This window comes from Zingiber officinale, chromosome 2B (assembly GCF_018446385.1).
Source record: "Zingiber officinale cultivar Zhangliang chromosome 2B, Zo_v1.1, whole genome shotgun sequence".
Lineage (NCBI taxonomy): Eukaryota > Viridiplantae > Streptophyta > Magnoliopsida > Zingiberales > Zingiberaceae > Zingiber > Zingiber officinale.
The window spans coordinates 110,714,502-110,851,639 of record NC_055989.1 but is presented as its reverse complement, the minus strand read 5'-3'; the positions used below and the strand labels follow the sequence as shown (position 1 = coordinate 110,851,639).

The 137,138-nt window shown below is 40.5% G+C and overlaps 3 protein-coding genes across 3 annotated transcripts; all 3 read left to right on the top strand.

The window, feature by feature from the left end:
* The first annotated feature begins 56,229 nt into the window (after positions 1–56,229).
* LOC122049418 (transcription factor ILI3-like) lies at positions 56,230–56,906 on the top strand. Its single transcript, XM_042610805.1, has 2 exons — positions 56,230–56,396; positions 56,486–56,906. The coding sequence occupies exons 1-2, from the start codon at positions 56,295–56,297 to the stop codon at positions 56,639–56,641; spliced, it is 258 nt and encodes an 85-aa protein (XP_042466739.1). The 5' UTR covers positions 56,230–56,294; the 3' UTR covers positions 56,642–56,906.
* A 14,561-nt stretch (positions 56,907–71,467) lies between these two features.
* LOC122046790 (protein HGH1 homolog) lies at positions 71,468–77,405 on the top strand. The gene is made up of 8 exons (XM_042607664.1): positions 71,468–71,591; positions 71,674–72,000; positions 72,373–72,454; positions 72,942–73,090; positions 74,042–74,155; positions 75,581–75,712; positions 76,147–76,260; positions 77,147–77,405. Exons 1-8 carry the CDS (start codon positions 71,538–71,540, stop codon positions 77,174–77,176), a joined length of 1,002 nt encoding a protein of 333 aa, XP_042463598.1. The 5' UTR covers positions 71,468–71,537; the 3' UTR covers positions 77,177–77,405.
* Positions 77,406–90,949: 13,544 nt separating this feature from the next.
* On the top strand, positions 90,950–96,637 carry LOC122046789 (cystathionine gamma-synthase 1, chloroplastic-like). The gene is made up of 11 exons (XM_042607663.1): positions 90,950–91,417; positions 92,046–92,149; positions 92,340–92,413; positions 92,499–92,667; positions 92,900–92,959; positions 93,119–93,322; positions 93,395–93,481; positions 93,858–93,965; positions 95,906–96,001; positions 96,086–96,204; positions 96,327–96,637. The coding sequence occupies exons 1-11, from the start codon at positions 90,982–90,984 to the stop codon at positions 96,454–96,456; spliced, it is 1,587 nt and encodes a 528-aa protein (XP_042463597.1). The 5' UTR covers positions 90,950–90,981; the 3' UTR covers positions 96,457–96,637.
* The last annotated feature ends 40,501 nt before the right edge of the window (positions 96,638–137,138 follow it).

The following is a 137,138-nucleotide window of genomic DNA, read 5'->3' as shown; positions in this document are numbered from 1 at the left end:
AAGTTTTCTTGTTACCAAAGGGATGCCTAGATAGCTAAATGAAAAGGAACCTTCTTGAAAATCTGTGAACTTCAAGAGTTCAGCTCTTGCCTATTATCCATCCCTGTAAAATATACATTTGATTTGAGGAGTTTTGGCCCGCAGCCCCGATTTGTTATCAAAATCTTGTAAACAACCCATAATCACCACCCAATGGTGGACTCATCTGCTCTTGCAAACAAAAGAAGATCATCGGCATACCAAGATGAGTTATTTGAGTTGCTTCACACATAGGGTGGAAATGAAAACTCGGTTACTGAGAGACAATTTTTAGTAAGTGCAAGAAATACCTCAAGACATAATCCAAAGAGTAGGGGAGAAAGTGGATCGTCTTGTTGTAAGCCACGCTTCCCGCTAAAGAAACCATACACCCCTTCATCGAGACCAATTGAATACAAAATGCTATTGAGTTACATTCTGAAATCCATGAGAAAATTATTAGAGAAAATCATAACCAACAAAAGTCGTTTGTAAGAAGTCTCAATTAACCATATCAAAAGATTTGGGGAGTTCAACCTTGATGATGCAGGATGGAGAGATCCTTTTACGCGCTTATTTGCTTAATAGTTCTTTAGCAAGTTATATGTTCTTGGCTATGAACCAATCACAAATGAAAGTGACCTGAGCTGGGTCCAACAACCTATCCAAAACGGGTTGCAACATGTTGGCTATAATTTTTACAACAACTTTGTAGAATATCATACAACATGAGATGGGTTAAACCAGTGAGTGACTTCAGGGGGCATGTTCCGCTTCAGGAACCAACGCAGTGAACATATGGTTCCATTGTTTCAGGAGGCATCTAGTAGCAAAGAATTCATACACTGCAACCTGCACATCCACTCCGACTAAGGATGCAAAGGAATCAAGCCAGTTCGAAAAATATTCGATTTGTATTCAAAATTATCGAATTCGACTCAAACTCGAACATGTTTGATAATTTTTTTCAGTTGAATTCAAATCTATAATATTTTGTTCCATTGTCCACGAGTCACTCGCAAGCCGAATTTGAATTGAGTTCTAATTATTTTTGCACAATTTTAACTTAAATTTATTCAAATTAAAGTTTAAATTAAATTCAAATTTAAATCATTTCAAATTATAGTTCAAATATGCTTGAATCAATGTTACAATTCAGATCAAATTTGAGCTCAAATTTTAGTTTCAATCAAGCTCGAACTAAAATTATTTATAATTTTGTGTTTTGAATTGAGCTTCGAATAACATATATATTTTTCAAGTTCAAACTCAAATATCAATATTTCCATATTATTCGGCTAGATTCAATTTATTTGTACCGCTAACTCCAACAATGTGGCAAACATATTTGTAGAACTTGGCATTGTAACCATCCTGACTTGAGGCTTTGTCGTTGCCTATATCAAAAACCACCTGTCGTATCTCTTCTTTAGTGATCAGCATGACCAAATTATGATATTGGGCTGTTGTTAGACGTTGCCCTGGTAGTTGGGTGCTATCCGTGGCCAAGTATGGATTTTTTACCTTAGCAGCTCTCAAAAATGTGTCACAAACTCCACTGCCACTTTTTCTGTACTAGTTGTTTGCTCCCCAGATTGCTTCTTGTTGGTCTTTTGTTCTACTTCACCAAATCATGAAAAAATTTTGTGTACCAGTCACTCTGTTTGAGATAAACACTCTTTGTCATCTGCTAGTAGAAAAGTATTTCCGCCTCCGCAAACATGGTAGCATATTGTCTTAGTTGTCAATAGAGATTCTTGTGCCTCCTCTAAGGTTGTTTTAGCCCGATGTGCCTACTGTGATATGTGGGAGAAACATAACTTGTACAATTGCCTCAATGATACTTTCAACCGGGAGAGTTTCGTCTTGAGAGAAATTTGTGCAGTCCCATACACAATTACACATCTTCCTCCCGAGACACAACAACTAAACTTTGATAATTCTTATGCAATGTCCACATGTTATAAAACTTGAAAGGGCACTGAGGTCATTGATGTCGGTCAAGTAATGAAACAATAACACATACATGATCGGAGAGACAATCCGATGGTGTGAATTTTGCATAACTATTATAATCTGTGAGCAACCAACATAAGTTAACCAAAACACATTCCAGTTTACAAGAAACAATACCATTTGTCCATGTAAGGAGACATCCTATTGATTGAAGATCCACCAGCCTACATTGGTGCACTAGAACCTCCAAGTCATGTAATTCATAATTGATCACCGGTTGCCCACCTTCTTTCTTATGCACCGATAGCAAGGAATTAAAATTGCCCGCGATCAACCATGGGTCTAGAATGTCTTCCCCAAGCTTTGCAATAGAAGTCCATAATGGCCGCTGGAAGACGATAGAAAGACTAGAAAGTGGCACCCAATGATACAGACGCACCCAACAATGTATAAATTAATCTGTCATCAAAAGAATCTCCAAATCTGCAAGCTGCATATCCCACAATAACAAAAAAATGGCCTTGGTTAGAAAGTAAAAAGTTATTCACAACCCACATACCTAAAAACCGTCATTGGGTGAGGGGCCCAAGAATTGATTATTCATTTAACTTTCTCTAGCAAAGCCAAAATAGTAATCCTCTTCTATTTATTTAAGGGGCTTGTAGAAGTCCCTTATATCCCATGATGCAATCTTCATCGATTCACATGCACGAGTTGCACGGGCCCATCACTGTCATCCACTGGCTTGGGTAGCAAATTGCCCTATTGCTTCACTCACATCAGCCGACGAGGAGGTAGTTGCTTGCATGTTGCCCTATTCTGTTTGGGTTGTGGATGTTGCCTATTTGTCAGCATGGATCAAACATAGGAAAAAGTTGTAACCACTCACGGTGATCTCTCGATGAAATCGAAGAAGAATCGTCGGACGTCGCTGCTGTTGGAAGCATGTCACGGGTAACCGGAAAGTGCTTCAAGGTTCACGAGCCAAATCCCCAGCCTTTCGAACATTCTCTTTTGTTCGACCAACATTGATCATCGTCGCCTCACCCCTTATGCTCTTGCCGATTTCTTCTCATGGTTTGGACGCACCATTTATAGGAAGATTGAGGAAGACGAAGAGGAAAGGACGCCCCTTCATCTCCTTGGCGTTTGCAGCAAAGAGAGACGTTTGCAGCAATGAGAGAAATGAAGGGGAAACGGTGCCCCTTCGTCTCCTGCAATGCCCAGCATCTTCCACTCGTCCAAGTCAATCCATAAGGTTATATGGTCACATAGACCATGTCAGTCACATACACTATGAAGTAATCATGTCATAATGTCAAAGCCAAATATTAATTGGTCACAAAGACCGATTAAGTCATATAGACTATTTGACGATTAGGTCACGAAGACTAGAACAAAATTAATTAGTCACAAAGACCAAATAAGTCACATAGACTTTATGATGATCAAGTCACGAAGACCAGAGCATTAATTAGTCACAAAGACCATATAAGAACATTCATTCCATACATTAGGGAAAATGGTTTGTGCGACAACAAGCATACTGAGCATTTATTGCTAAGAAGATTGTTACACCTTACATAGCTGCTATTTAGAACGAATCAGAGACATCAATGACTTACCTTTACCCCAGATTAAATTATTTACATCATTATGAACATCTCTAATCCCTCATATTGACTATATGTCAAGAACATGTTCAACATCTTCAATTAAACAAATTATTTACAATTACATTTTATGTACTGAACTAAAAATATAACTGGTACCGGTGAATAAATGTTACAGATGTAAATCAATCTTAATCTTCCTTTATAGCTAGAATCTATTCATCCTAATCAGTCGCTTTCCTAGTTATGCTCCATAGACCGAATCATCCATAGTCAATAGAAAACATTCTAAAGTAGCAGACACTTATCAGCACTTCAAGTAGACAGCTAAATAGTCACTTAGGGTAAGATTGAGATTAACTTATAATCTCAAGAGTCTCACATAGTAGAGAAGTAGGGATTCATTCTCCTACTACCCATCTTGTCGTCATAGCACATGTGGTATAAATCACATGCTACGATGTTATTCTCTTTACTAAAAAGAGCGCAAGTTTTTCCCAAAATTTAACATCGTATAGATTTCGATCTAGACATACCTAATGTCTAATCCTGAATTCAACATAAGAATTCCAATCCGGCTTTAAGCAGATTCAGTATATGGTGGGTGTATTTACTCTGATCATTACATAAATGATCTCATCTTGACACAATTATTAAAGCGATTTTAACTTACGGGTATGTCTCTATTCATAGTTACATAAGATATCTCATAAGCAAATGTCTCACCACTATTTGTAGTTAACAAATAGAGATGATTGTCCATGTGAGTGGATCAATCTCAATCTACCAACATGCTTATCGAGACCTTTTATTCGAATGTAACAAAGACATATACACTGAATAGATCATGACATTTTTTATTTATCAAAATGTCTTTACAATAAGTTACATTCTAAGAAGTTCCAAAGACTTCACATGTCCATGAAATGACTCTTTAGTCAATGACTTAGTAAAAGAATCAGCAAGCATATTTCGTGTGGGATGTACTCAAGAATTACCTTTTTATTGTCAACAATATTCCTTACAAAATTATACTTAATTTTTATATGCTTGTCTTTGCTGTGATATTTGGGATCCTTGGAAAAAGCTATTGTAGCTTGACTGTCACAGTACACTGTAACAGGACTCCCACTGTTCTCAACAATCTTTAGATGCTTCAGGAACCTTCTTAGCCAGACAGCCTCTAGCACAGCCGCTGCACTGTTGGAGTGTATACTAAAAGCCTAGCTTTTGTAAACATTTATTTTTGAAATAAAAGAATCACATTGGTCAATATCTGCGTTTATTTGTTAAATGTAATTGTTCAATTAATTTATATAGTAGATAACATGGAGTGTGGTGTCACACTCAGAAGATCATGTTGTCGGTTCTCTATAAATTATAAACAGTTGCTCACGACTAAGATAGAAAGGAACAAACCATCAGAATAGTCATAGTGTAATTAAGTATTAGTTTATCTTGACTAATAAATTACACTGATACACTTTAAGTGTATTGAGTAGGACCATTTAGGTAAGTTCTTTTTATACCGACTTAGTAAAAGAACTAGACCTTAGTTATTATGGAAGTGTGTGCTCTTAGTTATTATGGAAGTGTGTGCTCTTAACACACTCATGATAAGAAGGAGCCCATAATGTAATTTGGGATTGGTGCGGTAGTGCGGTAATAACTCTCTAGTGGAATGAGTTATTATCGATGAACTTGAGTTGTGTGTTCGGGGCGAGCACGGGATACTCTAACTCATCGGAAGGTCAAACTCAATTTCTCCTCTAGGTCCCTGTCGTAGCCTCATTATAGCCTCAAGTCTATCCAAATGTAAGGCTCTTCTTGGTGTCCAAGAAGTGGGTCGTTCCAATGCTTGGTGACCAAGCAAGGGCTGGCCACATCCTCTTATAGGGGTCGACCCTTTGCTTGGTGACCAAGCATGAAGGGGCCGGCCACAATATTCAAACAAGGAGGGTTGTTTTTGAATTTTTAAAATCCTCTCTTTATAGAAAACTATAAGTTTTAAAAAAGAGATTTTAATTTTAAAAACTTTCCTTATTTGAATTTGGTCACATGTTTTAATAGAGAGTTTTAAAAGTTTTAAAACTTTCCTTTTTTAACCATCCTCATGGTTTAAGAAAAAAAGGAAGAAAAGTTTTAAAATTAAAATTTTCTATCATCATGTTAAAAAAGGAAATTTTGTAAGAGAAGTTTTAAATTTTAAAACGTGATTTTAATTTTTAGAACTTTCATTTTTTAACTCCTACTTTAGAAAAGAGAGCTTGTAAAATTTTATAAGAGTTTTCTTGTAAAATTTTATAAAAAAATATATTTTCTTTTTCCCCTTGATGAGGTGGTTGGCCACCTTGCTTGGTGCCCAGCAAGTGGCTGGCCATATTAAAATTAATTAAAATCATCACAAAATTAAAATTGGTGATTGATTCAATCAAGATGAAAGAAAAGGAAAAATAAAAAGTGATCCTGTCCGAATCGCCGAACCAAAGGACGCTGGGCACGTGGCGCGCTCCTAGTCGATGGCGTAGGCCTCCGAAGCTCCGGCGAACCTGCACAGAAGTCGGGCCGGGAAGGGGTTCCCGGCGGCGACCCTCCGACACTCAAGTCAGGTAAAGCTCAATAGAAAGAAAGTGGCTCCGAGACTCGTAGAATACGTACCTCAGGCGAAGGGTGAGGGCCTTTATATAGAGCAGCAGAAAAGCGAGTGTACACATACCGAGGTGTACACGTGTCCATGGCCCATACTCCAGTAAGGGCTTGTCAGTGAGCTTACCTGACCCATACTGCTACAGTCCAGGCATGTCCTCGATGGGACAGCGGAATCTTCTGTCATAAGATTTGGAGTATGGCTTACATGCGGAACATACTCGCTATCAGACAAAGATGTCCCTTGTCCTCTTCCCCTTCAATCCAGATCTGGCGTCCGGCCGGCCAACTTCCGCGACAGTCGTCCGGATGTATACGGTGGTCTACTTGGGAGATTCTTAATCACGTGCTTTGTAGAGACCATTAGCAGTATGTTACCTTATGGCTTTGGCCGAGCGTGTAGTCCGCTCGGCCCCGCAATCTTTTCCACTGAGTGCCGGAACCCTGACTTCCTACAGGGCGCCTTTAACCATCAGCCCGACACCGGTCGGCCGGCCGGTCGGACCCAGCCCTCTTCGGACGTTGACTCCACCGAACGGCCGGTCGGCCGTTCGAACTTCCCAACTCCGGACGGGCCTCCTTCCACTTTGACTTCCACGTGGCGTTGACCTCACCGAACGGGGTCCCCTGTTCTTACCACCGGATCACTTGCCTCCCCTTCAAGTCTAGTCGAAGGAGGCGAACTGTCCGACTGACTGGACTGCGAATCTAGCCGGGCGGCTCCTCCGTGCTAGTATCCTCCGATCGGCCGACCACAGAGATGACCTTAAACAAATCAACAATGACATTCACCGGATCTCCTCGTGTTCTGCGCCAATTTTCGACATTGAGGTTGAGCATGCTTTCATTAAATGCTCCGAATGGTAGAATGCCACGTGGCGCACTGCCATCAGCCTACGGCGGCGGCGGCATGGTGTTTTGATGTGATCGAAGCGATTCGAAATGGACGTCAAGATGCGCGCTTTGATTCCCGTGACCTGGATCCAACGGTGGAGGTCGGCCGGCCTCCGCCCTATAAAGCCTTCGTTTCCTTCTCTCCCTCATTTGCTTCCGCGATCTCGACCACTGCCTCCAGTGCTTTGGAGCTCCGACGATCCTATTTATGCTCTCCGGCGCTTTTTTCCTTGATCCCTTTCCCCGCTGTAAGGTTTTATATCTTTCCTCCCTCCTTTCCGGTGTTTCCTCCGCATTTCTTTCTCAGTTTCGATCTTTGAAACCTCCTTTCGTCTGCTGTTGTTTTTCTCCTGCCTTTTTGCCTTTTGATTCCTTCCGATCGGCCCATGGCTAGCTCTTCAAATCCTGAAGACCAGTCGCTCGGCCCATGGTACACCACCATGCAGTCCCGATTCGACCAGCGCAATTTTGATATTCTGACAGACAATTTCGAAATCCCCGAAGACTTTGAACTTCTTTTAGCCGGTCCTTCCGCTCGGCCGCACAGGCCGCCGCGCGGAGGTTTTTGTGTCTTCCGAGACCAGTTTACCGCCGGTCTGCGATTCCCTGTACATCCTTTCATCATAGATGTTTGTAATTTTTTCGGTGTGCCGCTCGGCAGCCTTGTACCCAATACCTTCCATCTCCTCTGCGGTGTTGTTGTTTTGTTCAAGATTCACAACATCCCCCTCCGACCGGAGGTCTTCTTTTATTTCTACTACCCCAAGCAAGCCGAGCCGGGCACCTTCATGTTCCAGGCTCGGCCCGGTTTGGTGTTCTTCAACAAACTTCCTTCTTCCGATAAACATTGGAAGGATTATTTTTTCTACATCCGTATGCCCGATCAGGCCACCTTCCCAACAAAGTGGCAAGTCGGCTTGCCCCCCACTCCCGATCTGAAGAAATTTAAGACCCGACCGGAGTACCTTCATGCTGCAAATATGCTAGCCGGTCTGTGCCTTGACATCAATAAACTTCTTCACGAGGGAGTGATGTACATCTTCGGCTTGAGTCCCATTCGGACTCCTCTTCCGACCGGCTTCGGTAAGAATTTTACTTGTGCATTCACTTTGATTGCTAACTGATTTCCTCATTTTTCCTTTGCAGCAAACATCGTCATGGAGTCAGTAATGGCTGGCATCTTGAAAAAGAAGGCGGCGACGCTCGAGGCCGCGGCAGCAAAGGAGATGGAGGCGCTGGGTATCCAGCCGGTCGGATCTCATGAGGGAGAGAGCGGGACTCAGGCTGAGTCGGCCGCTCAAGCTTCTCAGCCAAACGTGGCCAGCGGAGCCACCCCCGCTGGCGAACGAACCGCACCCGAGGAAGGTTCCGCTCGGGAGGAGGAGCAGCCTCTACAAAAGAGGCGCCGAGTGGAGACTCCCCTGCGCTTGGCTACATCAGCGGTCCAACCGTCCGAGCGGGCAACTACCGCCGCTCGAGGCAAAGCGCCGGAGGTCGAAGGCATTTCTTCCGACCGGACGCCTTCTGAATGGGACGAGCCGGAAGCCCCCATTGAGGCTATTCCGGTCAGCACCCGTCCGCCCGCTCGTCACTCAGTCAAGCGCTCAACTATCCATTCGCAGTTTTCTGCGCCAGCTTATGATCCCGGTCGGACGATCCCTGGTCACGGCCGCACAGTACGGGTCACCCTTCATCTCCCGACTGAAGAATTGCTGCCAGAAGCCGACCGGCCAACCGCGCCCGAGCACACCATCACCTTGAAAGGGCCTCTGGCCGAGATGTGGGCCGACGCTCGGGCGCGCATTGCAATGATCCCCCTCCGGAACTTGGCCAACAGCCACATGCAGGAGTCCACGGGGGTAAGTTTGTTTTTCTGAAGCTTCACTTGCATTTTTCCGCTCGGCCTTTAACAATTTCGCCTTTTTGCATCAGCGATGGGTGGAAGAGATAGCCCTCTCCAACCGCCTGGCTATGGTGGACGAGGAGCTGAGGCAACTGAAGGCGGCAGGCGGTCCATCCGGCTCTCACGGCCCGTCATATTCCGAGCTGCAGGAGGAGCTTAAGAAAGCTCAGGATTTACTAGCGGCCGAGCAGAAGAAGACAACCGACCAGGCTCACCATATGGCCGAGCTCGAGCGGCAAGTCAAGTCGCTCGACACAAAGATAACCTTGGCCACCACTCGGAAAAACACGACCATCTCCGATATGGAGAAAAAGAATGTTGAGGCTCGGGGCCTGGAACTGAAGGTCAAGGAGTTGAGGGAGCAGCTCGACCAAGAGAAAGTGAGCCGCTCGGCCGACGCCAGCAAGCATAAGGACGAGCTGACCACTTTGCAAGAATCTCTTGCTGCAGCTCAATCGGCCTTCAAAGAGTACCAAGAGGCTGAGCCGAGTCGGGTCGCAGCTTTAAGACAGGGCTACATCCGCTCGCCCGAATTCTCGGAGAAAGTTTGTGAGCGGATGTATGCCGCTTTTGATCTGGCCATGGCCGCCACCACTACCTACTTGAAGTCGAAGGGGCATCTTCCCGAGTCCGCAGTCATTCCAGCAGCCGATCAGGTGGCGCTTCTTGACAACATACCTAAGGACCTCTACGATTATTTAGAGTAGAAGTTTAAATGTAATATAGCCACTCGGTTATAAACTACCCCTTTTTGTAATTTGGCTGCTCGACCTTATTTTTCTTAATGTAATCTCCTTTTGTTTGCTGTTTCTTTGATATAATGTTTTGAATGGAAGTTTGCCTGTGTGCTGTCCGCTCGCCTTTTATCATACCTCTAGTATTCGAAAGGGATTTTTATAAAGTATTTTGCGTAACCTTTCCGCTCGGCTAAATCGGTAACGTTCCGCCGAGATAGCAGAGGTCGTTCGCTAGATGCCGATGTACCTTTGGGTACAGGGTCGAGCGGAACGTAGAGGCGGTCGAACAATATTGAAGCTTTGATAGCAGAGATCTTTGGACGCTTACAGGCCTTATTACCCTCTTCCTCTCGGAAGTTTATAGACGCCGGCTCGTCTCTCGATATTTAACGTCGGAGCTCGACGGTCTTCCGCTCGGACGTTTATAGACGCCGGCTCGTCTCTCGATATTTAACGTCGGAGCTCGACGGTCTTCCGCTCGGACGTTTATAGACGCCGGCTCGTCTCTCGATATTTAACGTCGGAGCTCGACGGTCTTCCGCTCGGACGTTTATAGACGTCGGCTCGTCTCTCGATATTTAACGTCGGAGCTCGACGGTCTTCAAGGCTAATTTTGAGGCTACCGCTCGGCGGACCCATAGGCCATCCTTTGAATTAATTTTGCTTCCTGCATTACAAGGACATGGGCGACTAACATATACAAAAATGATTTACATTCGTGCACCTTTCACCCCGCTCGATAAGGCTGGAGATGATTCGCACTCCACGGTCGATCCAGCTGCCGCCCGTCTTCATCCTCCAAATAATAGGCTCCTGAGCGGAGCTTTTCAATAACCTTGAAGGGGCCCGCCCACGGTGCCTCCAGCTTGCCGACGTCGCCGACCGGCTTGACTTTCTTCCAGACAAGATCGCCGACCTGGAATGATCTGGGAATGACGCGCCGGTTGTAGTTTTGCTTCATTCGTTGACGGTACGCCATCAGCCGGACGGACGCCGTGGCTCGCTCCTCATCAACCAAATCCAGCTCCATGTTCCTCCGCTCGGCGTTATCATCATCGTAATGCTGGATCCGGGCGGACTCGACGCCGACTTCAACAGGAATCACCGCTTCACCGCCATACACCAGATGGAACGCCGTAACGCCCGTTCCTTCTTTTGGAGTCGTTCGGAGAGCCCATAGGACGCCCGACACTTCGTCCACCCAGCTTCCTCCCAAGTGGTCGAGCCGAGTGCGCAGAATTCGAAGAATTTCCCGATTGGCTACTTTGGCTTCACCGTTACTTTGGGGATAGGCCACGGACGTGAAGTGTTGCTCAATTCCATAGCTCTTGCACCAATCTTCAAGTAACTTCCCTGCGAATTGCCGCCCGTTGTCAGACACAAGTCGACGAGGGATGCCGAACCGGCAGATGATGTGTCGCCATATAAACTTCTTGACCATCTGCTCGGTGATCTTGGCCAGCGGCTTGGCTTCCACCCACTTAGAGAAGTAGTCGACTGCGACAATCAGGAACTTTCGCTGCCCGGTCGCCATGGGGAAAGGTCCCACGATATCCATTCCCCATTGGTCGAATGGACAAGACACTGTAGATGTCTTCATTTCTTCCTCCGGTCGGTGGGAGAAGTTGTGATACCTCTGGCATGAAAGGCACGTCGCTACTGTCCGAGCGGCATCCACTTGCAGTGTTGGCCAAAAGTATCTGGCCAGCAGGATCTTCTTAGCCAGCGATCGTCCGCCCGGATGTCCTCCGCATGATCCTTGATGAACTTCTTGGAGGATGTACGCCGCGTCTTCCGAGTTCACACATTTCAATAGCGGGCGTGAGAAAGCCTTTTTGTAAAGCTGATCGCCGATGAGTGTGAACCGACCGGCTCTCCTCCTTAGCAACTGGGGTTCATACTCATCGGATGGCGTGGCGCCCGAGCGGAGGAATTCTATGATGGGTGTCCGCCAGTCGCTTGGAAATGTGAGGCCTTCCATCCGGTCGACGTGCGCCACCAACAGTACTTTTTCGATTGGCTGCTGAATTGTGACCGGCGTTATTGAACTCGCAAGTTTGGATAACTCATCAGCTGCTTGATTTTCCGCTCTGGGTATCTTCTGGACAATAACTTCTCTAAAATCGGCTTTAAGCTTCTCGAAGGCTTCAGCGTAGAGCTTGAGCCGAGCACTATTGATCTCGAAGGCACCAGAGAGCTGCTGAGCGGCCAACTGCGAATCCGAATGAAGCGTTACCCGACCGGCTCCCACATGTTGTGCTGCCTGCAAGCCAGCTATGAGGGCCTCATACTCTGCCTCATTTTTTGTAGCTTTATAATCCAGCCGGACGGATAAATGCATCTTTTCTTCTTGCGGAGATAGCAATAATACACCAATACCGCTCCCGAGCCGAGTGGACGATCCGTCCACAAATATCTTCCACATGGCTTCTAGCTCTGGCCTTTGCACTTCGGTGATAAAATCTGCCAAAGATTGTTCCTTGATTGCCGAGCGGGGTTGGTATTGAATATAGAATTCGCTCAATTCTGTAGTCCATTTGATGAGCCGTCCGGACGCTTCTGGATTCAACAGTACTCTTCCTAGTGGACTGTTCGTCCGGACAATGATGGTGTGAGCCAAGAAATATGATCGAAGGCGCCGAGCGGCTAGAACAAGAGAAAAGGCCAACTTCTCGAGCCCGGTGTAACGAGATTCAGCATCTTTTAAAATGTGGCTCAGAAAATACACCGGCTGCTCATCTCCGCTCGACCTCACAAGTGCTGAGCCTACAGCATGCTCAGTTGAAGACAGATAAATATAAAGTGACTCACCCCCGATCGGCTTGGCAAGTACAGGCAGAGAATTAAGATATGTCTTCAATTCTTCGAATGCTCGGTCGCATTCTTCATCCCACTGGAACTTAGTAGCCTTGCGCAGGATCTTGAAGAATGGTAGGCTCCGGTCGACGGTTTTGGAGATAAATCTAGACAATGCCGTTATCCGACCGGTCAGACGCTGCACCTCCCTCAGATTTCCTGGGGGCGGCATGTCTTGTAGGGCTTTTACTTTACTGGGATTTGCTTCAATACCCCCCTCGGTCACTATGTACCCCAAGAAACGCCCTCCTTTTGCTCCGAACAGGCACTTCTGGGGATTTAGCTTGACTCCATATTTGCGCAGCGTTTGGAAGGTTTCCTCCATGTCTTTGAAGAGATCAGCCGCTTGGACGGATTTGATGAGAATGTCGTCCACATACACTTCCAGATTCCGCCCGATCTGCTCCTTGAACACTTTGTTCATCAAGCGTTGATAGGTGGCCCCGGCATTCTTCAACCCGAACGACATCACATTATAGCAGTATGTGCCGTCGGCCGTCACGAAGCTAACTTTTTCTTGGTCTTGCCGGGCGAGCGGCACTTGATGATACCCCTGATAGGCGTCGAGCATGCATATCAACTCGCAGCCGGCCGTGGAGTCCACCAACTGATCAATCCGAGGCAGGGGATAAAAATCTTTCGGGCAAGCTTTGTTGAGATCCCGAAAATCTATGCAGACTCTCCACTTGCCGCCCGGCTTGGAGACCAGCACCACATTAGCCAACCAGCTAGGGAACTGGACCTCGCGTATATGGCCGGCTTCCAAGAGCTTCTCAACTTCCGCCCGGATGATGGCGTTCTGCTCAGCGCTGAAATCCCTTTTTCTCTGCTTCACTGGCCGAGCGTCCGGTCGGACGTGGAGCTCATGCTGCGCTATACTTGGTGAAATTCCGGGCAGCTCATGTGTTGACCAGACGAAGACATCATGGTTTCTTTGGAGGCATTGGATCACCTCCTCCTTCTGGTTGGTCTCCAGATCGGACGCAATAAAGGTTGTGCCCTCCGACCGAGTGGGATGAATCTTCACTTCTTCCTTTTCTTCATAAATTAAAGTGGGAGGCGTTTCTGTTATGGCGTTTACCTCGATCCGGGGCACCTTCCGAGCGGAACTGGCTTCGGCTCGGACCATCTCGACGTAACATCGCCGAGCTGCTAGTTGATCTCCCTGTACTTCTCCCTCTTTGTCCTCGACGGGGAACTTGATCTTCTGGTGAAAGGTGGAGACGGCCGCTCGGAACTCGTTAAGCGCCGGTCGTCCCAAAATTACGTTGTAGGATGAGGGCGAGTTCACCACCACGAAATTTGCTGTCCGCGTCCTCCTGAGCGACTCTTCTCCTAGAGAGATAGCCCGTCGGATCTGTCCGACCGGCAGAACTTAGTTGCCCATAAACCCGTAGAGCGGGGTTGTCATGGGCAACAGCTCGGCTCGATCAATTTGTAGTTGATCGAAGGCTTTCTTGAATATGATATTGACAGAGCTCTCTGTGTCAATAAAAACGCGGTGGATTGTATAATTTGCTATTATCGCTTTGATGAGGAGAGCGTCGTCATGCGGCACTTTGACTCCTTCCAAGTCCCCGGGCCCAAAACTGATTTCGGGTCCGCTCGCCCGCTCTTGGCTACAGCCGACCGCATGGATCTGGAGTTGCCGGACGCTCGCTTTTCTTACTCGGTTGGAGTCCCCTCCGGTCGGCCCGCCAGCAATAATGTTGATCTCGCCTCGGGAAGTATTGCTTCTATTTTCTTCTTCCCGAGCGGACGGTCGAGACCGTTCTCGTGACTTTCGGGAATTCTCCGGCCTTGGGGAACGATGCCGATCGGGAGTCTGTTGCTGCTGTGGCCTATCGGCTTGCGTCCGATCGGCTTCATGAGTTCTCTGTCGCCTGTCGACTGAGGGAGACCGTCGTCCGGCATTCCGGGGCACAGGATGAGCCACGAAGGGAAGACTTCGACAATCCCTTGTGTTGTGTGTATCCGTCCGGTGGAAGGAACAGAACATCGGGGTCCATTTCTTCCTTGTCTTGGGCCGGGCGGCAGCTACCTCTTGCACATGGGACCTGACGTGGGGGGATCGGATTGCTTCGACCCTTGGTCCTCTGGGCGGCTGATGTGTAACGTGTGGTTTCCGCTCGGCCGGAGGAGCCCTCTCGGTTGGAGTTTCGTTTTTCCTAGCCGCTTGTGCCTCTTCCACGTTGATGTATTCGTTCGCCCGATGTAGCATGTGATCATAGTCTTGGGGCGGCTTTCGGATGAGCGATCGGAAGAAATCCTCATCCACTAGGCCTTGTGTGAAGGCATTCATCATGGTTTCCGAGGTGGCCGTCGGAATGTCCATCGCCACTTGGTTGAACCGCTGGATGTAAGCTCGGAGCGATTCACGGGCTTCTTGCTTGATGGCGAACAGGCTCACGCTCGTTTTCTGGTAGCGTCGGCTGCTTGCAAAATGGTGGAGGAAGGCCGTTCGGAAGTCCTTGAAGCTTGTGATGGATCCGTCCGGCAACCTCCGAAACCACCGTTGAGCCGATCCCGAGAGAGTGGTGAGGAAAACTCGGCACTTTACTCCATCTGTGTATTGATGGAGAGTAGCTGTGTTATCGAACTTACCCAGATGATCATCCGGGTCGGTTTTTCCATTATAGTTGCCGATCGTCGGAGGCACGTAGTGCTTTGGCAGGGGATCTCGTAGAATAGCCTCTGAAAATTGGCAATTGATCCGCTCGGACGATGCGTCCGCTCGGGGGGCTTTCCCTTTTCTATCTTCTCGTCTAGGCATTTCATCTGAAGAAGATCCCCGGTCCTTTTGAGCTGCTGCAGCTTCAGGGGTGCGGAATAAGGCTCGATGAAATGCAACGGTGGCCGGTGGTGCTTCCGCTCGGCCACCAGACGATGATGTTGCTTGCTGCTCCGGCCGCTCGACTGTAGCTTTCTGTTTTTGCTCTACGAGCTTGGCGGCCCTTATCTCGATCAGAGCGTCGAGTTCCTCGTTCGAAAGCGTCACCATATGTTGTCGTCCAGCCTCGTCCATTGTTTCCGATCAGATGCAGGAGCGTTCCCACAGACGGCGCCAAATTGATCCTGTCCGAATCGCCGAACCAAAGGACGCTGGGCACGTGGCGCGCTCCTAGTCGATGGCGTAGGCCTCCGAAGCTCCGGCGAACCTGCACAGAAGTCGGGCCGGGAAGGGGTTCCCGGTGGCGACCCTCCGACGCTCAAGTCAGGTGAAGCTCAATAGAAAGAAAGTGGCTCCGAGACTCGTAGAATACGTACCTCAGGCGAAGGGTGAGGGCCTTTATATAGAGCAGCAGAAAAGCGAGTGCACACATACCGAGGTGTACACGTGTCCATGGCCCATACCCCAGTAAGGGCTTGTCAGTGAGCTTACCTGACCCATACTGCTACAGTCCAGGCATGTCCTCGATGGGACAGCAGAATCTTCTGTCATAAGATTTGGAGTATGGCTTACATGCGGAACATACTCGCTGTCAGACAAAGATGTCCCTTGTCCTCTTCCCCTTCAATCCAGATCTGGCGTCCGACCGGCCAACTTCCGCGACAGCCGTCCGGATGTATACGGTGGTCTACTTGGGAGATTCTTAATCACGTGCTTTGTGGAGACCATTAGCAGCATGTTACCTTATGGCTTTGGCCGAGCGTGCAGTCCGCTCGGCCCCGCAATCTTTTTCACTGAGCGTCGGAACCCTGACTTCCTACAGGACGCCTTTAACCATCAGCCCGACACCGGTCGGCCGGCCGGTCGGACCCAGCCCTCTCCGGACGTTGACTCCACCGAACGGCCGGTCGGTCGTTCGAACTTCCCATCTCCGGACGGGCCGCCTTCCACTTTGACTTCCACATGGCGTTGACGTCACCGAACGGGGTCCCCTGTTCTTACCACCGGATCAAAAAGGGAGAAGGAAAAACTCTTGGATGATTTTATTTTATATAAAAAGTTTTTCTTTATTTGTCTTGGGCAAGTAATATAAAAGAATGGGTGAGGGGGCTTTATGAGACACAACTCTTATTCTTTGGCTTGGAGACTCTCTTGGTGGTCGGCCCCTCTCTCCCTCTCTTCTCCCTTTGCTCTCTTTTCTATTGTGGTGGTGGTGGTCGAATATTACAAGGAGGAGAAGCTATTTTGGGTGGTGTTCATCTTGGAGGATCGTCGCCCACACGACGTCCAAGGCGAGGCGAGGAATACGGCAGAAGATCTCGAGGTCATTAGCTTACAAAGAGAAGGTATAACTAGTAATTTTCTTCCGTATCATACTAGTAATTTTCTTTGTAAGAATTCTAAATACAAGAGGCAATTAGATCTAGTTTATCGAATTTATTTTTTGAGTTTGTGTTTTCTTCTTTTTTGAATTTATGATTCGATTGCTCTTTTTGGTTAACCTAGAGTTATTTAAGGAAATTAAATATTAGCTTTCCATAAAAAGCTTTGTCTAGGCGGTGGTGGTTGCTCCCATATCCAAGAAGGTCATGTGCTTCGCCATGCAGTTCTGGAAGCCAATTTTGAAAATTAATATTTAATGGAATTAATAACATAGGTGGATTTGAATCAATAGTGTTAAGTTCCGCTTGCGATTCAAACCTAAATCATTAAGAACAGATAAGTTAAATTTGGAATCAATGATGTTAAGTTCCGTCTGCGATTCCTAATTTGACTTCTAAAGAACACAATAGGTTATTTAAGGAAAGGTTCGACACTTGTACAAAAATTTTTGTACAGTGGAACTGGTATGTTTTCCTAGGACTAACCAACAATGCCGCACAAGCCACATACTCAGCTTCCATTGTCAACAAGGCTACACAAGCTTGCTTCTTGCTGTTCCATGAGATGGCGCCATCATTCAGCAAGAAGACATAGCCAGATGTAGATTTTCTATCATCAAGGTCCCCTGCCCAATCTGCATCTGTGTAGCCACTTAGGCTCATATCTGATCCTTAGAAACAGTAGCAATAATCCGTTGTTCTTTTAAGATATCTGAATATCCTCTTCATTGCTTTCTAATGTCTCGATCCTAGGTTTGACTGGAAACAACTAGCTAAGCCAACAGCATAGTTTATATCAAGATAAGTACACAACATAGTGTACATTAAATTACTAATAACACTGGCATATGATTTTTTTCTTCATTTCGACTATTTCCTTAGGAGTCTTGGGATGCACACTTTTGCTCAAAACAGTACCTCTTACTATAAGCATCTGTTCGATATTGCAATCTGACATATTGAAGTGTTGTAGCATCTTAGTGATATAAGCTTTTTGAGATAAACCCAAAAGTCTTTTTGATCAATCTCTAATGATGTTCACTCCTAAGATGTACTCTGCTTCTCCCATATCTATTATGTCAAATTACGATAAAAGCCAAGATTTGACTTCTATCACACACTTTATGTCACTTCCAGCTATTAGCATATCATCAACATATAATGATAAAATGACAAACTTTCCTTTTTTTTCCTTTCTAAAGTAAACACAATGATCCTCATTGATCATTTCAAAACCATAAGACAAAATGACTTTATTAAATCTCATGTTATATTGTCTTAACGCTTGCTTTAGCCCATATATAGACTTCCTAAGTCTACATACTCTATTCTCTTGGCCTTCAGCAATATAACCTTCTAGTTGTACCATATAGATTTCTTCGTCAAGATAACCATTAAGGAAAGCCATTTTTACATCCATCTGATGTAATTCCATATCAAATTGTGCTACTATAGCTAGGATGACACGTATTGACACAAACTTCACAATTGGAAAGAATGTCTCTTCAAAGTCAATACCCTCCATTTGGGTATATCCTTTTGCAACTAATCGAGCTTTGTATAGATTAATCAATCCATCTTCTTTCCTCTTTATTTTGAGAATCCACTTATTCTCAATAGCCCTTCAGCCCGGAGGAAGATCGACTAAATCCTAAACTTGATTCTTTCTCATTGACTCTATTTCCTAATCCATTGCAATTTTCCATTTTTCTTTTACTGAGCTTCTCAAAGCTTCCTTAACTGTTCGAGGTTCCTCATCATCAACTGGGAGAATCATCAATGTCTCACTCTCAATATCAAACATTCTCCAAGGAATAATCTAACGACTACTTTTTCGTAGGTTAGACTGTTGAGAAACTGACTCATTCAGTGGCAAATTACTCCCACTAAGTTGACTAGATTCATGCATCTCCTGATTTGTTGATAAAGGAATATTATCCTCTTCCTCTATCTCATATAGAGAAATTGTCTTATCAACTTCACCTCATGTTGGGAACTCAGTTTCAAGAAAAGTAGCATCTCTTGACTTTATTTCAGAGATGGTTCTATCTTGTCGCTCACCAATAAAAACATAACCCTTAAAAGTCTCAGAATACCTTATAAAGATACACCTCTTACCTCTAATACCTTATAAAGATACACTTCTTATCTCTGGGTCCTAATTTTTCATATTCGTGAGTTTTATCATGAACATAGGCAGCTGATCCCTAAGATCTCAGATTACTCAAATCTAGTTTTCTACTTGTCCAACGTTCATATGGGGGTAGATGGAACTGATTTTGAAGGTACTTTGTTAAGTACATAGGTCGCAACTAATAATACATCTCCCCAATAAGAGATTGGCAAAGTAGCCTGCGCCATCATAGACCTAACCATTTCAAGAAGAGTCATATTTCTTCTTTCAGCAACCCTATTTTGCTGTGGAGTTCCAGGGATAGTTAGCTGTCTAATAATCTCTTTCTCAATACATATTATCTTGAACTGATCAGACAAATATTCACCTCAATGGTCAGTGCGCAAGGTTTTAACCTTACGTTCCAATTAATTCTCAACTTCGTTCAAGTAACGAATAAAATAATATAATACTTCAGATTTGTGAGAAATCAAATACACATGACCAAAATGTGTGAAGTCATCAATAAATGTAATGAAAAAAAACTCCCATTTCTAGCATTTATATTCATTGGACCACAAATATTCGAATGAATTAATTGTAATGGTGATTCAGCCCTAATAGCCTTACCAAATGGTTTCATTGTCGTCTTTCCAACAAGACAATGCTCACATATAGACAAGTTAATCTTAGCATGAGTGCCTAAAAGGTTCTCCTTAGCTAATCTATTCATTCGTTATTGTCCTATATGTCCTAATCTAGCATGCCAAATTTCATCATTAACATCAGCATTACTAGTAAGAGCAATGTTTGAAAAACAACCATCATTATTATTTGGTTCTACATCAAGAACCATAAAACCAATTGTTACATATCCATGCCCAATTAACACAGAGTTAATTCGAAGTTCCACACAATGACTATAAAAATTTACACAATAACCTAAATCAAGAAAACAAATGACAGAAACTAGATTCCATCGAATCTCAAGAGCATACAGAACATCATGTAGAAACAGGATACGCCCACCACGCAGGTTGAGCTTGCAAGTGTCAATTCCTTTGACTTCAATTCTTGCATTGTTTCCTGCATATATCTATTTGTTGTCAGCTGGTGCCCGATGGTACTCCACATATGTAGCTCGATCACGTGCTACGTGGTTCGTTGCTCCTGAATCTACAATCTACAAATAATACGAATTAGCTAACAACACTGTACTTGCAACTTGATGCCAATGGAAAGAAGATAGAGATGAATCTACCTTTTTAGGCTCAGTACAATCCCGAGCAAAATGGCCCTTCTTGCCTCAGTTGAAGCAGGTCAACTTACTCCTAGGTTTTTGTCCATATTTCTTTCCTTTCTTCTTGATTTGGTTTCTAACAACAACAACACTAGCCTCCTTTCCTTTTCCATTTCCTTTCTTAAACCATCTTTTCTTATTCTTGGAACTAGAACATTCAGCTACAAAAGCTTGACCAGAAATCCTTGTGAATTCAATCCTCTCCGTCTTAAGTTCAACATGGCGTGAGACATCGGTGAAAGTCTCGATACTCTCACTATGGGTCCGATTCTGTTTCATTGCTTCCCAAGAATCAGGAAGGAAATGGATAACTGCTTGAACCTGTTGTTCATCCGTCAATGCATGACCAGTAGTCTTAAGTTCTCGAATCATGTTACCCATCTCCTGAGATGTGGGGCCATGGTAACATTCGAATGTTTTTTACAGCTATCAAACATAATTGTTAGCTGATGGAGCTTACTGAGACTTACTCTACTGTACTTCTCTCTAAGGGCTACCCAGATAGCATGAGCCGATGGTAATGGCTCATACTCAAATACCAGGTTATCCACCATTGAACTAATCAATATTCCCTTAGTGATGGAGTCATTCCTTTTCATGCCTTATAGGCATCACTCACGTCTGTGTTGTGCTGTAGAACCATCAGCTGGTTCTTCCATGAATTGATTTACAGCCTTTAGAATTTCTTGTTCCTCAAGAACGTATTGTATCTTAAGGTGTCAGATTTTATATTATCCCTATATAATTTCTCTCCCTTATTAAGTTTAGCTATGTGTTTTTAGTTGCCATGATCTACATAAATAAACACATTATTTATTATTTCAGTGTAATTCATATATGTGTAATTAATTATTGACTCAGTGTAAATTAGAATTAGTTTACAAAATCAAGTGATAACTTTGTTTTCACTCATCATTTGTATGTTCTAATCTAATCAACATTGATCAATTATATTACACATATCTCATCTAATGAACGAATCATTTAATATGAACGATTCATAATTAAAATGAACTAATCATTTTATTGAACATGAAAGAATCATGTATATATAAACTAATCATATCAAGAAATGAACTAATCATTTTCAAGTTTGTTAACATATGACATAATTTTTCATTATATAATTCTGTTCGTACATAACGACAGAAATTATTACATGACTCAAAAAACTAAATGAGCTAATACTGTTCATACATAACGATAGTAAATAGAACACTAATAAATTAGATAGGCCAACACCGCTCCCACTAGGACAAATACTAGTGCAGCGGCCAACATTATCCCTATTAACTTGGTCTCATTTAGAATAATCTTAGATGGGGCAACTTCAGGATTCTTCATCAGATCCATTTCTGGATCCTCCTCGAACATTTCCTGGTCCTCTTCAGACTCTTCAGGCTCTTCTTCACCCATATAGTGAAGTAGTTCCTCACACAGTTCTGAATATGTGACGCGCCCTTCATGACGTCCTCATACATAGTCTGTTATTACCCTAGGATACTCTAGCAATGAATGCATCAATGCACAGATCCTATAACTATCCAAGACTAGAAACTCTTCTTGCTCAAGTTCTAGAATAGTCTATCAAGCCTTCTAACATATCCGTCGACTCCATAAGCAGACTTATACTCTATCTCCGGAATCTCCCCCCGGAGCTAATTTCGTCGCACTTCGCGACAAGTCAATGTGGTAATCGTCCAAGCCATCTGAAAAATTGAATTTAAATAAGTCAGTACAAAAGTGACTAACCAGTACAAAATCAGTTTAATTCAATATATATAGATATAGAACCATCATTATAAATCAAGAAAAATAAATCTTCTTGATTTTCAGGAGTTTAAGTTGACTGACCGATTGGACCGGTCGATCAGGAATCCGGATCTTAAGCTTAGTCTATTGTCCTCATTAGAACTAATCTAATTGGACAGGGATTTCTGACCTATGTTTTGTTATTATTTAAGCTCATTTGAGTCAATCTCAGACTCATTAATCAAATTCAAGTCCATTTGATCAATCCAATGCTCATTGTATTAAGTTTGATCCATTAGAACATATCTAATCTTTTTAATCAATTCTGACACAATAGAACTAATCTTGTCATATTTGATCAGTTCAATTTGTGTAATCAAAATGACCCCAATTAATTCAATAATAAATCGAACTGGTTTAAACCAACAAATAATTTGAACCAGATCTAGGAATTATTGAATCAATCTGGTCTGCTTAAATCAACTAATAATTTAAGCCAGACTTGGATTTGATTAGATAAGTTGGTCTCATTCAATTTTCAACTAATTGAATCCCAAATTAATTAAATATATATTTATTAATTAATAATACATTTCTCTATGTATTTAATTAATTAATAAATATATTCAATTAAATTTTAAACCACGGTTCATGCATGCAATGAACAGGATTTTGTTTTGTTTTTTTATTGCTGTGCTTCGTCAAAACGAAGCACTGTTCATCGCGTTTTTGAATCGATTAAAAACTTTATTCAATCGATTCAATTGAATCGAATCAATTGATTTAATTAATTCAGAATTCAATCGATAAAAATATAGCTTCGTCATTTCAATCGATTGAGCTATTATTTGAATCGATTCAAGTTATCTTAATAGATTAGTTAATTGATTAAACTACTTCTTCTCGTCTCTATCGCCGATCGCGACATTCTTTTCTTCTTCCACGACGAACGAGGTTGTCGCGATTATCGATTGTCGGCCTCCCGACGTGGCTGTCGGCACTCTCTGGCCATGGAAGCCGATAGCTAACAACCTCTCAGAGCTTGACAACTGCGACAGATCACGACCCAATCGCGATCTCTCCTGGCGAAGGCGACCGAGAGATTTTCATTTCGATGAAGAGACCAGTTTCATGCTTAGGCATGGCTCTAATATCATTGTTACTTATTTGTCAGCATGGATCAAACATAGGACAAAGCTGTAACCACTCACAGTGATCTCCCGATGAAATCGAAGAAGAATCGTCGGACGTTGCTGCTATCGAAAGCATGATCACGGGTAATCAAAAAGTGCTTCAAGGTTCACGAGCCAAATCCCCAGCCTCTCGGACGTTCTCCTTTGTTCGACCAACATTGATCATCGTCGCCTCACCCCTTATGCTCTTGCCGATTTCTTCTGAAGGCTTGGACGCACCATTTATAAGAAGATTGAGGAAGACGAAGGGTAAAGGATGCCCCTTTGTCTCCTTGGCGTTTGCAGCAAAGAGAGATGTTTACAACAATGAGAGAAATAAAGGGGAAATGGTGCCCCTTCGTCTCCTGCAACGCCCCTGTTGGTTACTACTCGGAAAACCTAGAGGTTCCACTGTACAAAAATTTTGTACAAGGGTCTGAACCTTTTCCTAGCTACCATGTGTTCTTTTAAATTAAATTTTGGATCGCCTGCAGAACTTAACACGTTTGATCCAAAACTTAATCTATTTGTTCTTTTAGGTTTTGACTTGGATCTCCTGCGGAACTTAACACGTTCGACCCAAATCACCTTAAGTTATTAATTCCATTAAATATTAATTTCCATAACTGGTTCCCAGTACTGACGTGGCGAGGCACATGGCCTTCTTGGATCTGGGAGCAACCACCACCGACTAGACAAAAGCTTTTATGGAAAGCTAATATTTAATTTCCTAAAATAACTTTAGGTCAACCAAAAAGAACAATCAAATCACAAGGAAAAGAAAAACAAAAGAACACTATATCGAAAACAAATTTGAAACACTAAAATCGTATGCCTCTTGTATTTGGTATTATTTCCATAAATAACTAGTATGATGCGGAAAAGGAAAAACTACTAGTTATACCTTCTAGAAAGACCTCTTGATCTTCTACCGTATTCCTCTTCTAACCTCGGACGTTGTGTGGGCAACGATCTTCCGAGATGAGAAACCACCAATCACCTTCTTCTTCCTTGCAAGTTTCGGCCATCAAAACATCTTCTAGGATGAAGAGGTTCGGCCACCACCACCATGCTCCAAGGGATGCTAGAAACAAGGCTTGCTTTCTCTCCTTCTTCTCCTTCCTTGATCCGGCCACTAACAAAAGCTCCACCAAGAGATATGTTTCGGCCAACAAGAGGAGAGGAGAGAAATAGGGCCGGCCACCAAAACCAAAGAGGAGAGGAAAGAAAAAGAATAGAAGTTCACCTCTTGAAGGCTCCTCTACCTCCTCTTTTATAATCCTTGGTTTTGGCAAATAGGGAAATTTTAATAAAAACTTCCTTAATTCTTTTGCCATGAAAAGGAAAAAATTATTTAATTAAAAATAATTTTTCTTCTCACAATTATAATGGCCGGCCACACCTATTCTCCAAGCAAATAAAAATTTTAAACACAAATTAAAACTTCCTTATTTGCTTCCGGAAATTTTATAAAAATTTCTCCAATAATTTTAATCCTTCATGATTGGTTAATAAAAAGGAAATTTTATAAATTAAAATCTTTCTTTTAAACATGTGGATAAAAAGAAAGTTATCTCTAAAAATTAAAATCTCTTTTAATCTACAAATAAGGAAAAATATCAAATCTTTTCTTAATCTCTTGTAGAAACTTATAAAAGAGAATATTTAATTTTTAAACTTTCTTTTAAATCATGAACATGGTTAAAAAGGAAAGTTTTTCTTAAATTTTAAAATCCTCCTTTAATCAACAAATAAGGAAAGATTCCAAATTTTAAACTTTCTTTTAAACATGTAGATGATTTTCAAATAAGGAAAATTTTTACCAAAAATTAAAACCATCCTTTTAAACTACAAATAAGGAAAGAGATTAATCTCTTCTCTTAATCTTTTGTAGAAAGCTATAAAAGGAAATTTTTAATTTTTAAACTCTCTTTTAAAATCATGATATCCACATAAGAAATAATTTTAATAAAAAATCCTTTTTAATATTCTAGTGGCCGGCCACCTAAGCTTGGGACCCATGCTTTGGTCGGCCACCTACATGGCCCATCCTCTTGGTCTTGGACGGCCCTAGCTTGGGTTTCAAGCTAGCTTGGCTGACCCCATTGGATGGGTAAGAAGGTGGGTATGCGGTGGGTATAAATCTCTATATACTAGAGGCTACGATAGAGACCGAGAGGAGGAATTGGTTTTGGTCTCCCGATGAAATTAAGCATCCCGTGTTCGCCCCGAACACACAACTTAATTTCATCAATAATAATTCATTCCACTAAAGAACTATTATTGAACTACCGCACCAATCCCAAATTACATTTTGGGCTCCTTCTTATTATGAGTGTGTTAATCTCCCTGTGTTTAAGATAACAAATGTCCACTGATTAAGTAAGTTACTGACAACTCACTTAATTAATATCTAGCTCCAAGAGTAGTACCACTCAACTTCATCGTCATGTCGGACTAAGTCCACCTGCAGGGTTTAACATGACAATCCTTATGAGCTCCTCTTGGGGACATTCTCAACCTAGATCACTAGGACACAGTTTCCTTCTATAATCAACAACACACACTATAAGTGATATCATTTCCCAACTTATCGGGCTTATTGATTCATCGAACTAAATCTCACCCATTGATAAATTAAAGAAATAAATATCAAATATATGTGCTTGTTATTATATTAGGATTAAGAGCACACACTTCCATAATAACTGAGGTCTTTGTTTCTTTATAAAGTCAGTATAAAAGAAACGTCCTCTAATGGTCCTACTCAATACACTCTAAGTGTACTAGTGTAATTATATAGTTAAGATAAACTAATACCTAATTACACTACGACCTTCCAATGGTTTGTTCCTTTCCATTATGGTCGTGAGCTACTGTTTATAATTTATAAGATACATGATCCTCTGTGTGTGACACCACACACCATGTTATCTACAATATAAATTAATTGAACAACTACATTTATCATAAATGTAAACATTTGACCAATGTGATTCTTATTTCTAGATAAATGTTTATACCAAAAGCTAGACTTTTAGTATACACTCTAACAATCTCCCACTTATACTAAAAGACTAAGCTGCCATATCTGCTGCCATACATCTGATTCCCATGCCTTTCAAAAAGCTCTTGCCTTAAGGACCTCAGGTTATCATCTGATGTAATCTAGGCGGAAACAACTTCTCCTCGTTTATACGATTTCTCGTATTGGGTGGTACTTGCGCTCTATTGTGTTTTCTTGCCTTATAGACTTATGGTTTCTTCAAGTTTGCTACTGCACCAATGTTATTACAATAAATTGTAATAATCTTTGGACAAACCAGAAATCATATCTAAGTCTATCTTGAGGTTATTGAGTCATTTAGCTTTTATGGCTATCTCAGAGGCTTGCCATATACTCAGCTTCTATGGTGGAGTCCAGAAAAACACATATGCTTATCACTCTTCCATAGTTATGACTTTACCTCCTAAAGTAAACACAAAACCCCGAGGTTGACTTATTATTGTCCCTATCCGATTGGAAGTCAAAATCCATGCAACCCACAGGGACTAAATTAACTGCCTTGTAAGCTAGCATATAATCTCTAGTTCCTTTAAGGTACTTTAATATATGCTTTACTGCAGTCCAATGTCCTTGTCTAGGGTTACTTTGATATCTGCTAACTATGCCCTTGGCAAAACAGATTTCTGATCTCGTGCATAGCATACATTAGGTTGTCTAACTGCCGAAGCATAAAGAGCTGCCTACATGTCCTCAATCTCCTTTGATGTCATCGAAGACATCTCTTTAGATAAAGACACTCCATGCTTAAAAGGTAAGAAACCTTTCTAGGAGTTTTGCATGCTTAAAACGAGCAAGGATTTTTCCGATGTATCAAGCTTAGGATAAGTATATTTTTCTTGCGATCCTTTGATCTAAAAAATATATACATTCTCCCAAGTCCTTTATATCGAATTATTTGGACTACCATACCCTTACTTCTGACAATATTTTGATATTGTTTCCAACTACCAAAAATGTTATCTACGTATAGTACAAGAAATACCACCACGTTTCCATCACACCTTTTGTATATACAAGACTTATCCGTTTACTCAATAAATCCATAGGTCTGGATTACTTTGATAAACTGGATGTTCCAAGACCTTGAAGCTTTGCATCAGTCCATAGACTGATTGAGCTTGCACATAAGATACTCTTAGCCTTTGCAATGAACCCTTCTGGTTGCTTTATATGGATGCTTTCTTCAAGACTTCCATTAAGGAATGTTGTCTTGACATCCACTTACCAAATAGATAAAAGTATCCGGATAGATTTAAGCATGGCTACCAGTGAAAAAGTTTCCTTTTTCATCTAGCCTTGCTTTGAAAGTTTCTACCTTCCTGTCTATCCCTCTTTTCCTATTATAGACCTTTTTATACCCAAAGGCTTTTACACCATTTGGTGGTTCTACAAGCTTCCAGATTTTATTAGAATACATATATTCTAATTCTGTTATTCATTACTCTTTGCCAAGATATTGCATCTTTATCTTGGAGTGTTTCGTCATATGTCCGGAGATCAGGTTCATGTCCTCCAGGGATCGAGTCCAAAAACTCTCCCAAAACATGAATCTTTTTAGGTTGCCTAACAACCCTCCCACTACGACAAGGCACTTTCTGCAATTGTGTATCATTTGTGATACGTGTTGCAGTTTCCTTGTGGTATCTCATCTTGTACAATTGATACTAGATTAGACATGTCTTTTATTATTTCCTTAAGAACAAATTTTCTTATGGGCACGTGGTTTATTACATAGTCCTTTTCTAAAAATCGGTCATTGATGCTAACAATGACCTTCTGATTTTTAAGACTATAAACCTACTTTCATTTCTCTAGGATAACCCACAAACAAGTGAATTCCTATCCAACTTATCATTGTCTCTCTTCAGCATATGTGCTGGACTACCCGAATCCGAATAGGCTTACGCCTATTCAGCAGTTCTATATGAGTAGAGAGTTCTGACTTTGGAAGGTACTATATTCACTTCCGTTTCCAGAGTATATCCTAAAAATGATTTTGGTAATATTCTAAATAACTCATCAATCTACTTATTTCCATAAGAGTCCTATACCTTCCTTTTTCTACACCATTCTGTTGGGGTGTACCAGGTGCAGTTAGTTGGAATTGAATCCCTACTTCTGATAAGTGACTCCTAAATTCTCCCAAGAGGTACTTGCCACTATGTTCTAACCATAGTGACTTTTACTTTAACATTTCTCTGCATCAGCCTTGTACTATTTGAACTAATCAAAGTACTTAGTCTTGCGGTACATTAAGTAAATTTATTTGTATCTTGAATAGTTGTCTATAAAATAGACGAAATATTCAATACTACCTCTTGTCTGGATAGTCATAGGATCACACAAATCAGAATGAACCAATTTCAATATATCTTTGACTCCATATCCCTTAGATTTAAAAGCTTCTTGGTTATTTTTTCTTCCAAGTAAGACTCACAGGTTGGAAAGATTTCCACTACCAATGAACCCAAAAGTTCATTAGCTACCAATGAATCCTACTCAAGTTAATATAACCTAGCCTTAGATGCCAAAGATATTAATGGTTCATTTCCGAAGGTTGCTTTCTCTTAAAATTAGAAGATGTGTTACTAATTTCCATTTGTTGCATCGTGGGAGTTATTGGATTTATAAATTGTCAACCAACGTACCAGAACAGATAACTTCCCTCTTTTTCTTAATAACAACTTTGTTATTAAAAGAGGCAGAATATCAAGTTCTTTGAATAGTTTAGAAACTGAAAACTAGTTCTTTCTAAACTTGGTGCGTAAAGACAATTACTCAAAAATCCATGTTTTATTCTTATCAAAAGATAAACATCTCCCACTGCAACAGCTACCATTTTTACAGTAGTGCACATGTGGACGGTGTTTTAATTTTCATTTAGTTGCCGGATTTCCTGGAACCCTGCAATGAATTGCGGACATGATTGATGACATCTGTATCTACACTCCATGTTCTGGTAGATAACACCACTAAACATGTTTCAACTAATGAATTAAATACACCTATATTGTTCTTAGTTCTAAGAAGACAGTCTACCTTAATGTCCAAGTCCTATTTCCAATCATTACAATTGGGACTACTAAGTCTTTTCTATAGTATAACAACTAGGGGATTGACAAACATTTTAAATCCTAAGAATCACAAAAATATTTGGTCAAGATCAATTCTTTAAAATCCCCATGAATTTTGTATGCCACGATAGTGTGGACGTATACAAAATCAAAGAGGAGATTTTATCCATTAATTTTATTATCTCGTCAACTTTACTTTATGACGAATAAAATTAATAGTTGATCTGTCTTTGATCAAATATTTGGTCAAAACTTTTTGAATTTAAAATAACATTGATTGCTCAAACAATATTATTTAAATTCACCAACACCTCAAACACCGTGAATTTTGCATGCCACGTTAGTGTGGACGTATACAAATTCAACATTTGTAAAAGGAGGGTTTTAACCCATTAATTTTATTATCTCGTCAACCTAACTTTTTGACAGATAAAATTAATAGTTGGTATCATTTGGTCACACAAATAATAGCAGTGACTCCGATGGGGAGGATACTGTTAGATGTGTCTAAGTGTATACCATTACTTGACACTAAGTCCATTAATAAGATTATGCCCCTTCCGTTGGGGAAGATCACACGCTCTTAATTAACTTCCTATAGTCATCCAAAAATGGAAGTCTGTTCTAGTGATCCACAAACAAGCTCATCCGTTATGGAGGAAGGCACTCAGAGCCAACGCGCAAGCTTGTTTGCATCACTTACAAACCAGTAATGGAGACCATGGAATTTACTTAAAAATCCTTCTCCCACTTAGTTATTTATAAATGAGGAATTTTAACTATGCTAGTTTACCTAACATGCATACTAACAAGTACACACAACACAGCATAAAAAGCAATAAATAGAAAAGCAAATTTTCAACTATTATGGCTTTTATCTATTGTTGTCCTCCGTGTGTCGCCAACCCTAGCTGCTGCCATCTTTGGCCACCGTCACCGGGTCTCGTTGTCGCATCCATCTTGCTCCTTGTTCCGGTGCGCCTCTGGTCCTCAAAAGGTTCCACGCCTTGCAAGATTTGATCCGCGACATAAATAGAATTTTACATTTTCCGATCCTATATTCCTCGAAGGAATGTACATGTAAACTAGATCGATCATAAAATAAAATTTACATCCATCGATCCTATATTCCATAAAAGGAATGTACATGTAACTAGATCAAAAATAAAATCCTAATAAAACTAAATACAGCTCCTGCTGTATTTTATAATACAATCATGCACACACAATAAAATGCCCTTGATATGTCCAAGGGTCCAATCACACACATAATAACTATAAGCCATAATAGTTGGATCCTGCATCCACAAAGTTAGCACATCCTACTATTAACCTGCCTAAATTATGTATGACATGTGCATAGTTAAACTAATACCAAATACACAGAGGCAAAACCCTAGCTCTGATACAAATTGTTGGTTACTACTCGGAAAACCTAGAGGTTCCACTGTACAAAAATTTTGTACAAAGGTCTGAACCTTTTCCTAGCTACCATGTGTTCTTTTAAATTAAATTTTGTATCGCCTGCGGAACTTAACACGTTTGATCCAAAACTTAATCTATTTGTTCTTTTAGGTTTTGACTTAGATCTCCTGCGGAACTTAACACGTTCGACCCAAATCACCTTAAGTTATTAATTCCATTAAATATTAATTTCCATAATTGGTTCCCAGTACTGACGTGGCGAGGCACATGGCCTTCTTGGATATGGGAGCAACCACCACCGACTAGACAAAACCTTTTATGGAAAGCTAATATTTAATTTCCTAAAATAACTTTAGGTCAACCAAAAAGAACAATCAAATCACAAGGAAAAGAAAAACAAAAGAACACTATATCGAAAACAAATTCGAAACACTAAAATCGTATGCCTCTTGTATTTGGTATTATTTCCATAAATAACTAGTATGATGCGGAAAAGGAAAAACTACTAGTTATACCTTCTAGAAAGACCTCTTGATCTTCTACCGTATTCCTCTTCTAACCTCGGACGTTGTGTGGGCAACGATCTTCCGAGATGAGAAACCACCAATCACCTTCTTCTTTCTTGCAAGTTTCGGCCATCAAAACATCTTCTAGGATGAAGAGGTTCGGCCACCACCACCATGCTCCAAGGGATGCTAGAAACAAGGCTTGCTTTCTCTCCTTCTTCTCCTTCCTTGATCCGGCCACTAACAAAAGCTCCACCAAGAGATATGTTTCGGCCAACAAGAGGAGAGGAGAGAAATAGGGTCGGCCACCAAAACCAAAGAGGAGAGGAAAGAAAAAGAATAGAAGTTCACCTCTTGAAGGCTCCTCTACCTCATCTTTTATAATCCTTGGTTTTGGCAAATAAGGAAATTTTAATAAAAACTTCCTTAATTCTTTTGCCATGAAAAGGAAAAATTTATTTAATTAAAAATAATTTTTCTTCTCACAATTATTGTTAGGACCAAAAGTAGCTAGAGGGGGGGGGGGGTGAATAGCTCGTCGCGTGCCCGTTGTTCGGCGTTGCTTGTTTCTTCGAAGATGTGCAGCGGAAAATACAGAAACAAATCACACAACGCTAACACGGTTGGTTTACTTGGTATCCACCTCACACGAGGTGACTAGTCCAAGGATCCACACCAACACACACACCCTCCACTAATGAAACTCTCCTTTATGGTAACTACCAAGGGCGGAGAAGCCCTACAAGACTCAATACAAGAAGAAGAAAGGGTAGTAAAGAAATACAAGCTTACAATGAGTACACAAACCCTAACCCTAGTTTCTTCTTCTTGCTTTGATCCGCCTCTTGACTTGGAAGAGCCTCCAAGAACCTTCAAGAACTGGCGATCTCGAGCTTGAGAAGAGCTGTGGAGGAGCTGGTGAAGATCTGAAATGAATTGGTGAAGAAGTGCCGAAGACAACACTCGCCTGCGGCTCAAATACGACTCAACGGTCGGATCCCAATCGATTTAATTATTCCCAATCGATCGGGGAGGCTTTGGATCGATCCACGGATCGATCCAGAGCACCTCTGTGCTCTGGAAAAACGCCTGGATCGATCCATGGATCGATCCAGCGCTTATCGCGCGAAGCAGCATCGTCCCAATCGATCCACTGATCGATTGGGACCTCTGGATCGATCCACTGATCGATCCAGAGGCTTTCTGTTCGCTGGGAAAGGTCCGGATCGATCCACTGATCGATCTAGCACTTGGTTTTTGCCCAAAACCAAGTCCCAAACCTCCCAAACCAACATCCGGTCAACCTTAACCTGTTGGTACGTCATGCATAGCATCTAGTCACTCCCTTGACCTGCTAGGACTCCCTCACCAAGTGTCCGGTCAATCCCTTTAACCCACTTGGACTTTTCTTTCATGCCAAGTATCCGGTCACTCTCTTGACCTACTTGGACTTTCACCTAGCTTCACTCACTAGGGTTTTCAATCTGCCTAGCTTCACTCACTAGGTCTTTCACCTGGCTTTACTCACCAGGACTTTCCTTCCGCCTGGCTTCACTCACCAGAACTTCCATACTGCCTAGCTTCACTCACTAGGACTTCCATACTGCCTAGCTTCACTCACTAGGACTTTCACCTGGCTTCACTCACCAGGGTTTCCTTCCAGTCAGGTATACCTACTTGACTCTTCTTCAATCACACTGATCAGACCCTGATCAGAATCTCCCCATATGAACAACTGCACCTGCATTGTCCATGTGTCTACATGTATTGTCAAACATCGAAACTATGACCAAGACTCAAGCTTGGTCAAACCAGTCAACCTTGACCTAAGGGATATTGCACCAACAATCTCCCCCTTTTTGATGTTTGACAATACCTTTAAGTTTGGACCATTCTGAGTTAAGCAAATCTCATAGCCTTAACTCCATTCATGCCAAAGTATGAATGTTGGTTCCCTTCATTCTCCTCCTATGACCTCCCCCATAGGTAATGAAGGTCTAACTTAAACCACACATTCTCCCCCTATTGGCACACATCAACCCATCTTTGAGCACACATAAACCTGTGCCTCAATTTTGGGCACTTTTCAACAAATGCCCCATTGTTGAAAACTCTCCCCCTGAAGAGTTGCTCATCGTTGTTCACAACTTCACTCGTTGTGACCAACACGATAATGAAGGACTCATTCCCTTCATTTTCAAATAATGCTCGCTCTGGAGCATTAACATGGTCTAATGACCCAAATGAAGGTCACATACCCTTCATTTATCCTTAACCCTACATTCTTCCTCAATGCAGTCAAATGCCCATCCTTGAGCATTATTCACTTAACGGAAGGTTAACCACCTTCCAAGGTTTATGAAAAATAACTTTCATGCCTTTAAAGAGTCCCTCCCCCTAAAGACATGGTGGTAACTTCTGTCATTGCACCAACAATGACTTGGAATCCCTAAACCTTTAGGAAACCCAAATTTAGAAGCTTTGAGGTTCAAATATTTAAAAATTTGAAACAAACCTCACCCTAGACTTCAATATAGTCTTCCTTAACCAATCCATCCTTGTTTTCAACACGAAAACACCCTTTTTATGTATATAAATGTATTTTGAGGGGTTTGGAATGGTTACCTAGACTAAAATAAGTTTAAAGATGCTGAAATCAGACTTTCCCAGCCAAAATCAGCAACTTGGATCGATTGGAGTTGGGTTCCAATCGATTGAACCTTTCTGAATCGATCCACTGATCGATTCAGACTTCCTGGATCGATCGACTGATCGATCCAGCGAGCTTCTGCTCGCGGGAGACTTGCCTTCTGAATCGATTCAGGCACTCCAATCGATCCATGGATCGATCGGAGCTCTGATAGTTGCTGAATTTTAAAATCAGCCAACTTCAGAAATCCCTAGAAAATTCTACAAAAATCCAAAAATCATGAAATTTCGTGTAGGCATTATTTAGGGCATATACTATCAAGGAAAAATAGTTTTCTATGAAAATACTTCATATTTTCAAAGATTGACACAAAATTGAAACCTTGCAAAAACTTTAGTGTTTTCTTCAAGTTTGTGTCTAACTATTCAATAGTGATTACTATCAAAAGATAGCCTTCACCAAAGTTTTCCAAAATCATTTTGAAAACATTTTCAAACCAATATCCCACCATGTTCCTTGGGCTTAATGCACATGACTTGTACATTAGCTTTCCCAATGATGGGAAAACACATAACTATGTGTTTTGATGAACTTAAAACTCAAAAGAATGCACTAAATCAACATATTGAGTTTTGTTCATCATCCTAACATCTCACTTGTATCTAATGTGCACTAAAACACATACAAGTCATCTTATAGGTCTTGTGAGATGTGAGATTTTGGTTTTGCCCTATTCTAGGGAGCATGCATATATATCTAGGCATTTTAGAGATATTGAACATCCACTTAGGATGTTACTTGTTAATACCACTTGTTGACAACACTTGTTGAAAACACTTGTCGATAAATATCATTTGTCCTTGCTTCTAAGGAATTAAACATAATGCATGATTATGTTATGACATACATCAAAAGGAAATAATTTTCAAAAGAAAATATCCTATAACTACATAATGTATGAATGTCATGACATGATATTTTTGGATTTTTCATAATAAAATATGAATGCAAAAATAGACATGATGTCATGGCATATGATGCGCAAACAATCATGGCAAGGTTTAGCATAAATAAAATATACCTATATTACTTATCTAAGTATCCTTAACCACTTAGCTAAATCAAAAAACATAACCCTAAATCGCCCAATTTCCTTAAGAAAAATGTCAAAACCCAACTTGACATTTCTTTAATCTCTTGATTTGTTTATGCCACTTAAAAAAATTAAGCATATCCTCAAATGTTAGCATATTCCATTTTTCCTCGAGAGTAATCACTTTAAATTAAGGCTTAGATTTGCCTTAAATTCCTAAGACAATACCAAAGTCCCAATTTGGTTTTTTTTAACACTTGATTTCTTGTGCCATTTAAAATAAAATCAAATTTTCCACCATTAGGCACATTTTACTCTTTCAAAGAGTAAATAATAATTCCATTTCATTTTCAAAGGTTAACAAAAACCTTGAAAATGCTCCTTGAGTGTCAATTTCCTCAAAGTTGGGTTAACTACCCTTCTAATCGGAGTTGACACTCTCTAACCCATCTATGGGGTAGAGAAAATGCTCCTAGGAACCCAACACCTATTGGTGCTCCTTGGATGTTCTAGGTACTCACTAGGGATTACTTCCCTAGATACCTTCCTAGTGACCTTGTTGGGCTTCTTAGAAGCCTTGGTCACATTTTCTAGGTCAACTCTAGGGATAGCCTCCCTTGTGACCTTGTTAATGACTTTCTTAGACTTCTTAGAAGTCTTAGTCACATTTATCGCAAAAATACTCTTAGGGATGACTTCCCTAGTATTCTTGGTTTGACCACTGGGCCTAAAGTTTGTTCCATAACTATATGGAACTCTATGGTACGAGGGCACTTCCTTCTTGGCCTTTGGTTTGTATCCCAACCCTCTATGGCCATTTGATGGCTTTGATTTTCCTAGCCCTAGGTATTGCTCATTTTGCCCTTTTAGGATATTTTCCATCCTTTTTAGGGTCTTTTCCATTTTATCAAGTCTTGACCTCAAGACTTGATTTTCTATCATTAAATCCTTAGGTTTTGGTCCATGAGCATTTTTGTTCTTGGGCATGTATCTATTTTCCTTAGTGTTCCCGCTCAAGTGTCTATCTACCTTCCTAACCTTAGGTTGTGTAGTTTTGGCATGTAGGGCCACATCCTTTTCCTTAAAGCTCTCATGCTTTCTATTCTTATGATAAATTGCATTAAAATGATAAAAATTAGAACCATCATGCTTTTTACCATAATGTAAAGGGGTAGGCTCAATAAATGTTACCTTCTTCTTTACGTTGGAGGCTCCCCCTTGACTAATGCCTCCTTGAGCCTTGACCATCTTCTTCCCTTTGGGGCATTGACTTCGGTAATGCCCCTTTTGGTTGCACAAGAAACACACAATGTGCTCCTTGCTCTTCTTTGTTCCGGGGATGGTCTCCTTGAGCTTCTCTTTGCCTTTTTGTGCCATTTGGCCCTTTTTCTTGGCCAATTTGGGGCACTTGCTCTTGTAATGCCCATGTTCCCTACATTCAAAGCATATAATATGATTTTTATTATTAATTGAAATATTTATACCTTTGCTTGTAGGGGTGGCATCTTTTCCTTTGGATCCGGAGGTGGAAACTTCCTCTTGATCGGACATTGATTCCCCTCCATTTGATTTTTCTTGACTTGTGGAGGTAGAATCTTCTTCCTCCTCTTCGTCTCTTGACCCGGATGTAGAGGCTTCTCCTTCTTCTTGATCCGGCGTCACCAAGGATCGCTCCCCCTCAATCCTAGAGGTGGAGGCTTCATCATCTTGAATATGAAACAAGGAGTATGCTCCCTCCTTGTTCCCTTCGATGCATTCCCTTGAGGATGAAGCTTCTTCTTGGACTTCTTCTTCGGAGGTTGAGCATCTCTCAACCTTGGAGTCCTCCTCTTGGTCTTGCTCCAAAGAGTCACCCTCTCTAGATACTTCTTGCTCTTGTAAAGTGGAGGGGATCTCTTCATGAAGCTTGGCCAATTTGCTCCATAATTCCTTTGCATCTTCAAATTCTCCAATTTTGCAAAGGATGGTGCTTGACAATAAATTGACCAAAAGCTTGGTCACTTTGTCATTTGCCTCGCACCTTTGGACTTGCTCCGAGCTCCATTTGCTTTTCTTGAGAAGCTTGCCCTTGGAGTTTGTTGGAGCTTTGAAGCCTTCCATTAGAGCAAACCATTGCTCTATCTCCATCATAAGAAAATTTTTGATTCTTGATTTCCAAGAATCGAAGCTCGTGGAAGTGTATGGTGGAGCCACCCTCGTGTCAAATCCGAGCCCATCTCGGAATTCCATTGTAGAAGTTGAGCTTTTGAATTTCTTTGACTTTGACAATTTTGCTTCAACTTCTTCACCCTCTAGCTCTTCTTGTTATGCTTGACCCTTCCGGCGATGATTCCGGTGAAGAGTGGCCTCGCTCTGATACCACTTGTTAGGACCAAAAGTAGCTAGAGGGGGGTGGTGAATAGCTCGTCGCGTGCCCGTTGTTCGGCGTTGCTTGTTTCTTCGAAGATGTGCAGCGGAAAATACAGAAACAAATCACACAACGCTAACACGGTTGGTTTACTTGGTATCCACCTCACACGAGGTGACTAGTCCAAGGATCCACACCAACACACACACCCTCCACTAATGAAACTCTCCTTTATGCTAACTACCAAGGGCGGAGAAGCCCTACAAGACTCAATACAAGAAGAAGAAAGGGTAGTAAAGAAATACAAGCTTACAATGAGTGCACAAACCCTAACCCTAGTTTCTTCTTCTTGCTTTGATCCGCCTCTTGACTTGGAAGAGCCTCCAAGAACCTTCAAGAACTGGCGATCTCGAGCTTGAGAAGAGCTGTGGAGGAGCTGGTGAAGATCTGAAATGAATTGGTGAAGAAGTGCCGAATACAACACTCTCCTGCGGCTCAAATACGACTCAACGGTCTGATCCCAATCGATTCGATTATTCCCAATCGATCGGGGAGGCTTTGGATCGATCCACGGATTGATCCAGAGCACCTCTGTGCTCTGGAAAAATGCCTGGATCGATCCATGGATCGATACAGCGCTTATCGCGCGAAGCAGCATCGTCCCAATCGATCCACTGATCGATTGGGACCTCTGGATCGATCCACTGATCGATCCAGAGGCTTTCTGTTCGCTGGGAAAGGTCCGGATCGATCCACTGATCGATCCAGAGCCTGGATCGATCCACTGATCGATCCAGCACTTGGTTTTTGCCCAAAACCAAGTCCCAAACCTCCCAAACCAACATCCGGTCAACCTTAACCTGTTGGTACGTCATGCATAGCATCTAGTCACTCCCTTGACCTGCTAGGACTCCCTCACCAAGTGTCCGGTCAATCCCTTTGACCCACTTGGACTTTTCTTTCATGCCAAGTATCCGGTCACTCTCTTGACCTACTTGGACTTTCACCTAGCTTCACTCACTAGGGTTTTCAATCTGCCTAGCTTCACTCGCTAGGTCTTTCACCTGGCTTCACTCACCAGGACTTTCCTTCCGCCTGGCTTCACTCACCAAAACTTCCATACTGCCTAGCTTCACTCACTAGGACTTTCATACTGCCTAGCTTCACTCACTAGGACTTCCATACTGCCTAGCTTCACTAACTAGGACTTTCACCTGGCTTCACTCACCAGGGTTTCCTTCCAGTCAGGTATACCTACTTGACTCTTCTTCAATCACACTGATCAGTCCCTGATCAGAATCTCCCCATATGAACAATTGCACCTGCATTGTCCATGTGTCTACATGTATTGTCAAACATCGAAACTATGACCAAGACTCAAGCTTGGTCAAACCAGTCAACCTTGACCTAAGGGATATTACACCAACAATTATAATGGTCGGCCACACCTATTCTCCAAGCAAATAAAAATTTTAAACACAAATTAAAACTTCCTTATTTGCTTCCGGAAATTTTATAAAAATTTCTCCAATAATTTTAATCCCTTCATGATTGGTTAATAAAAAGGAAATTTTATAAATTAAAATCTTTCTTTTAAACATGTGGATAAAAAGAAAGTTATCTCTAAAAATTAAAATCTCTTTTAATCTACAAATTAAGAAAGATATCAAATTTTTTCTTAATCTCTTGTAGAAACTTATAAAAGAGAATATTTAATTTTTAAACTTTCTTTTAAATCATGAACATGGTTAAAAAGGAAAGTTTTTCTTAAATTTTAAAATCCTCCTTTAATCAACAAATAAGGAAAGATTTCAAATTTTAAACTTTCTTTTAAACATGTAGATGATTTTTAAATAAGGAAAGTTTTTACCAAAAATTAAAACCATCCTTTTAAACTACAAATAAGGAAAGAGATTAATCTCTTCTCTTAATCTTTTGTTGAAAGCTATAAAAGAAAATTTTTAATTTTTAAACTCTCTTTTAAAATCATAATATCCACATAAGAAATAATTTTAATAAAAAATCCTTTTTAATATTCTAGTGGCCGGCCACCTAAGCTTGGGACTCATGCTTTGGCCGGCCACCTACATGGCCCATCCTCTTGGTCTTGGCCGGCCCTAGCTTGGGTTTCAAGCTAGCTTGGTCGGCCCCATTGGATGGGTAAGAAGGTGGGTATGCGGTGGGTATAAATCTCTATATACTAGAGGCTACGATAGGGACCGAGAGGAGGAATTGGTTTTGGTCTCCCGATGAAATTAAGCATCCCGTGTTCGCCCCAAACACACAACTTAATTTCATCAATAATTATTCATTCCACTAAAGAACTATTATTGAACTACCGCATCAATCCCAAATTACATTTTGGGCTCCTTCTTATTATGAGTGTGTTAATCTCCCTGTGTTTAAGATAACAAATGTCCACTGATTAAGTAAGTTACTGACAACTCACTTAATTAATATCTAGCTCCAAGAGTAGTACCACTCAACTTCATCGTCATGTCGGACTAAGTCCACTGCAGGTTTAACATGACAATCCTTATGAGCTCCTCTTGGGGACATTCTCAACCTAGATCACTAGGACACAGTTTCCTTCTATAATCAACAACACACACTATAAGTGATATCATTTCCCAACTTATCGGGCTTATTGATTCATCGAACTAAATCTCACCCATTGATAAATTAAAGAAATAAATATCAAATATATGTGCTTGTTATTATATTAGGATTAAGAGCACACACTTCCATAATAACTGAGGTCTTTGTTTCTTTATAAAGTCAGTATAAAAGAAACGTCCTCTAATGGTCCTACTCAATACACTCTAAGTGTACTAGTGTAATTATATAGTTAAGATAAACTAATACCTAATTACACTACGACCTTCCAATGGTTTGTTCCTTTCCATTATGGTCGTGAGCTACTGTTTATAATTTATAAGGTACTGATAACATGATCCTCTGTGTGTGACACCACACACCATGTTATCTACAATATAAATTAATTGAACAACTACATTTATCATAAATGTAAACATTTGACCAATGTGATTCTTATTTCTAGATAAATGTTTATACCAAAAGCTAGACTTTTAGTATACACTCTAACAGGCCCAACAGTGGACTCCAATGTTTAGGAGTCGGTAGTCGCAGCACTGACATCTGAAATGGGTTGTTGTGAGGTTTTTACAGAAGGTGAGGCTGGTGCCCCTACATTTTGCTTGTCCGCACTACCCATAGTTTACGGTTGCTCTGCCTCAGCTTAGTTTGCTCTTGCCCATGTGGGCTAATGTCCACCTTCCTGCACAATAGATACCACTTTTTCGGGGCTAAAATCTTGTTGCATAAGTGTTGCCTATGCAACCACTATTGCTCCTGCCCACCTAAGTGCATCCTGATCTTCGAGCCATGCATGGGAAACAGCAAAATCGATGTCGACGTCTCGATCAAAACAAGCATTGCATCCTCCATTCATGTAAGTTCTAGCCTTGGGCTTACACCATTATTTCTGGGTACCCTACTCATTGCTCGGCCCCGCCGACACTATCATCGGATTAATTGGGATTGTCCAAGACGTGTGGCAGTCTAAACATCCGCCAGCAAGCCCTTTTACTATGTCCAATCATAGAGCAATATGCACAATATTCCGTATTTTATCTCCAAGTTAAGTTGCACTCTCGTCTGTAAAGTAACGGGTACCATGTCTATCTTCTCTCCTTGTACGTCAATTTCCACAAGTAACTGCACAAATGTCAACCACTTTCTAGTTCGGGTCAATTTGTCCCTGTATAGTGGATGCTCAATCTCCGAACCAATCAAACTAACTACCCAAGGAGTCCAATAGTCTAGATGGAGGCCGTAGATCTAAATCCAACCAAGGATGTAGCGGCCATCCTCGTCGAATAGGAAACAACTGGGCATGAGTTTCAAAAATAGCAGAATGTTGAAAGGAAAGTATGGCCCTCCAGCTAATATACGATTTCGATCATCTATAGTGTCAAAATGATAGACTATGTTATATTTGAGAGATGTCCTAAGGCAATTATCTTAGATATTGTATTATTTATTGGATAAATAAAATTCTTTATTTGAGTGTACATTCTATATGTATATGATATTAATCTTAAACACAATTAAGTTCATAATACAATGCATAGCATGAGAGAGAAATTATAATTGAATCACAATTAGTTAGTATCTCTTTATGTGTAATTATATATGTATTGAAATATTTCCTAGTCGATAAATTAATGAGATTGGGCATCATCAATTCTGTAACACTAGCATATGTTATGCTCTTTGGTTTAACAAATCAGTCGATTTTCACTGGCTGAAAACATTGAGATGTTGAGAGTTAACATATGAATGTTGGTTAAGGGTAACTAGTTCATTAAATGTGACCTACTATAAGACTTCGTGTGATTCCTTACATGTCAATGAAGATCTCGTTGCAGTTCAAGTTTCTTTAAACTTGAGGTATTCAAGTTATATTGGTCATGTAGGTTTATACTTTAACATCTTAGTAATCATCTCTTAAGAGATACAAGTCTAAGATGATTGGGAATAAGTTAATATGCTCGAAGGTATTTGAATAATCCATAGAAGATTCATCATTCCTTTTATAAGAAGATGTATACATTATGATATCTTGTCATGATTATTATTCGTAAGTCTTTGGCCAAAGCATTACACATTAAGAAAATGATCTTTTTGGACACTTGTTTGAGTAATTTGAGTTCGTAGGACAAGAAACTACTATTTGGACTAGGTGTGACATAGTCAGCCTAGTAAGAACTGACACATAAATCATGTTCTGAACCAAGTAGGTATAAGATAAGTGAAAAAAAAGATGCACTGATAAGTATAGTTGTTAATGTTAGAGTGTGTACTAAAAGCCTAGCTTTTGTATAAATATTTATTTAGAAATAAAGAATCACAGTGGTCAATATCTACATTTATTTGTTAAATATAATTTGTTCAATTAATTTATATAGTAGACAACATGGTGTGTGGTGTCACACACAAAAGATCATGTTGTCGGTTCTTTATAAATTATAAACAGTTGCTCGCGACTAAGATGGAAAGGAACAAACCGTTGAAGTAGTCGTAGTGTAATTAAGTATTAGTTTATCTTAACTAATAAATTACACTGATGCACTCCAAGTGTAATGAGTAGGATCATTTTAGGTAAGTTCTTTTTGTACTGACTTTATAAAAGAACTAGACCTTAGTTATTATGGAAGTGTGTGCTCTTAATCCTAATATAATAACAAACACATATATTTAGTATTTATTTCTTTGACTTATCAATGGGTGAGATTTAACTCGATAAGTCAATAAGCCCGATAAGTTGGGAAATGATATTACTTATAGTGTGTGTTATTGATTATAGAAGGAATTTGTATCCTAGTTATCTAGGTTGAGAATGTCCCCAAGAGGAGCTCATAATGATTGCCATGTTAAACCCTGCAGGTGGACTTAATCCGACATGACAATAAAGTTGAGTGGTACTACTCTTGGAGCTAGATATTAATTAAGTGAGTTGTCAGTAACTTACTTAATTAGTGGGCATTCGTAATCTTAAACACAGGGAGACTAACACACTCATGATAAGAAGGAGCCCATAATGTAATTTGAGATTGGTGCGGTAGTGCGATAATAACTCTCTAGTGGAATGAGTTATTATCGATGAACTTGAGTTGTGTGTTCGGGCCGAACACGGGATACTCATGTTGGAGTGTATACTAAAAGCCTAGCTTTTGTATAAACATTTATAAGAATCACATTGGTCAAGTGTCTACATTTATATATACTAAATGTAGATGTTCAATTAATTTATATTGTAGATAACATAGTGTGTGGTGTCACACACAGAAGATTGTGTTATCGGTTCTTTATAAATTATAAACAGTAGCTCACGACTAAGATGGAAAGGAACAAACCATTGGAATAGTCGTAGTATAATTAGGCATTAGTTTATCTTGACTAATAAATTACACTAGTACACTTTAAGTGTATTGAGCATGACCATTTAAGGTAAGTTCTTTTTATACTGATTTAATAAAAGAAATAGACCTTAGTTATTATAAAAGTGTGTGCTCTTAATCCTAATATAATAACAAGAACATATATTTAATATTTATTTCTTTGACTTATCAAAGGGTGAGATTTAGTTCAATAAATCAAAATGCCCGATAAGTTGGGAAATGATGTTACTTATAGTGTGACTTATTGATTATAGAAGGAAACTGTGTCCTAGTAATCTAGGTTGATAATGTCCCCAAGAGGAGCTCATAAAGATTGTCATGTTAAACCCTGCAGGTGGACTTAGTTCGACATGACGATAAGGTTGAGTGGTACTACCCTTGGACTAAGATATTAATTAAATAAGTTGTCAGTAACTCACTTAATTAGTGGACATTCGATATCTTAAACACAGGGAGACTAACACACTCATAATAAGAAGGAGCCCAAAAATGTAATTTGGGATTGGTGCGGTAGTTCAATAATAATTCTTTAGTGGTATGAATTATTATTGATGAAGTTAAGTTGTGTGTTCGGGGCGAACACGGGAAGCTTAATTTCATCGGGAGACCAAAACCAATTCCTCCTCTCAGTCCCTATCGTAGCCTCTTGTATATAGAGATTTATACCCACCACATACCCACCTTCTTACCCATCCTAATGGGGCCGGCCAAGCTAGCTTGGAACCCAAACTAGGGCTGGCCAAGACCAAGTGGATGAGCCAAGTTGGTGGCCGGGCAAAGCTTGGGTCCCAAGATTAGGTGGCCGGCCACTAGAAAATTAAAAAGAATTTTTATTAAAATTATTTCTTATGTGGATATCATGGTTTTAAAAGAGAGTTTAAAATTTAAATCTTTTCTTTTATAGCTTTCTGCAAAAGCTTAAGAAAAGATTTGAAATCTTTCCTTATTTGTAGATTGAAAGGAGATTTTAATTTTGAGAAAACTTTCCTTTTTAACCATGTTCATGATTTAAAAGAAAGTTTAAAAATTAAATATTCTCTTTTATTAGTTTCTACAAAAGATTAAGAAAAGATTTGATATCTTTCCTTATTTATAGATTGAAAAGAGATTTTAATTTTTAGAGATAACTTTCCTTTTTGGAAATTATCCACATGTTTAAAAGAAAGATTTTAATTTATAAAATTTCTTTTTTACTAACCAATCATGAAGGGATTAAAATTATTGAAATTTTTTATAAATTTCTGGAAATAAATTAGGAAGTTTTAATTCTCTTTTTAATTAAAATTTTCCTTGTTTTGGGAAGAGAGTGGCCAGCCATTGAAATTGAGAAACGAAATTTGATTTTAATTAATTAAATTTTTCCTTTTCATGGCAAAAGAATTAAGGAAGTTATTGTTTAAATTTCCTTATTTGCCAAGACCAAGGATTATAAAAGAGGGGGTAGAGGTGCCTTCATGGCCAACGACTATATTCTTTTCTTCCTCTCTTTTCTTCCTTGGTGTGGCCGGCCCTAGGGTCTCCTCTTCTCCTTCTTTTCTCTTCCTCCTTTGTGGCCGGCGGCATCAACTTAAGGGAAGTACATGGTGGCCGGTTCTAGCTAGGAGAAGAAGGAGAGAAAGAAGGCTTCGTTTCTAGCATCCCTTGGAGCTTGGTGGTAGTGGCCGGACCTTTGCTTCTCATGGAGAATTAATGGTGGCCGAATCTAGCTTGGAGAAAAAGGAGCTTGGTGGTTCTCGTCTCGGAAGATCGTTGCTCACACAACGTCCGAGATAAGAAGAGGAATACGGTAGAAGATCAAGAGGTCATTAAAGTTTACAAAGGAAGGTATAATTAGTAATTAATTTCCGCATCATACTAGTTGTATTTCTTTTGTATGAATTCCAAATACAATAGGCATTAGATCTAGTTTTTCGAATTAGTTTTTCGAGTTTGTGTTTTCTTCTTTTTCGAATTTGTGATTCGATTGTTCTTTTTGGTTAACCTATAGTTATTTAAGGAAATTAAATATTAGCTTTCCTTAAAAGGCTTTGTCTAGGCGATAGTGGTTGCTCTCATATCCAAGAAGGCCATGTGCCTCGCCATGCAGTCCTGGAAGCCAATTTTGGAAATTAATATTTAATGAAATTAATAACATAGGTGGATTTGAATCAATAATGTTAAGTTCCGCTTGCGATTCAAATCTAAACCATTAAGAACAGATAAGTTAAATTTGGAATCAATGATGTTAAGTTCCGTCTGCGATTCTTAATTTAACTTCTAAAGAACACAATAGGTTATTTAAGAAAAGGTTCGACACTTGTACAAAAAAATTTTGTACAGTAGAACCGGTACGATTTTCCTGGGACTAACCAACAATTCAAGCTCATCGGAAGGCCAAAACCAATTTCTCCTCTAGGTCTCTGTCGTAGCCTCATTATAACCTCAAGTCCATCCAAATGTAAGGCCCTTCTTGGTGTACAAGAAGGGGGCCGGTCCATTGCTTGGTGGCCAAGCAATGGCCGACCACATCCTCTTCTATAGGGGCCGGCCCTATTGCTTGGTGACCAAGCTAGTAGGGGCCGATCACAATAATTCAAACAAGAAGGGTTGTTTTGAATTTTTAAAATCTTCTGTTTGTAGAAAACTATAAGTTTTAAAAGAGAGATTTTAATTTTAAAACTTTCCTTATTTGAATTAGGTCACATGTTTTAAAAGAAAGTTTAAAAGATTTTAAAACATTCCTTTTTTAACCATCCTCATGGTTTAGGAAAAAAAGGAAGAGGAGTTTTAAAATTTAAGTTTTCTATCACCATGTTAAAAAAGGAAATTTTATAATTGAAGTTTTAAATTTTAAAACATGGTTTTAATTTTTAGAACTTTCCTTTTTTAACTCCTACTTTAGGAAAGAGAGCTTGTAAAATTTTATAAGAGTTTTTCTTCTTGTAAAATTTTATAAAAAAAATATATTCCTTTCCTCTTATGGGGGCCGACCACCCTTGCTTGGTGCCCAAGCAAGGTGGTCGGCCATATTAAAAAAATAAAATCATCAAATTAATTTTTGGTGATTGATTCAATCAAGAGGAAAGAAAAGGAAAATAAAAAGGGAAAAGGAAAAACTAGAGGAAGATTTTAATTTTTGTAAAAATTCTTCCCTTATTTGCCTTGGGCAAGTATTATAAAAGAAGGGGTGAGGAGGATTCCTGAGATACAACTCTTATTATCTTGCTTGGAGGATCTCTTGGTGGCCGGCCCTCTCTCTTCTCCCTTTCCCTTTGCTCTCTTCTCCTTGGTGGTGGTGGTGGCCGGATTTTAGAGGAAGAGGAAGAAAGCTTTTGGGTGGTGTTCATCTTGGAGGATCGTCGCCCACACGACGTCCAAGGCGAGGCGAGGAATACAACAGAAGATCTCGAGGTCATTGACATACAAAAAGAATGTATAATTAGCAATTGTTTTCCGCATCATGCTAGTTATTTCTTTTTGTAAGAATTCCAAACACAAGAGTCATTAGATCTAGTTTTTCGAATTAGTTTTTCGAGTTTGTGTTTTCTTCTTTTTCGAATTTGTGATTCGATTGTTCTTTTTGGTTAACCTAGAGTTATTTAAGAAATGACTTTCCTTAAAAGGCTTTGTCTAGGCGGTGGTGATTGCTCTCATATCCAAGAAGGTTATGTGTCTTGCCATGCAATCCTGCAGGCTAATTTTGAAAATTAATATTTAATGGAATTAATAACATATGTGGATTTGAATCAATAGTGTTAAGTTCCGCTTGCGATTCAAATCTAAACCATTAAGAACAGATAAGTTAAATTTGGAATCAATGATGTTAAGTTCCATCTGCGATTCATAATTTAACTTCTAAAGAACACAATAAGTTATTTAAGGAAAGGTTCGACACTTGTACAAAAAAATTTTGTACAGTGGAACCGGTACGTTTTCCTAGGACTAACCAACAGTTAAAGGGTTCAGAATTATTCTGGGATCAATTGTAATTTTTCGGTTAATTGAGCATCATAATGTATTACAAGATGTCACTCATGATCGATCCATAATTAATTATTAATTATGGACAACCAACATAAATCAGAAATATATTGGATTACATGCACTATGAGTATATATGAAAGACTTAAAATAAATTTAAAAATTGGATTATAGAATTGAGAAAGACTAAGTCTGGTAAAACCAGACGATGTACAAATATAGAAGATATTTGTTGGAACGGAAGTGATGGTGGTGTTAGGATGTATACTAAAAGCCTAGCTTTTGGTATAAACATTTATTTAGAAATAAGAATCACATTGGTCAAATGTCTACATTTATGATAAATGTAGTTGTTCAATTAATTTATATTGTAGATAACATGGTGTGTGGTGTCACACACAGAAGATCTTGTTATCAGTACCTTATAAATTATAAACAGTAGCTCACGACCAAGATGGAAAGGAACAAACCATTGGAAGGTCGTAGTGTAATTAGGTATTAGTTTATCTTAACTATATAATTACACTAGTACACTTAGAGTGTATTGAGTAGGACCATTAGAGGTCGTTTCTTTTATACTGACTTTATAAAGGAACAAAGACCTCAGTTATTATGGAAGTGTATGCTCTTAATCCTAATATAATAACAAGCACATATATTTGATATTTATTTCTTTAATTTATCAATGGGTGAGATTTAGTTCGATAAATCAATAAGCCCGATAAGTTGGGAAATGATATCACTTATAGTGTGTGTTGTTGATTATAGAAGGAAATTGTGTCCTAGTAATTTAGGTTGAGAATGTCCCCAAGAGGAGCTCATAAGGATTGTCATGTTAAACCCTGCAGGTGGACTTAGTCCGACATGACGATAAGGTTGAGTGGTACTACTCTTGGACTAAGATATTAATTAAATGAGTTGTCAGTAACTCACTTAAATAGTGAACATTCGACATCTTAAACACAGGGAGAATAACACACTCATAATAAGAAGGAGCCCAAAATGTAATTTGGGATTGGTGCGGTAGTTCAATAATAGTTCTCTAGTGGAATGAATTATTATTGATAAAATTAAGTTGTGTGTTCGGGGCGAACATGGGATGCTTACTTTTATCGGGAGACCAAAACCAATTCCTCCTCTCGGTCCCTACCGTAGCCTCTTGTATATAGAGATTTATACCCACCACATACCCACCTTCTTACCCATCCAATGGGGCCGGCCAAGCTAGCTTGGAACCCAAGCTAGGGCCGGCCAAGACCAAGTGGATGAGCCAAGTTGGTGGCCAGCCAAAGCTTGGGTCCCAAGCTTAGGTGGCCGACCACTAGAATATTAAAAGGGATTATTTATTAAAATTATTTCTTATGTGGATATCATGATTTTAAAAGAGAGTTTAAAAATTAAAAATTTTCTTTTATAGCTTTCTACAAAAGATTAACAGAAGAGATTAATCTCTTTCCTTATTTGTAGATTAAAAGGATGATTTTAATTTTTGGTAAAAACTTTCCTTATTTGTAAATCATCTACATGTTTAAAAGTGAGTTTAAAATTTGAAATATTTCCTTATTTGTTGATTAAAAGATGGATTTTAAATTTTAAGAAAACTTTCCTTTTTAACCATGTTCATGATTTAAAAGAGAGTTTAAAAATTAAATATTCTCTTTTATAAGTTTCTACAAGAGATTAAGAAAAGATTTGATATCTTTCCTTATTTGTAGATTAAAAGAGATTTTAATTTTTAGAGATAACTTTCTTTTTAATCACATGTTTAAAAGAAAGATTTTAATTTATTAAATTTCCTTTTTATAAACCAATCATAAAGGGATAAAATTATTGAAGAAATTTTTATAAATTTCTAGAAACAAATTAGGAAGTTTTAATTCTTGTTTAATTAAAACTCTCCTTGATTTGGGGAAATAAGTGGCCGGCCATGTTATAATGAAAAGAAAAATTATTTTTAATTAAATAAATTTTTCATGGCAAAAGAATTAAGGAAGTTTTTATTTAAATTTCCTTATTTGCCAAGATCAAGGATTATAAAAGAGGGGATAGAGGAGGCTTTATGAAAGAACAACTCTATTATTTTTCTCCCTCTTTTCTTCCTTGATGTGGCCGGCCCTTCCCTTTCTCTTCTCTCCATCTTTGTGGCCGAAACCTTCTTTTCTCTTGGAGATCAAGTGGTGGCCGGATCTTAGCTTGGAGAAGAAGGAGAGAAAGCTTGCATCCCTTGGAGCTTGGTTGGTGGAAAAGGATCTTCTTCCTTTGAAAGTCTTGCTTGGCCGAAACTTGAAGGAAAGAAGAAGAAGGTGTTTTGGTGGTTCTCATCTCGGAAGATCGTTGCCCACACAACGTCCGGGTTTAGAAAAGGAATACGGTAGAAGATCAAGAGGTCTTTCTAAAAGGTATAACTAGTATTTTTCCTTTCCGCATCATACTAGTTATTTTTGGAAATAATACCAAATACAAGAGGCATGCGATTCTAGTATTTCGAATTTATTTTCGATGTTGTGTTCTTTGTTTTTTTTTCTTTTCCTTGTGATTTGATTGTTCCTTTCGGTTAACCTAAAGTTATTTTAGGAAATTAAATATTAGCTTTCCTTAAAAGGTTTTGTCTAGTCGATGGTGGTTGCTCCCATATCCAAGAAGGTCATGTGCCTCTCCACGTCAGTACTGGGAACAAATTATGGAAATTAATATTTAATGGAATTAATAACTTAAGTGATTTGGATCGAACGTGTTAAGTTCCGCAGAAGATCCAAGTCAAAACCTAAAAGAACAAATAGATTAAACTTTGGATCAAACGTGTTAAGTTCCGCAGGCGATCCAAGTTTAATTTAAAAGAACACATGATAGCTAAGAAAAGGTTCAGACCTTTGTACAAATTTTTTATACAGTGGAACCATTAGGTTTTCCGAGTAGCAACCAACAGGTGGACCATACCTCTTGTACGCAAGGCTAAATCCCTTTTGTTTTAGTTATCAACCAAAGTTGGTTTGGTTTAATAATAAATCAAGAGTGTTTTAATTTTGAATCAAGTTGGTTTAGTTTTGAAGAAGCTTAATAATATCGGGTTGCTATTATATTTTAGGTTTGGGAGATGACTTGTTATCCAAGTCATTGTGAAGAGGTATATAAATACCTCTTCATAGAACAAGAGGAGAACAAATTGAGGATAACCTAATAGAAATTAAATTTTTTTCATTTTCTTGTTCTTCTTCCCCTCTCCTTCTCTTGCCGCCACCTAGCACAACAGGCCGCACCTCTTGAGTGGCCGCGACACCCTAGCCGCTGGCAGCCCCAAGTCCCTGGCTCTTTATTGGCCTTCCAGCTGATGATTAGTGGCCACTAGGCTGACGAACAACAATATAACCAAGTGGACAACAAAACTTGCTTGTCATTGGTGCCCTGGTTGCTGTCGGGTTCCACCATCTACTGCCAGCCTTTCGGCCACCAATTACTGATCGACTGCCCTGCTGTCAACTGCCGTCCGCCAGTCACAAAAGCTCTGGACAACAACTTTGTGTTGGACAGCAACCCCTCCAGCTGCACCTCTCCCACGCTTTGTGTCATCAGGTTGTTCTTGCCATCGGGCACAAAGTCGAGTCGGGTTTCCTCTTTCAGATCACTTCGTCTCCTCCTTTAGCTGTACCAAAACAGAGATGAAAATTTGTGGCTTAACGAAGCCATCTCGAAGATATTTCAACATGGATATCGATAAAGACAAACTTGGTTACGTTTGTAAGTTGATACCGTTTTCTCTGCACATCATTCAATATGTATAATTTCTTTATGAAATTTTATTCTATGATTATGTCTGTGTATGCGTGTATCTTGTATGTATATGACGCATATATTGTAATACTATAGAAAATTATTATACTTTCACTATTTATTTTTTAAATAAATTTTTAAAAATAGGAATAGAAACACCCAAGAGACTACTCATCCACACTTATGAATAAATAACCGATATGGCACCCTCTATCTATGGGCTATCAATTCAACACCATTGCATTTCGGATGCCGCACCATAAAACATCCGACCAAAAAAAACCAATGGAGTGCTACACTGTATCAATGTCATCCGACTCAATCCGAAGCCATTTTCTGCTGCGCTCAAATTGGTGCAAAAGTGTGGCCATTATCACTTTCCAATTGTCTTTGAATAGATTAGCCCAAGACTCGTCATGTTCTTGGTCACCAACAGCTTGGCCTTCCCCCCACCTGCGGTTGGGGTGGTATCAGCAGCATGTTGGTCTACATCAGCAGCATGTTTGCCCACGTCAGCAGCCTTTGTTCCCACATCAGCGACTATATCCTCACCAGCACCTGCTTGTCCAGTTGGCACACACCCAGCAGCCAGCGTATCAGGACTGTCCGCCACCAGTGTTGCTTGGCTGTGCCATCTGTTTTTGTCCTTGTTTGTTCTGCTTAAGCAGCTGCCACACTAGTATCAATCCTGTTCCAATTCTAGCTAATTGTTTTTTTCAACCAATTCAAAATTACTAAACTATTAACTATGAAATATTAATTAAAATTTGTTTTAATTTGATTAAACTGATCCGACTTGATAAAAATAGTATAATTTTATTAAAAGTGTTACAATTATAATTAAAAATATTATAAAGTTACTGTTTGACTATTAATTATAACAATTTTAAATAAGACAATTACCTTTTATATATATATATATATATATATATATATATATATATATATATATATATATATATATATATATATATATAAGGTTCAACAGGAGCACAGGTGTTAAGTACATGGCAAGACCTTGGTAGATGGTGAAACCCTAGGATTAATTTATATCTGATTCAAATAGAATATCATGTACTTACCATCTGTGTTAAGTCATGGATGATACTTTGGTGAATAAAGCTTCCATCAACAGGAGTTCAAGAAAAATCAACAGGAGTTCAAGAAAAATATTCATCAGAGCATTCACAACTCACTCCTATTATAACACCTACCACTTTATAAAAACATAGGGTCTACTATTACATACTCATTATAACAACATATTTTTTGCACTCATATTCTTTTTAACATTAACACTTATTATTTATAGATTTCAAAGTCTATTCAATCATTTTAAAATTATATCATATTAAATAAATAGATTTTAAATATGTTTTAAAATACTAAAATTATTATTATTATTTTTAATAATAATCTTACTTTTAAAAAAATAATATAAATTTTTTTTAAAATATATTTATTAAATAATTAGTGTTAATGTTACAAATTTCGAATTAATTGTTAACTAGCCGTTATAAATTTTTTAAATTTAATTCAAATTAAATAAAAAATAAATTGTAAATAATATAAACCATAAGTCCAAATTATTGGAAAAAGTATGTAAAAAATTAGATTATTAGTGTTTTAAAAAAATAATATTATTAAAAAATACACTCATGTTTTATTATTTATTCATTTTATTCAATTTCTAATTTTAAAATTTATAATTTTTTTGTGAATAATTAAAATTTTTAAAAAAAAAGAATAATTGTTTTAACATAAGGAGGTGCTATAATACCCCATTAATGAGAGCAATGTGGATGCCCTTATAGGTAATCTTATTATGTATTTCAAGAAGTTATTTACATCACTCAAAAATAATTTATTATACATATCTTATTTCACTTGAATTCATGACATAGCAATAATATAACCACCTGAACTACCAGTTCACTATCTCCTCGCGAATGACTAAGGCGATACAAGCTATCGTGACTAAGCCGTTGCAAGCTCGCGGAGGTCACTTAGATGACTCGTCTTGTATCCTAGATCTCTTTCTCTTGGCCTATTAGGCAAAAGAAAAAAAAAACAAACAAAGGAAGTTGGTAGACACTCGCAGTATAGATTAAACAAGAGTGTGTGGGCGGTCACCACTCTTCGCTTGTGGGCTCCACGCACGAACAGCAACGACCACTGCGGATCGTGCGAGCGCGAAAACTTGGTTTTCCTGCCATCATGGGGGTAAAAAGGTGAAATCGTTCGTCTCTAACATCCCACCGCACCCGACCCAAGGTCATCACGAGGGAAGTAAATCACAATATCATGAGCGAGCATGTGACAGGTGGGGTGAGTTGCACAGAGACTGGAGATTTATGCCCCGACTACCCTGAGTTTCGATCCCACGATCTCATATGACAAACATCTCATCACATACTAACTCGGATGACATATGGGGTCGTTCGTTTTCATGCCATCATGAAGAAATGATGCATGCACCAACACTTCATTAATTTTTTTACTTTTCTTTTGTTTTTTAAAGAAATAAGAAATACGGCATTTTACTTAAATTTCAATATTATCTAATGAGTTTCATAATATCCAAATTACATGTCATATTTCTAGAAATATCCTGCTTACGTTTTAAGTTCCTGAGTTATTTTTAATATACTAATAAATATAGAAAATTTTGAATCATATCAATCAAAATTAATATACTAAAATCTATCTAAATTATATAGCGTAAATTTAAAACAATAAATTTTTAAATATATAAAATTTTGATAAAATTTGTCATAAACTTATTATAAGACTCAGAACAATGATATTGACTAATCAATACAATGAGGCTTAAGACTTTTCTTATTTGAAGAAATGATTTGAGTATTATAAAATTTGGATATCTAATTTAGATAATACTGAAACTAGCTGTTCAATAAAATGTTAAAAATAAATAAAAATTAAAAATTTAAAGATCATCATGTATTTGATCATGATTTATCCCCTCATAATAGACAGTTGGCTAATATATAATGATGTTATCATCATGAGATGTGGGATTAAATCCCGATTAGTAGCTGGGTGTCTGTCTTTCCATATACGCTATTCAACTGTCCAAATCTAGTAACCACTCGTGATAGTTTAGTAATCGTCCGTGATTTATCTCTTCTGTGTTGACTGAGAACGAACTAATATAGACTCTAGGGATGCATGAACGAATCTCTTTTTACCATCGTAATTAAATATAGGCAATTCAATCATTTAGAGTCGTGAATTGGAATATTCAAAAATCTTGACTCATATTAATTTCTATCAATTGAAACTGAAGATCAGGATAAAAAAATATTTAAATACTAAAACAAATAAATAGATTTCATATGACCCATTAGAGATAAATTTATCATAATAACTTAAAATATATTATGTCATAGGATCCATTAGATATGAATTTATCATGATAACTAACAAGTAGCTAATACAGTAATGATTATCTTATAGCTGTTACAATGTATAATTTTTAGAATATCAATACTAATTTCTTTATAATATTTTTAAAATTTAAAATAAATGATTTATTTTATTAAATTTTGATAATCATATTTTACTACACACTCTAAAATTTTCATTATCTTTTATTTTTTTATTACTTTATTCTCTCTTTTATTTTTTTATTATATTTATAATAGTAGAGTTTTTAAAGGAAGATTGAAAATAAATATTATTTTATTTTTAGGATAGAGAATTTTATTTTTATAATTAGAGAGGTATCCTTGTATAAATCTAAATTTAGAAATTTTAAAGTGACTCTGATATAAATGATATTTTGAAAAGAAAATATATAAAATTTAAAATAGTAATTAATTTTACATAAATATGAATGTTCAAAAAAAACGACGAATTTAGATCGGTAACACAACTATTTAACAGGGGTCCATTGATAATTTTTATAAAAAGAGCTGCGCCTATTTAATAATTCAATTAAATCAGGGTCTCCTTACCATTTTTGCCATTAAAATAAAAACATAAAATAAAAAAAAAAATCACGTTCTTTTGTCAGTTTTCACCAAGAAAGTGGCACGTGAACTGCATGCCCCATGTGAAATGTAGATGAAGAACTTAAAACAACGAAGTAGGCAAGCCACGCGGGGTGTTGCACCTGTCGCTGTCCGACCAACGTTGCCATCCCCCCACACCACCTTGTCTCCCATTTAACCCATTTTTATTTTATTTTGTTTTTTTAAAACAAAAAAGACAAAAGTCCTTTACCTATCATAACTACTTTAACCACCTCACCTCACAACTTCCCTTTCACATTAAAATTAACCTTTAATTTTCCGTACCAATCAGTCGACCAACCATACTAGTCTCCGACTCAATATCACTATCGCCTACACGATACATCTCTATTGCCCATCACCAAATTATGCTTCCATTAAGTTGGATGGCAATATATATGTTCATTCACAATCTTTATTACCAAAGTATAAAGTGATTAACTAGTACACATTACTCAAATGACCTATTTTGATTGGAGTATATCAATCGAGCCGACGCATTATGCACGGAGGCCCCATTTTGATTGGAGAGTCATATCGTGCCAATGCTCGAGGAAGCAGATCCGCATGTCCCATGCACGACCACCCCCTACATCGGAAGCACTACATTGCCTCATGTCATGTCCTGATCGATCTTTCTATCTCACACCTTAACCCTCCTTGCACCAACTAACCAAGGCGATTAAACGAGCCACGCCCCTCGAAAATTCACAAGCCCTACTAGAGCGATAAGATTAGGAACAAGGCAAGGTAGGTGCGTCCTATATCATGAGCAGAAGGGACACAGTAAAGGCATCTTTTTGGTACAGATGAGGCATGAAATTCAATTAGGGTTGACTGATACCTTTTGATTTGGGGCAATTAGGGTTGATTGATACTATACTCTCTTGATTTGGGGCAATTAGGGTCAATTGATCCTATTCGCTCCTGGTTTGCGGGTAATTAGGGTTTACAAGTGGAGGGCCAGATGGGTGGGCCCACAGTGGGCCCCACCGGCCATAGTGATGGCAAAAGGGGAAGACATGTGGGTCCCCTGGCCAAATTATATATGGAGGTGTTTCCTAGTGAAGTAGTAAGAAGTCAGCGCTTCCTTCCTTCCTTGCTTACCAGAGCAACAGCACAGTACCGCAAAGTGTTATTTAGGGTTTTGAAGCATGTCAGGAAGAGGCAGGAGGATCACCGACGAGGAGATCAACGAGCTCATCTCTAAGCTCCAGTCGATGCTGCCGGAATCCCGGCGCCGGAACGCAGGCAGGGTAAGCATAATTAGCTCAACGAGCTTCTTCACTCATGCAATTAGCTAGCTAGTAATAATTAATCCAACACACAAAGCTTTCTTTTGCAGGTGTCGGCGTCCAAGTTGCTCAAGGAGACGTGCAGCTACATCAAGAGCTTGCACCGGGAGGTGGACGGCCTCAGCGACCGGCTCGCCGGCCTGATGGACACCATGGACAGCAACAGCCCTCAGGCTGAGATCGTCAGGGGCCTCCTCAGGTCATAACTATTATATCTTGTGATTATATATATATACTTATCACACGGCACTGCCATCGTGTTTACTTGAGAGAGAGGTAGCTTGCTAGACATGTACTTATTTGATTTTGATCAGCAGCTTTTAGTTAATGGCTTCTGTACATTTCTCTTGGCCTGGCTTGAGTTCCGTGAGCAACCGAGCTGGAGAAATACATGTATCGTGTGTTCTGTGGTTGATCCCTCTATGTAAACAGTTCCATGGTTGTCTCTAGCAAATTGTTGGGTATTTTATTTCTCCGTTAGAATATAGTAACAGTCTAACAGATATACGAATTTGTCATAAGGAATTAGCCTGATCGGACTATTGGTTTAATTATATATGAGCTGATTTAATGGATGTGGATTTCATGCGTGTAAAAATTCGTTGATCTTGCTTTTCTGTTATTATTGACTATAATGGAATTAGATTCGGAGGCTATATGTATATGAGCTGTGGTCCTATAGAGTTATGAATCACATACGTACGGTCCTTCTTTCATTCCTGATCAAGGCAATGGCGATGAATCTTGATTCAGGTTTTATTTACCCCTTTAGTCGATTTCGCTTTATTAATTAATTTACTATAAATTTAAATGATAATTAAGATCCTGTTTAGAATTGTTCTTGTCTATTTGGTTGCACGCATGATTGTAGAATATATAATTCGTTAGATTAAACCTCTTTCATTGGTTTCTTTTTGTTTGTTGCATATATAGTGTTTGATGAAAGGTTTCTGAACAGAGATTGAGTTGACGGCGAAGAGTTCCAGGATCAATGTGGATTTTGTATCAAAGATTAATTTGATATATAATCTTTTTGATTGAACACGAATGAATTTTATTAAGCATGCATTCTATCAGCGATATGTTTTTTTCCTTCATAAATTGTAATTTTTTATATTCTATACTACATTTTTTTTGAATTATTTATGGATTATAATGTTTTGATCTCGGTTGGCAAATTAATTCATGTACTAAAATAATGATCTCTATAGAAATTTTGATGGGGGGTTTCTTTCGGCGACCATGAAGTTGGTAGGCAACTGAACGTGCGTGCATGCATCGATGGCTCATAGGGCAAAATTTTTTAAGACGTTCATTATTTTTTTTTCATTATTATAAAAGTAGACCCGAGCAAGTCCAGATCCGTAATCAAATCAATGAGTCAGTGATATCGGACATGATAGCGATTATCCTGCGTGCTGACAAAAAGAGAGAGTTTGAGAAGAAGACTAGAAGGGATAACCGTTGTCCTCCGGATTTTTCTGAACAAGAAAATTTTATAAAATATTCAAGGTTTAATTCTTAATTAGCTAAATATATGTGATTCGGGAGGTAATCAAAGAATGTCACATGGATAAGGAGGTCAATAGTCTTACTAAGGTGGTGGTCAAAATTAAGGGAGAGTCGAATCGTTCCCTAAACCCATACGACCTCGACTACCTGCAGCCACGCGACTTCATGACACTGATCACGACCCTAGGTCATCCTTCTGCAAGTCGCCTCTCGACTCGGTAGCGTCCCTGACTCCATGACACTCCCGACCCCGACCATCCCCGACTCATTCCTTCTACCATAGTAAAGAAAATTTTAACTTGTACATATCTACCGTTACTATATAACATATATTTAGTTTTAGAGGTAATATATTGAATAAAAGATGATATAATATATCTTCTTATTTTTTTAAAGTACAAGAATTACTTGATGGTTAGATAAAAGTTATAAAACGAATATAAAAAATGTAACTTTTAGATGACAAATAAAGTAGAATAATTTAATACCAAAAAATTAATACAATGAGAAAAGAAATGGAAGTGAGTAATGTTGAAACTTTGAATGGAAATAAAAAGATGGATGAAGGAGGTTTCATTGTGAATGAAATTTTAGTCTCATTTTAAAAGTTTCAAGGGTTTTTATGGTTGGTTCATAATGTATCACAAGTATTGATGTTGTGAACATATGTATAGGGAGAGACTCTATTTCATATGTGAGGCCACAAAGGAGGTGCAAATCTAGGATTTTGATTGTACTGAATTAAGTTGACTTGTGTGTGAGTATCTGCGTACATCAAATGTTGAATTGGTCAAGGCAAAATTTACCCAAGCAAATGAACTAATATTTTGTCGCCTAAATCATTCATTTTTCTTATTGCTCAAGTGTAATGTAATATATGATTAATGTTATAAGGAGGCCATGACCTGAATAAGAGTAGAAGCAACAGAAAGAAATCTCCATCTACTTTGTTCCCCAATGATACCTATAATTAGCCAACACTCAACGGACTTGGCACTCGATCACTCAGCACTCAGCGATTCGGTTGATTTGGTAACTTGGCTAATGCAGCTTGGTCATACAAGGTGGTAGCTCAGCCATATACGGCAGCCCAGTCTTTCAGATAGCTCGTCATTCTAAATAGTTCTTCCTTCTTTATTTGACAGTTTGAGATTATTAATTCAAGTGTTTTCAACAGATATTAATTCAAGTGTTTTCAACAGATAAGTTGGAGTTAAATTTCAATTTCAATTTAGCAAATTTTCCTCTATCTCGGGTAAAGATTGTTTAACAAGTAATAATGGCATTTCCTTTGATAATAAGGATAAACAAATAAGAGAACTATAGGAGTTTTAATTCCTTTATTACATCAAAATGTGAAGTTGTCACCTTAGCGGCCGTATACTCTCTAAAAGGGAGTAAATCACAAGGACATTTGTTCTAGCCTAGCGGTCATTTACATGAGAAAAGTCAAGTACCCAGCGAGATATTTTCATATCCAATGGAAATTAACCTCAAGATCTATTACATCACACACTCATATAGATACTAACTACGTTAAATTGTGGGAGCTATTTTAATTCCTTTATATCCTAACAAATACATAGGCAATGCAGACTTTATATATATTAACCATCGCGCATACACATTACATGTGTAATATGAAGGATCGAAATGAAGCAATAAAGGGGGGGTGAATATCACTCGTTAAAAACTTTTTCATTTATTGAAACAAACAAATCAAAGTAAAGCAGCGGAAAAAGAAAGAGTAATGAGAATGACTCAGCTGGTTACTTGGTTTGGAGCCTATGTCGACTTTTACTCCAAGACCGACGATCCTTGATCACACCGTTGGACAATCCACTATGATTCTTCTTTCCAAAATCTTTGGAAAGAAACAATACTTACAAATGCAAGTAAAAGATAGTAACAAACTACTGTCTTCTTTCAAATTAAATACAATGCAAGCTTGAATAAAATATACCGACAAGAATAGTGATGAAGATCGTTGACACTTTGTTGGAGCAGTGACTTGCTTGAAGATCAGTAGCAGAGAAGCACGAATGAAAGCTTTAGCACGGAGTGAATTAGAATTCCATTATCTACCTCAGGCCTCGAGTTCCCCTTTCATAAGCCTTGTTCGGTCGACCAAAAAGGCATTTGGTTGACTGATCATTTTGGTCGACATATCACCCTATTGGTCGACTGAACATGCATCCTTCCTTCTTCGCTGAGATCCAATCTTCGGGTAATTAAGAGCATTAATTGTTCAATTAATTGATTACCTTGTTCGGTTGACCGAACAGAGCACTTTCCCTGTTCGTCATGATTTGAAATTAATTCACCATTAATGCTTTTATTGTTCGGTTGACCAATCAACCTGGCTTCCATTTTTACTTTGGCTCGATCTGATAACTACTCTGTGTCAACCTAGGTCGGTAGACCGATTAGACCGGTTCTTGCAAAACAATATTAAACAAAATATTCCTGCCAAACAAAGTTAGAACAATAATATAAGATGCATGAGCAGTAAATGACAGTAGAACTGTCTTGATCTCAACTTGAAAACCTTCCCGATTTCTTCAATTGGATCAGTGACCTAGGGTTCGTTTCTTTCTGAAACACGACCTTACTATCGCTCCTCTCCAATTGCTTACCTCAATCTACCTACCAAACATTGGTCCTCCAGACCTGTTTAGACATTGTCGCTTAGAATCAGATCGGCTTACCAGGACTTCCTCTCGATCTTTGGTTCTCTAGACTTATCGAGCTTCCCTGCCAAGTATCGGGTCTTCTTGACCCACTTGGACTTTCTATCTGGCTTCCACGATCTGCTAAGACTTTCCCGGTCAAGTAAACATCCTGCACACTTAGTTAACTTGTTAGATCACAATAAAACTTAACTTGAACCTTTGACAACATCAAAACTCAGGTTCGATTCTGGTGCATCCTGTACCAACAATCTCTCTTTTTTTTATATTTGACAACCAGGTTTCACAAATAAGTTTATAACATATGCAAAGAAAATTAAACAAGCATTTTAACTTAACTCTCTCATTGAGTTTATTAACTTCTCCTGAATTCATTATCTCTCCCCTTTGACATACATAAAAAATAAGGGTAATATAAACAATAAATTTGAAGCAATCCAAGATATAAGTATTGGAGTTAAAAATTACTTTAAAAAATATGAAAAGATATTTAAGCATATTATTTGAAAATTTCAAAGAAAATATGCCAAAAAGACTTAGTTAATTTTTTTTTTTTTGCAAGATTTCTAATAAATAAATTTTGAAAAGTAGATTTTTGAAAATATTTTTAAATACATGATTGATAGAATTGATGAAAATATTTAAAAAATTAAGAGTTTTGGAAATAAGAACGAGTAAAAATATAAGTTTTTAAAAAATTATATTTTGCAAACAATACATAAAATAATATTGGAAAAAGTATATCTTAAAAATATTTTTTAAAGAGAAATTTTAAAACATAAGTGGAAAATTTGAAGTTCAAAGTAAGAGAAATTTTGAAAATGATAACTATTTTTTTTTAATTTTTTTTTTATATATAAGAAAATTAGTGTAAGTCTAAATATTTGAAGTTTTCAAAAAATAATATTTATATTTCCCCTCAAATATATATTTTCTATAAGTCTAAGTATGGTTTGAAAACTAAAAAAAATCCTTATGATGAAATGTCCAACCTTTATACTTAGCTAACTATCACAAGATAGCAATTGAACTTAGGTTAGTCAATTTGAGCTTTTGATTCGAACTAGTTTGTTACTAGTTAGATTACTCAAATAGATTAATATATTTTGTTTAAAGCCTAAATTTATAGCGATGCGCTAAAATAAGTATCTAAAATCTTAGGCTAAGTTCTAAGCATTTCACACCATTCTATATTTCAAAATACACAAGTAAGGTATCCTAATGTGCTTATGAGATGTTGGTTGCTAAAAACTATAGGAGCATGCAATTCTATGGTAAGTCCTAGGCTACTCCATAAAAATACTTTGAAAGCTATTTTGAAAACAAATTTTTGAAAGAGAAATTTTGAAAATAAGTTTTGAAAATAAGTTTTGAAAAACTAATAATTTTGAAGGAAATTATAAAATTTATTCTATAAGAAATCAAAATGGCATATTAAAAGTCATAACTAATAAATATCAAAATACAACCATAGTCATAATGGCTACATAGTCAAATACATAAGATCAAGCATCAAATGGAGGAGATGGAGGATCGTGAGTTCCACGAAAGTAATCAAGCATCTTAGTCTGTTGTGCCTTCAACATATCTACTTGTTTAGTTATATCCTGACGGAACTTTGCTAGTTGTCCTTGAAACATAGTCTGAAGGGAGTCAAAATCGTTAGGGTTGATTTGTAGCTAGAAGGGGGAGGGGGTGAATAACTCGTCGCATTTCGTTGTCTTGCTTCGTGATGATGATGTGCAGCGAAAACACTCAAGCAACGCTAACACGAGGATTTACTTGGTATCCGCCTCAAGAAGAGGTGACTAATCCAAGGATCTGATACTCACTCACTCATCCACTATGAAAACATTCCTTTATGGTAACTACCGAAGGCGGAGAAGCCTTATACAAACTCACAATACAATAAGAAAGAAAAACAAGCTTACATAATACAAATCTTATAAGATTTACCAAACCCTAGCTTGCTTCTCCTTGCTTGAATACACCTCTTGACTTGTTTGGAAGTGCATCAACACTCCTCTCTAAACCTCCAAGATCTGGTGTGTGTCTGTGAGCTCGGTGGAGAAAGTCGCGTGAAGTTCAGGGTGAAGCTCGCAAAGAACTGCCTAAGAGATTGCTCGCCAACGACTTTAATCCTGCACAACGGTCACAACCTAATCGATCGACCAATCGATTGGGGAGACTTGAATTGATCGGTTGATCGATTCAGAGCGCCTCTGTGCTCACTGGAAGCTGCCTGAATCGATCGACCGATCGATTCAAGCTTTCTCACGATCGCATGAGAAAATCAGCTGCCAATCGATCGACCGATCGATTGCCGGTGCCCGATCGATCGACTGATGGATTGGGCAGCTCTCTGTGCTCGTGACACTTGCTCCCAATCGATCGACCGATCTATTGGGCCGCTGCTTGTCACAGCACTCTCCCAATTGATCAACTGATCGATTGGGCTTGAGTCAATCGATTAGCTGATCGATTGCCCCAACCGTGACTTGCCTAAACTCAAGAAAGTAGAAGTTAACGCTAAGGCGACCTGCACTCTCCAATGTGGCTTAACAAAAGAGGAGCTAAACTCTGTCGGCCCCTTCAAAAGTGCAAAAGAATTATTATGGGAGAAGCTGATCTAGCTACACGAAGGCACTTCCGATACTAAGGTAAGTAAACGTGATTTAATATTAAATAAATTATATAATATAAAAATGCAGGATGATGAGTCAGCGAGCCAGCTTCCAGCTTCATGCTCACATACAAGATCTACTAACAGACTTCACGCGATCGGGTAGAAAGTGGAGAATCGCGACGTAATAAGGTATGCACTTAATGCTTTTCCGAGGAATACCTTGTGGGTATCAATGGTAGATGCTTACAAAGTATCCAAGAATCTTTCTTTAATTAGACTAGACGAGTTATTTTCAAATTTTGAATTACACGAACAAACTAATACACGTCCGGCCGAGAAAGGTATTGCTTTGATTGCATGTGCAAGCAGAACAAGAGAACCAAAAATCAAGTGTCGAACTGAACCCGAATCTAAAGATGAATCGGATCTTGAAGACGAAATCACCATCGAACTAGTCAAACTAGTTCGGAAAGCACTAAAGAAGAAGAAGGTGACTCAATCGAACATGAAGGTCAAATCTAGAGTTACTTGTTACGGCTACAACAAGAAGGGACACTACAAGCCTGACTGTCCAAACCAGAAGCACGAAAGAAGGAAGGCCTTGAAGGCAATGTGGTCCAAGTCATCGGGAGAGTCGTATGAAGAAGAACACAAGCAAACAAGCTTCCTCGCTCTACCAGTACAAGCGTACGTTGTCGAAACTAAGTCCGAGTTAGAAACCAACAGCGAATCGGAAACCGAGTTCAAGAGAAGCCACGAATCCGTATCCATTTCCAAAGGGTCTAATCGCATTGTAAGCTCTCTAATTTTTGGTACTAACGTAAATGACTTACAAAATTTAGTTTCGTATTTATTAAGAAAGTTGGCCAAATCCAATGTTTGGGTTAAGTCACTCCAAAAGGAGGTAACAACCCTTAAGGAAGTGACTAACTCGAGTTCTTTGACTAAGCAAGTTAAGGAAGAGAATTCCAATTTAAAAACTCAAATCAAAGAACTCAAGAACTCAAGAACTCATTAGAATGGTTCACTTTGGGTTCCAAGAATCTTGACTTAATTCTTGGAAAACAAAGGGTCATATACAACTGAACTGGACTTGGATACAAGGTCAAACAAAGATTTAGATCCTACTTATCATTAGTAAATCGATCAAATAGAAACTTAGTCCAAGCATGAGTCCCCAAGTCCAATCTGATTAGTGAAGTTAGGCTCAATCAATATTGGATCTCCAAAGATCAAATTCATTACCTTGATAGACCTTATCGAGGTTATGATCCAGGGGGAACTAATAAAAAAATTATTTTTATTATAAAATAGAATTGTCTGATTCTTGATTTACTGTTTTTTATTATTCATGCTGAGACTAGGATAGATAAGGACTTAGGCTTGATTTACACTTGACTAATTAGACCTAGCAGTTTCAAAAAGAAATTTAAATATTCAATTTCCTTGAGAGACTTTGTCTAAAAGTGGTGGATGATCTCATACCCAAGAAGACCTAGTGCCTCGCCACAACCTGGAAGTCAATCATTGAAATAAATATTTAATTAACTAACTGTTAAACCTTAGTCTAATTCAAATGTAGATCAACCATTAGATTTAAATTTAAATTAAAGATTAAATTAATCATCTCACAAAACTATTAAGGTTTCGTGATTGAAAATCTAGAAAAGGGTGAGATGGTCCTAGGTTTAAAATATAAAGTAGTTAACCAAATCCAAATTAATTAAACTCAATTAAGTTAATTAAAATTAATTCAATTAAGTTAACTTAATTAATTTTGAAATCTTAACATCAAATCATAATTATTTTCAAATCATAATTAATTTTAAAATATTAATTATTTTTAAATCATAATTAAATTATAATTATTTTCAAATCATAATTAATTTTAAAATGTTAATTGTTTTCAAATCATAACTAATTTCAAAAAGTTAATTAGTTTCCAATCATAATTAATTTAAAAGTATAATTAATTTCAATTAATTCTAAAATCCTTAATTAAAGTAAATTATTTTCAAATGATTTAATTTTAAAAATCTTAATCATAATTATTTTTAAATATAGTTTTAAAAAGTTTTAAAATTTAAAATTTAATTACTCAAACGTATATATTTTTTAATTCAAACTTAATTATTCTGAAACTCAAATTTAAAATACTTTTATCTTCAACATTTTGAAATCATTCAAAATTCAAACTTATACTTTACTTTTAAAATCCAAATTTAACTTAAATTATTTTTGAAATATACTTCAATATCATAAATATTTTTCAAAATTAAAGATAAAATCAACCTAACTTAACTCCGTCTCACACACACTTATAAGCTAAACATATTTGATAACATAGAATAAGTGAGATAGAAAATCAAGAAAATAAATAATAACTCTTATATTTTTTATTTACATGCTTGGACTCTAAGACCCTCAAACATTTTTGGCATTAATTAAGGGGGAGTGAAAGGAAAGTTAAGACATTAATTTTTATTTTGTTAAACATTGTTTTTAAAAGTTGAACTTTTCAAAAATTCAAAATATTTCTGGAAGAGGAAATTCAATTTTTTAACTATTTTTGAAAAGAAAAATACATTATTTTTGAAAAGACAGAAACTAAGTTTTGGATAAAGTATTTTTAAGTATTTTTCAAAGAAGTCATTTACTTAACTAAGTATTTTTATCAAAATATTTTTAAAGCTAAGTTTTTATCAAAATATTCTTCAAGCTAAGTGTTTATCAAAATATTTTTAAAGGTAAAGTTTTTATCAAAATATTTTTAAAGCTAAGTTTTTATAAAAATATTTTTAAAAGCTAAAGTTTTTATCACAATATTTTAAAGCTAAAGTATTTTTATCAAAAGCTTTTAAGCTATGTACTTTACTAAGTTTTTATCAACTTTTTTTAAAAAGCTAAGTACTTGACAAAATACTTATTTTCAAATCTAAGATTTTTGGAAAAAGCTAAAACAGTTTCAAAACTTAAGATTAGCTAAGTTTTTCTTTTCAGCTAAGTAATTTTCAAAACTTAAGTTTAGCTAACTTTTTGTTGAAAAAGCTAAGTATCTATAAGCAAATTTAGCTAAGTTTTTGAAAAAGCTAACTCACTTTCAACGCACTTATTTTCTAATTTAGCTAAGCATTTTTCAAAGCAAAGTTAAGTTTAGCTAAGTTTTTTTTAGTGCTATCCTTTAGGGGGAGCTTAAAATTAAACAAAGTAATTTTTTTTTTTCAAACAACCTGCTCTCCTTTTTGATATATGTCAAAGGGGGAGAGAAAAGTTAAAAGTTAAGAATTAAACATAATTTTTATGAAAGGGAGAGCATAAGGGGGCGTAAGGGAGTTTTTATAAATTATTGTATTTATGCTCATGCTTAAATTCCGTTATTTATTGTTATGTTTTACTTAACTTTGAACCGTGTTGTCATAATAAAAAGGGGGAGATTGTTGATGCGGGAAGCATCCGACGATCGAACCTAAGTTTTGATTATGTCAAAGGGTCCAAAGTTAAGTTGTCTTATGATCTAATAAGATTGATTAAGCTTGTATGAAAGTCCTAAGTTGCCTTAGGCAAAAGTCCTAGCTGCAGTTAGGCAGGTGGAAAACCCTAGGGGGCAGTAACCCTAGGTCCTAGGGGGTGGTAACCCTAGGTGATGAAAAGTCATAGCTGTGGTTAGACAAGTGGAAAACCCTAGGGGGCGGTAACCCTAGGTCCTAGGGGTGGTAACCGTAGGTGGAAAGTCTTGATGAGTCGAGTGCTTCAGGCAAAATGCTAGAGTCGGGGACTCTAGGTTGAAATCCTGGTGGTCGCGGATCGGGTGAAAGTCTGGGCGGGTCGTGGAGTGGACGCCCAGCATGAAGACCGGAAGCATCGGGCGCTGAGCAAAGGTCCAGTCGGTTTGGAGGACCGGTTTGGCAACAGGTAACTTCTCCTTAGAGGAGTAGGTAAGGACGCGTTCCCCGTTGAGGGAACAGTAGGCGTCGGTTCAACCTAGGGTTTCCGGAGGGAATCCGAAGTCAGAACCGGGCAGTCCAAAGATTGTCAAGTTATTGATTTATATATCATTTGCTATTTTGTCTAACTCTATTTTGCAGAAAACTAACAATTGTGCAGGGTTAGTTTTGGCCTTGATCGGTCGACCGAACCGGGGATTGGTTGACCGAACCTCCAAGCAAATAGAGCAGATTTCCAACAAGCTGATCGGGTTCGACCGAGGGATCGGTCGACCGAACCTAGGATAAGAGGTGACGTGGTCGAGCCGAGTTGATCGGACCAGATGAGCTAGGGATCGGTCGACCGAACAAAGGAATTCTATCCGAGCAGTAAAATCGGGAGGCAGACCGATTTAGGCGGATCGGTCGACCGATCGACTACGAGTCAAATCCCGATCCCGAGGTAAGTGGATCTGGATTAGCCTCAAGACTACTATCAAAAGGAGTCTCGGCTAGCACTTCAGGAGACAACGAAAACACCAAAAATAGAACAACTTGTGCTCCTGTGTGCTGCTCCGAACGCTTCAACAACGCTCTGCTGTTCCGACAATCGACGACTACTTCCATCATCTTTTGTATTGTTGGTATAATCTTTTTAGTTCAGTACTTGTAATTAATCTTGTAAAGATTTCTCGAGCTTATAGTGATTGCCCATTGAAAGTACTCTCACGTGCGGGCCTTGGAGTAGGAGTCGCCACAGACTCCAAACCAAGCAAATCCTTGGTGTTTGTATTTTGTTTGTCTCTCTCTTATTTCCGCTGCGTATTTATTTTGAGTTTACTCAAAACGAACGAATTAGCCATGAGCACTATTCACCCCCCTCTTGCGCTTTTCGATCCTACACCTTTCACAGTCTTAGATTAACAACCATTTAGGTTGTAACCAAATTAATTTCTGACCTTCTTACGTCTTTCTTTGAAGTTGTTTAGTTCAGTTTTATTACTATAATTGTAATTGTGCTACTGATCGAAAGATCAAGAAAGGGGTTTATTTTTTCTTATAGGCAATTCACCCCCTCTTGTCGGCCCCATTGAACCAGCACAATACTCTTAACATGTAATGCTTTGGCCAAAAATTTTGAGTAACAATTCTGACAAGTGGTCATACAGTATACATCTCCTTTTACAAGGAGTGGTGAATCCTTTATTGGTTATTCATGTTAGGATCATTGGCCGGCTAGAAGGGGGGTTGAATAACCCTGCACAAAATCAAAACAAACGAACCCTTCTCGGACTTATAACTTAATTAACACTTGCATAAACATAGAACAAATAATAAACTAAAAAGAAAGAGACTCCGGAATTTACTTAGTTACAACCGGGGAGGTTGTTAATCCAAGGAAGTGAAACACACTAAATTCTCCTTCAGACGGAGAAGCCTCTTTACAGCAATTTACGCACAAAAAGATAAAGCTAAAATAGAAAGGAAAGCGCACAAATGTTGTTTCAGTAATTGCTTGTTCTATCTAGCTTCTTGGGCCAAGACTATATTTATAGCCTTGGTCGGGGCGCTTGGAAGGGTTCTAGGCGCCTGGAGTGGATAGAATTCTATCCCTGACGCAACGATCAACATCCACGTTGAAGTGGAAGGTCTTCTGCTTCGGCTCTGCTCACTTGGGTGATTTCGGTCATCCGGAATAGGGCTCACCCGAATCCAACTTCCGGTCTTCTCCTCGAGCAAGCTTCCGCTCCAGCTTCTCGTACCTTGAAATCGTCGCATGTCTCATTCTCGTCCGCCAGCGTACTCTTCTGTAGCTTCGTCCCTCGGATACACTGAGCCCGTCGGCTCTCTCCCGTTCTGATCTTCTCGCTAGCTGCGTCTTTTGCTCCCCGAGCAATCTTCCGCTCCAGCTTCTCGTCCCTCATAAACATCGCACGTTCCCTTCTCGTCCGCCGGTATACTCTTCCGCAACATCTCGTCCCTCAGACGCACCGAGCCCGTCGGCTCTCTCTCTCGTGCCGTCCTTCTCGCTAGTTGCGTCTTTTGCTCGACTTCCAGTGCTCCTAAGTTCCTGCACACTTAGACACAGAGTTAAACACAACAGGACATAACCTAACTTAGTTCATCACATCAAAACCACCTTAGGGTTTCAACAATTCAAACACTTTTGGACACTTCAACTTATACCCAATCATCCCGGGTCCACGCCTCTATGGAGATGTTTGCTCAAGATGTCAAAGTATAAGTCTCCATGATCAAGGTGACTTGAATACCTCAAGTAGAAAAAAAACTTGCACTTGAGCTGTGATAAGAGCTTCATTGACATATCCACATATGTAAGTAACCATATGAAGTCTTATAGTAGTTCACTCCAATGAACTAGTTATCATAACTAGCATCTACGTTTAACTCTCGACATCCTAATGTCTCTAGCCAGCGAGGAACAACTTCTTGGTTAGACTAAGAAGTATAATTTGTGCTAGTCTCATAGAATCGATGATGTCCAGACTCATAATTCATCGACTAGGGATTATTTTAATACATTCATAATTGCACATGTAGAGATGCTCACAAGTTATGATATAATCACAAGTTCTCTCATACTATAAATCGTATTATGAACATTCAATAAGTTTAAAATCCAATCAAACACATAGAAAATGTGCACACAAGTAGTAAATCTTTATTTATCCAATAAATAAGTACAAACAATAAGATGATTGTATTAGGACACCTCTCAAATATTAACATTTAGGCTCTATGAATTTCTGAGGTTGCAAGGACTCCAAATATGACCTCCATTATTTATTTTAGCTTCTCTGGAGGTATTAAAATATTATTAAAGAATCGAATGAAATCCTATGTTGGATCGAAGAAGCCGAAATAAATAATAGAGGGCATATTTGAACTCTTTACAACCTCAGAAATTCACAGGACATGAATGATGCAATCAGAGTTCTCTAGGTCAATTAATGGATTTAGATCGAAATCGGCTGAAATCTTACGTTGAGCTTGATATGAGTTTATATCAGACTCATGTCGGGCCTAGGGGTGTAAACGAATCGAATGAAGTTGAATATGCAGAAAAATCTAAGGCTTGAATTCGACTCGAAATAGGTATATTCGAGTTCAAGCTCGATTCGAAGCTCAAAAAATTCGAGTTCGGTTCGAATTAGGGCTCGGGTTCGAGTTCGACTCAAAAGATTCGAACGTGTTTGTAAACTATTCAAATTATTGCTCGAAAATAAGTATTCGAAAGGCTCAAAATTTATTTATTTAATATATATTTAATTTATATTAATAAAATATTAAGGCTCGCGAGCAACTGATCACGAACTATCAAATAATATAATTTAGGCTCGAGTTCGGCTCGAAAAATAGTTCGAACATGTTCGAGTTCGGCTTGAATCCGATAAATTTGAATATAAATCAAATATTTTTCGAGCCGATTCGAAAAGCTCACGAGTTGTTTCGATTCGTTTGCACCCCTAGTTAGGCCTGATATGAACTCATATCAGGCCCAACGCGGGATTTCGTCCAAATCTTTCAATAACAATTTTAACACTTTCGGAGAAGCCGAAATAAATAATGGATATCATATTTGAAGTCCTTGTAACTTTAAAAATCCACAGGGCCTAAAATGGTACAATCGGAGTTCTCTAGGTCAATTAATGGATTTTGAACAAAATCCACTGATTGATCTAGAGAGTTCCGATTATACTCATTTCAGGACCTATGAATTTTTGATGTTACATAGAGTTCAAATTTAATATTTATTATTTATTTAGATTTCTTCAAAGTTATTAAAATATTATCGAATGAATCAACTAAATTATAAATGTTGAGAGTCTAATACGTTTTATATATGAGACCTATGCTATGCTATGCTATGCTATGTATATAAAAAATATAAAAAAAGAGAACGAAGAGAAAAAAATTTGCATACATGGGATAAAGGAGAGAGGGAAAGTAAATTTTAAGAATAGGAAGATCACATAATTTATGTCAAAGTAATCGTAAACCATTTGATTAATTTAGAAATCTACGTTTACCTTTGATAAATTACCGTTTAGACTTACATGAGATACATGTCAACTAAAAAAAAATCAAGCCTGGATATTTAGATTTTAAAAGAAATAATATTACAAAATCTATCGCAATTATTTATAAAATTTAAGAAAATTACTTTTGGGGTAGGGAATTTTTGTAATCGTTCAAAACATGAATTAATTTGGATTGACGGTTATTATCAATTTTTTATTTAATAAAATTTAAAACGAGGGTATTTTTAAAAATTTGGTAGGTTTGTTTGTAGGGCAACCCAGCGCGTTTGTGTCTTCTCTCTCGCTCCATGGCGACGGAGCTGGAAGAACTCCTAGGGTTTCTCTCGTCGCCCTCTCTGCAAGTAAGACTCTCTCTCCCCTGCTCCGAACTTCTCTGCTTTATGTGTTGTTCTGGTTCAGTGATATGAAGCCTTGCATATCTAGGTAAAGAAGGCGGCGGTCGACATCGTCCGGGGGCTAACCGGCTCCGACGACGGTCTTGCCTCCCTTTCAGCTCACGCAGACCTTGCCCTTCCCCCTCTCGTACGAATCCTCTGCGAAGATCCCCCTGAGCTCGCTTCCCCTGCCGCCGAAGCCCTCATTAATCTCTCTCAGGATGCCGCGCTGTCCGAGAAGCTCATTGCACATGGGACGCTCCCCACAGCCATGAACAAGCTCTACAAGAGCGGGGATCGTAAAGTTTCTCACCTCCTTGTTATGCTCCTGGCCAATCTTACCCAAGTTGATGCAGGCGCCAATTCGCTCCTCCAGGTTAATTGTCATTCCTCCGTCCTCTCTATTTGGATAAGAAAAATTATCTTCATGACTTGGTTGCAAAATTTAATTTTTTTATGTAATTCATGTTATTATATATTTGATGAATCTTGGCCAAGGTTGAATTTTATTTTCTCGTGAAGTGTTTTTCTTATCATTGGAGCGTTAATGCTGTAACATAAGAGCAATCATGCCACACCTTACGTGTATATCTAATTGTCATGATATAATCTATTTTGTATTTTTATTCTTAGTGTTGAAGAGATGCAGTTGACTAAAAATGACACCTTGGAGGCATCATTTTCAGTTGTTTAATATGTATGTCAGTTGATTCACTAAAACTTTGTTCGAATATATTGAATTTCTCAGATTGGAGATGATAAGATGGAGGGATTGTATATCTCAAAGCTTGTCCGATCATTCTGTAGGTCATCTTCTGAAGAATCAAAAGGTAATTTGTTAATTTATATTCTGTTAATATGCAGTGAACATTTCTATATATATTTTTTTGTAGTGTAATCATGCTGATAAATTTACTTTATCAACAATCTCTTTTGTAGATGTTAGATACAGCATGCTGCATATGTAATTTTTCCGTGTATTATTGATTTCTGTTATTGGCTGCTCGTGTTCTTATTATGTTGATGTTTTGGAAACCTCTGACTTTTATTGCGGTTTAATGTAAAAAGTGAGTGGTCTTTTAGATGGGATTCAGAAATGTATACATTCTATTGAAAAAATTATGTAATTAAATCCTACAGGGATCAAAGCCACGTTATGATTTCAAAGTTGTTGTTTTGCCTTTAACTAATTCCACTATGAATAGTCTCGTTAATTTATCTTTGGTTGCCACGCCAGTTAAAGCTGTATTATTGCTTTGCTATGTGTTGTTTGTATGACAAACTCAAAGTGATCCCTGCTTTACACTGTCTCTACAGAAGAAGATATCTTTGAACATGTTGCTTCAATTCTTGTAAACATATCGAAGATGGAGTCTGGAAGAAAAATTCTTTTGGAACCTAAGAGAGGTCTTCTTAAGCAGGCAATCCATCAATTTGATTCTACAAATCCACTGAGAAAGAAAGGGGTACAATGATGATTATATTGCACTTCATATGTTTCTTTTTCTCATTTGGCTCAATGTTTTGTTCTTATTGATCTTACTATGTTTTGTTAATAAACTACGACTAGATACATGATCCATATGCATTCAAAAACCTCTTAAATAGAACATTGGTTTTGTATATGTCAAATGAACTTGGTCATGATCAAACAATATTTTTCTCTGATGCCTATGCAACACCTACAGTCAGGTTAGGGTAATTATGTGAAACCCGGTGACCATGAAATAAAGAAAGAAAAGCAAAACAACACACTTATGGAAAATACAAATACAAAAACAACCATGCATAGGATCCTAGATTTTCTCTCGGCACTTAGAATGAATGTTACTTTTCTGTTTTTTCCTACTTCTTGTAGTTTTGTAAATTCTTGTTGAAATTTTGTTGAGTGAGAGTTCCTTGTGCTAGCACTTTCACTTGCATAAATTTCTTCTTAAGTCAGTTGACATGGCTTTAGTATTGGCAAGATCAGAATTCGCAAAGACAAATGCCATTATACATTCTGAACACTGATGACAGTAATTTAACAAAACATGAGTCTTTGATGTTCTACTGGACACTAACTGATCGAACTTCTTTTTAGGTTGAGTTGTGTTTGCTTCAACCAGTAGAGATATGGATTATGGTTCAGTAAGTCCGTGATATGTAGGCCTATGAGTTATTTGGGTACTCATGTTTAGACAACCACTGTGCTGGTTTTAAGTAACTGACTTGATGAGTGAAAATTGGTGTAATTGTTCTCTATATATGTCTGTGAAATAAGAAATGGAATTCTTTCTTTTTTAATTCATGTTCAGTTGTTTCAGATGAGTCTATCAATCTTGATATCAGATATATACCTTATTGCTTCCTTATCGTTTTTGTTCATTTATTCCTTCATGGAACAATATAAAAAATAAATATATAATAATGGGCAGGTTTCTGGAACTATTCGTAATTGTTGCTTTGAAGCTGACAATCAATTACATAATTTACTAGCAATAGCAGAGTTCCTTTGGCCTGCCCTGCTTCTGCCTGTAGCTGGCAATAAGGTGAGCACTAAAATAGACTAATGATGATATAAAATTTTTATTGAAGCTTGAACATTTGTTCTTTTATTTTCATGTTGATCTTTCTAATTTGTTCTTAACATTATTACATTAAGAAGTTATTTTTAAGCTATTATTTGTCGAATGGAGTTACCAGTTCCCATGCTTTAGTGAACTTGACCTTGCCCTGTTCTTCTGGCACTCAAATATGCTGGCCTAATTAAATGAATCTGCACAACTGGTACATCTTCAGGTAACAAAGTGATACTATCTTGAGATATTTGAAGATTCAAACTCTCTTTAGGGAATTTTGTCTAAACTAAGCCATGTAAAAACCTGGAATTTCCTGTCGTATGAAATGAGGTCCATATTTACAAAAAAAACCTATTAGAAAATCTTTTTTTTTTTCAGTAAGGAGCCCTGAACCTATCGACTTGTTGGAATGGTCCTATCAGATGGCCCCATGCTTATCCTCTTTCAAGATCTTCCATTCAACCTATTTTTTATTGTATACCTTTTTCCTTTCTTTTTACGCTCTAATATTGATTGTTTGTTTTTGATTGCTTCACATGCCTTCTATATCAAAAAATAAGACTACTACTAGTGATATAATCTTGCTTTGAAAATCCAATTGCAGTGGGATAAAATCCATTATATGATACTAGGATGTTTTGCTGCTGTATTGATTATTTGATGGTTTTATATGCTTTCGATAATATCTAGAAGTTATACTACTAACTATGGTTGACAATTATTGTCGTGTTTGTTGTGTCGTGAGGTTCTTGTCATTTTGTTTTGATATAAAATCATATTAAGTGATATTAGACTAGTTAATTTTTTTAGAAATAACTCTTTATGATGTTTTGTTGCTGTATTGATTATTTGATGGTTTTATATGCTTTCGATAACATCTAGAAGTTATACTACTAACTATGGTTGACAATTTTTGTCGTGTTTGCTGTGTCACGAGGTTCTTGTCATTTTGTTTTGATATAAAATCATATTAAGTGATATTAAACTAGTTAATTTTTTTAGAAATAATTCTTTATGACGTTAAATTAGTTATTTTTTAAAAATCAATTTACAAGATGTTAACAGTAACAAAAATTTTAAAAATAATTTGGTTGATTAATGGTCATGTATTCACGATGTGTTATCACTATCAGGTTTCCTTTGTTCTTCTTGCTTTGCTCAGCATGTTACGTCATGACCTATATTGCCAGCTCTAACTGCAATTCTTTCTCAAGTGAAGCACATTTTTGTTTTTTTAACTTCACGTATTTAAATTTGGTTTCTCTTTATCTCTAACTAGCTCATCTTTGTTTTCGATTCATCCATAGCACCTCTAGCCTAGGATTGGTTATGCATAGATTCTTGGTCTTACTCAGATATGTTAAGTGATTATCTATGATTCTTTTTATAATTCAGGTTTACAGTGAACAAGATACATCAAAAATGCCTCATGAACTTGGAAATGCACTTTCTCATGAGAGAGAACCTGTTGATGATCCAGAAATTCGTAAACAGGCACTTGAAGCTATCTACTTGATCTCTTTGCAAGTAAGGCCTTTAATAATGACTTTCACAGCTATGCTTTCAATGTGACGTACTTTTTTTTGTCAATGAATATCTGACTTATTTCCCTTGATTTACCCGCCTACGATAAGAGGCATATGTTAGAAAATCCATTTTAAAGTCATTTAAACTCGCACACCTTTAAACTATCTCAGTGCACTTATGTTAAGTCATTTACTCTTTTAAGTTCTCTTATTAAGTAAACTATAAGACAAAGCATGATTAGATTAAAAAAATCAATCCTTAGAAGTGCTATGAAATGTTCAAAATTCAGAGAAGAAACTATCACTGCACATGGGCAAACCTTGTGAAATGGATATGCAGAAAGCAATTCACTAGTTTACTTTTGTCCAACTTTGTTTCTACATCACGATAAAATTGTGGCAAAGTATTCATAATTTAATTTTGTTTCTCTTCAGGAAGCTGGAAGGAGATCACTTTGGTCTGTCAATGGGCCACGAATACTACAAGTTGGCTACGAAGATGAAGAAGATCCAAAAGTGATAGAAGCATATGAATTAATTGGCTCTCTGGTACTCTTAATTCTCTTATTCAAACCACTACTAAATATTGTTTCTAAATCATTTTACATCATCTTATCACTTAAAAAAAAGATGACAATGGCTTAGGCACTCTGTGTTCAGGAATCTGATAATTATTATTTTGCAAAATGAACATGTCCCTTTCCCGTAGACAGTTTCTTGAACATAATTATCACACATGATCATCAGTGTCAGAACAATGTTTTAGGTCTTGGTATCTCTAGATTTGCTCTGTCAATATATATAATAACAATTTGCATAGTCATTGTGGCGTGTCTTTCAAAGAAATGCTAACTGTTACGGTCAAAATTGTCGCTTCATCAGATCTCACTAACGACACTTTCTATATAGAGTAGCATGTGTTAGAGGGCTCACTGGGAGTCATCTTGGTGAGGTCTCTCCGATGCCTAAGTCATCATGGATGCTCAAAGGAATAGAGGAATAGAAGGTGGAAGATGAAGAGAACTAGGGTTAGGATTTCATGTATGCATACCTTCTCCCCTTTTATAGAGAATCAAGCTTTGAAACTCTTGAGTTATTGGACTTACAAATCACGGGTTGTGTGCTACAGAGATATTATGGCCGGGTGGTATCATATGTATTCTACTACTTTTGGTGTCGAAATGAAGGCCAATCAACGCCTTGATTGTTCATAAGATTTTTCACTAACCATGCCTAGCGATATTAGGCTGTTGTTATAATGTACTAAATAGTTCTATATGCATGCAGTGTTCTTTTCTTTTGTGCTTTATGTGGTTTGATCCATGGAATGAGATTATTGATTTGCCCCTTTTTGTTTTTCTATTAATTGACATAATATTTTACTACAATATTTTTGTTATTTTTCTATAACGATGTTTTCTGTTTGCGGTTTCAGTTGGTAAATAACGGTGAAGCTGAAGAATAAGCAGAAGCAGAAATTGGAGAGGAAATATTTCAGGCATCCATCAGTTGTACTCCATAGAAGTTCTAATGTAGATCCACTGGCCTTCTAGTTTTTTTTTTTCCAATTTGTGTAGAATAAATCGGGAGGTTTACTGCACTGAAATCTTAAATACATTCTATATTTTTCCACTAATTCTAAAAAATATTTAGAATTAGTGGGCAACAGTTAATCATAACCATCTCGTTGATCACATGTTTTTATAGTGTAGTGTATGTTGTTTAAATAAGTTCGAATTTTAGTGAGCAATACTGAAAGTAAAAAAAAATAGAATTTTAAAAAAATATATAATAAAATAATTGTTAAGATATGGAATGATAATATTAAAATTTTAAATATTTATAATTATTTTTAGAAAAGATAGATAAATTAATAGAGATGTTTTATATAAAATATAAATAGGATGGATAAATGAAAGATGAAGTTAAATTTTTTTTTTTTTTGTGATGTAAGGTATTTTTAAATTTTAAAAGAATATTTTTAATTATATTATATAAAATTGAATGTGAGTTTAGGAGTAATCAGATGAAGTCATATAGATAATGAAGTAAGATAAATGAATAAATAAAAAAAAACTTCATCTAGATAATGAAGTAAGATAAATGAATAAATAAAAAAAAATGAAAATATTAGAGGGTGAATATGAGATGAAGTCACATAGATAAAGAATTAAGATGGATGGATAAATAAAAGATGAATATTAGAGAGAAAGTGAATATGAGATGAAGTTATGTGGATAAAGAATTAAGATCGATGGATAAATAATTGATGAAAATATTAGAGAGAAAGTGAGTGGATAAAGAATTAAGATGGATGAATAAATAATTGATGAAAATATTAGAGAGAAAGTGAATATGAACGAAGTCACATAGATAAAGAATTAAAGATGATTGGATAAATAAAAGAAGTGAATATGAATGAAGTCACATAGATAAAGAATTAAAGATGATTGGATAAATAAAAGATGAAAATAACAATTTTTGATAACATTTTAATACATTTAGATAAGCTAAAATAAACTATGAATAGTAAATTTGAACTCCTTGCAACATCAGGAATCTACAGGAACTGAAATGGGTGTAATATGAGGTCTTTAGGTCCATCAGTGAGTTTCGGTCAAAACCCACTGATGGACCTAGAGAGCTCCGATTGCACCCATTTCAGTTTCTATGGATTCTTGGTGTTGCAAGGAGTTCAAATTTGCTATCCATTATTTATTTTGACTTTTAGAAGGTGTTAAAATATAAGAAGAAAGAATCAGCAAAAAAAATTCATATCAAGCCCACGTTGGGCCTGATATGGAATCATATCAGGCCCAACGTGGGCCTGATATGATTCATATCAGGCCTAACGTGGAGCCTTTTTGCTGATTCTTTATTCTTATATTTTAACACCTTCTAAAAGTCAAAATAAATAATGGATAGCAAATTTGAACTCCTTGCAACATCAGGAATCTACAAGAACTGAAATGAGTGTAATCTGAGGTCTCTAAATCCATCAGTGGATTTCGGTCAAAACCCACTAATGGACCTAGAGAGCTCCGATTGCACCCATTTCAGTTTCTATGGATTCCTGGTGTTGTAAGGAATTCAAATTTGCTATCCATTATTTATTTTGACTTTTAGAAGGTGTTAAAATACAATAATAAAGAATCAGCAAAAAGGCTCCACGTTAGGCCTGATATGAATCATATGTGACTTCATTCTTTATCCTATCATAGGCAAATAAAAGATGATCCATATCAGGCCCAACGTGGATCTCACTCTATTAGGAATGCTCAACTGTTTTAGGAACTCTTCATTTCATAATGAATGTGTTTATGATTGCTCTAAGTAGAAAAATAGATAAGGGCATCAATGCATATCCTCCTACATAAATGTTTCAGCTAGTGATGAAATCAAGTGGAAAAAGGCAGTAGCAAAACGTTGAGAGTTCTCTGACAAATTAGAGAATGTATAATGTTTCATTACCTATAAGAAATACATATGCAAACACTTAGAACAAATAGTCATAGTATAGTTATTGAAAAAAGAGAAGATATGTATAATTCCAATAAATAGAATTGACACAATACCAGATAGACCTAATTCTTCTATTAGCATGTAACTGCAAATAAGTCATGACTCACTTATTTCTTCTTTCTTTGTAAATGAAAATTAATCCAGAAAATGAGATCACTTACGAGAAACAAGGGAAAAGGACAAAGAGACACCACTCCAAATTCTGAAGGCTGAAAGAAAAGTGTGTCAATTATTTAAATGGGAAAAAGATACCAAGCAAAAGGTAGAGGAATTGCAAAAATCATTACTTTTCAATATCCAATCCAACATATTTGAAGACGTATTCAGCAGTTAAGGTTTTTCCGCATAATTTTTCAAACCCCCAACAAAGACATACAGCATGAACTGAGATTTAAGTCAAAATAAAATGCTACATTGGAAATGAAGAGTTCCTAAAACAATTGAGAATTCTTAATAGAGTGAGATCCATATTGGGCTTGATATGGAATCATATCAGGCCCAACGTGGGCCTGATATGATTCATATCAGGCTTAACGTGGAGCCTTTTTGCTGATTCTTTCTTCTTATATTTTAACACCTTCTAAAAGTCAAAATAAATAATGGATAGCAAATTTGAACTCCTTGCAACACCAGGAATCCATAGAAACTGAAATGGGTGCAATCGGAGCTCTCTAGGTCCATCAGTGGGTTTCGGTCAAAATCCACTGATGGACCTAGAGAGCTCCGATTGCACCCATTTCAGTTTCTATGGATTCCTGGTGTTGCAAGGAGTTCAAATTTACTATCCATTATTTATTTTGACTTTTAGAAGATGTTAAAATACAAGAAAAAAAATCAGTAAAAATAATTCATATCATGCCCAACGTGGGCCTGATATGATTCATATCAGGCCTAACGTGGAGCATTTTTGCTGATTCTTTCTTCTTATATTTTAACACCTACTAAAAGTTAAAATAAATAATGGATAGCAAATTTGAACTCCTTGCAACACCAGGAATCCATAGAAACTGAAATGGGTGCAATCGGAGCTCTCTAGGTCCATCAGTGGGTTTTGACCGAAACCCACTGATGGACCTAGAGACCTCAGATTACACCCATTTCAGTTCCTGTAGATTCCTGATGTTGTAAGGAGTTCAAATTTGCTATCCATTGTTTATTTTGACTTTTAGAAGGTGTTAAAATATAAGAAGAAAGAATCAGCAAAAAGGCTCCACGTTAGGCCTGATATGAATCATATCAGGCCCAACGTGGGCTTGATATGAATTTTTTTTGCTGATTCTTTGTTCTTGTATTTTAACACATTCTAAAAGTCAAAATAAATAATGGATAGCAAATTTGAACTCCTTGCAACACCAGGAATCCATAGAAACTGAAATGGGTGCAATCGGAGCTCTCTAGGTCCATCAGTGGTTTTTGACCGAAACCCACTGATGGACCTGAGACTTCAGATTACACCTATTTCAGTTCCTGTAGTTCCTGATGTTGCAAGGAGTTCAAATTTGCTATTCATAGTTTATTTTAGCTTATCTAAATGTATTAAAATGTTATCAAAAAATTAATTAAATTTTAAATGTCGTTGATGAAAGAGGAGATAGGAAAGAGAAGAGGGAGAAAAGAAAAACGATAAAAAAAAAAAATTGATTGGTCAGAAGGATAAAAAGGGAAGTGCACTTGAAAAAGTGCGTCCTTTGGTAAATACCAAAGTAGCATACGTCTTTTGGTCAATTAAGATATCTATGTGCGTGATTTAGTAAATTGCCGAAATATTAAAGAGAAGGTAAATATGAGATGAAGTAACATAGAGAAAAATTAAGATAAATAGATAAATAAAAGATAGAAATTATTAGAGAGGGAATACATATTTAACCGTCTTACAAATATTTTACTTAAGAGAGAGGAGAGACGCAAAAGGGAATGGAAGAGAAACACAAGAAGAAAGGAGCTCGGAAGAAAAAAACAAAAATCAATAAGTCGTTAGTTGTCGCATGGGGTGGTTGTGCAAAGTCGCTCACGGCTCGCGGCTAGCGTGCAAGAGCTAAACTCGAAGGACTATGTTGGTTGATGCTGGATTTAGATGTTTGAAATTGAATTATGATTTTACCTGCACATACGAAGCCTGGTACCACCATGTTAGCGGCCCCTCACTGTCAATTTGGCAAGTGCATGGGAAGGGATCCATGTTACTGCTTTTGCTGTGTAGAAAATATTGCTGTGAGTTGGTTGTTTCTTCATCCATGCAAGTATAAGGAACAGAAAAATGCTTTTACTGCCAAGTACTTTTGATCCTGTATCAGCAGAAGAAGAAAAAAAACAACCTGTAATTTAAGGATTTCTATATATCAAACAACAATGAAGTTAGTCTATTGGATCTTTGGAGGCAAGCAAGGTTAATTGGTTGGCACATCTCAGTGAACTTGTGTGGCTGCTGGGAAGCAATAAGTGAAGTAGTTCACTGCATGATAAAGAATAGTGGTTCATTGGGCATGTATGAAGCTAATCTATTGTGTGCCAAGTCTTTACATAGTTTATGTGTAACGCCCCGGCTGGGGCGGGTTCCATCCAGATCGAATTGAGAACGCCACTAAAATTGTCCATCGGGTTGACGACTAGCTCTACAAACTATCGGAGATCCTTTCAACGTGCTTTGTCCTCACTCGCACATATCCTGAAAAACTTCCCAGGAGGTCACTCATCCTCAGATTTCTCCAAGACAAGCACGCTTAACTTTGAAGTTCTTAAGTTTGAGCTTCCGAAAAAGGAAGGTACACCTTGGTGATATGGATAGTATTATCTAACTTTTTTAAGTCATACTTAACCAAAATCTCAGAACCGGGGTATTACAATCACCCCCACTTAAAGACACAACGTGGTTGTTGTGTAACCACGAATCACACCACAGACAAATCCCAGAATCTCCCTCGCTAGGTGGTGCCCTGGGTGCTTCTGCCACAGGGGCATTCACGATCACAAGGTCGCTCTGATACCATCTGTAACGCCTCGGCCCGGGCAGGGCCCATCCGGACCGAATCGGGAATGCCACTAGAATTATCCATCGGGTTGACGACTAGCTCCACATACCATCGGAGGTTCTTTCAGCGTGCTTTGTCCTCACTCGCACACACCCTGGAAAACTTCCCAGGAGGTCACCCATCCTCATATTTCTCCAAGCCTAGTTCTTAAATTTGGACTTCCGAAAAAGAAGTTGTACCTTGGTGATATGAAAAATACCATCCAACTTTTTTAAGTCATATTTAATCAGAATCTCAGAACTGGAGTATTACATTCTGATCAGTGACAAACCCAATAGTTCACTGGATGCTGCATCCTTAAACTTGATTTAAGGAAGCAAGTCTTTAGTCAGAAATTCCTGCATCTGAACAACAAAGTAAGCTTTAAGCATTTCAAGAAGAAAGATGAAACTAAAGAGTGTATACAATGAACATTCTGATCAGTGAACTCAAGAGAAGGAAAAAAAATTTGGGGGGTGTGGAAAAAAAAACTACAGAAGCTAAACGGAAAAAACTCGTCACAACTCGAGCCTAAACTTCCTTAAATCTCAGCTCCTTGATCAGTGAAAAACTCAATTGAAGCTTTTGTTTACTCAGTAACAAGTGGTATTCTTTTTCTTCCAAGTCTCCGATGATTCGGAATTCAGAGTGTTAAGAACCTGAATTTCAAAGAGCTGCTTCTTTGGATCAGAATTTTGAAATGGTCAGCTGAATTTTTGTTTGGAATTCTTGGTTAAATGCAGTAGTCACTCCAACTGTTGGGGGATCAAAATCTCCATCTTCAATTGGTTCTATGCAAGTTCGAAGGTTGATATAAGCAATTCAGATAGCTGCTACCAAATAAATAAAGTTTAGAATGAGCCAATAAATCTGAAATTGATCAGATGAACTGCAGTGCAGGAAAAGAAGAAAAAAAATTCAGCAGTTGGCATGAGTTTAAAGAGGGCTTATATGAGTTCCAATTTAACGAGGTATTGTTGTAAGTTGAATTGGTTTTTCACCCATGCTATGGGAATGAATTTCTCAAGTTATCCAGAGAATGAATATCATGTGCCAATGAATTCCAAGACTGAATCGGCAGGAAACAGATTAAAAAATAACTGTTTAGTGCCAATTCTGAATTTTGTTTCTGAACAGCAGCAACTAGAATCGATCTTTTAATATTTAGGTGCTCAATGAGATTCCTTGATAAGCTGAAATCTTAATGAGTCAAGCTGAAATTACCTTATATTCCAAGTTCTGAAACTTAAGTCTAGAATAAAAACTATAATTCAGAAATCAGATTCATTTCTGGAATTCTTTGGTATGAAGTCTGAACCTGTTCTTTTGAATTTCTGAAATGCAGGGATTGAGTCCATCCTAGAGGCTTCCTAATTGATGTTGGTAGCATTATTGGATTTCTGGAGCAAAAGGACAATGATCAGCTTGTGTTAGAAACTGAGAATTTGGGAGTTGCAGCAGCAAGAGTTCTGTTACAAATCAGACAAGGAAGAAGGAAACTTGCATAAGGATTTCTGCCAAGCTCCAAGGAATATTGTATTCCATACTTGCATTTGGAGAGTTCGAGAAGTTTCTTCGGTTCGGAGGTCTTGCGATTTGCAGTGCTACTATCGCAAAATAAAGTCGTTATATCTTGGGAGACTATTGTCGTATTCAGTGAGTACCATGTGCGGGGCAAATTCGTCTTAAAGAGATAGAGTCTAACTCTAGTCTCGACTTCGCCAAAGAGGTGTTATACCATCATTCTGCCCATGCTTAGATTGCACCACCACCAGATCCCAAAAATTTTAAGACGAATTTTCTATGTAATCTTGATGGATTCATCATCAACGACTCCTGTTCTACTGGCACTTAGCGAAAAAATAGAGAAGTTTACAGGTACCGATTTCAAGAGGTGATGGAAAAAAATATTGTTTTACCTAACTACGTTAAACCTTGCGAGGTTCTTATGTGAAGATACCGCCTCCATATCTTAAGGCGAGACTGATAAAGGAAAGAGGATGACATATGATGCTTGGGGGCATAATGACTTCTTATGTCAAAATTATGTCCTCAATGGCTTGGACAACACGTTATGCAACGTGTATAGTCCAATGCCAGCTGCAAAGGAGTTATGGGAATCTCTCGAAAGAAAGTACAAAACAAAAGATGTCGATTCCAAAACTATGACAACTCAAGTCCAAGAGTTACAATTGATCTTATATAATCTGCATGTCGAGGGCATGACAATGAATAAGTCCTTTCAAGTTGCCGCGATAATTGAGAAACTTCCACCTTCATGGAGGAAATTCAAAAATTATCTAAAGTACAAACAAAAGGAGATGGGACTTGAGGATTTGATTGTAAGACTGTGGATTGAAGAAGATAATTGTAAGCAATCGGAATCAATAAAAATGCCTATATTTGCAAAGGTAAATCTGCTGGAATCAAATAGTGGCAAGAAAAGAAAGTATCCTGGCAAAGGACAGAGCCAGGGGAGGGCCAAGAAGTTCCAAGGAACATGCCACAATTGTGGCAAACCGAATCACAAGGCCAAAAACTGCCAACGTCCAAAAAAAAGTTACTCAAGTGCACATGACTAAAGATAAATCGATGCCAATAGATATGTCAGAATTAGACCTGACTATCATTGTATTTGAAGCCAACTTGGTGGATAATCCAAGACAATGGTGGGTCGATACTAGTGCCATATGACACATTTGCTCTAACAAGGTCCAGTTTTCAACTTATACCCCTATTAATGGGAGAAAATTAATCATGGGTAATTCTGCAACTTCAAATATTGTTGGTCTTGGCAAGGTGGTACTAGAGATGACATCAGGCAAAGAAGCGACACTTGATGTGCTTCATGTTCCCGACATTTTGAAGAATTTAGTGATAGGATCTGCTCTTGTCAAAGTTGGATTCAGGCTAGTGTTTCAGTTAAATAAATATGTATTGACAAAAAATGGTCAATTCATAGGCAGAGGGTTCGTGAAGAATGGTTTATTCAAAATGTACATAATGGTTGTTCACTGTGAATTCAAGGACAATAAAATTATAAATTTTGCTTATTTTGTTGAGTGTTCCAATTTATGGCATGTTAGACTTGGACATGTAAATTATAACACTTTGCAACGACTTATGAATTTAAATTTATTACTAACATTTAATGTTAATCCAATACATAAATGTGAAATATGTGTTGAAGCTAAAATGATAAAGTTGTCTCTCCATTTAATGGAAAGAAGCACGACTCCTCTAGAATTAATTCACAGTGACATATGTGATTTAAAATTCGTGCAAACTAGAGGAGACAAAAGGTACTTTGTTACTTTTATTGATGATTGCACTAGATACTGTTATGTGTATCTATTGAAAGGCAAAGATGAAGTCTTAGAAGCATTCAAAAATTATAAGAATGAAGTTCAGAATCAAATTGGTCAACGAATTAAAATAATTCGAAGTGATCTAGGAGGAGAATATGATGGTCCATTTGATGAATTTTGTGAAAAATCTGACATTATTCATCAAATGATAGCTCCTTACTCTCCTCAATTAAATGAGATTGTCAAGTGTAAGAACCAAACTCTTAAGGAAATGATGAATGCTATGTTGATAAGTTCGGGCTTACTCCAAAATTTATTGGGGCTATTTTATCGGCAAACTGTATTCTCAATAAAGTCCCTCACAAAAGGAAAGATAAAACTTCTTATGAGTTATGGAAGGGTCATAAGCCTTCTTATAAATATCTAAAAGTGTGGGAGTGTTTGGCTAAGGTGGAAGTGCCTAAGCCAATGCAAACCAAAATAGGACCAAAGACAATTGATTGTATTTTTATTGGATATGCCAATAATAGAAGTGCATATCAATTTTTGGTGTATAAATCAACAATTCTTGATGTATATGTTGGAACAACAATTGAATCAAGGAATGTTGTATTTTTTAAAGATATCTTTCCTTACAAAGATATGAAAGAAGAAAGTTCAAATAAAAGAACTTATGAAATTGCTAGTAAGGATAATTTTGGAAATAATGAAGAACCAAGACGCAGTAAGAGAGTCATAATAGTAAATTCATTTGATCCTGATTTCATGACTTATATGTTGGAAAATGAACCAAGGACAATAAGCGAAGCCTTATCAAGTCCCGAGGGTCCCTTTTGGAAAGAAGCTTTCAATAGTGAAATAAATTCTAGCATGCAAAACCATACTTAGGAATTGGTGGATATTCTATCTGAAATCAAACCTTTAGGATGCAAATGAATCCTAAAGAAGAAATATAAAGCTAATGAAACTATTGAAAAGTGCAAGGCAAGACTAGTGGCAAAGGGATTCAAACAAAAGTAAGGTCATGACTTCTTTGATACCTATTCACTAATAATAGGGATCATATCCATTTAAATACTCATTACTATTGTTGCAATACATAACCTTGAGATACATCAAATGGATGTGAAAACAATTTTTCTAAATAGTGAATTAGGAAAGGAAATATATATGGACCAACTTGAAGCATTTGTGGCTCCAAGACAAGAAAATAAGGTATGTAGATTTGTGATGTCACTATATATTCTAAAACAAGCACCAAAACGGTGACACAAAAAATTTAAAAAAATTATAATGTCAAATGGATTTAAAATAAATGAGTACGATAAATGCATATATATCAAAGACACACCTGACTCATTTGTCATTATATGTCTATATGTAGACTATATGCTCATCATGGGTAGTAATTATGATATATTCATGACTACTAAGAAGATGTTGACCAAAACCTTTGATATGAAAGATATAGATATAGCAGATGTTATACTCGGGATTAAAATTGATAAGACATTAGATGGAATTGTCCTTTCACGGTCTCATTATATTGAGACAGTACTAAGAACATTTAATATATATGATCTTTCCCTTGTAAAAACACTGATGGACTTAAGCTTGCACTTGGCTGAGAATCATGGTGAACATATATCCCAATTGAAATATTTGAAGATAATTGACAGTTTTATGTATATCACTAACTGCACATGTCCGAATATTGCTTATGTGGTCAATAGATTAAGTGAATTTATAAGTAATCCAAATGATGACCATTGGAAGACATTAATAAGGGTTCTTAAATATTTAAGATATACCTTAGAGTATGTATTACATTATACGAGATATCCAACGGTACTAGAAGGCTATTGTAATGCAAATTGGATATCTTATACAAAATACTCTAAATCCACCAGTGGATATATATTTACCGTTGGTGGTGGAGAAGTGTCATGGAAATCCATGAAACAAACTTGCATAGCTTGATCAACTATGGAATCTGAGTTTATAGCCTTAGATAAAGCCGCAGAAGAAGTTGAATGACTTCGTAACCTCTTAGAAGATATCCTATGTTGGGAAAAATAGTGGCTGTCGTGATGATATATTGTGATAATCAATTGGCAATTGCAAGGGCACAAAATAGCTTGTATAATGACCTGTAAGTCACTACATATTTTTCGACGACACAATATCATTTGGCAGTTGATCTCTAACGGAGTTATCTTTGTTGATTATGTCAAATCGAAAGATAACTTGGCGGATTCGTTTACAAAAGGTTTGACTAGAGATCAAATATAATGCACATCAAGAGGAATGAGATTAAAAATCTATAAACAAGAACATTCATAGTGGTAACCCAACCTTATTGATTAGAGACCCCAAGATCTTGGTTCAATGGGACAACAAAATTATAAAAGTTCATATGAGCACTTGGACTAGTTCTCCTCTCATTCCTTGGATGGATGGAAAAGTGCTACCTATGATATATTGTGAGGTTAAGTTATAAACTTTTAATGACTCCTATACTTGAAAAAAGTAGAGTATGGTAGGATACTCTTTATAGGAGGTCACAAAGACGAACCGCTTCAATAAAATACTTATGAATCCAAGATGTTGTCGATGGCCAAAACGGATTAAACAATGAGAACTATAAAGAAATGAGAAATGTTATTGTGTAGGCACCATTGTCTTGGTTTACAGGAATGTCTGAGTAGTTCAAGATATCACATTCACTAAGCAACCTAGTAAATCTAATGATACTCTACTACGAAAGGTTTAAAGCCACGAGCTATCTCTTCTAATGTAATAATCTTTTGATTGAACACTCCTTAGGTGATAACATGTATGCATTAATTTTCATTCATATGAGGGATTATTGGAAACATAATGTGAATGAGAAATTAAATCTAGATCGTTGGATCAAGATTGACAAATTTGGATCGTCAATTTGAGAAGGCATAAGTGCCCTTTGGATGGATCAATCTCAACCATTGATTGACATCCAAATGAAGAGACATTGTATCTCTTGGGAAGGGATGCAATCTAAACCATCCAATTCAAGTTGGATGGTTGAGATCTGATTGAACCAAGAGGTTTTTATACCCTTTCACTTAGTATAAATACGACTCCTCTCCTTCTCGTTTCACTCACTCAATTTATTCCAATTCAAAGCAAGTATTGTATTCCATACTTGCATTTGGAGAGTTTGAGAAGTTTCTTCGGTTCGGAGGTCTTGCGATTTGCAGTGATGCTATCGCAAGATAAAGTTGTTGTATCTTTGGAAACAGTTATCATGTTTCGTGAGCACTGTGTGTGGGGCAAATTCATCTTAAAGAGATAGAATATAACTATAGCCTCGATTTCGCCAAAGCGGTGTTACACCGTCATTTGAAGGGGAGCTTTGGCGCAACGGTAAAGTTGTTGTCATGTGACCAAAAGGTCACGGATTCGAATCCAGGAAACAGCCTCTTGCAAAAAGCAGGGTAAGGCTGCGTACAATGGATCCTTCCCCGGGACCCCGCACGGCGGGAGCTTCGTGCACCGGGCTGCCCTTTTTAGTGTTATACCGTCATTTTGTTTGCGCTCAGATTGCACCACCACCAGATCCCAACAAAGCCTATTTCCCATTTACGCAATTTGGTCTCTTGCACAACCAAGGCAGCGACTACCACGCGATTAGGTCAGGCCGCCGCAAGTGACTTGGTCGCATACATGACCAAGGCTGCCTCCGCCATGGGGATTTGATCACACACGCAGCTAAGACGACGGCAGTGGCAGTGGCCGCATGACAAGATCAAGTTGACAGACATCCTATGCGGCACATGGCGATCGCAGCGGAAGAGAGAAGAAGATTAGGGATTTTGGATTAATTGCTTTCTATGTCCTCGGCAAGATACACAAAAGAGAACATGAACATGAGAATAGAGTTCAGTTTATTAAAATAAATAAAATTTTAATTATCTAATAAATGTCTTTCTATTTTATATAAATTTAAAACAGATATTTTTCTATTTAATTTTTTAAACAGATTTTCTTTTGACAAATATAAATTCAATTTCAAATATGTATTAATTTATCAAAATTTAAAACACATTTTAAATTCTATTTTTAAAATAAGTTTTTGAACCCCTATTTTTTTTTAGTGCAAATATCAAAACCTAAATTTTATTATTTAATTTACTAACTTTTTTAGTTTTTTTCTTTTGTCTTACTAATCTTTTATTTGTACGAATAAATGTTATTCGAGGAACACATTTGATGGATTAAGTGATTTTTGATAAAATTTTTCAAAAAAGAAAAGTTAGGGAAGGTTAATTTTTAATTGTTATTAATGTTATCTTAAATTAGTAATTTGTGAATTTAAATTTTATAAAAATTTAATTATATATAATGTAAAATATGGAGATGATATAAGAAATATATATAATGCAAGGGGTAAGAAAAAAGGTTATTGAAAGGATTTTATAATGGACAAATGTGTGAGATTTTTTATTTGCCTTGTTTAAGGAGCTTTTGGAGGATTTTTAACTGTGAAAGCATTGATTGCTATTTGTTATATAAAAAAAAACACAGAGAACCATGAAATATTTCAACACTCACTTAAGCAAAATAAATTGCACTGGTAATTATCTCATTATGTGGGTTATGGAGTTGCTCTTCAAAACTTTTTATTATTTATCTATTATTTTAAAAAATGTTAACAATGGTTTGACTGTCTTTGTTTTATTTTTTATTTTTATAATAGTAAAAGATGAATATATTCATCTTCAATGTCTCCGTCAATTCGTCGTAGGATTAATATGAAAAAAGATAAATTATGAATGATTATTAGTCTTTGGAATAGTGATTAAAGAGTTTTTTTTTTTACTTTTATGAATAATAAAGAGTTGGATTATAATAGTAAATATAATTTTTATAATTGAAAACTTAAAAAATAAAAAAATAAAAAAATCGATGATACAGAGACGTAGGATGGATGTCACGTTATTATATTATATTATATTACCATTAGCCATTTAAAGTTTGTTAAATAATTAAGTGAGAGTCATTTATGTTTATCTTTGTGGGTCAATACCATGTAGCAGTTTAAAGTATGCGGTAAACCTCACCGCACTGAATCTCAATTCTGGTTCTTTTCACCCAGCACTCCATAAATGGGTCCCACCTTTGTCTAGGTTTCTATGAAGTTGGGTATATCGTATTCAAGTGGCCTTTTATCGAGTGAGAATGAACTAAGACCCAATGATGCCACGTAATCATCGGGTCCCACTGCTTGTCGTTTCTATTTTTTTAGTTAGGTCACAGCATAATGATGATGCATGTGACGCCGCTCACTAAGTCGTGTCTCAAGTCGGGGATGATGTTATCATCTTTGCCTCCGTTTTCTATAAATGGGAAGATCGAGAACGAGACATCCAATCTTGTTGATTCCGCGAGCTATGTCCGTCTCCTCCGCTTTCTTCCCCTCTTCGCTCGTCTCTCTTGCGGCCTCCTCCGCGGGCGACCGCGGATCGGCGTCTTCCAGCGTTCCTCGAGTCTTCTCCGCCCCGATCCCGCGGTTCCCCCCCAACTTCGTGCGCCAGCTGAGCAACAAGGCTCGCCGTAACTGCAGCAACATCGGGGTCGCGCAGATCGTCGCGGCTTCGTGGTCGAACAGCTCGTCGTCGTTCGAGGCCCCACGATCCGCGGCCTCCGCGGACGCTGTTGTGGCACCCGAAGCCGTGTTGGATAGCGCCATCGGCGTTGGTGTCTCGGAGATCCTAACCAGTCCCGTGGAGTCACAGACTCTGGCGGCGGGAAAGGCGAAGGTTTCTCCCTCTGCTGCGAAAGTTACAGCGACGCTCAGTTTCGACGGGAGTCTCGCGGTTCATGCTGGTGACTGATCTTGACTGTTTGCCCATTTGATCATTTGATCAATTGTTTCTTTTTTCTCTTTCCTTTCATTATCTTAGATTTTTATGTTAAAAGATGAATATTCTTAGTTCGAAATGCTGCTGCCTTAGCTAGATACTTTTTATGATTGTTTCCATCTATAAACAGAGAAAAGGATGTGACTTTAACCCTTCGAAGAATTCCTTTTTTAAACATTCAAAAATGACATTCTTCTAACTGATTTTTTTTTCGGTTTACAACATTCACTTTCATGATCTGATGGATTGATTTCATCTGGTCTTGAACCAATTCCTGTTGGAAGAGAATTTCAATACCTAGATTCCTAAAAAAATGTAATCGTAATTATTATGTTTGCAATTAAATGAGAAAATGCGAATTGAAAATTCATTTATCATGTTTGGAATCATAGATGAAGTGTATATTTGGCATTATAATACCCTGAGAGTCATCAACACAAATCCAATTTTGATCGGATCTTAAAATCTTAATTTTTTGATAAATATTAAAATTTAATTCTTAGTTATGTTAGTATAATATTAGAAAGGAGTCCCAAATTCCATATAAGTTGATGCTTCCAAACAAGTGCTGATGATTTGTTATGGTATTGTAGGTGAGAGATATGGACGTGGTATAATCACAGATGCTATTACCACTCCTGTTGTTAATACCTCTGCTTACTGGTTCAACAATTCAGACGAGCTGATTGATTTTAAGGTTTGGATCAATTTATCAACCGTTTGTTAAACAACTTTTAAGTACAATGGATCCTTCTCCGGGACCTCGCATGGCGGGAGCTTCGTGCACCAGACTTCCCTTTTTTGTTAAACAACTTTTATGATTGTTCCATTTTTTTTGTTCATTATTTAATGCCATGATTCTCAAAATCTATATCTTGCTTATGTAGGAAAAGAGACATACTAGTTTTGAGTATGGAAGGTATGGTAATCCTACTACACAGGCATTGGAGGAGAAAATGAGGTTGGCAATTCTTCTGCATCATGCGTATTTCACTTAACTGTTGAAAATACCTGGTATATTGATGTCTGTTTCTTTGCTGGAGCAGTGCCCTGGAAATTGCTGAATCCACTGTGTTTGTATCGTCTGGCATGTATGCTAGTGTGGCCTTGCTGTCTACTCTAGTTCCTGCTGGTGGGCATATTGTGATCACCACCGACTGCTATCGAAAAACTAGAATTTTCATTCAGAATGAACTTCCCAAGAAGGGAATTTCGGTATATTTTCAAACCTATGTGCATATGTGAAATTTTTTCATTTAATGTTTTGTAGTATTTGAATGTCTTCTAAAATTTATACCTATGCATCTGTGCCATGGAGATGATGAATATACAAAGAAGACTTAATACTTGCGGTCACGTGTCTATCTTAGTTTTTACACGCGTGTGCTGGCACAACAATTTTCTTTGTCTACTATGTCTTTGATTTTTTGTTATTTTTCAAATACAGGTTACGATTATTGATCCTGCTGACATTGGTTCTCTGGAAAGTGCACTGGATCAAAATAATGTGAGAAGCAATGCTGTTTGACATTCACTGTATTTGATATGTTTATTATGCTTTGTGAGAAAAACGCTAGTGTTCAATATTCTCGGTTTTTGATGTATTCATTATGTTTTTATGGTTCTCTCTCATTGCATTGCTATTAATATTACTTGTTGTGTACAGGTATCTCTTTTCTTTTCAGAATCTCCAACCAATCCATTCCTCCGATGTGTTGATATTGAGTTGGTTTCACAACTTTGCCACAACAAAGGAGCCTTGGTTTGCATAGACAGTACCTTTGCTTCACCTATCAATCAGAAGGCCTTGACTCTGGGAGCTGATCTAGTTTTGAATTCTGCTACAAAATTTATTGCTGGTCACAATGATGTAATTGAATACTGCAGAAGATTTAATCTTTTGTGATCTTCATTTCTGTTATTGAGATTACTTTCTTTATAGGTTATTGGTGGCTGCATCAGTGGTTCAGAGGAGCTTATCTCCAAAATTCGCCTGTATCATCATGTTGTAGGTGGTGTTCTTAATCCTGTAAGTGAAATATCCATTGGATCGGATAATTTTGTTCACAAAGTCAATTGCTAGTTTCAGACGTTCAGATTTAAGAGGACATATACAACTTTCTCTGTTATATATTTTCCTTTTTTTTTCCCCCTGCAAACTACATAGTAGCTCCTGTCATTCTACAGGTGAGAGTAATACATTAGTTTCTATTATTTTTTTCTTTGGAAAAAATTGAATACCATGTGTAAATTATCTAACTCCCTAGCGCAATATGTGTAAGTTAATAATTGGCGATCAATAATTTTCACAAACTTGTCTAAACTAGTGGTTATTGCATGTTATCTTTACAAACAAATGTTTTAGAAATTTAAAATCCACTCTGTTGATGTAATATGCTTTCCAGAATGCCGCATATTTGATTCTTCGAGGCATGAAGACATTGCATCTTCGTGTAAAGGAGCAGAATAGTACAGCACTTAGGATGGCCCAACTTTTAGAGGAACATCCTAAGGTATGTAACCTCCCCTTTTTTCATGTATATTTGAAAGTTTTTTTTAGGCATAGAATGGGCTTAACCTGAGTTGATGTATTGTGAGTATTAGTATTAGCCCTCTTTCCTTTTTCCTCTTTGCAAATAAGTGAGATTATTTCATGACTTTTATCATGTAACAAATACCAACCTACTAAAACTTGATTTCTTGGGTTAGATCTATCCCTATTCATAAAGTTGATCAAAATACACTTTTCATATCCTTCTTGGAAAATTAAATATCAATTTCATTCAAAGGCAACCAAGAGTCTATAGTTAAAAGAATTGAATATGTTTGAGTGGAAAGTGTTGGGGTTTGAAGGAGGTTGAAAAAGATTAGTTAATTTAATGAAAAATATTTTTAAATTTTAAATTGAATGTTACTTGTAATAAAGCCTAATATAGAGCTCAACGGAATAGAGGCATAAGATTTAGGTAGGTGAGTTTGAATAGTTGGGGAAAACACAACTTGACGATGGTGATGATGACTAAATCTTGGGTGAGAGTAAAAACCTATTTGTGAATGATTAACACTTTATTACCTTCACTTTCAAAATTTTGCTCTAGCAATACATTAACTATCAGGTATCTGATAACTTAAAATTTCTACTATTTGTCAATCTCAATATCTTCCGTTTATGAGATCATCTTGCAAATGTCTTCTCCATCTAAAAACCTCCAATGCATAACCTTGCAAAGCTTTGGATTCTGTGGATCTCAGGACCTCTAAAGGAGATTTTATTTATTGCAAATGATGTGTTCCTTAAAATAATACCCTTTTAAAGAATGATTTCTCAAGACAACGAGCCCTTATATCTCCCGTCAGATTTGCAGTTACATCTCTTCCTATACCCTTACCTTTCCCTAATGTTCACAGCAGGTTCCACTTTATAGTAATCAAATGAGTGAACTTCTTTTAGGGTTAACAATATTAAAGGAGTGTGTAGGATAGTAGGAATATCTGGGCTTATATAATGGCTCTACGCAAGCCTCCAACACCATCTGTTCAGTTGCTATGTTACATTTTTCCTGCAGATGGGAGCACAGTCCACCTACCTAATATTTGATGTATCACAGGGGATGCACAACACATTGTTTTAATGATTATTACTTGCTGCTTTAGTGGTCCAATTGCAAGTCTCTGATTGTCTTTAAGGATTAGTAATTACTGTGTTAAGTGGTTCTTATCTCAGAATCTGACGTATGCTAGAGAATTTTGTAATTGAGCTTCCCTTCTTACCTAGAGATCTGTGCGACTAAATAATTGGCTTTTCTGGGCAACTTTCCTTGTTTTCTTGTGTCCTATAGTGATAAATTTGATTCACTACTTTTGTTGATTTAATCACCATAGCATAGAATGTTAGAACCCGAGTTTAACTGTAGTACACCATTCAAAACCTAAAGCTAACACACTCAACTCAGTCGCTCACTATTAGCGATGTGGAACTAGACTAGTGTTCTTTTTGCCAGAATCAACTATATGAACAAATATGACAAGCCACCATAACGATTCAATGCTTATGCCTAAGTTGTGAATCAACAGAATTGTCATTCATGTCACTTTGCAACTTTCCTTGTTTTCTTGTGTCTTATATGCAAGAAGTTGATATAGTGAGAAATTTGATTCACTACTTTTGTAGATTTAATCGCATGGCATAGAATGTCAGAACCTGAGTTTGACTGTAGTAACCAATCAAAACCTAAAGCTAACACAATCAACTCAGTTGCTCAGTATTAGCGATGTGGAGCTGAACTAGTGTTCTTATTGCTAGAATCAACTGTATGAACAAATATGACCCGCCGTCATAACGATTCAATAGTTATACCTAAGTTGTGAATCAACAGAACTGTCTTTCATGTCACTTTGCAGTAAATTGTGGTTCATTTGCCACAGATCTAACCTACTGTACTTCATTTCCCAGATAATCCGAGTTTATTATCCAGGCTTGCAAAGTCATCCTGAGCATCACATCGCCAAGCGTCAAATGGCTGGTTTTGGTGGTGTCGTCAGTTTCGAGGTTCGATCCTCGAGCCTTTATACGCATCAGCTGCATCTGCAGATTCATGTTATTTCAGAACTTACACATTCATTCATGATACAGATGGCTGGAGACCTGGAAACTACTAAGAAATTCGTTGATTCTTTGAAGATACCTTACATCGCCCCTTCATTCGGAGGCTGCGAGAGTATAGTCGACCAACCTGCCATCATGTCTTACTGGTAATATTCATGTTTCAGGCGTAAAATTTTTTGCTTCAGAACTAAATAAAGCCATAGTCGATTCGAAATCTAGCCAAAGAAATACTTTGTTTCCTTCGATCCTGACTCATTTACATGTGCAGGGACATTAGTGAATCAGAAAGGGTAGCCATGTACGGAATCAAGGACAATCTGGTGAGGTTCAGTTTTGGAGTTGAGGATTTTGAAGATCTAAAGGCCGACGTCCTTCAGGCGTTGGAAAAGATTAATTAACTTGCATTCAACCAGATCAAACGGTTTCACGTGCTATTCCTACTTTTGTTTTTTGTTTTTTCTTTTAGACTAAGGCAGGGAGCAATTGGATATTTGTATTGTTTAATGACTTTAATATTTCTAGTAATTTGCTTGTCGAATACTTTTTTGGTGATATAATTATCTCCTGAAATTATTTACACATGATTGAATAAAAACATTTATTTTATCCCATCTTAAGGTTAAAAGTAGAGTGGAAGTGGTAAACTATTTAGGAGAATAAATAAGAAAATTAACATTTGAATCTATTAATACGTTGGAGGTTGATTTTTAAATGTATATAAATTATGTTTTAATTTATTCGATGGCCAATCAAGTAGGTAGATTGTCTAATTGTCTAGCCCTCTAGTTACTTATAATGTAGCGGAAGTTAAAGTGCAGTTGAAGAGTGCCAAATTGTTATAGGGCATCTGTGTGTTATATGATGTATTTATAGAAATATTTTTTTTTTCTGAATAGGACATATAATTACAGAATGTTAGGCTTTGAATATTTTTTGATTTACTTTGACATAGAAAATTTTATAGTTACGATATATTTATAGGAATATTTTTTTCTAAATAGGACATATAATTATAAGATATTAGGCTTTGAGTATTTTTTTTATTTACCTTGGCATAGAAAATTTTATAGGACCGAAAAGTTTGGTATGGAAGATAGTCTACTTTTTGAGATTAATGAGGCTTGGACATTTGAATTATGAAAATAACAAAAAATAATTGAATTAGAAAGATCTAATGGTCGTCTAATAATGTATATTTTTTAAGACGAATACGTTAGAGGTTAGCTTTTGAGTCAAATTAGTTGTAAATTAATCAAGTAAAGTTTTATATCACGTAAATTTGATCAAGATTCGGAACCAATGGTTCTAGGTTCGTGACAGTTAAGATTATTATTATTTTATTTTAAAAAATATTTTTGATATCCTAGATACCTTACTTGTATACTCCCTTAATGTCCGATTTTTTTTTCAATTTAATTTTTCTATGTTTAATATTATAATCAACCTCTAAACTCTAAAAATAAAATTTTATTGACATAACTAAGAACTTAAAAAAAAATTTGAAACCAATCACCGAGTACACTTTGTGAGGGGCTCGTATTTGTATCGAAGATAAAAACTCCCTATTTATATAGGGCTTGCACTTATATAACTTATATAATTTACTTACGTATTCTCTTCGGATATAGAAAAATTAAACCTCACTTAATTCATTTATATTTTTTCTTTTATCTTAGGATGGGATGTTATTGTTCACTTTCATTTTTTGTTCCTATAATTTTAGCTCCTTTGCTATCAACGTCTTTTATCATATCATCTAAAAGTTATATTTCTTGTAGTTTTTTTTATAGCTCTTGTTCAATTATCAAGTAATACTTGTATTTCCAAAGAGTCAAGATACAAAATAGATCGTCATTCATCCTATATATTACTTCCGAAACTAATGTCTATTCTACAATAACGAATAATACTGGACAAGTTAGAATTTCTTTTTCTATGATGAAGAGTATAAGAAAATTTTAAATCTTCTAGGACTACTATCATAGAATATCAAAATCTAATTCGCTATCTTAAGAAGTCATTAAATAATTCAAGTTCTTGCTTGGAACTTGAGAGTTTTGATAGATGTTTAACTCATTCTCAAGAGAAGTTGTGCTTTTGTAAATTTCAAATTAAGACTACTAATATTTTATGTTTTGTATATATTAATTTATAAGTCATATTTTTAACTATATTTTTAATAAATATTATATAAATTATTTATAATATTTTGTATAATATTAGCGAGATTAGGAAAAGATGAATCTTTAAAAGAACATACAACTAAATAAATATAGAAATATGATAAAAATATTTTTCTCATTTTATTTTCATTACTAATACAGAAAGAGATAAAAATTCATTTGTAATTGATCCAGTCGTAGATGGACGCTGGGGATGTGACACTTCTGTTGACTAGTCGAAGGCTTCCAAGACGTAGATCCTTTGTCGCCGTGAACCTGCAAACACAACGCCGAGCCGGGGAGGGGTTCCCAGCGACGACCCTCCGACGTTCAAGTCAAAACTCCAGCAGAAAGAAGTAGAGCAAAGAAGAAACAAGAACTATAGCTACAGTAAAATAGTGAGCATACCTTCATCAATGTCTGGGGGTCCTTATAAAGGACTCCCCAGAGGCGTGTGCACGCTCCCCGAGGCGTGCATGCTTCTCAAAGCATACATGGAATGGATGTGTCAGGAAAGCGTGCAGGACGCCATACTTTAATAGCACGAGCATATATCTGACGCGACAGTGGAAGTTTCCCCCGTACGATTCTCTGTCTGACCACGCCACCGACCATGCCTCTTGCCAACGACACTAGTTCCTAGGAAGATAGTGTCAACTGCTCCCTTTGTCCTTTACTGGGGCTGAGCGTAGGAATCACTCGGCTGACACCTTTCCCGGGCCGAGTGGAGGATCGTCAACTAACGACCACCAGGCGGATGCCCACTCGGCCGAATGTCGTGTCTACTGTTAGCCGAGCGGGATGGCCGCTCGGCTTCCGTTTCTTCCCGCTTTGCCTTGTGAGCGTCGGAAACTCGGCGTCAGGTCGAGCTGTCGAAATACCGTCTTGGGTGACTGTTGCACCGCTTGGGAAGATGGGTCGACCGATCGACCGACCCCGGTTGTTGGCCGCCTTGACTCTGCGTGACTTTAACTCTCCACATGTCATTGACTTCTCTGTAGACCGGGTTTCACCTTTAATGCCCGGATCAGTAATATATTCATTTAAAATTAAAGTTATACTACAAAACTTCATCGTGACTAAATGAAAAGTTAGATAAAAAAAAAAGCTGAAAATTTATTTGGTGACATTGTGTGAAAATAGTTATACATTAGTATTATTAGTATTTTATGAAGAAAATAAACATAATAATTTTTTATATTGAAATGAATCATAATGTAAATTTTAAATCTCATTTTATTAATTTTATAAAATTTATCTCATTATTTTAATCATAAATAAAAAATAATAATTTTAAATGACTTAATTTGATATTTTAAAATTTTTAATACATCTTGAACATATTTAAAACATGTCATAGCCATGAATATGAAAGTATTGGGACTAATATTAACAAATGATATTGAAAATAGTAGAAGTTAATTTATATTCTTCTAAAATTAAATATAATAATTAAGAGATATTGTGAGTTATTAAAAACTCGATATATTAATCAATGTTCTTGAATTGTCCAAGAATTATGGACTCAATGATAAGTTATACCTGTTGGTGCAACATCCCTCAGGTCGAGGTTGACCTGTTTGACCAAGCTGAGTCTTGGTTTGAGTTTAGATGTTTGACAATAAGAAATTGATTGAAGAAGAGTCAAGTAGGTCAAGGTTGACCGGATATTTGACTGGGAAGTCCTAACTGGGAAGTTAGGTAGAATGGAAGTCCTGGTAAGTGAAGCCAGGCAGAAGGAAAGTCCTAGTGAGTGAAGCTAGGCAGATTGAAAACCCTAGTGAGTGAAGCTAGGTGAAAATCCTGGTGAGTGAAGCCAGGTGAAAGCCCTAGTGAGTGAAGCTAGGTGAAAGTCCTGGTGAGTGAAGCCAGGTGAAAGTCCTAGTGAGTGAAGCTAGGTGAAAGTCCTGGTGAGTGAAGCCAGGTGAAAGTCCTAGTGAGTGAAGCTAGGTGAAAGTCCTGGTGAGTGAAGCCAGGCAAGGGAAAATCCAGATGGATCAAGGATGATCGGACATCTGGTGTTGGGAAGTCCAAGTAGGTCAAAGGATTGACTGGATACTTGGCACGAGGAAATACAGATAGGTCAAAGGGATTGACCAGACATCTGGTGGAAGTCCAAGTAGGTCAAGGGAGTGACCAGATACTTGGCATGAATAGAAAAGTCCAAGTGGGTCAAAGGGATTAACCAGACACTTGGTGGGAAGTCCTAGAAGGTCAAAGGAGTGACCAGATGCTAGGCATGATGTACCAACAGGTCAAGGTTGACCGGATGTTGGGTTGAGAGGCTTAGGACTTGGTTTTGGGTAAAAACCAAGTACTGGATCGATCAGTGGATCGATCCAGGCCTTTCCCAGCGAACAGAAAGCCTCTGGATCGATCAGTGGATCGATCCAGATGTCCCAATCGATTAGTGAATCGATTGGGACGCTGCTGCTTCGCGCGATAAGCGCTGGATCGATCCGTGGATCGATCCAAGCGTTTTTCCAGAGCACAGAGGCGCTCTGGATCGATCCGTGGATCGATCCAAAGCCTCCCCGATCGATTGGGAACATTCGAATCGATCGGGATCCGACCGTTGGCGTCGATAAAGGCCGCAGGCGCACGATTCCTTCGGCATCTCTTCACCGATTCACTCCAGATCTCTCGCCAGCTCCTCCACAGCACTCACAAAGCTCAGATTGCCAGTTCTTGAAGGATCTTGGAAGTTCTCCAAGTCAAGAGGCGGATCAAAGCCAAGAAGAGAAGCTAGGGTTAGGGTTTATACTCATTGTAAGCTTGTAAGCTTGTATTTCTTGTATCCTTTCCCTCTCTTCTTGTATTGAGTCTTGTAGGGCTTCTCCGCCCTTGGTAGTTACCATAAAGGAGAGTGTTATTAGTGGAGGGTGTGTGTGTTGGTGTGGATCCTTGGATTAGTCACCTCTTGCGAGGTGGATACCAAGTAAACCAACCGTGTTAGCATTGTGTGATTGTTTGTGTATTTTCCGCTGCCATATCTTTGAAGAAACAAGCAACGCCGAGCACCGAGCGAACGCGACGAGCTATTCACCCCCCCTCTAGCTACTTTTCGGTCCTAACAATACCCATATAGGAATAAATTTATTAATGATCACACCAAATATTTGAACATAAAAAATATATTATTAAATTATTATTTTTGCTTGATTTAATAATTTTTTAATTGTACGAGTAAGTATAGTTTGTGTAACACATTTAGCCGATGAATTAAGTGATTTTTAACAAAAATATTCAAATGTACATTTAGACCCAATACAAAAGAAAGATATTCTACGAAAATAAATTTAGTTAATAATTTTCTTAATTTATTATCAAAATATTTAAATAAACTTGAATTAGTACATCTACTAGTCAATCAAAATCTGAATAATTATGCTTCAAAATGTTTGACTCTTCAATGACCCACAACTGCCACCTAATTGGAATATTTAAGTGACCTTGCAAGATCGAGCTATATCTCATATGGTATTGTCAGAGCCACTTTGCTGCCTGACCATGTCGTTGTACAGTCAATCTCTCCTGGTGGCACGACCAAGATTGAACTATCTTATGTAGTGGTGTCGGAGATACTTTACTGCCTGGCCATGTCGCCATACAACCAATATCTCTTGATCGCTTGACTAGGATCAAGCTATCTTATGTGGTGGTGTCAAAGACACTTTGCTATTCGATCATGTCGCCACACAACCATTCTCTCCTAGTCGCATGACCATGATCAAGCTATCTCATGTGGTGGTATCGGAGACAGTTTGTTGCCTAGCCATGCCGCCACACAACTAATCTCTCCTAATCGAATAACTAGGATTGAGTTATCTCTCTTGATGGTGTCAGATACACTTTGTCGCTTGGCATGCAACCACAAGGCAATCCTTTCCCAACTTTTCGGTTAGGATCAAGTTATCTCTCCTAGCTTGTTGGCTATGATCAAACTATTTTACTTGGTGGTGGCAGAGACACTAACCTGCTCAGGTCAATCAAATTTTGGCTTTGGTATTCTTACTACTCCCGACTCGGTGTGATTGAGTTTCTCTCCTCGAGCAAGTTGAAACTAATTTTCTGGTGTATTGGTGTTCTAGTATCCCCGAACGGCCAGAGGTTATTGCTCTGGTGTTCTGTGTCAAAATTGGTGTTTTGGCATGATGGTGTTCCTGTTTTCTCCCAACTGCATGGAGGTCCCTTGAGCATGGCGCATGATGCACCTCTTCATTCTTACTATCTCCCCAACTTCGCGGGGTTGAGTCCCTCTCTCCAGACAAGTTGGATATGGATTATGATATTTCTATTTTGGTATTCTAGTATTATGATGATAGGATGAGTGTTTTGGTATGAAGGTGTTCCTCTTGCTCTCCAACTTCGTGGGATCGAGCTTCTCTTTTTGAGAGGATCAAGGTTAGCTTTCCTATGACTGGTATTCTGTTATCCCTAAACAGGTGGGGGATACTGCGATGGTATTCTAGTTTGGTGGGTGGCTATTTTGGTTACTCCCTAGCTTCATGGGATCAAGTTTCTCTCTCAAGATGGGTCAAGTATGGTATTATGGTATTTTTCATTCCTATTATCTCCCCAGCTCCATTGGATCATGTTTCTTTCTCGAGATGGGTCAGATATAGTTATGATATTGAGATGGGTCAGATATAGTTATGATATTGAGATGGGTCAGATATAGTTATGATATTATGTTATCCCCAGATGGGTGGGTTTTGTTGGTGCAGTTAACACCAATGATCAAATTCAGGTTTTAATTAATGACAAGTGGATTAAAGTTAGATGTTGTATGATCTAACTTTGTTACCAAATGTGCAGGACTTAACAAGTTTGGAGAATTTGACATCAGGCTGAACCTGATAGTTGGTGGAAAATCCAGATAGGTCAAGGAGTGATTCGATATCTGACAAGAAGTCTAGTTGAGACTACGAGACTTGACAGTTGGCCGAAGTTCAGTTAGGTCTGAGAACTTGACAACTGTAGGAATACCTGATGGGTCAAAGGAAAGTCAAGCTATTCAATATTATAAGCAAGGTAAGTCACTGGAGAAAAGTGATCCAGTGAAGTCGAGTCTCAATTAGGGACTTTAGGCATTGGTCCAATAGGCCCATTTTGAAAGCCTAAATTGAGACCATGACTAGATTCTGGTTTTAGAAAGATATGATCTAATTAATAATACTATTTCTAATTTATACTAACTCTGTTTTGCAAGTCAGATATTTTTTTATTGGATAGACAAGTTTTGCAAGAGCTAAGATACACAAGATGAGCTCGGGTGAATAATGCTCGAGGCGTCTCCTGTGCTGTTAGAGGTGCCTCGGCTGCCTTAGCCGAAGACCCGCACAGAAAGGCATGAAGGCACCTCCCATGTGGTTGGAGGTGCCCTGAAGCGTGGCGCGGAGGCACCTTGGATGATTGGAAGGCGCCCTCACATAGATAAAGACTGCAGGTTGCGGGGCTTATCGAGTCTAAAGTTCAAGGGATAACTTTTTCACTTGGAGGCACCTCGGACAAGGTTGGAGGCGCCCTCAATGCTCAATAAAAGCAATGTTCAATTAGCAGCAAGTGACAACTCATTTTCTAAAGCTTCAACGATCCTTCTACTGCTCCAACTATGTTGTGCTACTGCTGCGCTACTACTCTGTGATATCCGACTGCTGCAAGCATATCATCACCAACATACGAGCGCTCCCACCTCTACATCTTTCATGTTGGTAATTTTAATTAAAGTAATTTATGTTACTATCTAAAAGGAAAGTGTAGGCTATTATTACACATCCCTATTTTTCATACTTGTATTTAATTCCCTCCCTCTTCCGACAGTTCTGGAAGAGGTTTATAGTAGATTGCTCATCAATACAGTTTGAGGGATCGTCGGTCTTGAAGTAGGAATCGTCGAAAGCTTCGAACTAAGTAAACCACTCATGTTCGGGTGTGCTTCTTTCTTTCTATTTATCTTTTCTGCTACATACTATTTTCGAAAAAGAAAATTTTTAAACATGTGATTCACCCCTCCTCCTCCCCCTCCCCACGTGTGCATCAATCTACAAGTGGTATCAGAGTAGGTTCACTTTGAATTGGTGCAAACATCAATCAAGCAGGGGGATTCTCTTATTTTCCTTTCCTTTAAGCCTCGTTCGATTTTAAGCTTTTTGATCTAGTTCAAATTAGTGCAATTATCTCTTTTGGATAAGTTTTCTCATTGCAAATACTCTAAATTGATGCAACACCAATCGAGTCTTCTTATTTTTATCATATCCATACTACTAATCCAAGACGTACATAGTCTTGGCAACTCTTCCCTTTTATCTTCTTGTGTGCAAGTGCTGATCCAAATGGCCCAAGGCGAAGGATATAGTACTGTTCATCCTCCACTTTTCAACGGGAATAATTTTTCTATTGGAAGAGAAGAATGGAGGTGTATCTAAAAACATACATCGACCAATGGTTTAGCATATGACGAGGGTATAAGGCTCCTAAAGATGAAGCAACTGGGATTCCACTTGACATAGAAATATGGAACCCAGAGATGAAGAAACAAACCCAAGTTGATTCAAAAGCCCTTAACACCATTCAATGTGGACTAACCTAAGAAAAATTCAACTGAGTTGGACCGTTCGATAATGCAAAAGAGCTCTGGGACAAGCTGATCGAGCTACGCAAGGGCACTAGCAACGCAAAGGTAACGAAACAAGATCTTTTACTAAATTCTTTATTTAACATTAAAATACAGGATGAAGAAACGACAACTCAACTACATGCGAGGATCAAAGACATCCTCAACGGACTCAATTTGATCGACCACCAGCTAAAGAATAGGGACGTAATAAGGTATGACCTGAATTCTTTTCCTCGAAACGCACTGTGGGCATCTATAATAGATGCCTACAAATTTTGGAAAATTTGTCAGAATTAAAATTAGATGAACTGTTTTATGAATTAGAACTACACGAGCAAACTAACTCCAAACAAGACGAGAAAGGTATTGCTCTCCTTGAAGGTTCCTCTAAAGAAACAAAATTCAAAATCAAACCTGAACCAGAAATTGTGTCTGACTCAGACTCAAATAATGAAGAACACCTAATGAACTTGGTAAGAAAAATATTTACTAGAAGAAAGGACTTTTCCAAGAAGGATTTACAGAAGATGATAAAGTCTACCTTCAATAGCAACAAAGCCAATGTCACTTGCTATGGTGTAAAAAAAAAGGACACTACAAGCACGAGTTTCAAAATCTTAAGGAAGACAAGCCGAAAAAGTTTAAGAATAAGAAGACCCTCAAAGCGACTTGGGATGAGTCATCTCCGGAAGAATCAAACATTGAAAAACTGAAGCAGAACAATTACCTTGCACTGATAGCAACTAGTCCGGAATCAAAAAGGTGTTGGAACAAGAAGACGAGTCTGAGTACGAGTCGAGCCATGAGTCCATACTCATTTCCGTAGGTTCCAATAAGGTACAAACTATCTTAAGTAAAAAGTTTTTTAAAATTATTGCATGCCTACATAGAAAATTATCTGCTAATGAAAACCAAGTAAATGTATTTAGTAAAGAAAATGAAGAACTAAAAGAACAACTTGATCAAAATCTCAAAACTAAACAAGCTGAAAATATAAACTCAACTCAAGTTATAAGACTTGAGAAAGAAAATTCTAACATAAAAACTAAAATAACTAATTTAAAAGAACTATAAAAAAAATTCACCACGAGATCTAAGTATCTAGATATGATATTTGAATCCCAATGAGCCATGTACAATAAATCCGAACTCAGATACAAGTCCAGCTTCATAAATAAAACTTTTATTTCAATAATAGCTCACACTAAAAATCAATTAAAGCATTAAGCATGAGTTCCAAAAGTTTGTCTAACCAAGTAGGATCAAACCAATATTATGTTGGTACGGTTAGCACTAACAGTCTAACTCAAGTTTTGATGAATGACAAAGTAGGTTAAGTTAGTTTCATATTGATCTAACACTTCTACGAAGTGTACATGAGAAGCTCAGACGGGTCGATGGGCTGACCTGACGTCTGACACGAAATCCAGCTAGGTCGATGGGCTGACCTGATAGTTGGCACAAAGCCCAGACGGGTCGACGGACTGACTTGACGTATGGCACGAAGTCCAGCTAGGTCGATGGGCTGACCTGATAGCTTACACGAAGTCCAGATCGGTCGAAGGGCTGACCGGACATCTGGTAGGTAAGTTAAGGTAAGTCACTAGAGGGGAGTGACTGTGAGGACGCGTTCCCGGGAAGGGAACTTAGGCACCAATCCAACTTAGAACCATTTTGAAACTCTAAGTTGAGATCTTGACTAGATTCAGGTCTCGATGAGACGAAATCTAATTACTATTCTGTTTGATTATAAACTGTGCTAACACTCTGTTTTGTAGGATATATAATTTACGTTTGCCTCGGACTAACATTTTCTTGCAGGAAGGAGATTGTTGGAAAATAAAGGTCCAAGCGCCCGGAAGGGATCCAGACGCCCGGAGGCAAGTTTTATCCTCCAACACACGTCGACACGTGGAGCTTCGTGATTGACCGGGCTACGTCACATTCCAGGCGCCCGGAAGGGATCCGGGCACCTATAGGAGGCTGAAGGCTAGAGCAAAGATAACTAACAACACAAGATCTTCCATTGCTTGCTCTGCTGTGCTCCTGCAACGCTGCGACCGACAAAGTGTTGTTTTTCTTTTTACTCTTTATTGTTGGTATTTCTTTTTCCTAAAAGCAATTCTATACTCTACTTTTGTAATATTTCGAATTGTTAGTGGATTGTCCAACGAAAACACTCAACGAGTGCGGGCCTTGGAGTAAGAGTCGACATAGGCTCCGAACCAAGTAAAAAATTACTTGTGTTAGCGTAGCTTTAATTTTATTTATTCCGCTGCGTACTCAATCTTCTTTGCGAAGTTTTTGAAATCGATATCCCCCCTCTATCGAATTACACGATCCAACAAGTGGTATCAGAGCAGGTACCGCTCTGATTTGGTGCAACCACCAATCAGACAAGGGGTGAAATTCTTTTCCATTTTCTTTTTCGATTTTTAGTTTTTCGTTATATTTCCAACGGGTATCGTTACCTTTTTGGAAATCTTCTCGTCGTAATTAATCTGAATTAGTGCAACACCAATTCAGCTTTACATATTTTTCTTAACACCGCACTACTAATCCAAGACAAAGTCTTGGGATTTCTTGCTTTTGTTTGTGTGTGCAGGACAAATATGTCTCAAATTGAAGGCTTCAGCACAGTACGCCCCCTATTCAACGGGGATGATTTTCCATATTAGAAGAAGCAGATGGAGGTCTACCTGAAGATCGATTTCGATAAATGGTTCAGTGTCACCAGAGGTCACAATGTGCCGATCGACAACTCCGGAAATCCACTAGACCCGGAACAATGGATTTCGGACATGAGAAAGAAGTCCTCGACGGACTACAAAGCTCTCAACACGCTGCAATGCGGGTTGACGAAGGAAGGGCTGAACTGAGTGGGACCGCACCAAAATTCGAAAAAGTTATGGGACAAGTTGATCCAACTACATGAAGGAACAAGCGACGCCAAGGTAACTAAGCGCAACCTTTTATTAAATAAATTATTTAATATTAAAACACAGGAAGGAGAAACAGCGAGTCAACTCTATGCGAGGATCAAAGACATCTTCAATGGACTCCACGCGATAGGCCACCAAATGGAGAATCGCGATCTAATTAGGTATACATTGATGCTTTTCCACGTAATACCTTGTGGGCATCTATCGTGGATGCCTACAAAATTTCAAAAATTTTATCTAAATTAAAACTCGATGAATTGTTTTGCGAATTAGAATTACACGAGCAAACTAACGCCGGATCCGAGAAAGGTATTGCCTTGTGATCCTGTCCGAGCGCTGAGTCGATGGACGCTGGGGATGTGGCGCTCTCCGCTATCCTCTGATGATGGTGTAGACCTCCGAAAACCTGCAAAGAAGCCGAGCCGGGAGGGGTTTCCCGGCGACGACCCTCCGACGCTCAAGTCAGGCAATGAAGAAGAAGAAGAGCAAAGTAACGCTACTGTGGCTACAGTGATGAGAGTCGCATACCTCCGTCAAAGTCTGGGGGTCCTTATATATGACCCCGGGGAGGCGCGGGCATGCTTCTCGATGCGTGCACGCTTCCCCAAACATACCTCAGTAGGGTTGTGTCAGAAAATCATGTCTGACGCCATTCCGCAATCGTCCGAGCATATCCCTGACGTAACGATGGAAACTTCCACCGTACGATACTCTGTCCGCTCCGACCGCCGACCATGCTGTTTGTCGGCGGCAGGTGTCTCGAGGATGATGTTACCAGCTATCCCTTTTGTCCCTTTGCGCCTCTTGCCTGTTCCCGGGCCGAGCGGACCGGTCGCTCGGCACTCATGGCCTCCGGGAATGCGCATACCTCGGACCGGGCAGGGAAGCCCTGCTCATGTGCTCGGATGAGATTGCGCCTTATTGTCCTGTGGCTCGGCCGAACGGCCTGGCCGCTCGGCCCAGAGACTCTTTTACCTTGAGCATCGGAAACCCGACCCCTGGTCGGGCTGTCTTTCGTCCGACCTGGGAGACCCCTGGCCAGATGTTCGGTCGGCCTGCAAGTCCGCTCGGCATGACCTCTGTCCGCTCGGCACGACCTTGGGGTTGACCCTATTGACCATTGACCTCCATGTGTCGTTGACCTCCCGCCAACGAGGGTCCCCCGTCCTTACCACCAGATCACATGCCTCCCCCTCAAGTCTAGTCGAAGGAGGTGCTAAGTCCGACTGACTGGACTATGAGTTTGGCCAAGCGACAGTCATCCTGCCACTCCCAAAAGTGTACCTCCGCTCGGCCACTATGGGGTCAAATAGCGTCGGTCGACTAATTGTCAAGGGTTGGCCAACTGGTCTATCGATGGCCCGTGATGATGTCCGTGGGATCTTCTTGGGATGCGTGTAAATCTCCGTAATTATGGTTGAGCACGCAGGTTCAGCCTTGTGATGGGGCTCATTAAATGCCCTCCTCTGATCGAGTGCCACGTGGCGCTGTTGACGTCAACGTACGGCCACTGCCTTACGCCCAATGCAACGTTCATCAGTTTGAAATGGACGGTTGGATGCGGGCCTCGGGTTATGTGACCTGCATCCGACGAACCAGGAGGCTCGGTAAAGTCCTCGTCGCCTTCTTTCGCCGCACTTTCGCCGTCGCGTGCTCAGAAGCCTTTTCCTGCGCTCCTTGCTCCGGTGACCTCGTTCCTCGGTACTCCGACGACCCCTTGCCCTCTTCTTTCGATCCTCATCTTTCTTGTAAGGTTCTCTGCCTTTCTCCCTTCGGTTCTTGTGTTTTCTTTGCGTTCCTTGTCGCGTTCTTGCCTTTCGGTCACTATTCTGTTCGTCTTCCCTGAGCCTTTGCGTTTTCTTCTGATCCCTGCTTTCTCTACTATTCCGGCGATGGCTAGCTCTTCCCAGCCCGCGGACCTCGCTCTCGGCCCATGGTATACTACCATGGAGTCGCGGTTCGATCGACGTGATGTCGAGAGCCTGATAAATGCTTTTGACATCCCTTCTGATTTCGAACTGATTTTACCCTCGCCTTCCGCTCGGCCGCACAAACCACCGCGCGACGCTATTTGTTTCTTCGGTGACCAATTCACAGCCGGTTTGCGGTTTCCTCTCCATCCCTTCATCGCTGAAGTTTGCGATTTCTTCGGCATTCCGCTCGCCCAGTTGGTTCCCAACACTTTTCGCCTTCTGTGCGGAGTTGTGGTATTATTTAAGATACACAACATTCCCCTCCGCCCGGAAGTCTTCTATTATTTCTACTATCCCAAGCAGTCTGAGCCGGACACTTATTTGTTTCAGGCTCGGCCTGGTTTGGTCTTTTTTTGATAAACTACCCTCTTCCAAGAAACATTGGAAAGAGAACTTCTTCTTTCTTCGTCTTCCCGGGTGGCTCCCTTTCCGTACTAAATGGCAGGTCGGACCACCCACCTCCCCCGAGCTGAAGAAGTATAAAACCCGACCGGACTACCTTCAAGCAGCGAATATGCTAGCCGGTCTGAAGCTCGACATCAACAAGCTCCTACCCGAAGGAGTGATGTATATATTTGGTTTGAGTCCGAGCCAGATCCCGCTCCCGAGCAGCTTTGGTAAGAACTTCGCTTGTACATTTGCCTTGAGTTCTAACTGATTTCCTTCTCCTTTCCTTGCAGCGAACATCGTAATGGAGTCTGTTCTGTTCGGGATTTTGAAGAGGAAAGCGGCCGCGCTCGAGGTGGCAGTGGCCAAGGAAATGGAGCAGTTGGGTATTGCCCCGATCGGCTCTCACGAGGGTGAGAGCAAGGCAAATGCAGGGGAGTCGGCCGCTCGAGCTTCACCTGTGGAAGCGACTGGTGGCGCAACTTCCAGCAAGGACCCTTCCGTTCGGGAGGATGACTCTGAGCCGGACGACAAACTCCCCCTCAACCAGAAGAGACGCCGGGTGGAGGTTCCCCTGCGGTCGGCCACTTCTATGGTACAGGAGTCCGGGCGAATGGGTCCAGCCTCTCCTCGCGACAAGGCTCCTTTCGTCGAGGCCTTGTCCTCCGATTGGACCCCGTCACAGCCAGAGGCCTCTCTGGAACCCATCGTCGCGCAGCTGGTTAGCTCTCTTCCTCCTGCACCCCGCTGAGTCCACCGCTCGGGCATTCTGTCCTCGATGTCCAGCCCCGCATCCGATCCCTCAGCGTCCGCTCACACGACTCCGGGCTGGCGCTGCACTATTAAGGCCACCCTGCACCTCCCCACTAAGGCGTTTATGGCCAAGTCGTATCAGCCGACGGCTCCTGAACACATGATCACTATCAAGGGGTCCCTTGCTGCGATGTGGGCGGATGCCCGGGCCCGTGTCGCTATGATGCCGGTCGGCAAACTGGCTGACAACCACATGCAGCAGTCCACAAGGGTAAGCCTCATTTCTGCTCTTTTATGTAGTCTTCCCGGTCGGCATTTTAACACTCCTGCGTACATCAGAGATGAGTGGAAGACATCGTTGTCGCCAACCGCTTAGCCATGGTGGAGGAGAAGCTGAAGAGACTGAAGAGTCTGGGCGGTCCGTCTTCTTCTCAAAGCCCGTCATATGCCGAGCTACAGAAGGAGCTCACGAAGACCAAGGACCTGCTGGAGACCGAGCGGAAGAAGACGGCTGACCAGGCATACATGCTGGCCCAGCTCGAACAGCAGGTCAAAACTTATGACCGCAAGATAGAACTCGCAACCACTTAGAAAAATATCGCTATCGCCGATCTAGAAGCGAAGAATGTGGAGGCCCGAGCTTTGGAGCAGCGTGTGAAGGAGCTAGCCGAACTGTTAGAAGGAGAGCAAAAAGGTCGTTCGGAGGAGGTGACCAAACTTAAGGATGAATTGAAGGCCTTGCAGGAGGCTTTTGACGCTTCCTGTGCCGCCTTCAAGGAGTTCCAGGAGGCGGAACCAGGCCGTGTCGCCACCTTGAGACAGAAGTACATTCGCTCGGCGGAATTTGCTAAGAAGGTCTGTGACCGGATGGTCATTGCCTTCGAGTTGGCCATCACCGCCACGGCGGACTATCTGAAGTCCAAGGGTCAGCTCCCCGAATCCGTGGTCATCCCTGCTATGGAGCATGCGGCGCTTCTCACCACCATTCTGAAACATGTTTTCAATTATCTTGAATGAAGTGTTTTTTGTAATCCTCCCGATCGACGAACTTATAAATGTAACTTTGGAATACCAATTTTTGCTCTGTTAGCCATCCGTGAAGTGTTTCTTATAACTGCACCGCTCGGTCGAACGACCTTCATTCTGCATGGAACTTCTGTTAGTTTTTCGTTGAAGTGTTTTTCTCAACTGCGCCGCTTGGTCGAACGACCTTTCATTCCGTTAGCTTTTCGCTGGTCGGCACTGGTAGGTGCACGCCATTATTTTCTCCTTGTCCTTAGGATCAAGGCTTGCTGATCATCGGCCCTAGACACTGGGCCTTAGTATATCTGCGCGACGCTGTCCCGTCTGGGGGGTTTATAGTCGTCGGTCCGACCCTAGAGTTTAACGTCGCTGCTCGACGATTTTTGAGCGGGGTATTTATGGTCGCCGCTTCGACCCTAGAGTTTAACGTCGTCGCTCGACGGTCTTCGGGCCGGGGGGTTTATAGTCGAAGGTCCGACTCTACAGTTTAACGTCGCCGCTCGACGGTCTTCGGGCCGGGGGGTTTATAGTTGCCGGTCCGACTCTAGAATTTAATGTCGCCGCTCGACGGTCTTCCGACCGGAGGGTTTATAGTCGCCGGTCTGACTCTAGAGTTTAACGTCGCCGCTCGACGGTCTTCGGGCTGGGGGGTTTATAGTCGCCGGTCCGACTCTAGAGTTTAACGTTGTCGCTCGACGGTCTTCAAGCCGGGGGTTTATAGTCGCCGGTCCGACTCTAGAGTTTAACGTCGCCTCTCGACGGTCTTCAAGCCGGGGGGTTTATAGTCGTCGGTCCGACTCTAGAGTTTAACGTCGCCGCTCGACGGTCTTCCGACCGGGGGGTTTATAGTCGCCGGTCCGACTCTAGAGTTTAACATTGTCGCTCGACGGTCTTCGGGCCGTGAGGTTTATAGTCGCCGGTCCGACTCTAGAGTTTAACGTCGTCTCCCGACGGTTTTCAGGCCGTGGGGTTTATAGCCGCCGGTCCGACTCTAGAGTTTAACGTCGCCGCTAGACGGTCTTCAAGCCGGGGGGTTTATAGTCGTCGGTCCGACTCTAGAGTTTAACGTCGTCGCTCGACGATCTTCAAGCCGGGGGGTTTATAGTCGCCGGTCCGACTCTAGAGTTTAACGTCGTCGCTCGACGATCTTCAAGCCGGGGGGTTTATAGTCGCCGGTCCGACTCTAGAGTTTAATGTCGCCGCTCGACGGTCTTCAAGCCGGGGGGGTTTATAGTCATCGGTCCGACTCTAGAGTTTAACGTCGTCGCTCGACGGTCTTTAAGCCGAGGGGATTATAGTCGCCGGTCTTCATGGAGTGTTGTCGTTCGGCAACAAATGCTCATATCCTTTGTATTTTTTAATTTTTACTCCTGCAGCCAAAGGATACAGACGAACAAGGCATACATGAGATAAATTACATTGGCACACCTTTTACCCCGCTCGGTACGGTTGGAGATGGTTTGCGCTCCATGGTCGTTCTAGCCGCCGTCCGTCCTCATCTTCCAGATAGTATGCACCCGAGCGGATCTTCTCGACAACTCTGAAGGGGCCCGCTCAAAGAGCTGTCATCTTACTCACATCGCCGTCCGGCTTCACCTTCTTCCATACTAGGTCGCCGACCTGGAATGCTTTGGGAATTACAAGCCTGTTGTAATTCTGCTTCATTCTTTGCCGGTACGTCATCAGCCGGACAGCTGCTTTAGCTCGTGCTTCGTCAACTAGGTCCAACTCCAGCTGTCTCCACTCGACGTTGTCCCCATCGTAGTTCTGGATCCGATCGGACTCAACTCCGATCTCGACTGGGACGACCGCTTCGCCCCCATATACCAAGTGGAACGGTGTTACCCCCGTTCCCTCCTTTGGGGTTGTGGAAATGACCCATATCACGCTGGGTAGCTCGTCCACTCATCTTCCTCCCATGTGATCGAGCCAAACCTGAAGCATTCGCAGGATCTCCCGATTGGCTACTTCGGCTTGACCATTGCTCTGAGGATACGCCACGGAAGTGAAGTGTTATTCAATGTCGTATCCCTTGCACCATTCTCCGAGCTCCTGACCAATGAATTGCCGCTCGTCATCCGAAATGAGCCGACGAGGAATGCCAAACCGATAAATTATATGCTGCCAGATGAACTTTTTGACCATCTGCTCGGTTATTTTGGTCAATGGTTCGGCTTCGACCCACTTGGAGAAATAGTCTACCGGCACTAATAAAAACTTCCGTTGCCCAGTCGCCATAGGGAAAGGCCCACTATATCCATACCCCACTGGTCGAACGGGCAGAACACAATAGACGCCTTCATCTTCTCCGTTGGCCTATGGAAGAAGCTGTGGAACTTCTGACAGGAAAGGCAAGTAGCGACGGTCCGAGCGGCGTCTTCCTGTAGAGTTGGCCAGAAGTATCCGGCCAGCAGGATCTTCCTAGCCAATGATCGCTCGCCCGGATGACCTCCGCATGATCCTTGATGTACTTCCTGGAGAATATATTCTGTGTCTTCCGAGCTGACACACTTCAGCAACGGGCGGGAGAACGCCTTCTTGTAAAGCTAGTCCCCAATGAGCGTGAACCGGCCGGCTCTCCTCCTCAGTAGCTGAGCTTCCTCCCGATCGGACGGCGTGGCATCCGAACGCAAAAATTCTATTATGGATGTTCTCCAATCGCTCGGGAATGTGAGGCCTTCCATCCGGTCGATGTGCGCCACCAAGGACACCTGCTCAATTGGCTATTGGATGACGATCGACGATATTGAGCTAGCGAGCTTGGCTAATTCATCCGCTAACTGGTTCTCGGCTCGGGGGATCTTCTGTATGACAACCTCGATGAAGTTATTTCTGAGCTTTTCAAAGGCCTCCGCGTAGAGCCGGAGCCTTGCGCTGTTTATCTCGAAAAATCCTGAGAGTTGCTGAGTGGCCAATTGGGAGTCAGAGTACAGTATCACCCGGTGGGCTCCCACATGCCAAGCGGCCTGTAGGCCGGCTATGAGGGCCTTATATTCCGCCTCGTTATTTGTTGCCCGATAATCCAGCCGGACGGACAGTAGCATCCGTTCTTCTTGAGGAGAGAGCAGCAAGATGCCGATCCCACTCCCGAGCCGAGTGGACGACCCGTCCACAAATACCTTCCACAAAGCTTCGGGTTCAGGATTTTCTACCTCTGTTATGAAATCCGCCAAGGACTGCGGCTTGATCGCCGAGCGGGGTTGATACTAAATGTCGAATTTACTGAGCTCCATTGTCCACTTAATGAGTCGCCCGGACGCCTCAGGGTTTAGGAGTACTCTTCCCAGCGGGCTGTTTGTCATAACGATGATAGTATGCGCCAAGAAATAAGGACGGAGCCTCCGTGCGGCCGGGACTAAGGCGAACGCGAGCTTCTCGAGACCAGTATAGCGGGACTTAGCATCTTTTAAGATGTGGCTCAAGAAATACACAGGCTGCTCTTCTCCGCCTCCCCTCACCAGCGTCGAGCCAACAACATGCTCGGTTGATGACAGGTATATACGGAGCGGCTCGCCTACATTCGATTTAGCCAGTACAGGCAATGAATTCAGATAGGCTTTCAGCTCCTCGAACGTCCGGTTGCACTTCTGATCCCATTGGAATTTGGTTGCTCGGCGCAAGATCTTGAAAAATGGCAAGCTCCGGTCGGCTGTCTTAGAGATGAATCTCGACAATGCCGTTATCCGGCCGGTGAGGCGTTGCACTTCCCTCAGATTCCTGGGAGGCGACATGTCTTGCAGTGCTTTCACCTTGCTAGGGTTCGCCTCTATGCCCCGCTCGGTCACGATATATCCCAAGAAGCGCCCGCCTTTTGTTCCGAACAGACATTTTTGGGGGTTCAGCTTGACTGCATACCTCCTCAGTGTTTGGAAAGTTTCCTCTATGTCTGTAAAAAGATCCGCCGCTCGGAGTGACTTGATTAGTATATCATCCACATAGACTTCCAGGTTGCGCCTGATCCACTCCCGGAACACTTTGTTCATTAGCCGCTGGTATGTAGCTCCGGCGTTTTTTAGTCCGAACGGCATCACGTTGTAACAGTAAGTGCCATCCGCAGTAACGAAGCTCACTTTGTCCTGATCTTCCCTGGCGAGTGACACTTGATGGTAGCCCTGATATGCATCCAGCATGCATATCAGCTCGCATCCAGCAGTAGAGTCTACCAGTTGGTCGATTCGGGGTAGAGGGTAAAAATCCTTCGGACATGCCTTATTTAGATTCTGAAAATCGATGCAGACTCTCCATTTGTTGCCTGGCTTGGAGACCAGCACCACATTGGCGAGCCAGCTCGGGAATTGCACCTCCCGTATGTGGCCGGCCTCCAGGAGTTTCTCAACTTCAGCTCGAATGATGACATTCTGTTCGACGCTGAAGTCCCTTTTCCTCTGCTTCACCGGCCGAGCGTCCGGCCGGATGTGGAGTTCATGCTGCGCTACGTTCGGCGAGACCCCTGGCAGCTCGTGGGTCGACCAGGCGAAGACGTCGCAATTTTGCTGGAGACATCTGATTAGCTTCTCCTTCTGGCTCGGCTCTAGGTCGGATGCGACGAACGTAGTGGCATCCGGTCGGACAGGGTGGATCTTTACCTCCTCCTTTTCTTCGTAAACTAAAGAAAGTGGTTTTTCGGTTATAGCATTTACCTCGATGCGTGGTGCCTTCCGGGCGGCCTTGGCCTCGGATCGGACCATCTCTACATAACAGCGCTAGGCCGCTAGCTGATCACCTCGGACTTCTCCCACCTGATCTTCCACGGGGAATTTGACCTTTTGGCAAAAGGTGGAGACGACCGCTCGGAACTCGTTGAGAGCCGGTCGCCCCAAGATCACATTGTACGCGGAGGGAGCGTCGACTACAATGAAGTTAGCAGCCCACGTTCTTCTGAGCGGCTCCTCTCCCAGCGAGATAGCCAGCCGGACCTGTCTGACCGGCAAAACTTCATTACCGGTGAACCCATAGAGGGGGGTTGTCATCGGCAGCAACTCGGCTCGGTCAATTTATAATTGGTCGAAGACCTTCCGGAAGATTATGTTGACTGAGCTGCCTGTATCAATAAAGATGCGGTGAATAGTGTAGTTAGCTATTACCGCTCGGATGATGAGGGCGTCATCATGCGGGACTTCGACTCCCTCGAGGTCCCTAGGCCCAAAACTGATCTCGGGTCCGCTCGCCCGCTCCTGACTGCAGCCGACCGCGTGGATCCCGAGCTGCCTTGCATGCGCCTTCCTTGCCCTGTTGGAGTTGCCTCCGGTCGGCCCTCCGACGATGATGTTGATTTCACCCCTCGGCGCATTGCCTCTATTCTCCTCCTCTCGAGCGGATGGTCGAGGTCGTTCATGCGATGCCCGAGGAATGGCCCTGTGCTGCTGATTATGTTGCCGCTCGGGAGATCTCCTTTCTGTACGCTGGCCAGGACTTTGGTGTTGATGTCGTCGATTCGGCGAAGGTGATCGACGACGATAGCTCCTTGGCGTAGGATGAGCGATTGGGGGGAGGCTCCTACAGTCGCGGGTGTTGTGAGTTAATGAATAATGAAGCGAACAAACATGGGAGTCCACATCTTCCCTTTCGGTTTAGGCCGATCGGCCGCTACTTGTTGGACGACGTGCGGCCTCTGATGAGGACGGGCTACCTCTACGTGGGGTCCTCTCGGTGGTTGATAATTGGAAGGCGGCTTCTGCTCGGCATGAGCTGGTGGCTCGGATGGTGCTTCCTTTTTCCTCGCCATCTGAGCTTCCTCCACGTTGATATACTCATTGGCCTTGTTCAACATGTGGTCGTAGCTGCAGGGCGGCTTTCTGATGAGCGAACGGAAGAAATCACCGTCCACAAGCCCCTGTGTGAACGCGTTCATCATAGTTTCTGAAGTGACCGTCGGGATATCCATGACCACTTGGTTGAAATGCTGGATGTAGGCTCGGAGCGACTCCTTCGAGCCTTGTTTGATGGCGAACAGACTGACGCTGGTCTTCTGGTAGCGCCTGCTGCTCGCGAAGTGATGGAGGAAGGCCGTGTGGAACTCTTTGAAGCTCGTGATGGATCCGTTCGGTAGCCTCCGGAACCATCGTTGCGCCGATCCAGAAAGGGTGGTGAGGAACACCCGACACTTCACACCATTTGTATATTGATGTAAAGTGGCTGTGTTGTTAAACTTACCCAGTTGGTCGTCCGGGTCGGTGGTCCCGTTGTATTCCCCGATCGCCGGGGGCGCGTAATGCCTTGGTAGTGGGTCGCGCAGGATGACCTCGGAGAACTTCCTATTGATCCGCTTGGGGGACGAGTCTGTCTGTGGCGCCTTGCCCTTCCTTGCGTCGCGGAGGACCGCCTCATTGAACGAAGAGCCCCGGTCGAGGTTGGCTTGCGCGACTTCTGAGGGCGTTTGGAACAGAGCCCTATGGAAAGGTATAGGGGCGGGCGGTGCTTCCATCTGAGTACCAGTCGAACCTTTGTTTTGCCTCCATATCGAGAGCTGTTCTAGTCGGTCCTCTAGGCTGCCTTGCCGCCCGACGCGGAAGTCGCCTACTGCGTCATTCGCTCGGCTTGAGCTTTCTGCTGTTGCTCCACAATCTTCGCTACTCGCGCTTGGATGAGTGTGTCGAGTTCTTCGGGGGAGAGTGTCACCATGAGTCAGCGTCCAGCTTCTTCCATCTTCTCTGCTCGGATTCAGGTGCGTTCCCACAAACGGCGTCAATTTGATCGTGTCCGAGCGCTGAGTCAATAGACGCTGGGGACGTGGCGCTCTCCGCTATCCTCTGATGATGGTGTAGACCTCTGGCGAACCTGCAAAGAAGCCGAGCCGGGAGGGGTTTCCTGGCGACGATCCTCCGACGCTCAAGTCAGGCAATGAAGAAGAAGAAGAGTAAAGTAACGCTACTGTGGCTACAGTGATGAGAGTCGCATACCTCCGTCGAAGTCTGGGGGTCCTTATATAGGACCCCGGAGAGGCGCGGACACGTTTCTCGATGCGTGCACGCTTCCCCAAACATACCTCAGTAGGGTTGTGTCAGAAAAGCATGCCTGACGTTATTCCGCAATCGTCCGAGCATATCCCTGACGTAACGGTAGAAACTTCCACCGTACGATACTCTGTCCGCTCCGGCCGCCGACCATGCTGTTTGTCGACGGCAGGTGTCTCGAGGATGATGTTACCAGCTATCCCTTTTGTCCCTTTGCGCCTCTTGCCTGTTCCCGGGCAGAGCGGACCGGTCGCTCGGCGCTCATGGCCTCCGGGAATGCGCATACCTCGGACAGGGTGGGGAATGTTAGGACCAAAAGTAGCTAGAGGGGGGGGTGAATAGCTCGTCGCGTGCTCGTTGCTCGGTGTTGGTTGTTTCTTCAAGAATGCGCAGCGGAAAATACATAAACAAACACAAACACGCTAACACTAGGAGTTTACTTGGTATCCACCTCCAACGGAGATGACTAATCCAAGGATCCACACCACGCACGCACCCTCCACTAAGAAAACACTCCTTTTCGGTAACTACCGAGGGCGGAGAAGCCCTACAAGACTCTCAGTACAAGAAGAAGAAAGGGAAGCAAAGACAAGAAAGAGCTTACAAGATTTCCTGTTGTAACCCGCCTCTTGACTTGGATGAACCTCCAAGAACCTTCAAGAACTGGCGGTGAGGAGCAGAGCTGTGGAGGAGCTGTTGTGTTGCTGGAATGAATCGTGAAGTTCGAAGAAATCGCACGCCAACAGCTATAAACGACGCCAACGGTCGAATCCCAATCGATTGGATTGCTCCCAATCGATTGGGGAGGCTTGGATCGATCCACGGATCGATCCAGAGCGCCTCGTGCTCGGAAAACTTCTGGATCGATCCACGGATCGATCCAGGCTATCGTGCGCAGCGCTCCAATCGATCCCCCGATCGATTGGAGGCTCCGAATCGATCCAGGATCGATCCGGAGGGTTCTGTGCGTGCACCGATTCTTCCATGGATCGGGTGATCGATCCGGAGAAGATCTTATCGCGGCACCTCACCCAATCGATCAACCGATCAATTGCATGGATCAATCGATTGGTTGATCGATCGATCCAAACCTTGGTTTGCCCAAAACAAGCCCAAGCCCCTAAACCAACATCTAGTCAACCATGACTTGTTGGTACATAAGACCTAGCATCCGATCACCCTTGGCCAGCTAGGACTCTCTCACCAAGTGTCCGGTCAATCGCTTTGACCCACTTGGACTTTTCTCTTCTTGCCAAGTATCCGGTCACTCCTAAGACCTACTTGGACTTTTCTTCCTCGGTGTCCGGTCAACTTTGACTCACCTGGATTTCCACGTGACTACCTTGACTCACCGGATTTCTCCGCTTCACCTCAGGACTTTCCCAATTGCCTAGATTCACTCACTAGGTCTTTCACCGGCTTCACTCACGAGGATTTTCCTTCCGCCTAGCTTCATTCACTAGGACTTCCCAATTGCCTAGCTTCACTCACTAGGTCTTTCACCTGGCTTCACTCACCAGGATTTTCCTCCTGCCTAACATCCCAGTTAGGACTTCCCAGTCAAGTATCCGGTCATCCTTGACCTACTTGACTCTTCTTCAATCAATATCTTATTGTCAAACATCTAAACCCAAACCAAGACTCAGCTTGGTCAACCAGGTCAACCTTGACCTGAGGGATGTTGCACCAACAATCTCCCCCTTTTTGATGTTTGACAATACCACAATAACACTTACAATGCCACATGTAAGTTAGGCTAATCCCATAGCCTCATTCTTCATGCCACTAGGTAATGAAAGCATAAGTTAAGCTTTTCATTCTCCCCCTAAGAGGGAAAACTCCCTCTTAGATAATGAAAGCCTAACTTACTCCCTTTCACACGTCCTTTCATTCTCCCCCTATTGGCACACATCAACCCATCTTTGGGCACACATCAACCCATGCCCCAATTTTGGGTACACATCAACAAATCCATTTGTTAACGACTCTCCCCCTGAAGAGTTGCTCATCGTTGTTCACAACATCACTCGTCGTGATCAACACGATAATGAAGGTCCCATACCCTTCATTTATCCTTAACTTCTTCCTTAATGTAGACAAATACCCAACTTTGAGCATTTTCTAACATCTTGAGTTCCCACTTGAAATAATGAGGATATCCACTCCCCATTTCAAGTTCAAAAGCTCGTCCATGAGCATTTTCTTTAAAGAAGGTTAACCACCTTCCAAGGTTCATGAAAAATAATTTTCATGCCTTTAAAGAGTCCCTCCCCCTAAAGACATGGTGGTAACTTCTGTCATTGCACCAACAATGACTTGGAATCCCTAAACCTTTAGGAAACCCAGATTTAGAAGTTTTGAGGTTCAAATGTTCAAAATTTGAAACAAACCTCAACCTAAACTTCAATGAAGTCTTCCTTAACCATTCCATCCTTGTTTTCAACACGAAAACACCCTTTTTATGTATACAAATGTATTTTAAGGGTTTGGAATGGTTACATAGACTAATCATGGTTCAAAGATGCTGAAATCAGGCCTTCCCAGCCAAAATCAGCAACTTGGATCGATTGGAGTTGGGATCCAATCGATTGAACCAACTGAATCGATCCACTGATCGATTCAGTATGTGTGGATCGATCCACTGATCGATCCAGCGAGCTTCTGGTCGCGAGATTTGCCTTCTGAATCGATCCACGGATCGATTCAGGCACTCCAATCGATCCATGGATCGATCGGAGTTCTGATAGTTGCTGAAATTCCATTTCAGTCAACTTCAGAAACCCCTAGAAAATTCTACAAAAATCCAAAAATCATGAAATTTCGTGTAGACATTATTTAGGGTATACTTAATCATGGTAAAATAGCTTTCTATGAAAATACTTCATATTTTCAAAGATTGACACAAACTTGAAAACTTGTAAAAACTTTAGCGTTTTCTTCAAGTTTGTGTCTAACTATTCAATGGTGATTACTATCAAAAGATAGCCTTCACCAAAGTTTTCCAAAAATATTTTAAAAACATTTTCAAAACCAATATCCCATCATGTTCCTTGGGCATAATGCACATGACTTGTACATTAGCTTTCCCAATGATGGGAAAACACATAACTATGTGTTTTGATGAACTTAAAACTCAAAAGAATGCACTAAATCAACATCTTGAGTTTTGTTCATCATCCTAACATCTCACTTGTATCTAATGTGCACTGAAACACATACAAGTCATCTTATAGGTCTTTGTGAGATGTAAGATTTTGGTTTTGCCCTATTCTAGGGATCATGCATATCTATCTAGGCATTTTGAGAGGTAGACATCCACAAAAGATGTTACTTGTTGATTTACTTGTTAAACAAATGTCACTTGTTTATTCCACTTGTTGTAAACAAATGCCACTTGTTTAACTAATGCCATATGTCCTTAATTTTTAAGGAAATAAACATAATGCATGATAATGTTATGGCATACATCAAAATAAAATAGCTTTCAAAAGAAAGATTCCTATAACTACATAATGTATGTATGGCATGACATGGTATTTTTGTATTTTTCATGATAAGTCATGAATGCAAAATACAAATAAGATAAAATATGATGTCATGGCATATTATGAGCAAACAATCATGCAAGGTTTAGCATAAATAAAATATACCTAGATTACCTATCTAAGTATCGTTAATCTTAGCTAATCCTAAAACTTAAACTCTAGATTGCCCAAAGTGCTTCAAGAGAGTGCCAAAACCTAAATGGGCATTTCTAATTCTCTTGATTAATTTATGCCAATTGAAATTAAGCTTATCCTCAAATGTTGGCATATTCCATTTTTCCTCAAGAGTAATCACATAAATCAAGGCCCGGAGTGCCTTAAAATTTATAAGAGAATACCAAAATCCCAACTTGGTATTTCTCTAGGTTTTCCCAATTTATGCCTTTTTAAGATAAAATCAATTTTCCACCATTAGGCACATTTTACTCTTTCAAGGAGTAAATAATAATTCCATTTCATTTTCAAAGGTTAACAAAAACCTTGAAAATGCTCCTTGAGTGTCAATTTCCTCAAAGTTGGGTTAACTACCCTTCTAATCGGAGTTGACACTCTCTAACCCATCTATGGGGTAGAGAAGATGCTCCTAGGAACCCAACACCTATTGGTGCTCCTTGGATGCTCTAGGTACTCACTAGGGATAACTTCCCTAGATACCTTCCTAGTAACCTTGTTGAGTTTCTTAGAAGCCTTGGTCACATTTTCTAGGTCAACTCTAGGGATAGCCTCTCTTGTGACCTTGTTAGTGACTTTCTTAGACTTCTTAGAAGTCTTAGTCACTTTGGTTGCAAAGATACTTCTAGGATATCTTCCTTGTATCTTGGACTTGACCTCTAGACTTAGGGTTTGTTCCATAGCTATATGGAACCCTATGATAACTAGGCACATCCTTTTTAGCTTTGGGTTTGTATCCCAAACCTCTATGACCATTGGATGACCTTTGTGCTCCTAGACCTAGGCTATGCTCATTTTGGCCTAATAAGATATTTTCCATCCTTCTTAGGGTCTTTTCCATTTTATCAAGTCTTGACCTCAAGACTTGATTTTCCATCACTAAGTCCTTAGTTTTTGGTTTTCCATTAAGTCCATGAGTATTTTTGTTTCTAGGCTTGTAGCTACAATCCTTAGAGTTCTTGCCTAGACTTTTACCTACATTCCTAGCCTTAGGTGTAGTAGTTTTGGCATGTAGGGCCACATGCTTTTCCTTAAAGCCCTCATGCTTCCTATTCTTATGGTAAATCGCATTAAAATGATAAAAATTAGAACTATCATGCTTTTTACCATAATGTAAAGGAGTAGGCTCAATAAATGTTACCTTCTTCTTTACCTTGGAGGCTCCCCCTTGACTAATGCCTCCTTGAGCCTTGACCATCTTCTTCCCCTTGAGGCATTGACTTCGGTAATGCCCTTTTGATTGCAAGAGAAGCATATGATATGCTCCTTGCTCTTCTTTGTTCCGGGAATGGTCTCCTCGGGCTTCTCCTTGCCCTTTTTCGTCACTTGACCCTTCTTCTTGGCCAAGTTGGGACACTTGCTCTTGTAGTGCCCACTTTCCCTACACTCAAAACATATTATATGATTTTTATTTTTAATTGAAACATTTATACCTTCTTGTGTAGGGATGGCACTTGCTCCTCCATTTGCTATTTCTTGAATTTCGGAGGTGGCACCATCTTCTTCTTCTTCACTTGACCCGGATGTAGAAGCTTCTCCTTCTTCTTGATCCGGCGTCACCAAGGATTGCTCCCCCTCAATCCTAGAGGTGGAGGCTTCATCATCTTGAACATGAAACAAGGAGTATGCTCCCTCCTTGTTCCCTTCGTTGCATTCCCTTGAGGATGAAGCTTCTTGGATTTCCTCTTCTTCGGAGGTTGAGCATCTCTCAACCTCGGAGTCCTCCTCTTGGTCTTGCTCCAAAGAGTCACCCTCTCTGGATTCTTCATGATCTTGTATAGTGGAGGGGATCTCTTCATGAAGCTTGGCCAATTTGCTCCATAGCTCCTTTGCATCTTCAAACTCTCCAATTTTGCAAAGGATGGTGCTTGGCAATAAATTGACCAAAAGCTTGGTCACTTTGTCATTTGCCTCGCACCTTTGGACTTGTTCCGGGCTCCATTTGCTTTTCTTTAGAACTTTTCCCTTTGAATTTCTTGGAGCCTTGAAGCCTTCCATTAGAGCAAACCATTGCTCTATCTCCATCATAAGAAAATTTTCGATTCTTGATTTTCAAGAATCGAAACTCGTAGAAGTGTATGGTGGAGCCACCCTTTTGTCAAATCCAAGTCCATCTTGGAATTGCATCTTGAAGTTGAGCTTGATAAAGTCTTGAACTTGAAGAATTTGCTCCAACTTCTTCACCCTCTAGCTTTTCTTGTTATGCTTGACCCTTCCGGCGATGATTCCGGTGAAGAGCGGCCTTGCTCTGATACCACTTGTTAGGACCAAAAGTAGCTAGAGGGGGGGGGGTGAATAGCTCGTCGCGTGCTCGTTGCTCGGTGTTGGTTGTTTCTTCAAGAATGCGCAGCGGAAAATACATAAACAAACACAAACACGCTAACACTAGGAGTTTACTTGGTATCCACCTCCAACGGAGATGACTAATCCAAGGATCCACACCACGCACGCACCCTCCACTAAGAAAACACTCCTTTTCGGTAACTACCGAGGGCGGAGAAGCCCTACAAGACTCTCAGTACAAGAAGAAGAAAGGGTAGTAAAGAATAAGCAAAAGCTTACAAGAAATGCAGTAAAAACCCTAGCTTCTTCTTCTTCTCGTTGCAACTCGCCTCTTGACTTGGATGAACCTCCAAGAACCTTCAAGAACTGGCGGTGAGGAGCTTAGAGAGTGCTGGGGAGGAGCTGTGTTGAATCTGGAATGAATCGGTGAAGTTCTGCTGAAGAAATCGCACGCCAACAGCTATAAACGACGCCAACGGTCGAATCCCAATCGATTGGATTGCTCCCAATCGATTGGGGAGGCTTTGGATCGATCCACGGATCGATCCAGAGCGCCTCTGTGCTCTGGAAAAACTTCTGGATCGATCCAGCACTTATCGCGCGAAGCAGCAGCGTCCCAATCGATCCACTGATCGATTGGGACCTCTGGATCGATCCACGGATCGATCCAGAGAGGTTCTGTTCGTGGGGACTCACCGGATCGATCGGTGGATCGATCCAGATCTTCTGGATCGATCCACTGATCGATCCAAACCTGCTGGATCAATCCACGGATCAATCCAAACCTGCTGGATCAATCCACGGATCAATCCAAACCTGCTGGATCAATCCACGGATCAATCCAAACCTTGGTTTTTGCCCAAAACCAAGCCCAAAGCCCCCTAAACCAACATCTAGTCAACCATGACTTGTTGGTACATAAGACCTAGCATCCGGTCACCCTTGGCCAGCTAGGACTCTCTCACCAAGTGTCTGGTCAATCGCTTTGACCCACTTGGACTTTTCTCTTCTTGCCAAGTATCCGGTCACTCCCTAAGACCTACTTGGACTTTTCTTCCTCGTGCCAAGTATCCGGTCAATCCCTTTGACCTACTTGGACTCTCACCAGATGTCTGGTCAACCTTGACCCATCTGGATTTCTCTTGCCTGGCTTCACTCACCAGGACTTTCCCAATTGCCTAGATTCACTCACTAGGTCTTTCACCTGGCTTCACTCACCAGGATTTTTCTCCTGCCTAGCTTCATTCACTAGGACTTCCCAATTGCCTAGCTTCACTCACTAGGTCTTTCACCTGGCTTCACTCACCAGGATTTTCCTCCTGCCTAACATCCCAGTTAGGACTTCCCAGTCAAGTATCCGGTCATCCTTGACCTACTTGACTCTTCTTCAATCAATATCTTATTGTCAAACATCTAAACCCAAACCAAGACTCAGCTTGGTCAACCAGGTCAACCTTGACCTGAGGGATGTTGCACCAACAGGGAAGCCCTGCTCATGTGCTCGGATGGGATTGCGCCTTATTGTCCTTTGGCTCGGCCGAACGGCTTGTTCGCTCAGCCCAGAGACTCTTTTACCTTGAGCATCGGAAACCCGATCCCTGGTCGAGCTGTCTTTCGTCTGGCCTGGGAGACCCCTGGCCGGATGTTCAGTTGGCCTGCCAGTCCGCTCGGCATGACCTCTGTCCGCTCGACACGACCTTGGAATTGACCCTATTGACCATTGACCTCCACGTGTCGTTGACCTCCTGCCAACGAGGGTCCCCCGTCCTTACCACCGGATCACCTTGTTTGCAGGTCCCTCCAAGGAAAAGAAAAAGACCAAGCCTGAACCTGAAGATGAGTTCGACCAAGATTCTGAAGACGAAGAGTACCTGGTGAACCTGGTAAGAAAGATGTTCACCAGGAGGAAGAAAAGCTTCAGCAAAAAGGACCTGCAGGATTTCAACTCCCCATCTAGACCAAGGAACGTGACTTGTTTTGGGTGCAACAAGAAAGACCACTACAAGAACGAGTGTTCGAGATTGAAGAGCAACAAGTCGAAGACATCCAAGAAGAAGACTCTCAAAGCCACCTAGGACGACTCTTCTTTAGAAGAATCAGAGTTCGAAGATCAGAAGCACCAGAATCACCTCGCGTTAATGACCCTCGAAGAAGAATCAGAGTTCGAAGAATCAGAGGACGAATCGGAAGACGGGTCCTAACCCGAATTGAGCCACGAGTCTGTACTCGTTTCCGAAGGTCCCGAAGAGGTATGTTTTAATTTGAATAAGAAATTTTTTAGAATTATTGCTTGTTTAAATAAAAAATTAATAACAAAATAAAATAAAATAAATTGCTCCTTGAGGAAAACCAAAACCTCAAGGAAAAAAAATCATAAATTCCAATCCAACTCAAGACCTAACACTTGAGGAGGAAAATTTAACACTAAAAATAGAAAATAATAAATTAAAAAGTATGTTAGAAAAATTTACAACAAGATCTAAGAATTTAGATTTAATTTTAAATAGTTAAAAAGCAGTCTACAATAAAACAGGACTTGGCTACAAGTCAAGTTAAAATAAAACATTTAAATCATTAATAACTCAACATAAACAACAAAATAAAGCTTGAATTCCGAAAGCGTGCTTAGCCACCTCCAGCGATAGCCACCGGCCGACCCACGACCTTCGTTGGTGGCACAACGTCATCGTTGGTGGCGTAGCGCCATCGTCGCTGTTGGCCCTCCTATCGTCAAATCTGAACATCCAACGCCACTGCTACGTTCGCGACGCTTGTTTAACCCTCGATCCGCGCTTTCGTACACTTCGGACACCTATTCGATCTATGTCGGCGTACGATTTCGGCGATGAGCCGGCTCTCGAGCCACCGCTAATCCAACCTTCGAGCTACTGGTATTGCACTACTATTGTGATCTATGTTCCGCTCTGTGTGTTGTGTTCCGGCCACCGAGCCACTGTGTTTCGTATCTCTATTATGATTGTGAGTTACTAGTATTATCCGGCCTGCGCGTCGTGTCCCGGCCTGCGAGCCGTTGTAGTATTCCGGCTTAGGAGTCGTCGTCATATTTCTGCCGGCATGCCGCCTCTTGGATCTATGCTGCACCGGATTCCATGTCGCCGCCCCCAAATCTGGCTCCTCGGATGTCTCACTTTCGTTCACTCTTCAGGGCCGTGACGACTTGACCCTCATCGTGACTAGCTCACCGATCCATCCGAGGGCACCCCACGGGGCCAGGGTACGTTCTCGTACTCATTATTCGTGCATCTTGCTGTTCTACTATTATTCGATTGCTTATACATTCGTGGGATTCATCTCGAGCATCGGGGTATCAAGGACTGGGGCAACCCGGTCGCTGACTGCAGGTATTGTTGATCAGAGAACTTCGGACGACTTGGTTAACACAAAAGACAGCTCACCATTCAAATCATGAAGATACGGTCAAAATTCCAGACACGTCATTTTGACAGTCCTATCGTTTCATATTTCTGACAGGAACAATAATTATAAAAAATTAGAGCACGTTATCATTATTGCTAAAAAAAATTAGAGAAAAGCAATAATTATATGCCTATGTAATGCCACTGATGAGGTCATACATAATTGAGTAGGTGAGGGGCATAAAATGATGGTGATGAAGGTGGGGATGGCTTCCCTCATGTTCTCCCATTCCACCTCCACTACTGTCTTCATCATCAGCACGCCCCCCAGCACCAGCGGTGGGCCTATCGCCCAAGCCGGAATCGATGCCAGAAGTGGCGTCAAGAAGAACAACAGCACGAAGCTGCCCGCCACCATCAGGGTCGTCATCCCTGTCCTTCCCCCTTCCTTTATCCTCGTCGATGAGTGATTTCAATGTTCCCAACTACGAGCCTGCAACAAACTACGACGGAAGGGCCCATGCTGGATCGGAAGGTCACCGTGGCCAGGATACGCTTCTCTTCCTCCCCTATCGCTACTCTAGGTTGAGCAGCGAATGGCGACTGCAAGAAGACCGCTTCGCGAGCAGCCCACCTCGCGAGCATTCTAGGCTCCTGTGAAGACGAAGGCAGTGAATATTTTGGTGATGAAGAGAGGAAGAGGGGAAAAGGAATGGTTTGGCGATGGAGACGAAGGCGCTCGGTAAAGTTTAGGCTTGAACGGGTTTTAGGTTTTAGGTTTTAGGTTTAAGGAATAAAACTTAAGAAAAATAAATATAGGAAAAGAAATAAAATAAGTATAAATTTTTTTAAAAAAACATAACCATCGTCGTAAGTCATAGTGTATGATTTAAAAATTCATAAATTTTTAATAATATTAAATTTATTAAGTTTAAGTTTGCATGTTGTTAAATGAATATATATACGAGAAAAAAATAATAATTTTTTAAATATAATGTCATTGTCTTAAATCTTAAAATATGCATATAAGATAGACAACCGTTTAATAAAATTATTATTATTACTACGTAAATAACACGACAATGATTAGCTAAAGCCAGACGTCAAAAAATAAGCTCATAGATAATAATTTTAAAAAATTATTGTCTTTAACATACATAAGACAATGATTTTTTAAAAATCATTGTCATTTAAAAAAAAACTGCCAACAACAATGGTTTTCAATAAAACTATTGTTAAATGGAATACGACAATAATTTTTTGAAAAATCGTTGTCTATTGGGTGTTATTGAATCCTAAATTTCTTGTAGTGTGACGTCGACCTCGATCTTCTTCATCAGACTTGTATCCCAGTTCTCGCATGATACTTATTTTTCAGTGATGTCGAGAGAGAGCACAAGTCCTGTTTGGATGATTATCCACACCTCGACTTGCGTCTTGAGGTGGTACTTCATTCGGCTCTTCCAGTAGCCAAAATCCTCACCGGAGAAAAGAGACGGGCGTGTTGTGCTGTAGCCTTCTTGGTGGGCCATTGAACAAAATCTCGCACACAAGAAAATGAGAAAACTTGTTCCAAGACTTAGTCTTGGATTAGTAGTGCAGGAGATAAAGAAATTACTCGAGTAATATTGCACGAATTTCAAGAAAAATACTAAAATAATAATACAAAATATTATGACAAAATTTTACCAAATGTAATTGACGTGGATATGGTTTAGGGCAGGTGAGGAAATAGGAGGAGAGGGAGGGGCAGTTTGGGGAAAATGAGGAGATAGAGTTTTAAGAGAGTACTGTAGCATGCAGGGAGGAAGGTTTTTTGGTTCGTGTTTTCGCCGCCGCCAACTCCTACTCCTTCCCTCTCTTGCTCCTCGCTGGCACCGACGCCGACGTCGGCCTTCTCCTCTGCCCCTCTCTTTCTCCTCACCGACGACCACCTCCGACCACCTCCTCTCCTTCCCCTCGCCAACGTTGCTGACGTGCAGCTGCCCCTCTCCCTTTCCTCTCTCCTTCCCCTTCGGCGCCCGACGCACAGTGAGGACATGGAGCCTTCTTCGTCCCTCGTCGACATCATCGAGCGACGCCCGCTGTCGGCAGTCGCCCCCAAGCCGCCAAGGGAGGGTCGGACCTGCTCCTTTTCCCTCTCCTCCTCACGCCAATGTCACTGCACGGACTCACTGGACGACGCCGCAGCTTCTTCTTCTCTCTTTTCCCGACGGCCACGCCACCACCTTCACTTCCTTTCGCGGACAGCCCCCGCGAGGCGAGCAACAAGCGCCTCCCTCTTCGCGCGGACGCTGCCACGTGCCAACAGCCCTCGTCTCCTTCCCCTACGACCGGCCGGCGCTTCTGTTGTCGGTCACCGCCCTTCAGACCGCCGAACAACCAAGCACTGTTTCGCCAGCGGTCTCCTCCAGGACGCCGCAGCGCTATCTCTCGTATCGCCTCACTGTAGGACATCTCCAGACCACTCGCATTGTCGTGCGCCTTAGCTATCGGTCGGGCTTCCGGGCCTCTCCCGCCAGTGGACTCCGATCTAATTGTGTTCTGTCTTAGTTGCATTCCGACCTTCGAGCCGAGGTTACATTTTGATCCTCGCACCGTTGTGTTATGTGGGTGTATCTACTATATCCCGGCCTGCGTGCCGATCTCGTGCCCCGGTCTGCGTGCCGAGCCTGTGTCCCGGCCTGCGTGCCGAGCCTGTGTCCCGGCCTGCGTGCCGATCTCGTGTTCTGGCCCGCGTGCCGATCTCGTGTCCCAACCTGTGTGTCGCTAGTATCTCCCGGTCTGCGTGCCGAAGTTTTAGCCCGATCTATGTGCCGGTATCTTATCCTGGTCTATGTGCCGGTGTCTCAGCCCGATCTTTAGCTCGTCTTCCAGTTCTGTACCGTATTCGGCTTCGCGTCGCCAGCTCCAGCTCTCCAGCCTGATCAGAGTCATCTACTCTTCCGGGTCGCGACAACTCTAGCCGCGTCCCATCCGAGGGCGACCCTGGGCTAAGGTACGTTCTCCGTTCCTATTCTATGCATATTTCATTATTTTATGGCTTAACCTTGTACTCATATATTCGTTGAATCTGCCTCGAGTATCGGGGTACCGGGGCCCGGGTCATCCCGGTCGTTAGCTGCAGGTAGCGTTGACCAGAGGACTTCTGAAAACTTGGTCAACATGGAAACCATCTCAGCACACCCTCCTCCGGGACATCGTGACTTCGTCAACATTCCATCCACCTCACCCGGCGGTCCGTCTGACTCAGCTTCCGGATGGGATCAATTTGGCGCCGTCTGTGGGAACACAACAACCTGTTCCGGAACGTGAAGAGGGACAACGTCGGGAGGTTCTCTGCCATTATCATATCACAGTCCCGGAGGATCCCGAGAGGCATATTATCTTCTATCCTCACTCCACCGGTATTCAGGAGTCGAGGGATCGAGTGGAGCTTCAGCTGGCTGACAGGTTAGTTTTTCCGTTATGTTTTTGCCCTGACTCCACGGGTATTCGGGAGTTTAGGGATTGAGACAAACCCTTAGCTGGTTGGCACGACTTCCCGATCAGGTACGCTACAAGCTCTGCTCCCTTTTTACGATTATAGGAATTGATATAACTTCCTGAATAGAGAGTAAAATCCTAGTTCCTTGGTCAAAGACTAGGACCTTCGATTTTTGATCGGACACTAGGGGCCCAGCTCCCACACATACACTTGGGACACAACTCCCCGCTCATACACTTGGGACACAACTCCCCGATCATTGACTCGCAGTACTATTTCCTGATCAGGATCTAGGGGCCTCGCTCTTTGATTACAGGCTAGGGGCCTTACTCTCCGATCAGGGACCAGAGTTCCCGCTCCCCGATCAGGTGTACTAAGGCTCTGCACCCTTCACCATGAGGGTATGTATCCTCTTACTACTACAGGCTCTGCACCCTTCACCATGAGTGTCTGCATCCTCTTACTACTACATGCTCTGCACCCTTCACCATGGAGTTCTGCATTCTTTTACTGATATAGGCGCTTCACTCTATTATTGTTATATGCTTTGCATCCTTCACTTGTTGTGCAGCCTCTTACATCTACAGGTGTTGCTCCCTTCACCCACGGTGCTCTGCTTCTATCTATGGCTATGGGCTCTGCTCCCTTATATCGGCTTCACGCTCTTTATCTTCTCCCCTCACTCCATGGGTATTTGGGAGTTGAGGGACCGAGATAGATCCTCAGTCGGCTGACACCACTCCGCGATCAGGTATGATACGCGGTCAGGTATGACAAAGGCTTTATTCCCTCATGTTGCTACAGGCTTCACTTCTATGGGCATTCAAGGCTTATCCTCCCTCGTTCGGGGTCGAGATATCGCCACTGGTATCGGGCCAGAGTATCATCATCGGTCTTGGATCGGGGTATCGCTAACAATATCTGTCGAGCCTCCAGACCAATTCCCGGTCGGGCCTCCAGACCAATTCCCGGTCAGGCCTCCAGACTAATTCCCGGTCGGGCTTCCAGACCAATCCTCAATCGGACTTTCAAACCAATTCCCGGTCGGTCTTTCAGACCAATTCCCGGTCGGTCTTTCAGATCAATTCCCGAGCAGGTTTCCAGATCAAGTCCTGGTCAGATCTCCAGATCAATTCCGAGTCAGGCCTTCAGATTGCTTGTTTGTTAGGCCTTCAGATTCTTTCCCGATCAGGTCTCCAGATCAAGTCCTGGTCAGACCCCCATAGCATTTCCTAGTCAGGCCTCTAGAACATTTCCTAGTCAGGCCTCCATAGCAGTTCCTAGTCAGGTCTCCCTAACATTTCCTGGTCAGGCCTCCAGAACATTTCCTGGTCCGGCCCCCAGGACACCTCCCGGTCGGATTCCAGACTCTCGCCTCAGTGCGAGTTATAAGTGAGCACTGCTCTCACACTCAACCCCCCAATGACCGAGCTGCTCTGTCGGCTGTCCCAGACTCTCGCCCCAGTGCGAGTTATAAGTGAGCATGCTCTCACGCCCAACGACCGAGCTGCTCGGTCGGCTGTCCCAGACTCTCGCCCCAGTGCGAGTTATAAGTGAGCATGCTCTCACGCCCAACGACCTCTCGGTCCGCGCTCCTCACCCACTCGCAGTTAAGCATGCTCTCACGCCCAACGAGCTGCTCGGTCGGCTGTCCCAGACTCTCGCCCCAGTGCGAGTTATAAGTGAGCATGCTCTCACGCCCAACGACCGAGCTGCTCGGTCGGCTGTCCCAGACTCTCGCCCCAGTGCGAGTTATAAGTGAGCATGCTCTCACGCCCAATGACCGAGCTGCTCGGTCAGCTGTCCCAGACTCTCGCCCCAGTGCGAGTTATAAGTGAGCATGCTCTCACGCCCAACGACCGAGCTGCTCGGTCGGCTGTCCCAGACTCTCGCCCCAGTGCGAGTTATAAGTGAGCATGCTCTCACGCCCAACGACCGGCAGGTCGGCTGTCCCAGACTCTCGCCCCAGTGCGAGTTATAAGTGAGCATGCTCTCACGCCCAACGACCGAGCTGCTCGGTCGGCTGTCCCAGACTCTCGCCCCAGTGCGAGTTATAAGTGAGCATGCTCTCACGCCCAACGACCTCTCGGTCGGTGCTCATCACTCACTCGCAGCTCTGCATGACACTCGTCATACTCGCTTTACTCGCCGCTCTGCCCAGCACTCAGCTCCCACGTTCCGCTCACCGCTGTTGCTCGGTCGGCATTCATCGCTTCACTCGCCGCTCGGCTCGGCACTCATCGTGCACGCTTCGCCGCTCTGCTCAGCACTCATCCTTAGCGCTTCACTTACCGTTGTGGCTGGGTCGGCATTCATCGCTTACTTGTCGCTCTGCTTGACATATTCGCCCCGCTCGTCGCTCTGCCCGATGCTCGCCATGCGTATTTCGCTCATCGCTGTTGCTTGGCCGTTTACTTGACCACTCACCGGTACCACTTGTCTACTCGCTTTACGCTGATCGGCCTATCGCTTAAAGACTTTCTCGGCTGTGCACTCTACATGGCTCGCCCATCGTCTTTCGACCTGCTCGGCAGTCACCTTATCGCCCGGTCGATATTTTTGCGCTAGGTCGTGACTTATTGCCTCTCGGTCTGCACTCGCTAGGTCACGCTCACGACTTTGCGTGTCCATGATTCTCTTTATGGCCAAATCGCAATTTACGGTCGCTCGGTCGACACTAGCTCGGTCGGCACTCATCGTTTCACTCGCCGCTCTGCTCGGTATTTATCATTCGTGTTTTGTTGTTGCCCGGTAGTCTCTCACCGCTCCACTTACCGCTCTGCCCGATCCTCGCCATTCACGTTTCGCTCATCGCTGATTGCTTGGTCGTTTGCTCGATCACTCGCTGATACCACTCGGCTACTCGCTTTATGCTGACCGGCCTCTCACTTAAGGGTTTTTCTCGGTCGCCACAAGTCCAGTCACGATCTTTATTGTCAGGTCGCGATTTACCATCGCTCAGTTGGCACTTTCTCAGTCGCACTCATGATATTGCTCGACTATCAGCTTCCCTATTGCCTAGTTACGATTTACGGTCGCTCGATCAGCACTCACTCGGTCAGCATTCGATCGTTCGCGTTCATGGCTCTGCTCGCCCATCACTCTCTATTGCCCAGTCGAGATCTATTGACGCTCGGTCAGTATTTTCCTCGGTCGCGAGTTATTGACGCTCGATCAGTATTTTCTTCGGTCGCGAGTTATTGACGCTCGGTTAGTATTTTTCTCGGTCACGCTCACGACTCTGCGCATCCATCATTCTTGCCCGGTCGCGATTTACGGTCGCTCGATCTGCACTCGCTCAGTCACGCTCACGACTTTGCGCATTCATCATTCTCTTTATTGCCCGGTCGCGATTCACTATCGCTCGGTCGGCACTCGCTCGGTCACGCTCTTTATTGTCAGGTCGCGATTCACTATCGCTCAACATTCGCCAGATCGCTCTTTCGACACTCGCTCGATATGTCTTTTGTCGCTCAGTCAACGCTTATTCTTTTCGTCGCTCTGCTAGGTACCCATCGTCCATAGCTACTCGTTCGACGTTATGTGACAACCTCGCGATATGATTTTGCATTCAGTAGAGATTCCGTGTTTCATTTGGTTGGGTCTAGTCAGTCGGACTGGCGCCTCCTTCGACTAGACTTGAAGGGGAGGCTTGTGACGTGGATATGGTTTAGGGTAGGTGAGGAAATAGGAGGAGAGGGAGGGGCAGTTTGGGGAAAATGAGGAGATACGGTTTTAAGAGAGTACTGTAGCATGCAGGGAGGAAGGTTTTTTTGTTCGTGTTTTCGCCGCCGCCAACTCCTGCTCCTTCCCTCTCTTGCTCCTCGCCGGCACCGACGCCGACGCCGGCCTTCTCCTCTGCCCCTCTCTTTCTCCTCACCTCCGACCACCTCCTCTCCTTCCCCTCGCCAACATTGCCGACGTGTCGCTGCCCCTCTCCCTTTCATCTCTCCTTCCCCTTCGGCGCCCGACGCACAGTGATGACATGGAGCCTTCTTCGTCCCTCGTCGACATCATCGAGCGACGACCGCTGTTGGCAGTCGCCGCAAGCCGCCAAGGGAGGGTCGGACATGCTCCTTTTCCCTCTCCTCCTCACGCCAATGTCACTGCACGGACTCACTGGACGACGCCGCGGCTTCTTCTTCTCTCTTTTCCCGACGACCACTCCACCACCTTCACTTCCTTTCGCGGACAGCCCCCGCGAGGCGAGCAACAAGCGCCTCCCTCTTCGCGCGGACGCTGCCACGTGCCGACAGCCCTCGTCTCCTTCCCCTACGATCGGCCGACGCTTTTGTTGTCCGTCACCACCCTTCAGACCGCCGAACAACCAAGCACTGTTTCGCTAGCGGTCTCCTCCAGGACGCCACAGCACTATCTCTCGTATCGCCTCACCGTAGGACATCTCCAGACCACTCGCATTGTCGTGCGCCTTAGCTATGGGCCGGGCTTCCGGGCCTCTCCCACCAGTGGACTCCGATCTGATTGTGTTCTGTCTTAGTTGCGTTCCGGCCTTCGAGCCGAGGTTACATTTTGATCCTCGCACCATTGTGTTATGTGGGTGTATCTACTATATCCCGGCCTGCGTGCCGATCTCGTGTCCCGACTTGTGTGTCGCTAGTATCTCCCGGCCTGCGTGCCGAAGTTTTAGCCCGATCTGTGTGCCGGTATCTTATCCCGGTCTATGTGCCGGTGTCTCAGCCCGATCTTTAGCTCGTCTTCCGGTTCTGTATCGTATTCGGCTTCGCGTCCCCAGCTCCAGCTCTCCAGCCTGATCAGAGTCATCTACTCTTCCGGGTCGCGACAACTCTAGCCGCGCCCCATCCGAGGGCACCCCCCTGGGCCAGGGTACGTTCTTCGTTCCTATTCTATGCATATTTCATTATTTTATGGCTTAACCTTGTACTCATATATTCGTTGAATCTGCCTCGAGTATCGGGGTACCGGGGCCCGGGTCAACCCGGTCGCTGGCTGCAGGTAGCGTTGACCAGAGGATTTCTGAAAACTTGGTCAACATGGAAACCACTCAGCACACCCTCCTCCGGGACGTCGCGACTTCGTAACATTCCATCCACCTCACCCGGCGGTCCGTCTGACTCAATTTCCGGACGGGATCAGTAATATTTAATCAACACTCTGACCAATGATGAAAAAATGGAAATGAATTTTTCAAAAAAGATTTAGAGGGAAAAAATAAAAGGCGTATATATTTTACTTTCAAAAGGAGCCCCCCTGCTCGACTGGTGGTTTCACCAATTCAGAGCAACGTCGCTCTGATACCAATTGTAGAATCGATGGCATGCTAAAGGGGGACTCCTTTTGAAAAATAAACAGAATACGTAACAGAATAACGAAGGAGAACAAGAGCAATGCTAACACAGTTTTCTTTTACTTGGTTCGGATCCTGT

What these genes read in the sequence shown, in the direction of transcription:
- LOC122046790 (XM_042607664.1), top strand. Translation starts at nt 71,538, where the DNA reads ATGGCGACGGAGCTGGAAGAACTCCTAGGGTTTCTCTCGTCGCCCTCT. An exon ending in GCGCCAATTCGCTCCTCCAG is followed by an intron (nt 72,001 to 72,372) that starts GTTAATTGTCAT and finishes TGAATTTCTCAG; the next exon opens with ATTGGAGATGATAAGATGGA. An exon ending in ATCTTCTGAAGAATCAAAAG is followed by an intron (nt 72,455 to 72,941) that starts GTAATTTGTTAA and finishes CTGTCTCTACAG; the next exon opens with AAGAAGATATCTTTGAACAT.
- LOC122046789 (XM_042607663.1), top strand. Translation starts at nt 90,982, where the DNA reads ATGTCCGTCTCCTCCGCTTTCTTCCCCTCTTCGCTCGTCTCTCTTGCG. An exon ending in GCATTGGAGGAGAAAATGAG is followed by an intron (nt 92,414 to 92,498) that starts GTTGGCAATTCT and finishes TTGCTGGAGCAG; the next exon opens with TGCCCTGGAAATTGCTGAAT. An exon ending in GTGGTGTCGTCAGTTTCGAG is followed by an intron (nt 96,002 to 96,085) that starts GTTCGATCCTCG and finishes TTCATGATACAG; the next exon opens with ATGGCTGGAGACCTGGAAAC.
- LOC122049418 (XM_042610805.1), top strand. Translation starts at nt 56,295, where the DNA reads ATGTCAGGAAGAGGCAGGAGGATCACCGACGAGGAGATCAACGAGCTC. An exon ending in GGCGCCGGAACGCAGGCAGG is followed by an intron (nt 56,397 to 56,485) that starts GTAAGCATAATT and finishes TTTCTTTTGCAG; the next exon opens with GTGTCGGCGTCCAAGTTGCT.